Source organism: Prinia subflava, chromosome 11 (assembly GCF_021018805.1).
Source record: "Prinia subflava isolate CZ2003 ecotype Zambia chromosome 11, Cam_Psub_1.2, whole genome shotgun sequence".
NCBI lineage: Eukaryota > Metazoa > Chordata > Aves > Passeriformes > Cisticolidae > Prinia > Prinia subflava.
This window is the reverse complement of record NC_086257.1, coordinates 10607963-10741370: the sequence shown is the minus strand read 5'-3', so window position 1 is coordinate 10741370 and position 133408 is coordinate 10607963. Positions and strand designations below refer to the sequence as shown.

At 38.0% G+C, this 133408-nt stretch overlaps 1 protein-coding gene across 1 annotated transcript; it reads left to right on the top strand.

Annotated features, from left to right (window-relative positions):
- Positions 1-13677: 13677 nt before the first annotated feature.
- Positions 13678-129653, top strand: DNER (delta/notch like EGF repeat containing). The gene is made up of 13 exons (XM_063408390.1): positions 13678-14505; positions 62695-62988; positions 73711-73805; positions 76183-76349; positions 89641-89786; positions 95610-95763; positions 97743-97856; positions 106112-106336; positions 113689-113811; positions 116007-116120; positions 117166-117297; positions 122487-122733; positions 128569-129653. The coding sequence occupies exons 1-13, from the start codon at positions 13894-13896 to the stop codon at positions 128678-128680; spliced, it is 2535 nt and encodes an 844-aa protein (XP_063264460.1). The 5' UTR covers positions 13678-13893; the 3' UTR covers positions 128681-129653.
- Positions 129654-133408: the final 3755 nt, after the last annotated feature.

Here is a 133408-nt window from a genome sequence, read left to right as displayed (position 1 = left end):
GAGAAATCAAAATTCCTTTCAGTGCTTAGAAATTGTTAAATTCTGGCTAATCAGGCTAGTTATTTCCCCATAACTAACAAGTTTTCTTTTATCCAGCTGAAGAACTCGTACTTCCAGGACATGTAATGGACATTCTTGCGGTGAACATTCACAGAATTACCTGTGCTTGCTCAGACCAGTGCCACTGAAACGTAACACAGACCTGTCATGAGCATGAGTAGAATGTGAAATCCTTGCACAAAGAACCTGATAACTGAACAGTTTTTTATTACCGTATTAAACCCGACAGAAGGCGCTTCACCCTGTACATACAATAATGGTAGCGCGCAGTGCGGCATAGTGTGCATCCAACTTCAAGGCAGTGTTTAAACTATGGACTGGTGTTTCAATTGTTCTGATAACTTGATCAAACTGAGCACAAACAAGTGTTTATAGTGTGTGGATAGCAATTTGTTCATTTTTTAAGGTTCTATATTTTAAAAAAACTGACTTGTGTAAAAAAAAAAAGAAAAAAGCTAATATTTTGTATTAAAATATCATGTGTATTGATACTTTTTTTACCCATGTTGTCTCCCTCTAGAATCTGGCTTTCATTGACTTGGAAATTTTGAGGAACTTTCAGCTTTGATAGTGTAACTGTTTGTGTAACTCTTTCAGTGGGAAAATAAGCTGGTTACCTATTTAAAAAGGAAGGAAAAAACAAGTACCTGTGGTGATGTAATTTTGGTTGTTCTGGCTGTCATTTTCAGCTCAGACTAAGGTTTTAGTCTGCCTGAAAAGTGCATGAAACCCTTTTGGGTGACACTTCTTTTTTCCTACCAAGGGCAGTGTTTAGTGTATTGGAAGAGCAGTCTAGCTTAAAAGGTGTAAAGATACAAGAATAAACTGAAAAGTCACATTTTGCATGAGTGCAGTACTGTCCTGCAAGCAAATTATATATCCAAAAGTAGTTGAGAATGAGTGGAGGGGTGGTGCAAGATCTTAATGATTATTTCTTGTCAGGAATTTTGGATTAAGGGAAGAGCTCACTAAAATCAATCCATCAGTGTGTGTAGCCGTTGTAGTACTGCACTACTTTGTGTACCTTTATAAGGTATAATATAAGGTACAATCAGGAGTTGTATCTTTTAAAATAGATACTTTTTTAGTATGGTAAGTTCAACTGGTTTTAGATAATGCCATCAGTTACTATTTTGGATGAGTTTCATGTCCTTCTGTATTAACAAAAGCAGCAAAAAAATCATGCATGCATGAAAGGGTTATCCAGGCACCAATAGCTGCTACTGAATTTGTGCAGTATTTTTGTTGTTGTTGCTAGAGATTGGCTTTTTACCAAAATCTCTTTTTTTAGAGAACACTTTAGCATCCCATCTGACATGAATTAGTTACAGTGCTTCATATTTTCTAGGAAGGTGCACAAGAATTAATTCTGATCACATGTGAAGCCCCCATGCCCACTGCCAAACTTAATCAGATACTCAAATTTCCATATGCAGACTGCTTGCATAATTGAATTGTCCAGATTCTTCCTTCTTTCCCCTCAACTGTGTGTTTTATTTTCTTCTGTCTCCTTTCCCTTACTGAGTTGTCCTGTGATGAGAAGATGGGTGCCTAAGGGCAGGTGAGATTCCAGGTGCCTGTGACACTTGTCCCCTGCTGGAGGTAGGTCTGTCATCTGTGGAGTTTCCGGGCCCTGTCCCTGCTGTTCACATGAGCAGTGCCAGTTCCCGTGCTCTGAGCAGCCTGGGCTCTGCAGAGGCAGGAAATCAGGGCCTGGCATGAGAGAGAGTGCTGTGGTTTCAGTATGAATGTGCCTCCCCCAAGCCAGAACTTTGCTACGGCTAAAGCTGGTGGCAGAAGGGAGAAAAATGAAAAGCCTTCGTGAAATGGATTCTGGAAATGCTGAAATTCATCTTCTGATAGGTGAGCCTTTTCTGGGCTTGCCTGGTCTGTAGATTGCTTGAGCTGGAAACATTTGTGCTCTGTGACATCTTCCTGTGATCCTGTGGGAACTGTTCCCACCGTGCTGTAGCTCCCCCGCTGCACAGTGGATTTAGGAGGCGTTCTCAGGTGAGTGTGGGTGGTTGCCCCAGAGTGGGAGTGGTCACCCAGCCCAGTGCAGCAGCACGGGCAGTGCTGGATCAGAACGCTGGTGCCTGTTTGTGCAGCACATGGGGAGCATTCCATCCTCTGCTGCCTGGGACTGACAGCAAATGGCTCAAGGAATGCCTGATGCCTCTGGAGGAATGCCATGTCCTTGTCTCCTGGTATAGAAATGGGCCCGTATTGATCAGGTACGAGGCTGCTTTGGGGGCAGAGGGAGGAACAGATCCTGGGTCTCCTTTCCTGTGTGTGTCTGGGGACTAGGGACATCTCAGGCTGTAAGCAGAGGGAGAATAGTTACAACACATGCAGTATTTACAAGGTGCTAGATTGGAGTTCCTCATAGCTCTGGATTTAGTTTGGCAGCAGCTTCTGGAGAGCTGGTTCGAAGAGGAAAAAAGAGCAAAATGCTACAAGACACAAAACAAAACCCCAAACTACCCTAAAAGGCATAACAGCAGAAAGCCCCTCTCCACCCACCCTTCACCAAGCGGGGAGGAATTCCTGGATCCTGGGATATTATCCCATAGAGAGAGCACTGAGCGGTTCAGGCTGGAAGCAGTATGTTGGGCTAAAGCAGCACGTGTGCTGTGGGTTTCATCTTGTCTGCTTCTGTCCTGTTTCCTCTCCCACCCCTCCCTTTTAGGATTGGGATTGCTAAACCCCCAGAAAAGACAGCAGTAGATGTGCCTGGGGGAGAATGTGGGACAGCAACCACCCTGTGCTCTTGCCTGAGAACAGGAGGAGGTGGAAGGAGGAATTTCCCTTTGTGAAATACAAGCTTATACACTGAAAACCAAGGGAGGTTCATGCTCTGGAGATGAGATGTACTGCAGTTTTCCCATCCCAAATGCTATTTCCCAAATTAATTTACTCTTCCTTTAGCTGCTATCCAAGGTGTTCTAGGCTATGTATAGGCCAGGTCTGACTGCAGCTCAGCTGTTCTTGGGTCTTCTTGCATGCAGAAGCCTCTTTGGCAGGCAGGGTGACACAAGCACTGATCCAGAAATAGTTAGCCAGTCTAAGAGGAGGCAGTTGATTTCCCAGCCTCATCCTCCAGCCCTTTTTACACATTATTATTTCACTGTATCAAAACTGTCAAGACATTGGCTAAATGGTGAAAATTTGCTAGCTGATTACTTTTTTCCCCACAATGTTTCTCATAGTCTGTGCTATGCTCCTCAGAAAAAAAAGTAATCTTTCAGCCTTCAGTTTGTAGCTTGGCATGCTTAATTTACTGGAAGTACTGATGTTACTACTAACCATACTAACCATTTAGAAAGGTTTCCCACAGTTTGTGATATTTCATGCTATGCAAAGGACCAGCTCTTGTTCTGAGGCACTGAAACTATAAATGCAATTTGAAGGGGGAAAAAAAGTATTTTTAAAACTTAATCAAACTGCGAAATCATTCTTTAGTAACACTGGATTCTAGGAGTGGTAATTTCCACTTTATGGCCAGCAGTACTGGCTACTCCTGCTGGAGCAGAAGTGGGAGGGAAAGGGAGAAACTGGCGGGAGAGCAGGAATGGCTGAGCCCTGGTCAGCGTTGTGCCCTGGCAGCCAGGGAGGGCAGCAGCATCACAACTGCAGTGATGGGGGCACAGCAGCTGAATCAAGGGAAGGGATTGTCTCCTTCACTTCATATCCCCAGAAGAGAGGCTGTGCTGTCCCCGTGGGTTTTTTAAGACCCAACTCGATGTGTCTGTTTGGTTTATTAAAACACACCACAATTCTAAAATGAGCTCTCTTTAGAATTAAAGTCAGAACTGTATGACAGCATCAAACTAAACTGATTCGCATCTTACCCTTGCAGTGTTTGTGCTACATCAGTCCTATCAATTTAAATAAATTGAATGAGAGAAATTTATATGCAGAGAGAAAGGATTTTTAAATTTTCTGATAAAATGAATGGAAAATACAAGGGTCTTAGTTTCAGCTGCAGATTATGGGTAATGTCCACAGCACACCTTTTCAACTGGCTGAAAATCACAGGCCTTAATTGCTTCTACTTTTCAAAATGCTTTCAATTCTCAAAAGTTTTTCTGGCTTCCTCTTCTGTTTTTAATGTTGAATGAATTAGCTTTTATCTGTGATGAGAAACTGTTATGACTCTGTGTTCATCTCTGCCCCAGCAAGCACCTGGTCATTTCCAATTTCTTCTGGAGTAAGTAGTTAACATGATTTGACAGCAATTACGGAGAGATGCCATAGTTGCATATAGAAGATTTTCTAGAAAGAGCAGTTTTCACAGGTATTAGCAAAAAAATAGCATCCTGAAAACGGAAAGACAGGAATTAAGAATGTGAAATGGACAAAACAGGAAAAAGTTTTACTCCTGTCCCATATGTGGAGTTGAAAAATGAGTGCAGATAGGGGAGTGACCAGCAGTGCTGTGGGTGTCCATGGAGAAGCTCGAGACGTTTATGGTCATGTTACACCACTCACCTCCTGCTTTACTGCGTTAGTGCAAAGGTTCAGTGATACAGACCTGCAAAATACACATTTTCTACCAAAAGCTCACTGTGCAGGTCACAGATTAATTGAGCCTTGATCCTAAGAAATGGATGGGCAAAGGAACAGAGGAAGAGGCTGTTTAGGATCCTATCCCCAATGTTGAGGCCCTTGTACATTCCAGCTGTCAGTAACATTTGATATTGCTGAATGCTGTTGGCAGAATTCAGCTACCAACAGGAGGCCTGATTTTTGAATTGGTATAGATCCTGTATGTCTGTGATAGGATAAACAGAAAAAGATATATCAAGAAACTACCAATTAAATCAAGTAGGCTTTCATTTTATGTATCAGTTGTTTGGTGGAGGCACTCATGGCTCCACCAGGCAATCTTTGTTAATGAAGCTTCACAGAAAAACATTTGTCTGAAGAACAGCAGTGAGAAGGCAGAGATGGGAGTTACAGCTGTACAGACAGCAGTCCCAGGAGGAGCACGGGTGCTCCGTGCCCTGCTGAAGGTGTGGCTGAGCAGCCTCTGCTCTGCCCCAGCAGCACTGAGCTCTCACACCTCTTCCAAAAGCAGGAGCAGACGGGACGTGCAGCTGCATTAGGGAGGCAGGGGGAGTTTTACAGCCTCTGAATTGTGGAAGCACTGTTAGAACAGGCCCAGAGGCTGTGCAATTAGCTGTATATTATACAGCTATGTGTCACTTTTATCTTCTCATATCCTTGTTATTTTTGCTACATACATTATATGTTATAATTACTGTCCCTACACTTGCTTTCCTCTTTTTCTTCTCTCATAGTTTATTTTGCAGTAGTCTTGCATAAAACACATTCAACTGCTTCCTTCATACTAATAATTTCAACGTTTTATCCTTCTGTGCTGAAGCAGACTATTTCTGACCAAACTGGAGTCCTGATGTAGGAGCACTGATGTCGACATATTTCATATCTGTTAAGTCCAAAAAAAGCTTTTAACCATTCTTCCAAGAGATTTACTTTTTTTTTTTTTTTTTTTTTTCCATACACCCATCCTCTCTGTCACCCTGGCTTCAAAAACAGATCCTTGCATCCACACTGGATCTGAATGTGCTGATGCTTTGTGCAGGTGCTCTCCTATCCACATACATCATTCAGTGGTTGTATCAGATCCATTATGTAACTGCCATTTTTATTTAAGTTTTTGCTTTTTTTGCTAGTAAAGACGACGATGTTTGTTTCCATTCAGGGACAGATAGACACTGCAGCTTTGCCTGTGTTAATTGTCTCTCTTCTCCATGTATATTTCTTAGCTCCCTTTCCTCCACCACATTAAATATAAAGTTCTTGTCTTACAGTGCTCCAAGAAGGAACTGTTGTTCCCTCTCTTGTTCTTCACCTTGCACTTGAATTTATTCTCAGGTTGCCTCAGGCAATTTAAAAATCTTGAAAAAGCTTCTTTGTCATAATATTTGCCCCAGAAATGATCCTGATAAATGACAATTGCTGTGGATGCCTGTGGCTTGTTGTGATGGTTGATACTGTCATTATGCCCTTCATGATGGGTTGTTTGTCTGTAGTGCCTGACTTTGCCTCCTCTTGTGCTTTAATGGTAAGAAAAAGTGGAGAGGCCTTCTTGTCCTTTCTGTGCACAGCTTGAAGTGGAGCGTGGTTACGAGAAGAGTGTCTCAGAAATGTTACCCAATCTGGAAATGGAAGCAAAAATTTGCCAGCTGCTAAAGATTTACTTTTTAATCTTACGTGAGAAAAGATATCAAAATATTAAACTTAATGACAGTAATTTTAAAATAATTCTCAAATGGAATTAGGCAATTCCAGTTAGTTAGTTAGTTGTCAATATAAGCATTTATCAAAGATGATATGAGTTTTTCTGTTATTTCTTTTAGGTCTACCTATTTGATTCTTAATCATGAAAATGCATCTCTTTCACACCTGAAATAATGTGAAGATCAGAATATGCTATTATATAATAATGTCTTTTATACTTCATGCTATCATCATTGAGTTTTAGATGTTAAGAAATCTAGATTATATTTGCTTTGTATTTCACCGAATCAGCAAGTCAGCTTTCCAAAGGGTAAATATGCACCTCTCATTCAATTTTTATAGTAAAATTAACCTCAGTTCAATGTAATCATCTTACTTGGCCAGGGCCATTTATGAAATTTGCTGAAAAGTCCAAGTTAAGCACTCCTCCACAGAGCTTGCCTTGTTTTTCACTTGTTGGAGCTTTGTTTAAGTGCCTGTGTTTCCCCTGCAGAAGCTCAGGGATCAGGCACTCTGTTTGCTGACAGGTTCCACACAGAATGAGGATGTGCTGTGCTGCTGCTTTTCCAGCTGTTTTCCAGAGACACTGAGCTACAGCACCTCTGCATGGAGCTGAAGCTGGCTAATGGATGACACAGACTATTTCTGCAGTATGGTGTGGGGTTTTTAATTTTTTTATTTTTATTTTTATAAAAAGCACTTAATATCTTGCTTTTTTGACTATGGAGAGTAGAAAAAAAAATGTGGAAAGCCAGACACCACTTGAACTATCCCCTGCTCTGTGTGCAGTCAAAGATAGCACTTTGGTTTTCATTCACAATTTATGTGTCTTTATTTAAAAATCTTTGGTAACTCAGTTCCTTCAGTTTTTATATGTGTACTTTTTTTTCAGAATTGATGATTGCTGAGCAAAGGAGCAATTTTCCAATGATCCTTACACTGTCTTCAGCAAAACCAACCAGTCATCCCCCCCAAATCTTTATATTTTGTGTTCCCGAGTCCCAAGAGACAGCCGGGGCTCAAGTCACTGAGCCACATTTGCATAACACCACTGCTGATCCATGAATCCCTATCCTCCTATGATTAACAACAGCAATTGAGAACCTTTATATGGAATTAGTAACACATTTCACAGCAGATATTTATCTGTTTGTTTGTTTGTTGTAATTTATGTGTATGTGGCTTTACACACTCTGGCATTTCTTTCTAAAGATTTTTACAGTATAAGGAAAAGTCCATGTAATTTTTCCCTATAAAATCCTTACAAGCCCACATAAGCTAAACATACAACCTGTTTTGCTCAGAAACCAGTAACTGTTAGTGGGAGATAACTGCATGAAGAAAATGTATGTGCAGTGGTTACACAAGGAGAAATGGTGAAGATTCAACTTTTACTGCCATAATATGTCCATGTGAGTTATAGCACATTAGTCTTAATAAGTAATGATCACAAAATAGCCAGCTCATCTACAAGCATGTTAAAAACGGCTTAATCTTAATGAAGAATTACCTACAAAGTAAAAGTGCTGTGTTAATTATTTTATTAGCATGTAGCTCCTTAATCTGTGAGGGAAAAAAGTAAATTAAATCTGCTGACTGAAAACTAGAATAATTCAGATTAAAATTATGATTCCTGAAAAAAATATACCTTGAGTCTTTATCACTCGTGATCTTTCAATAAAGACTGGATACTGTAATTTATGCATATTTCTAGTCTGAATATAAAATAAATGAGAGGCTCTTTATGTGGGAGGCCTCATGAAAACTGGTCCAGAACTGTCCTAGAACATTTCCATTTTGTTTTGGAAAGGCTTTAAGAAACAGTAGATAGAGTTTCTAACAGGCTGTCATTAATTCTGTGGACTGTAGGGAATGCCAGCACACATCCACTGCCTCTGCAAACACCACGGATACCTTGAGTCTGTCAGGTCTTCTCCCTAAATTTGGGTTGATGTTAAGACCATGTCGTGCACAGCGGCCCTCTTTTTCATGACAATGAAGTCATATAGGCTTCACTGTTTTCCCATAAACATAAAGTATTTATTCTTAATTTTTACAGAAATTAGAGCCTGGTTGTTTTCTCTAGCAAGGTTCAGCACTGTGTAAACCAGTAGTTCAGAGCTTTAGGATGAGTTTTGCACTTAGCACAGCCTCTCTGTAGAAGTTAGGCAAGCATCCAGCTTGTTGGTTAAGTCTTTAGATTGTTGAGGATCTGAAGCTTGAGCTGTAAAATTGGAGAGGGGTGAGGAGGTGGTGAGTCACAATCAGCACTCAATTAACTGGGACCCTGAACATCCAGCCTTTAAAGGAGTCAAGATATTTTGTGGATCCACATTCATTAAAATAGGTGTATCCACCACATGTAAAAGAACAGATAGCAAAAAGTCCTATTTTATTGTGAGTTTCAACTCTATTGAGGTTGATATTATGGAGCCATAATAAATTGAAAGCCGTCAAATGAATACCTGTAAAAGGTTTGAAAGAAAAATTGCATGAAAGGAAAAAGTGCAACATAATAATAATAAATTCAGTTTTGTATTTTTCTGTGAAATTTTGTGCTGAAATTAAAGCAATAAAAGCAGTCCTTTATTTGAGGTATTTTTTACTGCTGGCTGCCCCTTGAGAATCTCAGGTACTGCTCTTTTGTGTCTACCAACAAACTAAAGCAGCACCTTTTTGTTTACTGCTCAGGAAGGATAACAAAATTAAGCCTTAAAACCAGTCAGTGAATTATCTTTTTTTTTTTTTTCTTTTTTGAGGGGGAAACAAAGAGGTAGGGTCAGCTTTCTATTGGCATTTTATTTTTCTTTTTCCTTTTGTTTTCTTTTCCCTTTGTTCCTTTTTCTAATGTGTAAGGTTTCCAGTCAGCCAGAACACAGACGTCACATCCTCTGCCATACACACCTTGAAATTCATATAAATAAAAAGTCATTCAATTGCTGGATATAAATATAGCTCTTCTTCAGATACCTTGCTTCCCTGAAATTGTTACAGTCAAATACTTCTTCTGATTGCTGCCATATTAAGCACAACACTTGAATTACTGAAACATCTCTATAAATTCTAGGATGAGGATTTAAGGTAATTCTGACATTAATGAATTCTGATCCTGTGCTTTGCACTTGCTCTGTTTCTTTAACTAAAAATTACTGTCTTTATGAATGATACCTTATGAATTATTTTCTTTATCTGGAATTGTAGTTAAATCAGATCATTATTTGAAAGTCTAAGTCACAGTTTAAGAATAAAGCAGAAGGTTGTGAATGGCAAACCCTATACATTCTTAATTATTTTGCTGTATCTACATCATAGGATTTAAAGAGTTAAGCTGTACCTGTGTTAGGTGCAACATCAGTTTTGTGAGAGACTTTTTGAACAAGTGAATTCAAACCTGGTTTAAATATGCAGAATTCACCCTAAGCAGTTTGCTTAGATGTAGGTCCAGATCAGTTTTTTCCTAAGATAAGTACAGCAATATTTGCTGTGTTATACAAAATGGTGATAAAAACCACTATAAAAGTATAAAAAGCACATCTTGGCTTAAGGGTGCCTATGTTCAAAAGATGTGTACAGCTTTTTGGTGAAAGATGTGAGAGCCATTGAGAAAATCTTTGTTAACCTTTAGAGAAAGATCACAGATATCCAAGAGTTGTTCTGTTTGTGAAATATCTATATTGTGTATATTTTATCTCATTGCTCTAAAAATATATAAAACCCACACAGGCTGATAAAAGTTGCTGTGAACCAAGCAAACAGGTGAAGGTGTGGGAAATGCTGCCACTCCTCAACTGCCTGCCACTGATAAAACACACGTCATGAATTTTCACAGCACGGTGGCTTTGTGCTCCTGATAAAGAGTTTAACTTCTGTTCCGTGGATTTTGTCTTAAAGCACAATTTATGACTCCCAAGAATTTATGATTACCACAGAGAAGAATGTTTCTTTACCTGGGCTGGCAGCTCTCTCTTGGTATTCATTGTGTCAATACCTCCCTGCTCGTCCTGCAGCTCCCCTGCCCAGCAGACATTAAATAACAACACACACAGTGGCACACAAATCAGGAGGATTATCACCATTTCCTACTGCAAAGTTAGCAAACCAAAGAAGAAAACATGCAAGCTTCAAACAGCTCAATAAAGGGGAGCAAGTTAAAATAAATGTAAACACAGAGCTAGGTAGAAAAGCAGATAAATCCCCACATATTGTCAGGGAGCAAGGTGTGTGCCAGTCTATGCCAGGAGAGAAGAGAAATAGCAATTATTAAGGAAAACACCAAAATAAAGCAGTATTTCCACCTCACCCACCTACAGCAGTAAATAATGTTCTTTAAAAAATTCTCTCTCTGTTCAGAGCCTTAAACTCCCTTTCTCCTATGGTTAAAAACACCCTCAGGAAGGGGAGACAAAATAAGTTCCAATTGAAACACCTGAGCATGTTCCTTCCAAGGTGAGTATTCTTACTGAATTCTGTGGGCTGATTATGTGTTTAAATGTGTATTCCAATATCTTGATAAATTGAAATGTGGGTCATCCAAAGTTAAATTAGTAGTTTCTGTTCTAGAAATTCTACGTGGTTGGAAAAAGAAAGTTCAAAACATGCAGCAAACATTTAAATAAATGCATTTACAGCTTATGAAGAACAATGTTAAACTGTAATAATTTCTGTGATTCCAGCAATGATTTTCAAGGGGATGTAGCTTTAATTTTGTCTGCTATTCAGAATGAGATTAGGAGGATAATGGGAATTTTTTTGAAATTTGACTTCAGTTCCATGAGTGGGGGCCCTTCTGATATTTCCAAATGACATTAAGATCCCAGCCCTTGTGTAATTTGGAACTGAAACTCCTGAGATGCTGTAAAGCAGGCACAAATATCAGTTCATCAATTTCAGCTTGACCAAAACAAGCAACAAAAGAATCATAGTCCAGACTGTTCAGAAAAGGCTCAACACAGTAAATTTCTTATCCAAATTAACTCTGACACTAGTAAAGAAAAATGCAAGCAATAGTTAGTAGTTTTAAAGGAATTCATCAGCACTTAGAAAAAAAGATTATTGTTGTCATAGGAGACATTTAAAGAATGTGGCTTCCTTTTAGCAAATAAAAGAGGGGGGGGTTTGTTACTAAATATTTAATCAGAACAGATATAAAAATCTCTGCAAAATCTCCTTCCAGCCACTGGAGGATGAGTACTTCTCTATCAAAAGAAATAGTTAAGCTGTAATGTAGCTTATCTAAGGCACACTAATAAGCTATTAGACTGGTAATACAATTCAAATCCTAGCAAGAGTAAATGAGGGAGACAGCTTGAATCCTTATTGAATACTAAGATTAGTAATTTGTTTATGGAAACCTGACTATAGAATTATTTGAACTGTGCACATTGGAACATTGATATACATAAAAAGAAATAGCATTTCAAAAAATCACTAGCTAATAAGGTAGGCACAATATTTTCTGTTGTAAGGTTAAATATTTCCATATGAAAATAATGCAAACATTGCTTATATATTCTGTAAAATACAAGAATACTGTGATGAAGGTATGTACAATCAGAGCACTGTGTTGTGTCCTGCTTGGTCAGCTGCATTGGTTGACCAGCTTATTTTTATAGTAGCTCTTTTCTGCAAACACCAGGCTACACCACCAATAGAATTCATTGTCTAGTGCAGCTGTCAGTCCTGAAATCACATTTTCCAATGCTTATCTAAAGTGCCTTACTCCTAAAACGCCTCAGATACAGACCAGAATTACAGAACCCTTTGGGGGTACAGGAACAGAGTCACTACATAAGTGACTGCTCAGCCATCCTCTCTGTTAGGAAGATCAGTCAGCAGCTCAACACAACCAGCATGAGCCAGTTGCAGAGCTTGAGCAGAAAGAAAGATGGGTCAGGTTCGAGAGAACATTTTTGAAGATTGTCTGGCTTTGATGATTTGTTCTGTAAAATTTTTAGAGAACTGGCCAAAGCTTGTTATTAACAAGTATCTTCGACAGCCTGTGTGGAAGGGTGAAGTCCTTCGAGACTGCAAAAGGACAAACCTTATTGAGAAGGAGGACAGAGAGAATTACAGCCCTGCTGCTTTAACAGCAAATCCCAGAGCAACCTGGGATATATACGAGTTATTTCAGAACACTTGGAAGATAACAGGGAGACAAGTAGCAGCCTCTGTGGACTTATCAAGAACAAATCCTGTCAAATGGTAAATGGAGCCGGCTCGAGCGGAGCGGTCACTGCAGCGCCCGGGCCGCAGGCGGCGAGGAGGCAGCAGAGGGAGCCGGAGCGGCACCGACCGCGCTGCGAGAGGAGAACGGGGCTGGGGATGGAGAGCAGAGAGAGCTCCTGAGGAACGGGGCTGGGGATGGAGAGAGCTCCCGAGGAACGGGGCTGGGGATGGAGAGAGCTCCCGAGGAACGGGGCTGGGGATGGAGAGCAGAGAGAGCTCCTGAGGAACGGGGCTGGGGATGGAGAGCAGAGAGAGCTCCTGAGGAACGGGGCTGGGGATGGAGAGCAGAGAGAGCTCCTGAGGAACGGGGCTGGGGATGGAGAGAGCTCCTGAGGAACGGGGCTGAGGATGGAGAGAGCTCCTGAGGAACGGGGCTGGGGATGGAGAGAGCTCCCGAGGAACGGGGCTGGGGATGGAGAGCAGAGAGAGCTCCTGAGGAACGGGGCTGGGGATGGAGAGCAGAGAGAGCTCCCGAGGAACGGCGCTGGGGATGGAGGGACAGAGAGAGCTCCCGAGGAACGGGGCTGGGGATGGAGAGCAGAGAGAGCTCCCGAGGAACGGGGCTGGGGGATGGAGGGGCTATGACAGGATGCAGGGACAGAATACTGTGGTCAAGCCGCTTGAGATCCAGACGAATTTTCAATTCAACTAGCATCACCAGTTATTCTGCTCGTGATAGAGCTTCTGGCCATAAGGGAAGTGTGGAAGTTTACCAAAATTGTAGCCAGAAATCCTCCTGTACCCTGTGATAGGGATGTGACAAGTCGTTACTTACAAAAAATTCAAACACTTCACTTTTGCAGAGGCAAATGAATAGAAGGCCAAAGAACAGGGGTTATATTTCTGCTCTCTGTTGGCTAATTTACAGATCAAGTACCTCAGTTGTAGTAAGAGGTAGTAAAAAAATCCCCAGAAGAATGCCAAATATAAATCGATTTTTAAAAATCGGCTGTAGATAACCTCACTTGAGAAAACACACAGGTTCTTTGCAGTATGAGAAATGATAGGATTAATGTTTATGCTTTTCATCTGACCATGCCTCGGTCTCAATAGAACTTTAAAGTAAACACCAGCGAATTACACTTGTGAAACAGTAAATAAGCAGCAAACGCTGGGCTGATCTTACGAAGGCGTGTCCGTCCCTTCCCGGCTGTCTGCCTAAGCCAGGGCAGCGCTCGGTCCCGCCGGGCTCCTGTGCCCGGTCACCGGCAGGGGGGCAGGAGGCGCGGCAGCCCCGGAGCGCCGGTCGGGCCGCTCACCAACGCGCTGCTCCCGTTTCACGCCAGCTCCCCGTGCCCCGGAGCTCCGCACAGCCCGGCCGCCGCCGCCCCGCCCCGGGAGATGGGGCTGATCCGCAGCGCCGTCCGCCTGGTCCGGGCTCAGCCTGGCCCGGGCTCAGCCTGTCCCGGCGAGTGGAGCAGCCCCAGCCCCGCTCGCTGTCCCGGCCCCGCAGTCCCGGCCCGGCCGCGCCGCCGCCCTCAGCCCGTCCCGCCGGGCCCCGCGCTGCGGGCGGGCGGGCGGCGCCCCCTGGCGGTCAGGCGGCGGCGCGGCAGCGGCCCCGCCCCGGCGCGGCCCCGCCCGCCCGTTGCCCGGGGAACGCGGGCCGGGAGCAGCAGGGCGGCCGCTGCCTCCATCCCTCCATCCTTCTTTCCTTCCCTCCCTGCCGGCGCCAGCAGCGGAGCGGCGCCCGCACCCGCACGCCCCGCCGCCATGCCCCGAGCCGCCCCGCTGCTGCTGCTGCTGCTGCTCGCCCTGGCCCAGCGCCGCGCCTGCCTTCCCGCGCCGGCCAGCGCCGCGCCCCCCGGCCGGGACCCCTGCCTCAGCCAGCCCTGCCGCAACAACGGCACCTGCTCGCCGCTGCCGCCGCCCCGCCGCCTCCAGCTGATCCTGCCCCAGCCCCCGGCCGGCTACAGCTGCACCTGCCCCCCGGGGGTCACCGGCGACTCCTGCCAGGTAAGGGACGCGCCTCAGCGCCGCCCGCCCGCCGCGCGTCCTTGTGCCTGTCCCTGCCCTTGGGTGTCCCCGCGCTCTGCGGGGACGGAGCGAATGTTCCCCCCCGTTCCCGCCTCGCCCCTGCCCCGTTCTCTGGCGGCTCTGCCCTCCCTGCCCCGATCCGCATCTCGCCCTTCCCGCTGCCCTGCGCCGGCCCTCCCGCCCGGCCGGTGCCGGTCCCTGGCGGGCCGTGTCGCGGCCCCCCCGCTCCCCCCTCAGCTCCGTTCCCGGCCACCGCGGGCACCGGGGCTGCGGTGCGGCGGCCCCGGCGCTTCCCGGGCTTCCCGAGGGGCTGCCGGCCCTGCTCCCGAGCAGAGAGCCCCGACCCCGGGCTCCAGACGGAGCCGCTTCTGTCTCCGAGCTCGGTCAGGGTGAGGGAGGATGGGGCTGAGCTCGGCCGGTGCCTCCCAGGTTAATGTCAGTACTCGAGCCCACCCCGCCTCCCAGGGCTCGCAGGTTATTTAACACTGACTTACTGGAAGGTGAAAAGGATGGACCTTGGAAGTGGATGCTCTATTGCATTGAATGCTAATCCTTACATCGTGTCTCCAGTGGTCATTTTCCTAGGCTAGGAGTGCTCACTCTCACGTTTCGGGTGCCTTTTGAATTGATTTTGAATTCTGAAAGATCAGAGCACTCAGAGGAGGGATAATGATCTGAAATACAGAGAAGCAGTAAGCGATATCTTCCTAACATGCTTGGTCGTATTGGGACCCAATGTAATAACATATTTGAATTTAATTATTGTAACGTGAATTGGTAATTTTTTTTCTTTTGTTCTGTAGCAAGGATCTTTGTTATGATAAGAAATTCACAAACACTTAGTTTTGACTATCTTCAGCTGAGGAAAAGCAGGTGCAGGTACACAGAGGTTTGTTTCCTGCATGTGTATATGTATATTTCTGTGACAGTGGTGTACAAAAGGCTCTGTGGATTGATGACCATTGCTGTGTCAGTGTTCTCGCTTGTGAGTGCATTGACATAGGAGCAAATTACTTCAAGTAATTTCAGCCAGCTTTTTAGTCTTTATTTTCTTGTTCTTTTGTCGTGTAGTATTTGAGCTCTACTGCTGAATATATGAAAGGGATAATAGGTTTACTGAAGACTTAATGTGTAGTTGAGTGTAAGAGTCATTGTAAAGTAGGAGCGCTATGCACAGAGTTCTCTGCTTGCCTTGAAATGCCTCAGCTGGTTCAATGTAACAATGAAAGTGAAAATATTTACACTAATGAGATTCTGTAAAACCGGAGAGATGAAAGTGGATTAAATAGATTTCTCTTTGACTGTTTTAGATCTTGTCTTAGGAGTTTACTGTTTCTATCTCTACAAAGAAAGAGAGCGCTGTGTGTTTGCGTCTGCACGTTGCTGTTAGACTTAAGTGTCTGAGACCGATGACTGAAAGATTAATGTCCCTTTTGAAGATCTAGTAAAATGTAACACTTGCTGCCATCACACCTCCTGTGAAGTGTTATGCCTGGGGATCTGGGTTTAATTGTTTTGCTAATAAAAGACATAGGCAATGTTTTCATAGAATTTATGCATTCTATTAACTAATAACAGGAGGCTTATGGTATTATACATTTTGTTTCTTTTTATAAAATAATGAGTAATGACCCCTGCAAGGAATACTGATGAAGAAGTGCATGCCACTTCTGACTACCACATCAGCAGTTCAAGTGTGGATACCAGGTCGCTCTGAAAAGTTAATGTGGTTTTGAAATGTAACTTTAACTGGAGACCAGGCAGAGGTTTTTAAATGTGTAATATAAACACAGTACACCCATCTTTGCGGTTTTGCCCATTTTATCAAAATAGTGAGTAAATAAATGTTGTACAAATGCATTACTTCTTCTGTTGCTCTGTCATTCAGATACCTCAGAGCTTAACAGATGCTTAATGGCTTAAACTTCTACAAAGAAAGGTCATGTTTTCTAATTCAGTGACAATAAACAACCATAATGATTTAAAAATAACTGTTAGGATTTTTTCATGTACCATTACAGGTTATGAGAAAACTATTGACTAAATCAGGGTATCACTGGGATGTATCTAGATATGGGGTTTTGTTTTAATGCTGCAGCTATTACTGAACAGTTGGATTCATAGAGGGAAATTCCAGGAAGGGAAGAAGGAATAGGAATTATTGTCTTTAATGGAAAGTAACTTTGGATTTTTGGAATTTATGGTGGAGCTGGAGTCCTTTGGGAACTCCCGCTTCCCTAAAAAGATAGAATTACTTTCATGTCACTTCTTGTAGTGAAGGCAACATCTCAATGATTCTGCTCAGATGTGTCAAGATTTTAGAATGAAGACAAAATGTTCTCAATGTGCCTGTGAGTCAGCTGGGCATGGTGAAGTTGATAATGCAGAAAGATTGCTGAGAGTCAAACTTGGAGATTGCACATCAATTTTACCTCTGAAGATTTTACTGTAACTGGTTTTGATGCATCTGTGGATGCTGGTGCTGGCATGGGAAAAGAATAAAGCTGCTGTCAGGTACACATGAGATACTTCTAAAAGTCCAGAGCTTTCCTATCACCAGGGGATGTATTTTACTGGGGCAAGCACATTCCATGATTTCATGTTGTAATTGCTTTAGTGACTCATTATTTATTTAACAACAGAAATTACAGGTCCTTCTAGTGCATCCATCCCATGAATTATGCATTTTTATATATGTCACATTATTTGTGGTTTGAATATACTTTGCTTTGCAAACTTTTGGGTGTTTTTTGTTTTTTGTTTGTTTGTTTGTTTGTTATGGATTGTCTGCTCCCCCATTGTGGGACATTGCTCTAATTTACCTACATTTCTTTTCATGATTCTGAATTTATTTTCCCACTTTTCTTTACAGTACTTCTAGTCTGTAAAGAAGACATAGAATTACTGTGGTGAAGTATCTTAAACTTTGGTCTGAGCAAAGAAACCACATATATTCCCAAGGAAATGGTACAAAAATTACAGTGACTTCAACTGCATATTTTTTCTGTGGGAATTTGAAATTGGCCATTTCTCAGGTTTACACTGAGAGTTTGATAAAATAAACTGAAATGAACAGATACTAAAGTTCCATTAACTTTAAAATCCCTAAATTTTTATTTGTGTTTTACTTTTAGAAGCAATCTTTATTTCTAATGACTAAGGTAATGACTAGTCTGTTGTTTTTAATGGTGTGTGGAATCCATTAAAATAGCTTTTCTTGAGCAGGAAAGTTGTATGTAAAAATTAAATTGTGTTAATGCCTCATGAAATAATTTTAGAGATATAAGATACAAAGTAAGTAGTCAGGAAATGAAAAACCTTCATGATCAACTTGGTAATTTGCTTAAAAATACGAAATTGGAACTTAGCTAATTGCATTGAATTGCATGATGTTTATTTGATCCCATGCTAGTGCTAATTTCATTAAAAGGCTATCACATGAAGAAATATTAAATTATTAATGTATTTTAAAATACTGTCATACATACTTTGTTTTAGTTCTTTGTCTGGTTTGGTTTTTTATTTAATTTTTTTCCCCCTCTTTCAGTTGATAATTTTCTCTCATTCTTTTACTTTGCTGCTTTTTGATCTATTTTTAGGTATTTTATAAGTTGTCAGTAATCAGAACTAGAAAACAAGCAGTGTCCAAGCATACTGAAGCAGCACTCTGACTTTGCAGCAGTTCTCTTCTCTCCAGTCTGATCAGGGATGACTGAATGTTCCACTTCTGAGCGTGACGTGGGAGCCACTGGTGCAGTGCATTTTTGAGTTAGTGTTTAAGTTATTCTTTTTGTAGTAAAGAGATCTCTTTGGTCTTGGGGATGATTTGTTGAGTTTACTCTACTGGATGTGTTTCCACATCTAGAGCAGAAGATATTTTTAGGCATAATTGTGGACATTTTATTTAAAATGGAATTCTAGAAGGATGTAGTCTGAGTTTAGAAAAGTCACGGAAGGAACTGATATTATAAAATCTGGACAATAGATTGTATTTTAAATTTTGTGCTTATAATTATTTTTATAAATTTTTACGTTATTTTTTATTTCTCCTCCTGAATTTCTGCCTGATTGCTCTTCTTCATTCCCTCCCTTTTGTTTTGTACCTTTGAATGCCGGATGAATTTATTCTTAGTATTTGAATGTTTGTAGATTTTAGTGCAGTGATTTTAGGTTTTTTTTTCCTTTGACCCCTGCTTTTGTATTTTATACTCCTGCTTTTTGAATTTGTGTTGGGTTTTGCTTCTTTTCTCTTTGCATTTTTTTTGTCTCAATAGATTTCTAGTAATGTGTTTAATGCTGAATGCAGAAATCCAGACTTAGCAAACTGCTGCAGGAAGAAGGATTGTTGTTTCTTGGCTTACTGGTCTAATACTTCAGCATGGGCAGTATGAATTTCATTGGCCAGGTTATCTCAGGTTGCACTGGCCAGTGCTGTGTAAAAGGACATCCTTTAATCTATCTGCTAAATCACCTTGGTGTCAGTATCCTGATTAATTCCTCACATGATCCTGTTTTCTATTAAGCGCTGACATCTCTTCTGAAAGGTCTCTAATCCTTAAATTCATAATGAATTCTCTAATATATTTAAAAAGCTTTTTTTTCCCATTCAGTACTCATTAATGAAGGGTATTTATTTAGATTATACGGTTATTGTGATTCAAATATTTTGGGACATGACCACTCTGTGTGCTCTTTTATCCTTAATAACAGTAACATCTAGAGTTAGCAGACCTCAAATTCTTTCTTTTATTTGGATGTCCTTTAGCCTGAGTTTTGAGATACCATGTTGTTCCCTGCTGACTAGCTCTGCTCACTCTTGCAGTACTTTCAAGATGCAGAATTTAAGTATTTGCACTGACGAATACACCATGTGTGAGGAGAGGCTGTGAGAGCTCGGTTTGTTTCCTTGGAGGTGACAAAGGGGGATCCAAGTGCCCTTCTCAGCACCTAATGGGTGGTCATGGAGAACAGGAGCAAGATTTTGCCCAGATGTGATCAGTGAAAGGAGGAGAGGGGACACACATGTTATAGTAGGGGAAGTCCTATATAAATCTAAGGAAAAAGAAAAATCCTTGCAAAGATGGTGGTCGAACACTGGGACAGGCAGTGGGACCTTCATCCTTGGAGATTCTGAGCCTGAGTGGCCAAAACCCCGAGCAGCTTGCCCTGAGCAGGGCTTGGAGCAGAGAACTCCCTCCAGTTCCTTCCAGTCTACACCATTCTGTATATACACACCCCTACAGTCTTTTTTCCTCCAATAGATTTTGCATTTGCTTATTACTCTTGTCCTGTTCCTGCCTCCCCTTTGCTGGATATCTGAATTATTTCCATGTTGTTATATCTGTCTGCTTTACATCAAGTTGAGACTGTACCTGGATGCTGACAAACTTCCTGCCGTGCAAACAAGACTCCTAAGATGGCAATGTTACTGTTAGACATCTGAAAAATGAATTTCAGGACACTTAGTTTACATCTCCTTTAGTCACAAATGACTATATTCACACTTCACAGTAATTGTTGAGGTTTTTTTCAATTTACAATTGTGTGTCCCATCGAATTTATGTGTGTAATTTGTTTTCTGTGAGTTCTTGTGGTCTGCAAGTGCAGTGTTGTTCAGGTACCTTGTGAACTCTGATCTGCAGGGTGCAGTGGAGCTGGTGAAGTTCTGCAGTGAGGCAATGTGTGGTTTCACATAGCACAGAATAAATTAATGTGAAAACTAGTTTCTCCACCCAATTTATTTTAGCAGTTACAACATTTGATTTCTTAAAGTGTAGTGGAAATGTTTTTCCAGTCAGAAATTTAAGCTTTGCAGATTAGCATCTTGCCTTGAAGCATATAATGTGAAAATATGTGAGTAAGAGACTACTCAGCAGTTTCTTAAGCAGTCAATAAAGAATTGTGCTGTGATTTTTGCCATGGGATCTAAATAAATTGATTGTAAATATCTACAGAATAAAACTGGAATAATGTAATAACCCAAACTGTTGCAGTTATATAAGAGGTTATTATTTAGGTATCATCTACACACTGACCTTTGGAATCTTTGTATTGCCATTTCCAGTATCTCAAAATGCTCTCTTTAAATTTGTTAAAAATAGCTCTTTTTAAAGGCTAGTCAGGTCATTACATGTACTGCAAACTATTTGGTTCTGAAAAATTCCATCATATGAATGAAAGTTTCATGTGTTGGCTTTCAATACAATAATTTTTTTATGATTAAGGATTGCAAAAAGCTGGATCAGGTGTAAAGTAACTGAATAACACTAGAAGATATGCTATGCTAAGATGCTTCAGCTTTTCATATGTTGTACTTTATTGCAGTTTATGCTCTTTGATCTAAGTTTGCAATCATATCTGCTTAAAAACCATCATTGTTTTTCGTTCCTTTGAAATAATCTAACCTGCTGTTGTCATGTGTATCTTGTGTAGCTCTGGAACTCATCTCTACTAGAGCAGGTTCCCAATAGAAGTGGAGCTGTGTGCCCTGATTCAGTGTTACAGGAGGGAGGATTGCTCCCCTCCTTCTGAGGGCTCTCAGAATCTGGTACATACTGCTCTTCTGAGAGGTGCTTGTTTGAGATCAGTAATTTCAGAAGTGGCATTTAGCAGGATCTCGCTTGGTCATGGGGTCATGAGTCTAAATCTTAGAAGATGATTAATTAAAATTAAAATTCTGTTTCAATAGGCAGATATGGGTCTGCTCCAAACAGTGTCCACTTGGCCACAAACACAGGTTTGGTTTTTGGTTTTGCAGTTGCCTTTGGTGCTCACAGCTCACTCTGTTCTTGTTAAATATCAAACCCCCATGATATTTTGTGTTACATTTGTGTTCCAGTTAATCCCACAGCTTAATTGCACGGAAAAAAAGTTCTGCTAGCTTTCATTTTCTGTCCTTCAATCTAATTACATTCCCCTGTTGTATTTTTTCCCTTTAAAAAATGAGCTATTCCACTCTTCTTTCTGTGTGCATATAGTGAATATTTTTCTTTTTGCAATGTCCTTTTCTGAACTGGGTAAGTCAGTTAATGATATTCCTGTTGTTGGTTGGTTAATCTAAAAAAGAGTTTTGTGCAATGCTAGATCCCATTTTTATCTATGCTGAGGTTACCTATTCTCTTGAGAATTGCACTAGAGGGAAGGCTTTGATAATATATATATATATATTTTTTAATACTTTTGGTTGAGGTGGTAAGCTGAGCTCAGCAACCTGCCTAGTGATATGGTGATCCTTAAATAAAAGGATCCAAATTTCCAGTGCATCTGCATCAGCTGAAAGCACATTTTTGACAAAAGTAGGGCTAATTGCATTAAAATTTCTTAGTGGCATTTAAGTAAAAATCTGAAGGTAAAAGCAGTTTATTATGTGCATTTGACACTGTAGAGCACTATTTATTAAAAGTCCTGAGTTGGTTTTTAAGGAAAAAGGTAGTTTTATTCACCTTTTTGTTTCTGTATAGTTTTTTCCAATGTATATGTTACTGGAATAAAGTAAATTCCAAAACAAATGTTTGCCGGAGCGAAAATTTTCATTTGTGAATATGAATTCACAAAACATAAATTGTAATTGTATTATTAGAAAAAAGATCTTAAACTGTGATTCAGTTGTAATTTTCCACCACCTTTGTGACAAGAGAAAGGCACATCAAAATAAACATTGAGAAAGTAATGTTTGCTTGATCAGAAAACTCTTTAATTTTTCCATTGGTTGAGTGTAATCTCTCACAAAGAAGCACTCAGGCACTCAAAGCTGATTTGTGTGCTGCATATGGAGCCTGTTTGAGTTCAGAAATACATATCACTGCCCTATATTACTTTTGAAGTTGACCCTGGTTTGCTTTACAATAATACAGGCTGTGACAATTATAATGTATTTTTAGTATTACATTCTGGTGTAAACTCTGAAAAAGCAGCTGTAAATTCTATAGAAAGCTCTGGAATTTATACATATTGACCAGGAATGTGAATATCAGGATTTTGTGCTTGCAATTTTCACTGCCTTGCTGAGTCACACTGGGCAAAAACTCATAGAACCTTCTTACTTACATTTCTCCTCTATAAATTCAGTTAATCCTGGGTGTTCAAGAGGTTAATTTGTGAATATGTATGTATAAAGGCTCTAAGAATGCTGAGTGAGAAGCACTTTATAAGGAATCATAGTATGGAAATGCCAGATTCTGAATTACACATCCGTGATCCTATCAGGATATATTTAAATTCGAATGAAAAAAGCCTTCTTATTAAAGAAAAAAAAATCAACCACTTGGACTATTTTTATATCTGGGTAATATTCAGTCTAGCAGTTTACAGATTAATTTAGTTTCATAATGTTCTTTCCCACTGGAAACAGGGCAATATATCAATGACCAGTATTTCAAAGGCTTCTGTAGCAAAGGTGTTTGTGAACAAGGTGCTCTTGAATAAGGTAAGAACAGAATTCAAATTGACAGTGAAAGGAGGGTTGTTTTACCGAGATAAGGTCACTGAATGTTAATGGTTTTGAGAACTTTGTTGTACTTCATGTATTAGTTGCAACAGCAACTGTATTGTGAGTTTGAGAAGACTTTGGGGTAGCTGTAGGAACAATAGCTGTAAAGAAAGTAACAAGATACAGTTCCTTTTCTTTCCAACAAGCCTCTCTTTCAGCCTAGGTAGCCCTTATCTGGTGCTTTGTGCCGGATCTAATAAAGCTGAGGCTTGTTGACCACAAGTGTACAAGAGGAGGAGTAACTTCAGTCAACCATGCCTATTCTGAATAAATAAATAAATAAACTCTGATTCTTTGGGAGGAATATCCATGCGTTTTGGTGGGTGTATGTGGTGTGATCTTCACTGAGCCTGTGTTCAACATGCACTTTAAAGATGTGCAGATAATGTCACAAGAGAGCAGAAGCTGCTCTAGAGTGTTGTTCCTGTCTATGAACAAATAGTATTTGGTTCCCTGAAGTCACACTGGGGTATCTTTATTTACAAGATAGAGAGGCAGAAATAGATGGCACCTCCTGAAAGATTAGTAGATATGGAAAGATTTCAATAATGTGGGATGGACTTTTATACAGAGACAAACAGGAAGAGTCTGAAGGTAATCTTGTGACAAGGACAATCCTTTAAAAAACCAACACCACTGACATAGTTAAATTCTTCTGCGCATCAGCTATTAATGAAATCATGTGGATAAGGAAAATAAATGGGCATTTTTTTGTACTTTTCCAGATTTGGTACGTTGCTGTGATCTCCCTTTGAAGTGTATATTAGTTGTGTTTGTCCATAAGGACAGAAACTGTCACCAAGAACCACATGACTCTAGGTCATTCTGTTTTTATTCAGCCTTAATGATTTGTGCATTCAATTCATCAAATCTGTAAAAATTCATGCAAATTTTATCTTTGCTTTAAACATGATGTATGGTTTCTTCTGCTGAAGAAATCAGGCAAACTGTTCAATACTTTTATCAAAATCAAATTAGTGAACGAATTTCTATAATGGCTAACCAAAACAATTTTTTAGGTTTCATACACACCTAGCAGTCTATTAATAGCTTGTGATTGACTATATACTTGTACTTCTATTGTAATCTAATTTTCAGGCAAATTCAACCTTTTTCAGACAAACTCAATATTAAACAGAAGGAAGAAGGCTGTGTAAAAGTCTAATAATAGTTTATGAGCTAAATGCCTTTTGTGTTGAGATTTCTAATTTTGCTGTCTGGTCACAAGAGAGTTTTCTGGCATTTATTGGGACTATGGAACACCAAGGTTGTGTTCTTGAACATGGGGATCTGAGAAACTTTCTCATTTGAGGATGTCTTTGAATTTTGGGGAGTTGGGTTACATGAGGTTTACTGACATAGGCAGGGTCTGTAAGATCAGATACTTGATTAATTCTTTTTAAGGCTCCAGTGTACTATGTGATGATGGCATATGTGACAACTGAAGAAAATGGTGTTGAGTCCCCTGGGAAATTAACATGTTTAATTGGAGGAAGGACAAATTGACTTAATTTACATAACTATAATAGATTCTAATGTTAAAATTTGTCTAACTATTACCTTTTAAAAGTAATGGAAAGGTACTGAGTTAATATGATAGAAATTCTCAATAATGTTTTGGAGGGTTTGTGGGGACCTGACTTGTACAGAGGATTCTAAAAATGTGCAATATCTTTAGAAAACTGCTTGGGACTTGACTGTGATATGACTTAAGGCTGAAGTAAACTCATAGTAATTCCTTTGTCTATGAAAACAATAAAGGTAAGTTTAAAAATAGTTATTTCGGTAACCATTTGAGCTTTGGTTTCTTGGAATGTACCAAAGAAATTCTCTAAGGTGAAAGAATGCAGGAACAAGGTCAGCTGTGCCCCTTGATTCCAAAACACCTTTCTCCCCAGTTAAACATCTTCCCCTGCAATCATCAAATCTCATAATTTTCTTTTCTGCAGGTGAGTGAGAAAGGATGGATCAATAGTTACAGTGATTCTGCCTTTTCACCAAGGCCTGCTTGAGAACAGCAGGATACATCTATCAGTTCCAGCTCCCTGATTATCATGTCCTGCTGGGAGCAGTGTGTAGCAAACCAGGGCATGGCCCAAACTTTGCTGCTTTTGATTTAGGAACATGGAGGCTTTTGTGTTAATGTAACATATTTGAGAGTGGTTTAACCATATTTTATGTTTGCATGAGATATAACATAAATCATTATACTAATCAATTGAAAGATACTCTGGAATGACAGCTGTGCTAACAAACCTCAGTATGTAACATACAGCAAACATAAGTGTAGTATCTTAGTTATTTTTGCATGATGTTTGTGCTTTTCACTTTGTAATGAATACTGCAGCATCTTCCAACTTCAGATTTCTAATTCTGAGGACATTTTCCCCTTCCAAGGAAGGTTTTCATCCAACTCTGTTCTGTATTCTCAGATTTTCTAAGCTCCTTGCCCACGGTGTGGAAGTTCACCCCACCTGGAGGTGGGGCCTTCTCTGCCAGCAGCTGCTGAGCTCTGAGAGCTGCTGGCTGGCACAGGCTCTTCCAGGCTTCTTGGCACTGAGCAGGGCAGCTCTGTGAAGTCTTGAGAACTTCAACTTACCCTGCCAGTCTTATGGCTTTGAAATTCTCTTCTCTGACTTTGAGAGTGGGGCTGCAGCTGAGGGCTTCAAGGGGCAGCGTTCCCTGGTCTTGGAGCAGAGCATTAGTGCTGCAGGAGGGAGGCAAAGTGTCTGTCAGAAACACATCTGTGATTTGGCCTCCTCTGATCAGCACAAAACTCATTTTAATCAATGAACTGTCATTTTCTGATAACCCCTATGGTCAGGTAGAAGTTTCTATCACTTGGGGTGTCTGGAGAGAAAAGTTCCTGAGTATTTAATGGTGAATTGATTTAGATGTTAACCTTGCCATTACCTAATCTAATTTTGGAGATGACTGTTGAGTACCAGTTGTTGATCTGTGCAGTTTATTTTCCTCAGTCTTTTTACAATAACAGAGATGAAGTTTTCTGTTTTTCAAGGGAATTGTAAAGGTGTTAGGTTGATTGCTGATCAGGCTGAGCTGATGAAACTTTTATCCCTCATTTTAGAAGAATTTTCTTTCTTTCTAAAGACAGTCATGTCAAACCCAGAGGGAACCAAAGGGTAGGGGTGTTTCAGTGCAGAAACTAATTTGCTGTCATTCTATTGCAATTATGGATGAGTAGAATAATAAGTCATTTGTAGTCCCTTTAAACATCATGAAGTAAGTGGGATGAAGATGAGTATGGAACACAATGTTGTGTGTATGAATTTCTTTAGTTAAGACATGAAATACAGGGAGCATTGGGGAAAAAAGGACAAAAGTTAAACTTTATGAATGACTCTTAATCTTGTGTAGCAGATAAGTTGAAATATTTGCCGTAGGTATTCATCATAAAATGAGGAAATCAATACATTCAGGTTTAATCACAAAGCACTTGTGTCTGTACTCTGGAGTTTGAGAGGTAGAGAAGCTTTGATTTCATGTACAAAATATGCTCTGAGCAAGGGAAATTTGCATTTCTGCCTTGGCTGGTTTGGAAAGGGAGAACTGGGCTGGGGCTGGTCTAACAACCTCATCCACAGCTGCCCAGGCCTTTGACCTTCACAGGGTTTGGAATATTTTTGAGGATCCTAGCTAGATGAGTAAATATATATACTTCAAAAGGCCAGTAGAAGGCAATCTATTTGAAGTATTTTCTAGGTATGTTTTTCTGGTTTTCCTCTACCTTTATCAGAATAACATCTGTTTGATTCCCAGTTTGTTTGATGCTTAGGCATCTGTTCACTGCAGTTGCAGGAATGTAATTTCTGTCGCTTCTGGTGTTGTCTTTTAACTGTGAGTTGCATAAATAAAATTAGCTGCCAAAAATAGTTTTTATTTTCTTCTCAGACAAAGAGGATTTAGATACTGAAAAAGTCTGATAGCTTCTTTTCTTGCTTGGCTTGCATTTCAATGGCATTGTGGGATTTTCCTTTCAGTACTGACAGTTCTTTGGGTATAACTAAAAGGATAGTTGGTTTGAATTTTCCGTGTCTCAGCTAGGTGAATTCACATAATATATCAGAGAATTTGACTGTTGGCCTTTCCTTTGGCACCTGCCTGTATTCCAGGTCTGAATAAATGGTGCTGCACAGTGTTCCAGGTGTCCTTAGCACTCTCATAGGTATGAAAGGATTATGAATTTCTCTGGTCCTATTATAATGTTATATACCATTGTTCATGTGGATACAGCAACCCACGTTATTTTTAGCCATCTTTATGGATTTTTGAATTTTGCTTCTTCTTTGGCCACAATTGTTCTTTAATACAGAAGCAGACAAAGTTAGACATCTGCCATAGGATTTCACATGAATAGAAATATTAAGAACTAATTTTTGGCATTCAGATATGAATTGGGATATACAAGAAGCAGATAATTTAGAGAAAAAGTAGTCAGTTTTCATTGCTGATGAATTTCCAAATATAATAATCATATTTATTCTCCTTTACTTTTTTTCATAGCAAATCTGATTTCCATTTCCACAGTGAATGGTAGAAAACTAACTAGAGTGATGCAGTTAGTTTTCATTTACTCCTATTAGACAAATTTCCCTGTTTTTGACTATCTTCTTAATCCTGACTTTCACTTATGACTTTCACTTATTACCGTTAAGTAATGGTGTTATTTCAGAATGTATTTAGGTCCTTAGGTTTTTTAAATTGTTTCCACTTTGGCCAATAACTAATGTGGAGGTCATGTGCCTTTTTGCTGAGGTCATATTGCATAATCATCTACATTGACTTGGATGTGTGAGTGGATTGCATCTCTTCTTATTTCAGATCGAGTGAGAGGATTCTTCTAGAAAGGAAGCTTCTCTAAAATTCTTTTTTGTGAAATATGTTGGGAGTCAGTCTTTATGATTCTTCACTGCTGATAATTTTTGGTTTTATTTATAAGACTGAGTTTCTGAGGGACTAAGTCCTTCAATGAGTTTTTCCAGTTGTAATTACAATTTCATAATTGTTTTACTGTTTCTGTTTATTCTGCAAAAGTGTTCTGGAGCAAGTCGATGGCTCCTATCACCAAGCTAGCTGAGAATGGGAACTGTACTTGAAAATCCTATGAAGCACAGAGGCATCATTCTGAACCAATTTGTTTTCAATATTTTCCTATAAAATTAAAATTGCTTTGTGGAAAATCAGATGACAAAAGAACTCTTACTAGTGCTGCAATTCATCTTCTTGTTTTGTTTCAATCAACTAGACCAGATAGCAACTTTCTTATTTTTCTACACTTGAGATAACTCAGTGCAGATTGAGAGTGTGTGTAAAATTTGAGGTTCCATTTTTGTATAGTTTTTGGAGTAGATTTATAATAATCTATTGTTGAAGCTGTGTAACAATAACTTCTTTCTAGAAATATTTAAAATAATTATCTACAATGATGCATTTGAGCTTAACTGTTGAATTGGACTCCCATCATTCATACATGTGCAGATGAACCCAACGGTGGGGCAAGTGTGGTTTAATTTTTCCACAGTGGGCTGTGGTGCTGCTGAGTCTTCAAGAAGCTCATTTCTCCAGGTGCTCTGAAATGGCTGGAATAGAGCAGTGCAGCTCAGAGGCCTTGCTCTGAAACCTTGAGTCATTCACTGAGCTGTGTAGATGTGGTAAGCACAGTTTGTTCTAGGTGCCCTTGGGTTTTATGCTTTTTAATTTTTTTTAATGTTTTCATTGTGTATTGCTATAGGGTGAGTTCTATGTTGGATTCTATGTGAAGATGAAATATTTGATATGATTCAAGAGGAGATGAATGAAGAAAGAAAGAAATAAGAATCTGTTTTGCAGGCATATTTAAATTCCTAATTAAAGACTGTTTCCATTGCACTCAGCTGATTGTGGATTGGATCAATAGACTGCCATAGTGATCAATATCTGTAAAACCACATTATTGGTCAATTCAGATAAAATAGTTCTGGCTACAAAAAATTAATAGATGTAAGAAAAAAGTCCTGTCCTCACCCTGCTTGTTCTTCCTTGTCTCCTGCCTGATTGTTGTTTTTTGATCTGAAGGTTTGGAAACTTGGTGTTGCAAGGCATGATTTATAATTTAACCCTAGAAATTTTCTCACAATTTTCATCAACATAAAAAGTTTCTGTTTCTCTGTAATGCTGGAATAAGATATGCTCACATTTCACTTTGGAAATCTCTTGAATTTATAAAAAATATAGACCTTCAGAACAAAAAATGGACTCTGCATTTTTCATTCCAAATATTGCAAACTTTCTTGTACAGTTTAACAATATGGTGACCTTTTAGAGCTTATAGAGGTCTTCTTCAGAGCTGATAGGTACTGTAGATTTTAACTGGCTGATACTAATTTGCTTTTCTTATTGTCCCTATCAGTTTTATTGCAGAAGTGTTTTAGTAAATTGTCCAGCAATCTGGTGCATTTTGATGCTATGTTTAGTTGTGCCAATGTCTTCATTTGCTGTCTGTATTTAGACTTTCATTCTGTTCACCTTTTATTTATACTTTTACCAGTGAATTGTTTGTTTAGTTTGCCTTAATTTCTGTAGAGTGGTTCTGAATCCCTGAACGTGTTCCTTTGTGTGGACTATGACCTTATGGAATTCTCAGTAATGGTTAAAACTCCCCTTGTTGTAATGAAATACTTTCACTCTGTAGTAATAAGCACACCAAATGCAAATTGTATTTTTCATTTTATTGCAGGTTTTTGTTTGTTCACCTGTGACAATGCAAAGGTCGGTGTTCTTCTACTAACTTCCTCCTTTCCTTGAACGTTTTTGGGAAGTTTTGTATGGAAGGGCTGAAACTGGAGTGGAACAGCTGTGGACAAAATCTTTCTCGTGCTAATAGTCACTTTGCATTATCTGTTATTGGGGAAACAGCATACTCCACATGGAAGAAAGCTCCAGGGTGATGAGGATCATGTGGAGTCACCTACATTTGTCTGCGTAGAGCTGAGCTTTATTTAGAATGGTTAATGCTGATCAGGAGCTAACAAAGCTCCTGACTCCCTGCCAGCTCCATGCACAATTACCCTGGTCCCTGGAGTGTGGTGCTGAGGCACTGCAGCTGACTGGTAATGCAGCATCATGCCAGAATTAACCCTGCTGAGCCAGCTCCAATGTTTTCCCATCTGTAGTCTGCTTCTTTTCCACCCCAAAAAATCTGCTAACAACTGAAAGCTGAATGTAGTCATCAAAATGTTCACATGAAATTTCCTTATTTTCTATGAGTAAAATGAGCCAGTTCTGGTTTTGTGTCTTAGGAAGTGTCTCTTTACTAATTACAGTAACCTACAGATGCAGAAATCTTTTTCTGTGCATTTTTCCCTGGCTGCCAGGTCAGCTCTCTCTAAAGGCTGATGCACATCCAGCTTTCTCCCAGCTGTTTGCCTACAAATTGCAAGTCAATATTTGATCATCAGCCAATTGCCTTTTCTGGACTTAGCTGAAGTAAATTTTTCTTTTACAAATAATATTTGTATAAATAATTATTTATTTACAAATAATACATGGAATTTCTTATGGAACTTTTTGTAAGAAAAAATTCCATGTATTATTTGTAATAATAATAGCTATTTCTCCTTGCCACTTTAGCTCCCATGCCAACACAGACTTCTGTAACTTGGTCTGATGGCAAGAATGAGTTTTCTCCAGGAGAATCTCCACACAGATGAGTGTGCATTGTCTGAAAGAAGCCAGGCTTGGTGCATGATGGCTCTAACAGCTTCATGCTTGGAACATCAGTGTGGAAAAAGTAGATCTTGCTCATATCTCCATGCCTCTGCAATTTATTTCAGGTGTCTGAGTTGCTGAAGAAAAAAAAATCATAGTTCATTTGAAAAAAGGAGCTATCATATAGATTCACAAAGTTTATCCTAAGATCTGTTTTTTAATTAACAATATGAAGCGCCTCATAACTTTTAAACAAAATATGCAAAATTTAAGAGCCAGAATATATATATGTCAGATGTAACTATTTAGACAAAGAAATTTGTATTATGGGTTGGCATTCGTAACAAAAGGTTTTGAACTTGATGTTATAACTGTTGTAATAAAAAAAATATTCCAATAGTTATCACAATGTCATCTGAAAGTCATATCTTCTTTAGGAATGCATATAGAAACGCCAAGTTAAAATTCCAGTTCAGCACATTTTTAAAATCAGGGTTTTGGAAACTGTAGAGTTTTGCAATTGATGTGTTTTGATGTGTTTTGATTTATATCCCAGTCGCTGTCAGGTCCTTTAACAGAACCTCCTGTTTCCCCTTTCGTGTCAGTTTGGGCCAGCTGGTAACAGCAGTAAAAGTGTTCAGTGATACCAGGCCCCGAGAGCCTCTTCAGTGCTTATTTGGCAAAATTACCCTCACATTTCAGTAACTTTATGTGTCTATGAGACTGTGCTAAAGTATGTCCTAATTCAAGGTCTTTGTCTCCTTAGAATTAACATAAAAAGATCCTATTTCATTCTGAATATGGATAACTAATTAGTTACAAGTACCTCTGTTTATCTGGCTTCTAAAATTAGTTTTTTCATATTATATATAATTTATATAATAATATTACTGTTGCAATACAGTGAAAAGCACTGAAAGATAAGCATTGTTCTGCTTATCTTGAACTATAATTCAACTCTGTTTCTTAGAAATTCAGAACTATCTTATTCCTGTAAAAGGCATGGTGTTTTATCCATGTTTGCATTTTGCATGTATGTATAATTCTGAAAGTAAAAGTATTTTTTGGTTGTTGGAAATAGATTCATATGATGGTAAAAAGTGACAAAACCAATTTGATTTCTCAAAAGAAATGCTTCTTCACTAGACACATTAATGGACACTGTATATTCTTATCTAAGTTTCTGTGGGAAAATTTTATTGGTCCTGTCTTAACGGCTGATTGCTTAGTTGATTTTTTAAAGAATGAAACTAACTTTCTCAGTTGTAATCCATCACTTGGAAAAAATGCTTATAAATGCTCTGGTTGTATAGACATCCACAAAATAACTGTTCTTGCTATTTAAAATAGGTTTGAAAAAGCATTAATGTCATATTGATAGTCCAAAAGTATGAAAGTGACACCTGTGAAACCCTAGGATCATGTGCATGTTTTAAATAATTTCTTTTTCCAGAAGATTGAATGGTTTCAGACTGTGTAAGTCCAGTTGAGAATCATTGCTTTATTTCACTGGATTTTCCTGGGTTCTAAAAGGATGGAGACTGAGCAGCACCTCTGGCTCTTAATTGCTGGAATCATTCATGCGTTAACCAACGCACATGCAAAGCAATTAAATGCTATCAGTGTGGAGTCTGTTTATGCAGTTTTGTTGTAAGACCTGGAGAGGAACTTAAAATAGCAATATCTAATAATAGAGAATGTATAATAGGAAGACTTAATAGTGTGGAACAATTCTTCCTTCAGAGGGTTTTGCAGAGGCACACAGACTGTCTCCTCGTGTCTGAGGTACTAATGTTGCCCAGTACTGAGCGGCTGCCGTCGCTTTTTGTGGCCACCCCTTTGTTCAGAGCTTGGCCAGGTGTGGCCCCTGGTGCTCCACGGTGGGCAGGAGCCCCTGTGGTGCCCGGAGTCTCTGCAGTGCAGCTGCCCCGGCAGGGATGCGATTCCCAGGGATCCCAGCAGGGATGCAATTCCCATGGATTCCAGCAGGGATGCGATTCCCATGGATCCCAGCAGGGATGCGATTCCCATGGATCCCAGCAGGGATGCGATTCCCAGGGATTCCAGCAGGGATGTGATTCCCAGGGATCCCAGCAGGGATGCGATTCCCAGGGATTCCAGCAGGGATGCGATTCCCAGGGATCCCAGCAGGGATGCGATTCCCAGGGATCCCAGCAGGGATGCGATTCCCATGGATTCCAGCAGGGATGCGATTCCCAGGGATTCCAGCAGGGATGCGATTCCCAGGGATCCCAGCAGGGATGCGATTCCCATGGATTCCAGCAGGGATGCGATTCCCAGGGATCCCAGCAGGGATGCGATTCCCAGGGGTCCCAGCAGGGATGTGATTCCCAGGGGTCCCAGCAGGGATGTGATTCCCGGAGATCCCAGCAGGGATGCGATTCCCAGGGATCCCAGCAGGGATGCGATTCCCAGGGATCCCAGCAGGGATGAGATTCCCATGGATTCCAGCAGGGATGCGATTCCCAGCCCCGGGGAGCTCCAGCCGCGCTGCCCGTCCGGCCCCTGCCCGGTGACTCCGGGGCTGGCCCGGCCTCGGCCGCTGTCCCGGGGGAGCGCGGGATAAAACCCCGCACAATTCGGTGATTAACAAAAGCCTTCAGTCCGGGAAATACTTCCATCTGTAGCACAAATCCTCACTGCACTGCCATCTGCATCCTTTCTTTCTGGCTCCTGCAGAATGCTCACCTCAGTGTTGGTGCTCTTTGAGACGTGCACAGTCAGTAAAGCAAATTTATTGTCACCTCTTATGTTAAAATTAAACAGAGAAAGGTTTATAAAATTAGGAAATACTGAGTTAGGCCTGGAGGTTTTCTAACTTGTTTATGAGTAGGAGGAAACAAGTGTATTTTGCCAAGTATCTTTAATTGTAAAAATGTTAACAGTAGGTCATTCTGATATTCTTGTGTGCAGGGAAAGAACTAAGATATTATTTTCCTGTTATAAATGGGCAAATCATTGGGATTTAAAATGTTTAACCATTTAATTTTCAATCTGCTGATTTTAATAACAGAAAATTTTGGCATATGCTTGACTGTGCAGAGATAGTTTATTTCAATCTTCTCTTTACAAAATGATCTCTTGCAGTAAAGAAAGGGAGGGGGGATGAGAGAAAGAAGGATGGAAGTTCACTTAGAGAAAGGGCTTGCTTTGCTTACTGTGTTACTGCAATGGATGGCAGCACTCAGGTCAGATGGGGAAGAAATTTTAGTTTAAGAAATTACATTGTCAGCTAAATTCAAATAATTGGTTAATTTCTGCAACATAGCTTGTGCATGTCTCTACATCTGTGTCCAAAATTAGTAAAAAAAAATCTATGACTTTATATTCAGGTTTACTTTTATAACATGAAATACAAAATTTCTGCTTTGGGCTCAAAGGCTGTCCGGCTTCCTTGTCACATTATCTGAATTCTGTGCTGCCACAAAGGTTGAGTTGTTTTGCTGGATTGCACAATTTCAGGGAATAGTGATAGTTTCTTTTCAAAACCATCAACCATTTCAGATTATAGTGTCCATTATCAGGAAAATAAGATTTCTAGCTATTACTTCTTCCATGAATGCTGAGTCTTGTCCAGATGCAGGGATGTCAGTGAACTGGTTCTTTGATGGTATAAACCAAGCATGTATTCCTAGATACTTTAAAAATATGAAATCTTTTGAAGTTTTGTGGCAGTTTTAAGTAAAAGTTTTTGGCCTGAAAGCTGCAGTGCTTAATGACTTGTGTGCTTGAACTTAGAGTGTTGTAAGGCAAAAAAATAACTGATTTTACCAGCAGCATATGCAGTGACACTGTTCCTACTCCATTGCATTTCATGTGGGACAGATTTCTATATAAGAAATTAAATCGAAAGGATTTACATCTGTTGGGAACAGGATTATGTTAAAAACAACAAACAGGATTTCTTTTTTCCTAAATTACAGGAAAGTAAATTTTCTCACTTTGAAACCTAGTGTCAAGGTTTTTCTAATTCTGAAATGTGTTCTTTTATTTTGAAATCTCTTTTCTTTTGTGCCAGTGGGGTAGCACAGTATAATGTCACTTCTAATTTCTCCTACTTTGAACAATTTTGAAGATTTTTTCTTCCATCTAAAGATGGTGTTTGGTGACAATTCCGCATTAGTCTCAGTTTATATATGGGTTTGCTTATCCCCTTTAATAATACTTCTCAAACTTGCTCCATGTTATGTAGAAAGTAAAAAATAGTAATAAACATTCCTATTAAAGAAATAGTATTTCTAATAACTATAGAAGTGTATTGTTATACTCATCTCTTTCTGTCCCCAGAAGTATCTGACTCTCTTTTTCATGTAGTATGCCTCAGTATTCTTGAGGTGGTAAAATTGCTATCACTATCACTGCCTCGATTGCTTCAGGCTTTTAGTAATAATGTGTTGTTCTTCCATTTCTCTCTTTGCTTTCTGCTTTTTAATAGGTAGACGTAAGATGAAATTTTAATATTCTTTAATAGACGTGTTTGACAAGCACAGAAGTTAATGAGGTAGTAACAAATGTTTTTAATAAGTTTTTATCAAAGTATTTACTAGGGGTTTTAGATCGTACAAGTTACATTAGACCTGACTTTAATATCATATTTTTAATTAAAAAAGGATGTTTAATGAAGGTATGTTTGTAAGCTAGGGAACATTTTCTGCTATGTTGTTTTGTTTTGGTTTCATTAAAAAGTCAATGGTCCTACACATAAGATTCAATAGATAATGAATTCTCAATTATGGCTTGTAATTTGAATAGAAATGGGAAAGCCTGGCATTATTGAGAAATTGGATCCAAAGGTATGACAGTCAGGACTAGCCTGTACTTGGTTCACTGAAATGTAAGTAGATACCCTTAATTATTTTGTACTTAAAAGAAAAATCCCCACAACCAACCAACCAAAAAATCCCGACTGTTTCCTCATAATCTGCTTGAGAACTTAATATCAAACAAAACTTTTGTGCTGATAAAAATAGTGCCTTTTAGATGTGAGCATCATTTCACATTGAAATACGGAGAATTTCAATGGCATACCTTTTTCGTAGTCTCAGGTAAACAATGAACATTTGCTTTGCATAAAATAGCAACAAATAGACAAAACTGAATGATATAGTGGAAAGAGAAATATTTTTATCGTCAGGTTGCAAATAAGAAGATTTAGATTAATTTTTTTTCTTTAATTTGAATCATCATACAGATGACACATGGGTTTGCACTGATGGGAGAATTCAACTTTAGGTCTGTTGGAGAATTTGTAAGAAAAATGCATAACACAATTTTTATAGTTTTTTAGAATGTTTAGTGTTGAGTTTTTTATTTCTAGGAGAAACTCATGGATGGGATGCTAATTTCAGTTAAAGATTCAAGAAAGCTACCTTCAAACTTGCTTTGTTTACTAGAAGATCTGTGTTTGACAGAGTGAAAACAAATACACATGAAGTGGTATTTCTCCAATGTTTTTTTTTATTCTGTAAGCCATATTCTTCCACCAAGAAAGTAACCCCACTTTTTACTCAGTGGTTTTTATCTTGCTGTTACTGCTTTTTGCTCATAGTTTGACAATTGCTAAAACAACTTTTGGAGTCAAACAGTTTGGTTACTGTTCTTTACTGCAGCCTTTTTTTTTGGGTTGAATATTAAATAGTGTCCTGGTCTCAATTCAAACAAAAGTCATTGAATAGACTTATTTGGTTTAATGGATAAACCTTGTAAACCAGCAAACAGCTTATAAATAATGTACTAATATTGGGCTGATGAAAATTTAATTGAAGAAATTAGTCTAATCAGCATTGCCCTGTCTAAAAATGTGGAATAACAGTCCAACATAGTATTGATATTGCAGAGGATTATATGGGACAGGACTGAAGAAGTTGCCAGAAATTGTTAGAAAAACTTCAGAACAAATTGTTTTCCCAAATCTTTTAATGTGCTTTCATAACCAATAATTTTTATTATTTCATGTGTATGCACATTTTAATTGTTTTGAAATTGAATAGAGAACTATTTTGTCAGTGTATTTTCTGAAAAACTAAGTTCTACCACATGGGAAAAGTTAATGAGAAGCTTCTGAAGCTGGTAAAGCTCACGAGCAGAGGCTCTTAAATGCAGTGTTGCCTTGTTCTTGCTCCTGGAGCACGCAGATTCTATCAGGAAAAGTGTCTTCTGTTACCCCTTCTATCAGACTATCAGGATTTGATTTCTCCTACGTGTATGGGTTCTTATATCAGGATCACTTAACTGAATAATCTAGTAGTGGGAAATCCCTCCTCCCCCAGAATTCACCACCCTTGCCTAATGTTGGCTACAGCTGTGGTGGTCACCACATATTAGTTAAAATGTAGCAAAATGAGAGATTATTGTGGAATTTTCAGCCTACAAAATGGGCCAATATGTTTTTGTATGTGAGAACTTAATGTAACAGCAAAGCTTTTGGACTTTTTTCCCCCAACATGCATTAATATTCATCTCTGTCACTTTCTGACAGCTGGCTGTTCATTCTGGATATCCAGAATGTTTCACTTGAGAATAAAACAATGCTAAATGACAATGAACCCCCAACTTAATTAAGTAAACTATTGCCTGTGACAAAATGTTCTTCAAACTCCTTGTTTACATCTACATTTCATGCAGGCAGCAGGTTTAGAAAGAGAATTTATTTTTATTTTTATTTTTATTTTTATTTTTATTTTTTTCCTCCTACAGGCACTGGCTTTTTCACCCCCCCCACAGACATTTTTTTTGATGGGTTACCTGAGGTAATTCTTGAGACATTCAAGCTCCAAATATAGAATGGCCACAATAGAATTCCAAATGAAAGCTCTGAGTGTGTTCCTACATGTTTTATTTAACAGCTTCTCAGTTTAGGGTCACATGTTTTGGATTCCAGCTAGTTAAATTTTTAGCAGTCTTTAAGGATGTAATATACAAAGCTCCTGCATTTAGGCTTTCTCATGGTGGATATTCTCAGATATGATAGCTGAAAATCAAACTGTGTTTTTTCCTAAGCTACCTTCAGATAGAACTTCTGAGCTGTCAGCCTGTTTCCCTTGGATCAGACTCCCAGATAACAATGATCAGTGAGGTGTGTCCTTCTTGGGTCAGACAGTTTTAGGCAGACAGTGTAAAAACACACTCCAGAGCTCTTACACTGCTGTTGAGAGCTGTTCACATTGATTTAGCTTGGGAAGGGCTGGAGTTTGCTTAGTCTGTCAAATTTGGGTCATTTGAGCTGACTGCAATAACCTCCCATATAAGATTCTGACCTTGCAGCCGTGGTAGCCACCCAAGACCATAATTTTCTTGTAATTCTGCGTATAATAGCTCATGTATGTTTGTAGTATCTATACTATTACCAGTGAATGAGAATCCTGCTGTACTTGCAGAAACACAGAGGGAAGGGATGATTTCTATATGAAAGAGCCTCCCATTTGTCACAAAAGAAAATGGATGGTGGGACATGGAGACCTTAGCAGTGTTTGCTCTACAGTTGGTTTGTCATGACAGTGCAGAAAAAGTAGTGCCAAAGACTTGATTAATAAGACATGAACATGAAATATTTGTGGCTGGCTTTGGAAGTAAATGGGAAAGCTGCCTGTCTCCAGTCTAATAATCCTCCTCCCTATCTGCCCTCTCCATGTCTGCCTGCAGCAATGAAAGTGTAGGAGTTTGAAGCAGGAACTCTCTTTAGCAGGATTATATGAAATTCTCATAAAATGAGAACAGCACAACTTCACAGACACAATTTAAGTTGAAATAACTATTTGAAAACCTATTATAGAAGGGTCCCTGCACAAAGAATGTATTAGTTTAACAAAACATAGTTCAGTTAACCTGGCATGACTTCAGTAACCAGATTCCACAAGAATTGCCTACATTCTGCTAGCCCTGTATCAGTGGTTCATGGTTGCTGTATAAACATAATTTTCTAGCTATAGAAGATTTTATATAAATGTAATTCTTGGCATTATTATCCACTTTTGACTAATACATGTTTTGCAAAGTGCAGAGCAAAGTAGCTGTCCTGCTATGAATGGACATCCTCTTCCATTATTTACATATTCAAATCATTGTTTCCTTCAGTGTGTATCCTCAAATGAAACCTCGGAAAAGTATCTGATGGAAGACTTCAGTTAAAATACCTGTTTTATTTAAAAATGTCAATACTTTTTCTTTCTTTGCTTTTACAAAATGTAGAGATGTGGCTGCTTTGGCGAATTAAGGCAATTCAGAGATATCTAAACTCTTACGTGACATCAGATAAAGAACCAAATTATACAACCTTGAAATATGACAAGGCAGACTTTGTTCTACTGCAATAAAGTAGATTTTAAAAATAAAAATGTCCCAGAACACAATAATTCTGTTTTTACCCCCCAAATTGTATCATTAACTGGTAATCTTGGGGGTTTTTTTTACTTAAAAGATCAGTATACAGGCTGAGCTTTCATATGGTACTGAAAATAAGCTACTTGATGAAGAGGTCAGCTGTAGTTCGTGAGAGTTTTCCTAGTGCGTCTTTTTTAACTGGAGTGCTTTTATCTCCTCTTCCTTACTTACACGTATCTGGGATGAAAATTATGCCCATTCTTGGGTCATGATGGCATCTTTGTTTTGGTCACTGTTCTGGACCTAATGTAGGTCTTTTCTGGGAAGCGCAGCACTGCTCTCCCCATGTGAAATGCTCTTCTGCTGCTCAGGAGACATGACAGAGGTCGATCAAAATTGCTAATCATTTTTGTTCCAGTGCTGCAGGAGAACATGATGAGACAAGAGATCTCCAAAATGTGCCATGAATGTAAGGAAATGGGAGAAAAAAGAAAAACACTAAAATTTCTGAAATGTGGTAGAGAAAACAAAACCTCTTTTTAGATCCACATACATCTAAAGGAACAGAGTAGCAATCAATCTTCATGGTGTCAGGAAGGTTGGGAAATAATGCAGAGCTGATAGTAATGAACTGAACTTACAGAATCTGTCTTCTTATATCCATTCCCTACTGCAGTTAAAAGATGAAGAGCCCTAAAAGAACTAATTTAAACCCACAGTTTTTAATTTTGAGCTGGGGTGTTTTTTGCTTCTCATATGAGAGCCTAATGAACCGCAGCCTGCAGATCACACTTTTGCTCATTATGTTTTAGGAATGTTCATTTCTTATATGTATTTATAATAAGTAGTTTCTGTTTATAATGTGATACAGCACAATGCTCAATATGATTTTATAAAGGCAAGATGGAAATAAGTTGTTTATATCTTGAAAATACAAAAATATGTTTGAATGTCTTCTAAGGATGCAACGGCCTTGTTAGTAAAATGTAATTCTGTTGAATCAGTGGAATTGGAGCACACACCAAAAAGGTATGCACATTTTTAATTAAAAAAAAAAGAGTCTTGTTGGTGTCCCTGCTTTAGTCCTGAAAAAGTTCTTTCTGAATTACACTTAAGTTTTATCCTCTTATGTCTGTGGATGCATTTGGAGGCATTGGCATACAAATTTACTGGTGAATATCTTTTTTTCTGAAGCGATGTATTTCTGAGGATTATACAGGCATGGGAAGGTTGCAGCTGTAACTACATTTATTTATAAAATGTGTGTACTATGCCTTATAATTACTTTTGAAAGTGTATAAATGCTCTTCTTTGAAGGAACAAGGAAAAGCTTTTTTCCCATATTTTTTTCCTTTTATTTATTTTAACTTACTGGGGTTATGAAGGATGCTATGGTGGTGATTAGTGCAAAATTAAGGAACAAACAGATTTCTGGATCAAATTAATGAGCTGGCTGAGGTTAATTGCTGCAATCTAAGATGCTGACAAAGTGGATTCTAGTATGGGTTTTCAAAATATTTATAGCAATTATGAATTTCAGTGTGAGATGCAGAAAGACCACTGTCTTATTTAAGTTTACCTTTTTACAAAGGAACTTTGAAATTGCTGCGGTCCACATATTTTTAAGAGTTTTCGTACTTCTTAGAACATTTTTAGGAAAAAATTACTTCTTGGTCACAGAGAAGAAAAATTGTTTTATTAAAATAAAAGTTTTGAAAGGTCATTTTAATGGCCCAATATTTTATACCTGTCAGTTACAAATGGTAGCCATATCTAGAATAATTTGTCTATGATTTTTGCTATAACAAAAGTAACTATAGAACATGTTATGAAGCCTTTACTTCCATATGACACATGCAATTTAAAGTGAATTATGTTTTTTGTAGTCCCACTTAATAAGCAAAACAGCTTGTGTGTGGAAAAATATGAAATAAAGCTGATTAAATTAATCTAATTTGATATCTTTTAGAGACACAAAAGCTTGGTTTTCAATGTGTTATGACAGCACACATGCAGATGACATTTTTATTATATGGCATAAGGCTATGAAGCAAAATCCACATTGTGCCTGTTTTGGCTGAAGTTTGATGCTTTTAGGTTTGTTGCTGTCAGTATTGTTTTGTTCTGAAACAGTGAACACGTTAAAATATCCTTAAAGTTTTTTTTCTTTTAACCCTAGTTATGACCCTTAAGTATAGATTATAGACAGGGCTAAGAGTTCTGTCTGAGTCAGTGTTAGATGACAAGATCCTGCTATTTTTCTCTACTTACTGATAACCCCAAGTGTTTTGGCACGGGTGAACTTTGTCATAGCTTCTGAATGGAAATGCATGTAACTGGAGATTTTCTTGTCAGGTGTAGCCAAGATACATTCATGCACAAATAAAGCATCTTATGTTTAGAGATACTTAAGTATTGGAAGTAATCTAAGAAATTCTGACAAATTGTTCACTGTTTCCAAAGCCCTGGAGATCCATTAGAATTGCCAGTACGAGGGTTCATAAAAGTTGGAACAGCAATACTCAATTCTAAGCCTAAAGAACAAACTGCTTATAGCTAAAACAAAAGAATTTTTAAATCAGAACAGAAAGAGTTTGGAGAGGTTTCATCAGACGTTTCTTTCACTTGGAGGAAGTTTCCTTCACACATGGAGGAAAGTCATCTTTGGGATGGCTGATAAAAGAGCTCCTCCTGTTAAAGTTCAGTCACAATGGAGAGAAAATGTAAGCAGCAAGACTGGATCATTTTGGCATTGTAAACACTTGAAGATCAGCATGTTTGATGCATCTAAGAAAGTATTTCATGCACAATGCAGGTCCCAAGAGTACTCCAGATTCCAAGAGAATTAGGTAGGATGATGGAACTATTGTCTTCCCACTTTGGTTTCAGTTAATAAGAGGAAAGTAATGCTCACAGTAATTTTATATGCTCTCAAAGGCTGAAAATATTTTGTGTTGTGCTCTGCTTGTTCTGCTGAACCATGCTGGCCCACTTGTTAGAGGACATGTGAAGTGGTAATGTACAATGACTCATGAGCTATTTTTTGGATAATGTCTGTGTATGTCCTTTCTAGAGTTCTAGGAATTCCATGGCTTTTCCATGACTACACCTACTCATTAATTTTTATATGGGATGTGAAGTGTCCTTTTCTGTACTCACAATGTCGACAGAAGTTAGGTTTGTTTTTTTCTTCCTTTGTAAGCACATGCAATCTGTGAGGGACGGTGTTCCTGAATGACTGCCTGGATGGGCTGAAAGAGATTAGGAGGATAAAAGTATCGAGATTTTTTTCCCCCTAAATCATCCGTATTTTATATCATAGAACTTCACATTTTTACCAACCCCTGTTTTCAAAGCCCTGGTGAGAACAGCCCATTTCTGTCTTATTTCAAAGGAACACCTTCCTGCCTGACTTCACATCTACAGGCTCTTGCTCCAGCTGAGGCTTCAGTTCATCAATTACAGCCAGTTCTGGGTGCTGCAGAATTCTGATAATGAGACTTTGTCATTTTATATAGGTCACCATAAGGACCCAAGGACAGAAATCAGATAAGAGGAAGCAATTGGAAAGGAAATGTGAAAACTCAGTAACCATATCTTTTAATAGGGAGCTAATTGGGTAAAACTTTTAATCCAGAAGTTTGATTAGCAAAGCCTCGGTTAGGATTTAAGACATTATACTTTATGGCCCTTCCTTTCTGGGTGGAAGACATTTTGTGATGTTCATGGATTCAGACACTTCAAAATGCTGAGGCTCTCTGTGCCTACCAGGTTTTTCCATAGAATCCAGGTAGAACGAGTGTTAATGAATATTTAAAATTTTTGCTGGTATAATCACTGTGCAGAAGACTGAATATTGGGAAGGTTCTCTCCTCTTCTCTCTCATTTTAAGCACCTTCTTGTTGGCTTTTAGAGATGGAGTATTTAGCAGCCAAGGATATCCTGGAGTGTATGAAACCATCTCTGTAGCAAAATCCACTAGCAAGTGGATTAGCACTGTAGTTAATTTGTAGGGTTTTGTTTGATCTTTGAGGGATTCCAAAATGATGGTGATACACATAGTAGAGAATCCAAATAAAATTCAACAGGTCATTAGTAAAATAAGTATCGATGGTAGCACTATGATTTAGCATTATAGGAATAAAAAAAAAGATTTTGAACATAGTCTAGAAACAGTATGGTATAATTATAAGCATCTGATACACCAACAATAAGAGGTGAATTCTGATATGTGTTTGTGTTACTAAAACTCACAATTAAATGTTGTCTTCATTCACTGAAAACAAACTGATCTGAAGAAAATGCTAGATTTCAACAAAGGAAACGATGGGGATGTGCGCCAATGAATATCAAATTTTGGCTGTAAATGTTGGATGCAGGGCCAACTGTCAAGTTTTTACTTTGATTTGTTTTACCGGTAATTTAAGAATGTGTTTTAACCTACAACATTCATGTATGACTTCTGGCTTATCCTCAAAAAGTTACTGTATCTTCAAGTAAGTGGAACAAAATGTAAATCCACTTCTGTTTATAAAGAAGTAAATATAAAAAATCTTCCATAATTTTCTGTAAGATTCAAAGTCTCTGAGTTAAAAAAAAAAAAAAAAAATTGAAAGTGTTTCAGGGACAGATATAGACAAAGAGGTGTACTTTTTACAATTTATTTTGCTTTATGTGTAAAGTTCTCTTAACCAGCATGGAATTTACTATCGTTCCATCTCATCTGTAAGAAATTCCTAGCAAAGTTAGGCTACATTTTCTTTAAAAGAAAATTGATAAATGTAAGCTTTACATTTCAAGGAGAAAATTAAAATTGTGCCTAAATGTTGTTATACACAAAGTTTGTCAATATGTAATTGTGCAGTTACAACAAGTGTTTATAAAGGGACATATTTTCAAAGATATTAATATTTTCATATAAAGACATACTTTAAGAACGTGACTTAGAGTGATAGAGGAGTGGGGACAGTAGGGAGTTGTTGTCTTTGCCTAAAACAGGAGCAATGCTGTGGCCTGCAGCGGACACAGTCTGAAATGAAGGTTTGTGAACTCAAGAAACTCAAGGATGAGTTACAGAATCCTTTGCTTGAGAGGGACACGCTCCCTAATTACCAAGACACACTGTGATGTATTCTGTAGATCTAAGAGGATTGTGAAAGGAGTAAATTCCTGCTTAGTTCAACAAGCACCACAGTGGAACGTGACATTCTCCCATTTTATCAGTGTGGGAAAGGAGGGGGAATGCAACAAGGTAAGAAAGGGAGCAATGGATGGAGCTGATGCAATAAAGACCAACTGCAAGATAGAAATATCTCATCCTGAAGATAAATCTCAGGCACTCTTGCCACTGGACAAGCAGAGAGAGCAGATTTCACGTGTGTGATTCTTTTTTTTCCCTTCTCTTGCATAAAGCCATATTTCTAGAACAGTTAAGCAGATTATCACTGTAAGACTACGAGAGCCTTTATAGGATGGACTGACATTAAATCACAGAGATGTGCCCCATTTCTAACAATCTCAGACTGAAGGGATCTTTTTTGAATGCCAAAGAGAAGAAATTTTATTTTGTATTATTTAAAAGTAGACGGGCTACTGCTCCATGAATCTTACATAGGGTATTTTTCTCTAACACCATCCCTACCTCCCAACGTGCTATGTACTGTGTTATTATTTTGGAAGTTATCATTGCTGTAAGAAACAACAAAACCAGGAAATTTTCTGCTGCATTTTTCAAACCACATTTTTTAAGGCCAATGACAGTAATGCACACTGAACTTAGTGATCTATGAAACATATTTTTGGTTCTAACTAGGCTGTTTATATGTTTAATATTTATGAGATAATTTATATTTTAACTGTTTCTCTTTCAAATTTTCTTTTCCTCTCAAATGTTTTTTGTCAACAGCCTTAGTTGTTTTCTTTCAGTTTATTTACTCCTAACCCTTCCATCCCTAATGCAATTTCATGATGCCAATACCCACTATCTGGTGCTTGGCTTTTGGCCTGTGGGTAAATATTGATCGTGAGGAAAATTAAGGTTGATGTCCTGTATGGTTCACTTTTTTGCTGCAAAGATTGGAGCATCTGTAGTATTAAGGAATGTGCAAACATTCATTTGAAATTCCTGTGATTTACCAAGTGTTTTAACTTTTTCATATCAACTTTGGGAGACTGTATTTAAAGAATGTTAGATGTATTTTTACCAGTATTTCTTTCCTCAGCCTCAGGGGTGTTGTTTGCATTGTTAGGTCATTTCTGTACTGCTGGCTGCTGTGGGGTGTAACTTGTCATATTTTGACAAGCTATGGAGAAAAGACTTGATGCTAAATCAAGAGAATTTCTGTCATCTAGTTATGCATGTACTTGAATATTAACAATGTAGGTGTCATGTGTTGCTTCAGTTGTAGGGTGTCAGTATTTCTTCTAGAATATAAACTCTGCAGTCTTGCCATGTCACTAAGTATCTTACTACTTGCTTTGTCAATAGTGTTCTGTCTCCGGGCTTGATTGTTTTTTGTAGTTCTTAACTAGCAGCTTAAGCTCAGGTTTCCTTCAGTATAAAAATATTTTACAGTAGTTGGGTGAGGTTTGTAAGTAGAACTGACACATTTTGCTAGGTGAGTTTGATATAGTTGGAAAATGCTGACAAGCTAATAATTGTGTCTATTAGGAATTCAAAGGAAAAATTGCATAGTTTGTGGGGTGTAGTCATATGTAATATGGAGTCATATGCATTTTTTGGTAAGAGCTCTTTATGGGAAATAAAAATTACAACAAGAAAAGGTTGAGGTATTCTGTGGGAGCAGAAAAAGGAGTTAGTTAAGATTAGTGTAAAAAATGTTCAGTGCATTTTCTTGTCTTAGGTAGCAAATCTTGGCCACAGAAAGAAGATACAGGAGACAAAAAGATAGTTTTATTTTTGGAAATATTTCAATATGTCTATAATAAGCAGAGCAGGTAAATAGGTGAAATGGATGTGCTGGCTTTTATCTAAAAAAATGAGAGAGAAAAAGAAAGAATGTTTGATAGTGCTTTGTTTTGCAAGATCATTGCAAATTGAAATCTGATAAGGATTGGTGATGAAGAACTATATTAAATCACAGGCATAATTTTCTACTGAAAGAATAAATACAGTTGCAGTTGGGTATATCCTAAATTGTGAATGTAAGTCCAATTTCAGCACTCTAGAGTGCATTTTTAGTTCCAAGCTGATTATATTGTGGGACAACAAAATATGACTGGTTAGTAACATATGGAAAGTTATTGTAAAGGAAACAGAGTAATTATTGTAGGCATTTTACCAGATGGTTTGTTATCTAAAATCAGCATTGCTTTGCTTTGCTTTTATTTTTCTGTCTTTGCAATCAAAGAGTGAGCAGAAGGAGCACACCCTAAAGAAATTTAGGATGAGATAGTGCCATGCTTCAATCTGCTTGTAATACCAGCCTTTCAGTTTCCAAATATTTATCTGGCAGATCTCTACATGTTTGTGGTGGAAAATGGCTTTATTTTTTATGTGCTAGGTGCCACAGCAAAGTTACAGGCGCACCTACAGCACTACTTGCTGCAAGTCTACTGGCTTGTGAGGGAGGGGTTTCTGTGGTTTATTGTTCAATTAGTATAGCCAGTTATTTTAGTCACATTTCAGGCATAAATAACATTAACTGTGTTCCACACAAGATGAAAATCGCAATGCAAGGAAATCATAATAATGATTCAGGTTCCTTTGCTTTTTATCGAGATTCAAGTTCTATTCGAGATCATAAATTAAAAGGAAATTGCTCATTATTTTGTTCTTACTTGACATTTTTGTGTGCAAGAAATGATTCCTGAATGTCTTCATCAAATATGCAGTCTGTTTGAGTAATGGATAATAGAAAAGTAACAGAAGTGTGACAAACCAAGCTGGAAATTTATTGGCAAACAATGTCACAAAGCTTATGCATGAGCCACTCGCTTTTATCTTACCTTTCAATCTGTTTCCAAATTCAATACTAATTCACAAGACCAAGAAGATCCCTTAAAACCACTTTACTCTGAATCTGTTGAGGGCCAGTGTGACTGCCAGAACTGGACTGACATTTAACCTGAATGTACCCAGTCATTAAATTCCAGTACAATTGTCATGGCAGTGGTTCATTCCTGGTAAGCTGTTTTTGGAATTTTAAATAAATAGAAGTGAAGCCATTGGAAAAAGGATTGCTTTGGATATAATTATGTTTATAATTTGTTTGTATTTTGTCTATACCTATGTTTTAAATGCATCCGTTCTCGCTAGTTATTCATGCAGCAGTTGGCACTGGGAATGAAACAGTGCATTTTACTGGATGTTAGGCTTTCTAGAGGTCTGTCCTTTTGTTCCACTTGACATGGCAAAAGCAGATACTGAAATAGAATTCCGTCTTGCTGAAAGCCTTAATGAACAAATTTTATAATCTGATTTAAATGGGAATTTAATGTTTCATTTACTCTTCTTTCTTTTTGCTGTCACAGGAAGTCAGTGGTTTGGCAGAGGAGACCAGAAGAATAGAAGTCACTTTTTACGTACTGTATCTCTCTACCCTTTAGGCTTCAAATGTAATTTCAGTGGTGTTTCACAAATCTGGACTTATTTCTCTCAGGGGTTAAGACCATGGGGATTTAATATGTACCTGATAGTAGAAGTTTTTTTCTTTAGAGACCACAAATGTATTGTGCTTCTGTCTCTTTATTTTATTTTCCCCAGTGTGTATTTGGCCCTGGAATTCACGGAAGAATTGATAGAGGGTGCATATGAAGACTGATAATCAAAAATTGACTGGAGTTTCTCTGAATCAAATACAGGAATGTTAGGATAATGAATTGTTTACTGCCAAGGGATATTGATCCTTCCATGTGAGCTTGTAATTCAGCAACAGATCATTTGAGCAGGGAGGGAAAATTGTATGGATTTGGTAAACTAGCAAAGCAGAGAAAGTTTTAAAGACGGATGCTTTTTTTTAGTGCTTTTTGGAGACAAGAGTGGATTTTGCAAACCTAAATGTAAGAAAGCTTTTGGACTGACTTGTAGCCCAAGTATCCTAATATAGCCTGCACAATGGAAAAGGGATTTGTTCACATACTGTTGATTTCCCACCCACTGTACTCCTTTTCTTTCCTTTTCACCCAGTAAGAGGGTGCATGTCCAGAATCTCAGTCTCTGAGTGTTAGTTGAACGTAGTCCCCAATGAAATCCCCTCTGAGGACACATCACAGATTATTCTGAGCTGGAAGGGATCCACTATGAGAGGGTTTCTCCTGAAGCAACTGCACAAATATTTGGATGATGGTGTCCTTCAAACAGGAGATTAAAGAAGTGTTGGGGGTGCCTGTGAAAGGGTTCTCGAGGATTTGAACCCAGGGAGACAAGAATAAAACCGGAGCCAGCAAATGAACTGCTACAGGAACCCAGACTTTGTAACAAGTTCAGTCTGTTTGTGAATATCCCTCAGAACTCACAGAAGGTATCAAGAGTTATTGACATCTTAATTTCTAATACCTGTTAGGCAGGGTAATGGTATTTTCTAGGATATTTATTGATTCTCTAATTCTGAATCTTATTTTGAATTTGCAATTTATACCTCTTTACTCAAGGATGCAACTGTGCATAAATGTCCATTGCTCATTAGAAGCTCAGTTCCAACATATGTTTGATCATCAAGACCAGTCTCTGAGGGTGTAATTGCAGTAGATTTCCCATGATGGTACTTCAGTTATGCTATAATTTAGCATTTACAGAGAACTTAAAGAAAATATGATCAAGAAGCAGTAATATTGTGATGAAGGATTTCACAACAGTGTTTTTTTCAAAGGTGAGCAGCAGCCTGATTTTTCCTGAAGAAGAGACAAATGAGACTATATTATTTTCAGAGTGTTTCTGTTCTAAAATGTAGGTCTCAGTAGTTCTAAAAATTCTTTCTGCTGTGCCCTGCAATAGATGGATTGTTGTATTCCTCCTACATATTTACTTAGTAAGTAAAAGCAGTAATGGAAAGCTTATATGATATACATGGATAAATAACATTTCTCTCTTTTTCACTTCAGAATTTAAATTTTTTACGTATTTTTCTCCTTAGACCATAATTTCAGAAAGTTGTGCTTTAGTATTCGAAGTGTTTTGCAGTGAATGCTTCAAGAATCCATCTGTAGGAGCTTTCAGCTTAAAGATACAGTACCAAATCTAGCAAGTATAGCTGACTTATTTTTTAAATGTTTGCATATTCATGTGTAAAATACTTGTGTTCTTCTATCCTTGCAATACAAATCTATTTCTGGGGGCAAAAAACTATAGCACTAGCCATATCTCTCCCTTTATTTCATCTGTAACTCAGTATCTCGTTGCAGTTGAGAAAATGATGTTGACCCCATGATTCATCATTCTAAAGTATTAGAAAAGCAAGCTGATTCTGTGACTAGACTTTTTGATTAATTAATACTTCTTTCTCTTGTATTGGCAAAATAAGTTTACGTTTGTTCTGGTCAACTTCTCTTAGCTTGTTTTGCTCTTGCTCTAGATTCTGCCAGTATTTATTTCCTAATGTATTTCAGAGTTGGCTTCTTTCTACATTAAACAAGAAATTACTTGATAAAAACTTTTTATTTTGATTTAGAAAGTCCAGTTTTGTTTCCCAGAAAAATATTTTTATTGAGTCTTTATTTAAAAGAAAATTGTAATGCAAAAGGCATCAGTCAGTGGGAAGAGATTTGCCAGGTTTAATACCCAATCACGTCATGGTTTGTCTCCTGTCTATAAGAGGCAAACTAGAAGCAAGTCAAGCAAAGAGAAAACTTTTTTTTACTTTTCTTTTTGTTCTCCATACTTTTGTTATCCTTTAACGACTTATGTAAAACAATTTTTGAATCAACTAACACTGAAAGAACAAGGACTAATGACAAAATTTATACCTCAGTGAGGCTGTGTTGTTTGCAAATAAAGCATTAAGAATCTACTCCATTACACTTTCTATCCTCAGAGAGAAAGGCAGTGGTGTAGTGCCTTAAAATACCATGAAACCTGACAGAATAAGATGTGTAGGATATGGTGCAGCAGGAATTTAATGAGCCATTTTTTTGTCCATCACCAGAAGCTTCCTGCAAGGCATGCCCATTGGAGTGGTTTAAAATTGTTATTTTATTTTTTTATTTTTCCTATCTTTTAGAAGAATTTTGTTCTAGTATAAATGTGTTTGCTGAGGGTCAAGGACAAAATGCTGATGCAAGATGTGCGTGTGTAATTTTCAATAATTTATAAAACCCCTGGCATTTGTCAAAAGATTCCATCTCATCTGGTGATGTAAATATATGGAATGGACAAATTGAATTCTGTGTTGGGCTGGGTGGCCCCCAGTGACAGAGATATTGTGCAAAAGGTACTTGACTGTTTTGCTATTTGTAGACTTGGTGTTTGGCTGCCTGTTCAAATGTTTCCCGAGTCACCATCTTTCAGTACAGTTACAATAGGAGAAGGGGCATTTTTAGTGTTGTGACTAACACTTGTATCAGAGCTAAGCAATCTGAGTGACAGTGTCCAAGTGCCTCACTAATGCACGACGTGGAGGCAATATGCTGGGTGATAACCCCAGAAATAACCTAGGATTCTTTACAGTGCCAGGAAATACTCACTTGAATTCTTGTAGCTGTTTCAAAAGGAGATAAGTGCTTTAGACCCTTAAAAACCTGATAATTTGGGGGAAAAGAATATCAATAAATACTTCTCCTTGCCTCTGGAGTGCTCTTAGACACTCTTATGTGTCTTGGTATCTATTATATCATAAATTGATATAGTAGAGTGCCTTTCAAATGCCCTGATGTTTGCCACCAAAAATGAATGTTTTGTTATAGGAATTAATGGAAACTTGAAAAAAACCCCAGAAAACTATTAATAGTGTAAGCATGCATGTAGGACTCTAACTGATGAAAAACTGCTGGAGTGATCTGCAGGAAACACAGTTCTGCTGCTGTTGCCTTTGTGTTCCATACAAAGCTTCCCCACATGGTTGTGGTCAGAGCTGGAAGTCCTTGTCCTCCCAGCTCCAGGGGTCCTCACTGCTGCTGTTGTACAGGTGTGCAGGGCAAGGGGACATGCACAGCCTCCCAGGCTGTGTCCAAACCAGCCAGCACAGTCTGGCTCTTGAACAGAGTGAGTAGAGTCATGGGTCATATGGATAGGAAATAGTGTCAAAACAAATGAAAATTAGTCTAAAAGTTGCTTTTAGTGTTTTTATTACCGTGATGAAAGGGCCAGAGAAAAAAACAGAAAAATATTGCAATACCACTATATAAATCCAAGATATACTCACATGTCTGGTACTCTCCAATCCTAAGGGGATACTGAATGAAAACAAGGAGTATGAAGCAGCTTCTAAATATCTCAGACTTTGCTTGTTCACCTCTTTCTCAAACACTGTTGTGGCAGAAGTCTCTAAACCCATAAGTGATTTGAAGAAAAGCAAGGGATTTGCTAAAAATCACAAAATAAGGTGTAGGGAAATATAATAAAATTACCAAATTTTCATCAGACAGAAGATCTACAGTTAGTTATTACCCTTAAGATTTTTGAGATGCTATGAAGTATTGCATCAGAAAATTATAAGTCTAATTCATAGCATTGAATAGTGAAGGGATAAATTAGTATTGGTATTACAAGCTGAAAAAGGAGATTTGAAGTCATTCAAAGACAGTAAGAAAGGATTTAGAGAAGTAAATAATACGGGGAGTGACATAGGTTTTAACTTGTCTGAATACAGATTAATTCATGAGGGTAAACCATCAAAAGAGAATTTAAGTGACAGAATTGTAAAATGGTACTGTTTAAAACACACTCTTGTTTCTAGAGTTTCTAGTGGACAGCAAAAGGACTGTGTGCACACAATGTAGTTTGATGACACATAAAGTCTTTTGATATCTGACCTCAGAACAGAATTCATAGGAGAGCTTATTTGGGTCACAGCCCTGCTTTCTGCAGTGCTAGAAAAATGGGCTGTACAGTATTGTGTCCGATTTCATTGATTCCAGTGTTCAGACCACCCGAAAGAAAGACTTAGGCAGAAGCAGCCCTATAGGGACAGGGCCCCTTCATTTGTGCCATTTCATCTAGAAGGGGCACAAATCCTCATTTCTTTCAGGAACTGTTCATTAATATTGTAATGCGTTTGGTAAAAGCTGTGATCTTTAGGGCACATTTAAAATGATGGATGATGAGTTTGTTGCTGGGTTGAACCTTGACTCACTTTACCATTTCTACCATGAGCCTTTCATCATGTTGAACAATGAGTATGCGTGGCATCTTGGAGACACCAGTGAGAGCATCTTACAACAAACAAGTTTCCTCTTGACATCTCTGATATGAAAATGAACACAATGAGAGGCAATTCTCATATTTATAATGATAGGCTCCCTGCAACTTGCTTCAGGATTGCATAAAATTGTCCCAGAGAGAGGCGCTATGCACCAAATTTTAATTTCCCTAGATCTAGAGAATTTTGAAATGTTCTATCAGGAAGCACATTCCTCTGCACTGAGGAAAAGTCTGTGTATATAACCAGAAGGTCTGAGAGTGACCAAGTAGCTGAAATGAAAAGAAAATAATCAAAGCCTAATGAGAAGAATTTTGCTAGTGTAGAGTAGCAAGACAAAACCCTGAACAATTGTTACTGGGTGGCATGGGAAAAATGACAATCCATTTTATTTTAATACAATTTTAGAAGGTCTTTTGGACCTGAAGATACATTTGTTTTTAAAAAAATAACTGCAGAAAGGATGTTCTACTGACTGGGCAAAACTGCTATTTCAGATGAGGCTAAGGGAAGCACTGCCTCTCACCACTGAAAATAAAGACCTATTTTATGGATCTGCAGACTGGCTTATTCTCAAGGTTCAGGCATATGCTGCTATTTTCATACCTTAACAATTTGCTGTGTTAGATGCCGTGAAGTAACTGAATTCACCCAGGCTGTCATAAAATGTGAGATACAATGCTGTAGTTGAAAGTGCTTTCACAGAGAGGCACGGTGACAATGGCAGTGGGTGCCAACATGAGTGAGTGATGGTGTTTAAACAAGGAGGAGCAGAGAAATGTTTGGGCTTCTATCCCTATCCCAATGTTGTTCAAATATTTAAACTAATTGTATCTTTGCAGTAAAATGGTAAGTTCGTCAAGGATGATGAGGTGGGTGTTGATTTGAAACTCTTTGGACATCGCTTTTTATGTGGGCAGGTGCTTTGTTACAAGATAAAGATGTCTCCAGCCCTGTCTTAAAATTAAAAATAATTTTTGACCAAAAAACTATTAAGTTTTCCAGAAAGGAAGGGTTTGAATTCTCATTTGCTGTAACAACAAGACACCTGAAGTCAGCTTCTTCGCACTGGCATCTCTTTTCACCCCCTCTCTGTAGATACCAGGTCTGACATTCCTGCAAATGTCAGATGCACAGTGTTGTTCAGGTGTATTAATTAAGTGTATTTTGTAGTCAATTTAATCCCCAATAAGTACATAAAAATGTATCTGGGTCTGGGAATTCTAATCACGGGTCCAGAGAATTAAAATCAAGTATACATTATATAAAGGAAAGGGTTTTTAAAATAGAAGTCATGGGGAGTAACATAATCCAACACAGAAAACCAGAAGTGTGTCCTGAGAGAAAGTGTGTACTGAGAGAATGCGTTCATGGGTTTGCAAATTTTTTCATCTTTCTTTCAGTATTTTTCCAACTAGACAATATTTTTACTTTAGATCTGACAGGGTATTGAAGTATGAGAAATAAGGAAAAAATCAGCAGACCACATAGGTGGGATTTACTGTGCTGTCAGCAGTACTGGATGCAGGGCAGGAATGTTGGTTGAAAGTGCTGGAAGACCCATCTCATGCTCCTCTATTTGACTCAGTGCATAAGCTTTTGCTGTTTTATTGATTCCCAAATGCCTCAGCTGCCAAAATGTCTCCTTTTTGATGTGTTGTGGCTTGAAACGATAACAACTGCTTCTTTTCAAACTCCCCAAATTTTAATTGTCTTTTTCATACTTGATTTGGAAAATGTGACATCAGCGAACTGCTGGTTATGTCACCCCTCCTAGGTACCTTATGGATGTTTATTATCTTTTCTTGTTTTCACAGCCTCTTGTGGGCAGAAAGCTATGAGAGTAGTCAATTGTCACATCTGCTGAGTTTTTCAGGATTTCATGCACTATTGATGGTTCAGCTGCAGTTTTATGCACAACTCGCTGTGTAATTTAGTCCTTCTCTTGCTCTTATAAGAACTGCATGTCTATTTGGCTGTATGTCACCCAGAAAAGTGTGAAGCCTCCGACTTGGAAATCGAGAAATGCCCTGACTACTTGAACTAATGAAGTCTAGTTTGTATGAATTCATGTCTTGAGGTTGATTGATGTTGATGCTGAAGAAAATGAGAATGGTGTTGCTGTTCTGTTGCTGAATATTGGAAGGGTGCTGTGTCTTGTAGATAATTAAGTGTGAGTTTACACTGTGCAGTTTTTGTCACTTAGAGAACCTACATGGGCTTGATCCTTGACCTGGGTGCTTGTTCATGGAATGAAGGTAAAATTTTAAATTATTTTTTAGATTTCTAGAAAACTCTCAAATATGTTCCATTCAATATTTTTTAAGGTTGGACAAACAAGTAAAACTCAACATTCCTGTTGAGAGATTATAGCACACTACTGTTTTTAAAACAGCTAAAATTTTAGGAATTTAAGATCGTCTTTCTTTGAGTAGGATAAGTAATTTCCTTAGGTAATTTTGAAAATTCAAGTAGCAGATTGTTTGGAATTTTTTTTTCCACAAGGATACTAGCCTGTGCTAGTCCTGGTCTCATTAGAACTCAAAATATTCATGGCAGAACTTTAGGATCTTGAAATTATATTAGTAACCTTAAATTAGCTTGTGACCCATATGGTTAATCTCAAGTTTTTATTTTTTGGAATTAATATATCTTTTGTTCAAAAAATTTAAAAAATCTTTTGCATGTAAGGTGGAAACTTGCTTTTGTGTTTTTTAATGGAATTCTACTCATCTTGTTTTTGAGGTCAGTTAATGACTTTAGGTCAGTTAATTCTAGAATAATATTATATGGGAACATATTTACTTAATTTCAGCTTTACACTAGTTCAGTGTAGAAATAAAAAATGTTATGAATTCTCATATCATTACATATTTTAATGTCCTATCATAAAAATATTTTGTGCACCCTACTTTTATCCAAGAAAAAATTCTTCTGAAAAGGGGAAACAATGTTAAGAATAAAGATACTATTGATAATTCTTTCACTGTGATATTTTAATAATGAAATAATAGCATAAGTTCCAAACAAACAGGTGCATTGTGCCACTGTGACAAATGTAACACTTTCTCTTCACAATTACCCTCTAGCTTTGCCACCAGGCATGAGAGAACCACTGGGGTCCCAAGTAGCAATTAGAGCAGGGTGCCAGCCCTGACTGAGTGTAAAATGAGATGATTCTCTGGTAAAAATACCAATGCTGATCTTCAGACCTCTATTGGTACTTCTTAGATCCTTTCAGTAGTTGACCCATCTTTGGGGTAGATATCCTGACTCCATTTCGGTTTCCTGAAGAAGTATGGGTGAGTATTTGCTCAGTATGGGTGTCGCTGGAAAGAAACTTGCTTAGCTTATCTACTTGGAAAGTAACATTAAATCTGCTGTATTTATAAAAATATCAAACAATTTGAATGTTCTTTCACAACAGGAGAAAGGCAAATACATATTTTAAAAAAAGGATTGAAAATAATCTGATGAGAAAAGCGGAGCAAAAAAGTAAGGTTCTTCTCAATAATTGTTTGTGTCCATGCTGACATCTGACAGTTCTCAGTGGTTAGTGTGAAGCAGATATTTTCATTTCACTGAGGGAGAGGAAAAGTGATCTCAATTTACTTTGCAGTTATTTCAGGATACCTTGAGGTAAGAATGTGCCTGAGGATAGGTAGAGCAAAGCAGTTGGTGTCTGCTAACTTATTACACAAGGGTAAATCAGCCATTTGCTGGAGCTCTGTTTTTAAAATCTATCACGCTGTTCAAATTCTGCCTTGTTATGTTTGCTGGTTTTTCAAATAGATTTGGGCAGCCATGCTTTGGTTTGCAATTAAACAGACAATTTCTTTAGGCATTTGCTTTCTGCTTCACTGAAGTAAAAAAAAAGAAAATTTATATCCCTTTATGACATTCACTGGCAGTTTCATTACTCTGAATATTCAAAACTCATGGAATGAGAATTGCAGCTTGGAAGAAATCCAAAGTTCTCATTGTTAATGGTGTTTCAAAGAATCATATTCTGAATTATCTGATAAAGGTTACACTTTATTAGATTTATTGATAGTTTTCCTCATGGGTTGGGCATACAGTTGAATTGCTAAATGAAAAGAGTAAATGTTTACTTCTAGAAAGAAGTTGCTTATATTCTATTTTCTGTATGATACAGTTCTTGGCCTTGGCCTTCTGAATCTCAGCTAATCCCAATTTTGTCTTGTAGCTTGTAGTTAATTCCTAATGATTGAAGCTGACATAGCTGCCAAATTCTTGTTTTATATAATAGTGTTTTTTTCTGCTTACACTTTTTTGAGGGATGGGAAAGAAACCCCTGATTGCTCTGGCTTCCAGGACCTCCGTATAAAGCACTTTTTATTACTTTGTTGTTGCCCATTCTATTAAATCCCTGATACACAGGTCCCTGACTGGTGTGGTTCATATCCCATGGGCAGCCTGCAGTATGGAACAGCCCCACGATGGCAGGTCCTTCCTTCTGACAGATGGTGACATCCCAATTCCTGTACAGACTGCCTCTGATCATTGTCACCACACCCCGTCAGGCAGTGTCATTGTGTCCTGTGCATGTGCTAGAGGAATGACTAATGAGGAGTGTCCTTAAATTCACACACAAAGGAATGGCAGCTTCTAGGGAGCAGCCATTTGAGGTGGTGGTACCTGTGTGATCACGGTGCTGGTCGTGTTCCATTTTTACATCCTCATGTGACAAAAAGCTCTCATTCATCCTGACTCTCCTAATCAGTGTTTTAGCCACTTTCATTTCTGTTGTGTTCAGTCACAGTTGGAAAATGAATGTATTCTTCAGCACATCTGTTCTGAAGCAGATCTTGTCTTGAGAAGAATACTGGCTAAAGATACAATATTAAGATGATTTTCCTGTCTATTATGGGCTAATTAGAAGAGTTAATATAACTCAGGATTTTTTCTTAACTTTAAATTTTGCTGAATAACTCTGTAAACACTTCTGTTCACTGGAGCAAAGAAGTGTTCAGAAGAAACCAGAATGACCACAGAAAGAGGCAAAAAAGAAAGAAAGACTAAGAAACAAACCTGAACAAATAGCTGCAGGTTACAGATTTAGCCTTGCTCTACAGGGGTGTATTTCTTGATTGTATTTATTTATATTTCAGTGCTGCTTGAGTTCCTATTGCCTCTGTCTCTGTGATTCCCACCCTGAAAAAAAAATTGCTTTCTAACCAGCCAACACAGGCAGCGTGAGAAAGGAAGGGTAATCCCCATTTTCCAGTTGGAAAGAGGCAGAGATGGAATCTGACTGTTCTCAGCTCACACAGGATGTCTCTGGGAGAGCCAGAAATTGAACCCAGATAAGTTGCTTGAGTCCTGCTGAGTCTCAAGACAGTCTTTTCTCAAAACAGAAGAAAATGCATTTATTTGATACACTCATCTCAATGCTTTTCCTGTGGATACTATTTAGAGCATCTGTGTTTTTAAATTTAAATTCATCTTTTTTTCTTGCTTTTCATTTCATAGTTAGCACTAATATTTAATGTGAGATGGAATGGAATTTACAACTTCACAGTGTGAAGGAATGAATTAGAATAAATTTTAATAATAGTTTGAACATAATTAAACAATTTTTTCAAAGAGATTACATTTTTAGATAATCTTTATTGTCATTGCTATATAAAAGATTTAAATGTGTTTCCATCTCTTTTTCATAAATTGATGCATATGCAAAAATAGATGATATTTCAGATGTACTTAAAAGGAAAACTATTTCTCCCCCCTACTTTATTAAAAGCAGATAATGGCTTAGACTGTAGGTTTTAATTATTTTCTTTCTAAAGTATTCAGAAGTTGATGATTTTTAATGTACCATGCAAATCTTGAAATTGATGTGTCTGATCCTGGTGATATGTGGTGGATCTTCCCATGATCTCATCTGGGAGAGAAGTTGTTTGCTTCTGTATTGGGGAATTTCTTCAGCAATGTAGGTGCAAAAACAGTTTTACTTTTACTGATTTAAATTTCTCCTAAGATCTCTTTTTACCAGAATATATGAAAAAACATATGAAAAAGCTACTTGAATAACTCTACATATTTGAGAACCACAACAATTTACCCTGTAACTGAAAAAATTATCTCAGGGAGCCATGGAAAGTTGTAAATTTTGGACTATGTAAGTTTTTAATATCTGCAGGTTGTTTCAGAGGTGGTGAGTGCTCCTGGACACAGATGCAAAGTCTCAGCCTTTGACATCGTTGTGGCAGCTTGGCTTTGTTAACAGGTTAACATTCACTGTGTAGAATGAATTTAAACAATCTGCTGAAATCTTAATATGAGGAATAGATTTACTGGGGCTTTTTTTCCATATTTTACTGAAGCTGCAAGCTGGTGTAATATTGTCTGTGGCTGTAGGCAACAGCAATAAAACCTGACCCAAAAGTTAATTTTGTACTGACACATCTAAGAGGAGAGTTGCAGGTGGAAGACAGGTTTGGCACACAGTTTAGGAGCTCATCTGTAGCCTTGGCTTTAGACTTACCATTCCAATTTTTGAAGCTCTTTGGAGGATCTACCTGGACTGTCTCCAGGTGGAACAAGTAGAACCACTCTGAAGAGAAGGTGAATGAGCAAACTGACAAATTGCTGTCATTGCAAGTAGTACTGGCAGAAAGAACTTGCAGATTTAATCTTGCAGTGTTTTATCTCGAGCTGAAACCTTAGGAAACAATTGGCCTGCCTGGCAAAGGATCCCTGCTTGTGCGTGTGATTCTTAAACAAGCCCAGTTTATATTATACCACATCCAGTCTGCCTTTGGAAAATTAACTGTGATATGAAGGGCACCTTGGTATGCATCTGTCTTAGGATTCTTTTGGAAAAATATTTCAGGGATTACAATTGTCCAGGCATATGGAATAGTAATTGCATGCAAATACATTTTATGCATTTTAGCTTGGCTCTGTCAGCTGCAACGGCTGGCTGTGCCTATTTAGTCAAGGGATGTATTATAAAAACAGACAGACTACTAAATGAGAAAATGGGCTTGAAAACAAGAGGCCTAAATACAAAGTATACTTTCTTAATAGTGACTATGGAAATTCTGTACCTAAGAGGTTTTCCAGTAGTGATCTTACTGATTTAGTATTTGTTCATGGGCTCTATGGATTTGTGTTACTTGCTGCCTTCTTTTCTCTGTGCAACAGTCTCAGAATATACTGAACTGCACGAGGAGTGGCTAAAAAAGGGGCTCATAATTGTCTACTCGCAGTATATTTACATTCAACTCTTACGAGACCAAGGTGTTTTGGTTTCTTCTTTTGTTTTGGTTTTGTTTTGTTCTGCAGGGGTTTTTTTGTGAGATTCAACAGTTCCTTGAATTTTTGCTAGCTTTTACTCTGATGTAGCCATGCTGTGCACTGTGTCAAAATGTTTCTCAGATCACTTGGATGATCATTGCTGCCACCTTGGTGAGGACCAGAGAAACCATGGAAACATCACAACCAACACAACACAACCAACACAAATTAATCAATTTTATTTGCTTATCTCTTTTTATCTTATAATTAAAATGGACTCTTTAGTTGAACAGAAAACCTATGCACAAAGGATATTGATTTGTTTTGATAGGCTTATTGAAAGACAAATGAGCTTTTGAATTACTAGCAACTAAGGAATGAGAATAATGATAAAATCCTGTGAAGTGCTTCATAAAATGAAGTTCTGAGGAAGTCCGTGGCTGAAGTTCAACATCTATTTATATTTTTTTATTTTTCATCTAATCAAAAAGATTTTAATTATTTTCACTTCCACTGTGTCTGAAAGGGTAGGGGTGGTTCCTAGAGCACAAGGTGTTCTTCAGTGTATGGCATAAGCAGCACTGAGCAGGACTTAATAATGATTAAACACATCTGTTTCCAATCAAACAAGCTCAAATCAATTTGCATCAAATAGCGCGGAGCATTTTTTATTATTGTGCTTGTAATGTGAATGGATGCATTCAATAATGGGGAAGTGCCCTTTGTGATTGAAAATGTTATTTATTCTTTCTTATTACTAGGTTTGGAGATAATAACCTTAAAATTTTAGGTGTTTGAATTACTAACACAAAATAGGCTTATTTTGAATTTGGATTTTTTGCAAAAGCATGAGTAAAGAGCTTATCCAACAATAGGAAATCTGCAGTTCTTTGAAACTCAGATCTAGTCCAAGAAACTAGAATATGAAAAACTGTTGCAAACAATTTTTGAACTGGCTCTGTTCACATGTCAACACATTTTATCTTCAATACTCTTAAAGGAAAAGAAAACTTCTATGAATATCTCTGGCACTTGGCAGTGGAGCAAGCTTAAAACGTAACTGACAAACCATAGAACAGAACTAGTTCCTTCCTGAAAATTGTTCTTTTCTGTCACTTAAATATTATTTTGTGGAGAAGAGATTTAGAAATTGTTCTTTGAGAACTTAGGTATTCTTTTGATTTGCAAGGAAAAGAGACTTTAAGAAGATAAACCTTCTGAACATAAAAATCCATACTTCCTTGATAAGTCAAGTATATATATAAACTTGCCATTTAGTTGAGTGTTAAAAATGAAGAGTCAGAGCTTGACCCTGATGTCTAATGTGTCACCTTATCTGTATGAGATGTGTCCCCAAGCAAAGTAAATATCATTCTGAACTGTGACCAAACCATGAGATAAATTAATAAACCATATATTTTGGGCTGTCCTCTGTGACCTCTAAGCTTTCTACACAAGTCAGGACAAAATCTGACATTCATCATTGACTGTCTCCAAAATTAACTTTCATAATAATATTTCCTCTGTTTTCTGTACAAAAATGTTACAGAGTCTGGCGTGTACAAAAATTTGAGCCAAAGAAAGAATTCCAGCTGAGGTCAATAATAGTATTGTTTTATCTAAGGAAATTTTATATTAGGATTTGGTGTCCCTGACAACAGACCTTTGGATTAATGGGAAGGTAAAATTGCTAGTATAGACCCAATACGTGTTTTTCACATTAATGATATTTAGGGTTTATGTAATTCTTGAGATAATTATATCATTATCTTATTATGACATTATATCAACTATTTATTAATAAATATCTGTGCTGCTTTACTGAGAAATATAATACGAAGCATTGCTTATGCAGGGAAGAGCAGGAATATTGTACAGGAAGGAATGGAGTAACCTTTAGGACTGGAGCACTTGGGTGAAATTTGCATTTAAAGATGAGGAAATGTCTGATTGCAGTGATGTGTTTTCCCTTTGATGTGGAGACGAGTGAAGGGAGGTGCCTGATGGTCTTGGTCAGTGACAGTGAGCCAGCAGCGTGGTTTAGCTCTCATTAAGGCAAGCACTTCTTCAGTATTGCCTAGGAAGCTGTACAAGCAAAAATATTGATGCTTTTGCCAAAGGCAGTGCTAAACTTTGGAGTCCTAGGTGCAAAAATGAACACTTGTCTGGAGGGAAGGGCTTGTCCTCCCCAAGGAAACGGGGCAAGCACACCTAATTTTTCCAGGAGCTAAAACTTGAAGAGTTTGTAGATGTATTCTGTAAATGCATTATGGTTGCAAAATTCAACACAAAAAAGTGAAGACATTTGAACTGAAAGTCAGTAATGACATAAAAAACTACAAAATAGCTGTAGGGAAATTCAAGATAGAAATTAAAGGCATGCAAACCTCAGACAGCATTTTCCCTTACATCACAGAGTTGTCTTGTCCTATGCTAATACAATGCTGTTTTAAAAACAGGCACAGTTTTGCCCCTGCTTTCTAACTCCTGTCAGAAAGCTTTCAGCAGCCAAATGAATCGGACTCTGAAACTGCTGTCCACAAAGTGAAGTGTAGGTAAAAGGCCCAGCTCTTTTACAAAGGAGGTTTTGTCCTCAAACAGGATTGTGTGATCTGGTTAGCTCTGACCACAGAGAGCTGCTTCGGAACCTGCTGATCTGCACAACTGCTGTGCCCTTTCCTATTCCTGTTACTTCCTTAAATTCCAACATATCTGATGCTTTCCCTGAATAGGTTACTCTTTCAAGTCTGTTTTTGAAAATTCCTGATAATGAATGGTGGCCACGTTCCTTTTTTGTGTTTATCTCTTTGTTTGAACGTGGCAACAGTGAATTAGCATAAATGGTGTGAGGAAAGTAGTTAATGTAGATTAATTTGTATTCTTCTTTAATCCTTTGAATTTACTTCCTTGAAGATACATCAAAGATGAGTTTGGTTCATAAATACGTTCAGAAGATGAAAACAGTAGGGGGAAAGAATCCTGTTTTACGGTATTTTTAAAACCCAGAAATAAATCCTTTACAACCAGTAACTGACCTATATGATATGTATTTTCCAGTTTGTTTCAGATCCTTGTGCCAGCAACCCCTGTCACCATGGTAACTGCAGCAGCAGCAGGGATGGCTACTCGTGTGTGTGCAGTGAGGGCTTTGAGGGAACAAACTGTGAGCGCTCAGCGCTGAGCCCCGCAGCCTCCGGCCGGACAGAGCCCACCGCACCCCGGCACAGCCCCGCCACGTCCACCCTGGAGCCCGACATGGCCCTGCCCCGCTCCAGAGCCACCGTCACCCTGCCCACGTGGCAGCCAAAGGCGGGACAGAGAGCCGTGGATCTCAGATGGGATGAAATAGAGGTGAGAGTGTTCTGGCAAAGTGAAAATTCACTGACAAGAAGGCTTTAAAGTGTTGTTTTCGGGTTGTCGTTTGTGCATGGTTTTGTGATGTCCTCATGAGAAGATTGAAGATATGATCTCTGCCCTAAATTAATATGCTAGTAAAATTAAAACAGAAACACATTTGATCCATGTTATGTGTAATGGACTTAGTTGACTAATGTATTGTATTAGATACTTCTTTGAAATGGGATAATATTGCTTCTTCCGATCAACTGTGTGACACCATATCCCCAAACATCAAAATAATTTAGGACATTCTAAAAGTTAAAGCAATACTTTTAATATATTTTTTGGTATTTGTCATTGTAATCACATTTTGCTAAATTTCCTGCATAGTTACTTGAGGATTAAAAGTGGTGGTTAATACATTACACAGGGCACAACTCTAGGGATGCAGTGGCAGTGGTGGAAACTTTTAAATGTTTAAATTTTAAACATTTGTTGTAACTCTTACAAACAAATCTCTGTCAAAACTTAACAGTATCTGGTAAAACTACAGCTAGAAAGCACACAACGAATGATCCTTAAGAAGTGTGATCTTTGCTTTCCAATGTGTTGTACTCTGCCCTATTTGTAATGCTTAAATGTTTTGCATGGATTCAAGTATCTGCAAAAATTAAAAAAAACCCTATCAAACGTAACCAAGTTATTGTTGAAGTAATGACCAGTTTAGTACCAAGTACTAGGAATAACGAAAATTGTTGCTGAAAAAATATTTTAATTTCTGTAGATGAAAAATTAGAATTTTTGTAACGTCCTTTTCTTATTGAGAAAGGCCTTGTAATATCATTTCATTTCAGTTTATTCAGGGATAAATACGTAACACGTCAGTTGTACCCTTTTTTAAAATGTTTTGATGAGTTTGATTGTCTTGAGGTGTTTTAACCTACTACAGAATGACAAAATGAGCAGGCAGGAGTTTAATCCTGAAACAAGTGTATTTTTCATCACTCTTTGCTAGCCCCAAAAAATTTGTTGATGTTTCCACTGCAAAATTTATTTAATCAATTTTCTGAAAGTAGAATCAGCCTGTGTAAAATATATGTTTGGTGTTACAACTCTTCTCTTTTAGCAGAGGTGTAAGTATTTATAGGGCAGTATTCCAATTCAGTGGGAGTGCTGTTGGGCAATGTCTGGAGCATGAAGCTTTATTTCCTGGAATTCCATCTCCCATATCTATTATTTTACAGTAGAACATATGTCAGACTCCAAGGATGGAGTTTGGAGAGAGCACTGAAGCAGAAACATACAATTATCTGCTCTTATTACTTAGTTTAAATGCAGCCTCATCTCTGCATGGGTGGTCCATATGTCCTGATCAATTGAGGACATGCTCTTCCCTCAACCAGATTTCTCTGGTGTGTCTTCCTCAATCTGTGCTCTGGCATTGTCTGAGGAACGTTTCTGCCTGGTTTGCATTTTCGGAAGATTCAGCAAGAATTTCAGTCAAACAGATCATTCACAAGTGGGTATTTCAGTAGCTGAAATTCACCCTCCTGCAAATGTTCTGTTACCTGAGAAATCAGATAGGTTATCAGTTGCTATTGCATGACTAACACTAGCATGGAAATCACTTGCTATCCAATTACAAACTTGCTTGTGTTGATATGTTTTTAATAGACTGTCATGGGTCTTGTATTTTGGACAAGCTCTCCAGTGTGTCATAATGACCTTCTACCTTGTTCTTTGGAAGTCACAGGAGAGAGATGATTATCTGAAACAAAGAGATTTCAGTTGCTGATTCAAGACATTGTATCTGATCTGTATTAACTGGGGAGAGTTGATTTGCCTGAAGGCCTGTGTTCCAAAGCCTCTTTGGTGGAGATTTCAAAAGTAAAATGTGTTAATAACAAAATACCTTTCCTCATAGTTGTAAGAATGTTGCAAAACTTGATCCTTCTTTGCTCTCTTAAAAGGAAGAGAATAAAGTAACTGTAGGTTTTGTATTGAAAAAATGTACTGTTTTTTATCTTTGTTGAGATTCAGAGGATAACAAAGGATATTATGTTGTTGTTTGTTTTTTATAAATCTTCCAAGACAGTCTGTTTTCCAAATTATTCTATACTGATACTGAAAGTGAATTAATGTTCTTCAGACCCTTTTGTCTCAGAGAGAAATTTTGCCAGACTCTCTCCAAGTGAAAGCTCTCACTCTCTTGTAAGGATGAAGTTTCCATGAAAGCTTTTCTGGGAAGTTTTGGGAACTCAAAGAATGAACCCCTGGAAGAAGTAAGCTGTCTAGGAGAGCATGATGTGTGCTCACATCTGGACAGGTTTTCTGTGTGCCTTGGGCACCAGGGACACATTTAGCACTGCTTGCTGGAATGAACTGTCTCAGTAGTGCCTGTACCAGTAGGTACAGACCAATGTCTTTGGATGCAGTTTCATTTCTTAGAGTGGTCTTCAGATAAGAAACTAATATTTTCTTCATGTGCAGATTAAGGACTAAAACCACAGATCATAAGCAAGAACACTTTCTCTCAGCTGATTTTCTTTAGTATAATACAAATTTATCTTTGTGCTCATCCATTCAAAGATAATTCTTTTTCCTGCTTGGAGCAACCAGTTCCCCTCGTAAGAGAGATCCAACTAACAATCCACATTTCCCCAGTTCAATCATCTTTTGTGTTATAGTGTACAAGAGATATTTATTAGCCAGTAATGGAGGGGAAAAGAAACCATCTCATTAATCCTACTCAATTAATGGATTTAACAAGGGTTTCAGTGTACAAAATCTACCGTAAGAATAGCAGTACCATACTCTTATACACAGCTTTTCATAATAGACCTGAAATTCTTTTCAAAGGAAATCAGCTGTATTATTCCCATTTTACAGACTGAGATGCTGAAGCACAGAGCAGTGAAGTGATTTGCCAGGTGCACAGCCAGAAATTAGAATGCTGAGCATGTGAGTCCTAGTCTAACCTTCTATTTATATTGCAATTTTGTGCTCAGATTCAAGGGTTTGGAACTAATGATTAGAGGCTACAATAAACTTCTAATTCCCCTTGCAGTGGGGACAGCATTTGTTTTACATGTGTCCTTAGTCAGTAAATTGCAAGCCTTTAAAAGGAGTGTGGCTGAATCAGGTGTAAAATCCTGAAAGAGAGTGTTCCTGCTCTGCAGCAATGGCAGAATTATTCCCTAAGCATATTCCTGAAACAGGAACCTTTCAGTCTTGACTACTTTATGTGTTGCTAAATGTTTGTGATTTTTTTTTGTCAAAGCATGGTCTGGGTGCAGAAGGAGGAACAGAATCTGAACCAAATCAGAGGAGAGATCCATTTGAGATTGCTAAATGCAGAATAGAAACTTGATCCTTAGAAAGGACTTCTTAGGAAAATCTTTGACCGGGAAATGGGTGAAGGTTGGAGTGTATATACTTGCCCTTTTCTTACCCTATTTTCTTGGCATTCCCTCTTAGGATTGCTATTAAAGTGCTGGAATATGTGTAATTTTGGTTAGACTTAGGACCTTAGCTCTTCTAACTGTATATAATATTTGTTTTTGAAATCTCTGTAATTTTTCTTTTTGCTCTGAGAAAAAGATATTCTACAAACACATAAGGAGAATGAAGGAGCACAGATTTTTGTAGAATAATATTAGCTTTCTTCTAGGATAAATCTGTATCTCCACTAACTCTCTCCTCTATAATATTAGTTTATGGAACTTTTTGTTTATCTGCACACACCATTTTCATAGACAGCTTGATGTAAGTTGAATAGGTGCAACTCTTTATTATATTTATTTTCTAAATAAAACCCTTAATGTCTCTAAAAGCTCAATATACTTAAGCAAAACTTCTGTGAAGTTCATACAAACCTCAGTTTATTATGTTCCATTACCAAATCATGTTTAAAAGCTAGTCTTAAATACCAGGTTTCCTAAAATCAAAGCTCTTTAAGACAGAAATTCTAGTGAGTTATATCAAGAGACTGAAGGTCTTCTCTTCTACAGCTATATTGGTGGGTGTACTCAAGATTTTTGGTTATCCAGAACTGGTTTTGAAAAATATCTGGATTCATTTAACTACTCCTTAAGGAATCATCCTGTATTGAAGTCCTAGAGAGTATGAGGGGAAAAAAGGAAAAACAAACAAACAAACAAGGTTAAAAAAGAAAAAAAAAAAAAAGCCTGATGTGTTTACTGCCTTTTAGTGTTTTGGTGCAGAAATATCTATAGCTGACTTGACAGTCTTAGGTTGAAGTTTATGTCCCAGCTTACCCTCCAGTGACCTGAGCTCATACACTGCATGCAAAGATTTGACTATGTGGAATTTTTGCTCAATGAACTTGTTTACACAGTGTTTACCTTTCTTTCACAACAGCTCCATACTCTGTGGAACAGTAACTGACTATTAACTATTAATGAAAATCACCTTTATTGAATGGCTGTGCTTAGCTGCCTGTCCCCTGCTCAGATCACCCGCTGGGGATGGAGAGGACAGGCAGCTAAACCTCACCCAGCCCCCTGCTCACTGCCCCACCCAGTGAGATGGGGGAGAGAACTGGAAGAGTAAAAGTGGGAAAACTCATGGGGAGATGAAGACAGTTCAGTCATTTAAAAAAGGAGAAATAGAAAACAATAAAGGAAAAGCCTGAACAAAACAAGTAAAGCAAAAAGCCCCAGTTACTCACCACAAACAACTGATGCCCAGCCAGTCTGTGAGCAGCAGCAGCTCTGGCCAGCTTCCACCCCCCGCCCCAGTTTTATTGCTGAGCAAACCTGCTGTGCTGGGGGATGTCCCTCTGGTCAGCTGGGATCAGCTGTCCCCCTGTGCTCCCTCTGCACCCCCAGCCTACTTGCTGGAAGGGCACTCGAAGAAAGAGAAAAGGCCTCAGTATTGTGTGAACATTTTAGTTATGACTAAAATATCCCTGTTATCAACCCTGCATTCATCACAGGTCCAAAACATAGCACCATGCAAGCTAGTGTGAGGAAAATTATCTCCATCCCAGCCAAAACCAGCACAGAGCGAATGTCAGATTTTATGAAGCTGACAGTGGATTTGGTGGGTGGCTGGAGACAAGAAGGCAGCTTGCTAATATGATGATCTAGGTAATCTGTCGTTGTGTAAGAGCCTCCTGTGCCTGCTGATGCATCTGCCTCTTGGTGTGATGCTGGCATTGATGGTCTGTGACAGAAAAACAGAGTTTTAATAATATTATCTGGAGGATTGCTGCACACTGGGGTGCGCTGGATCCTCTTGGTGCTGTGGTTGCTGACTCCACAAAGTGACTCTTGCTCAGATGAGCACAGAAACAGACTGCCAGCAGCAGAATTCACTGGGAGATGTGCAGCCTGCCCTACACCAGCTCTCAGTGCTACAATAACTGCTAAGCCTTCTTCAGCTGATACCATTTTTGGATGCAGTCTATCAGTCTCCCCCTGGTGTTCTTCAGAGAGGCACTACTACGGCTGCTCTAAACAATTTTGCTTTTCTTTCCCGCTAGTGAGATATGTTAGGAATAAACATTGATTTTCTCTCTGTTGTGTTTTTTTTTTTCCAAGCATTGTCCCATCTGAAAAGAAACAAGTGCAATGATGGGGAGGTTAAGCTAAATGACATTAGATTTTTCAGAAACCATAATTTTTCTATTCTACGGGGCAAGGGTACTGAAACTGCTTTTTTTTTTCTTTTAGAAATTTGTTCTGAGTTCAATTTCTGTGCTAGAAATTGTCCTGCTTTCACTTATTTTGACAATAAGTAGTACAAGATCCCTCTCCTTTGTTTCTATTCTGTTGCCTTTTATTTTTCTACTTCTCTTTTCACTTTTTATTTGCTGACAGCTGCTCAAAATCTATAGTTTGGATCTAACCTGTTTTATTTCTTTCATATATTATTTTTCCCTTGCATAAGGAAGACTGCCAAATATTTCTTAGAAAATAAAGGATACCTCTTGCCATACTTACAGGGTCAGAAAAGAATAAATCCTGCAGGCCCTATTCTGATACAAAAGTAGTTATATGTTCAGAAAAGCCAAAATTGCACGTTATAAAACTTGCTTTATTGAGCTGAAATTTAATATGAAATCCCTTGGAAGAAAATCTGAAAGAACTAGCATTTACAAGACCATTCCTCATACTGCATTTGTCATGACAATTTCTGCCCTGCTGAGAAACTGAAAGGTTTTCTTTCTTAATGACCATGCCAGTTTTCATGGGGTACCACCCCAGAACACAGCCTTGCTTTTCTCAAAAAACTCGTTTTCTCACTCCTTCCATAACATCTTTTCAAATATGTTTAATTTTTAATTTTTTTTTTACTTTTAAGCACTGATCTTTGCTGTAGGATGAGTTTGTATCCATCTTTTTTATTTAGTTCAAGAGTTATGTTTGCATTCATATATTCTGTTTAATTCTAGAGTAATTTGCTCCACTTTGCCCTGGCTGCAAGAACATGCAGAGTTGTCTGTTGCCCCATTAGGAGTAAAAACGGGGGAATGGCTTTTTGAGATGAGGAAACAAGAGGTTGACCAAAGAGAACACTCTCAGAACAGGAGGAAAGTACCTGAGTCACAGGCATCTGTGTGTGCCTTAGTGTGCACAGCCATGCACACCTATTTGTGGTAAATTTGGGGATATTTTCAAAAGAAACATCTTCACTAAATCCTGCTGAGTGGGGTTTAGTGAAAGCTGTGGTGTCACTGAAGTTGCAATGGCAATTAACAGGAAAGACTTAATAGGCGACTGGCTCATGGGGTGAGTTTTCACTGACAGCCTCACAGTGTAGGTGAGGTTCAAAGCACCTCTGGATTTTTTCTCATTAAAACCCTTGCTCCAAGCAGGGTCAGCTAGGGCAGGTTGCTCAGGACTTTAGTCAGCTGAGACTTAACTCAAAGGGTGGAAATCCCACAACATACCTGGGCAACCTCCTCCACTGTTTGGAACTATCTGTTGGTTTTCAGAAATATTTATTGGAAGAGTAATAGAGTAGTGAGGGCTTTCTAAGGCGCATATGAATTTGGTCGTTTTACTTACAAACCACTTTTAAATTTGAGGAAAGTGTGGCAATTTTGCAAGCAGTAAAAGCCTTCTGCCATTCTATGAACTTGGGCTTGAGATACAAAAGAAATGCAAACATATCATGGAGGCAGAATGGTTGGATTTTGCACTGTCAGGATTGGTCTGCCCGTGTTGATAAGGCCTTGTAGAATTACAAATGTCTGCTCAACTTTTTAAGAAATCTACTATGAAATTTCACATACAATAGCTATTTTCAGAGAACTAATTTCAGCACCGAGAGGCTGCATAGATATAGACTTAAAGTCTATATCTCCTCTTCTAGTATATGCTCCTCTTCTTAGCCTTATTGAATTAAAGTCTACTACACTTAGAAAAGTAATAAAGGCACTCACTCACATAAAAATATTGCCCTGGGATTTATGCATGTATTTCAGCACTTGTTGAATCAAGTATATATCTCATTATTCTCGTTTTGTAAGGCAGGAGAGTATCTGTCTAACTCATGCTATTTAATTTCTTCAGAAAAGTTGTAATATGGAAGGACAATCTGTTGCTCTCTTAGGTACCAGCCCTGATTTTCTTTGCAATCTCTTCTATTCCACTGCCACGGCCTGATAAGGAAATCTAACAAAATCACTGCTGTCTTGTTAAGGCCCAGGTAAAGACTGTAGGAGTAAGAACCCTCAAGATTTCCCTCTTGTTTTCTCAAGTGATGCTGCTCTTTTACCTATGTAAAGTCTAAAAGCATTTGAAACAGAAATACCGTTTTTATATATTATGTTATCTTTTAAGAAAAATATCACATGATTTAGATGCAAACTTATGGAACATTTATGTAAAGAGGAATTCTGTATTTACTGTCAACAATTTGATATTTGATATTTTTAAACTCTAAATAAGTTATTGAAGAATAGTCTTGGATGTATTCTCTGTTGACACAGGAGCTTATCTTTGTAATCAGCTCCTAAGCACACTTTAGGCTCTGGAGGACGCATGAAGGTTTTTTCTTTGGTGACTATTTTTGAGGTAGCTGCATCATTTGTGTAAATGTTTATAAGTCTGTTCCCCAAGAACCTTCTCACTGTCCTGATGTGTCTGTATTATTAAATGTTTCAGGAGAATTGCTGGATGTCATTGCTGTTACGTTTTCTTTTGATTGTCTTTAAATTACATTAGATACCTACTCTATTTGTATTTTTAACTTTAGACTAAAAAATATCTTTATTTTGTCCTCTGAAAATCATTGAAGTATATTTCTCAGTGATTTCAGTTTTAAATATATCCTACCAGTTCTCGCAGCCTTTTTTTTTGAGAGTGAAAATTACAGGTTGTTTTTGTCTTCTGAGTGTCCTTCATTGTTGTAATATATTGGTGTCTTTGCCCTCATTCTTCAGTAGTTCATTTTGAGAGTGCTCTGTTAAGGCATGAAAAGAGACACACTTAAAAATCTTTATAAAAATTTCTCACAGCTGTGAAAAAACTGCAATTTGTTTCTTAATTCAGGTGTCAAAGCTGTCATTTTTTGTCTCCACAGTACTTGCCTGAAATAGGGCACTGCTGGGACCATTATTTTCATGATAAGAGTTTCTGCTTCTTCCTATGTTTTTGTCTGATCTAAGTATCAGAGTCATTAATATATAAAAAAATTCAAATTTCAGCTGTTGTAAAATCCTGGTTTTAACCTCCTACTGGTTTAGATGTTTATTTTACCAGATTCTTAGAGCAGGAAGTCAGGGCCAAGTGCAAATGGAGTTCCTAGAGAAATACACAGAACATTAAAGATCTCTTAATAGAAGAGTCAAAACGATGCATTTTGCCTTCAGTCTTCTAATTATCATTGCAATATTTCCTATGTGTGCTTTTCCTGCTGAGTAATCCTAAGTTCTGATGTGTTTGTAAAGTAAAGGTTTTTTTGGTTTTTTTTTTTTTTCCATTTTGTGAAGGTTAAATCTCAGGTCTTGTTCTGCAGCCACTTTGTTCAGCTCTCGCCGCTATGATTCTTCTTCTTCTAGTTGCAAAGACATCAATACCTTTTCCTTTAAAAACTTCTGATATTAAACAGTAAGGTAAATGAAATGCTTAGATTACAATTTTTCCCCTTATGTTCCAAGGTAATAGATGCATGAAATTGTAAAACTATAGAAATACTATAAAAATGAGTGTATTTCAGATGTAGTATAAGACTGTATGAGAATAGAGATACTTATTTCTTTTTTCCCTTTGTTCCAGTAGGCATGCAGATTCTTAAAGAAAAAAACATTTAAATGTTGGCAAATATAAAAGGAAGAGTGTTAACCAAACTCTTTTTAGATGCATTGTACTTTGACTATTAGGTCCATATTTTTGATTTCTGAGATTTAAAAACTGTAATGCATATATTAGCATTTTTCAAAATTCATTTGAAAAAATACAATAAAATAGTATTTCACTTTTTTTTTTCATGAACTATATGTATTCATATTATATACACCAGGGAATTCAACAATGAAATGAGTAATCCAGACACTGGGAAATCATTCACTTGGGAAATGTGAATACTGAGTATTTGTCTTGTCTGAGACAAGACAAGCTCTGAGTGTCCTAAAAATTATTACTTGCATCATACTTGGACTTCTGTTGTTCATGTATTTACATGTGTTTCATTACATTCATGTAATATTTAAACTGTGAATTTGAATTGTATTTAAATTTACAAATTTTATTCTGCCTTTGCTTTGATGTAAGATTAATTCATGGAAGTGTGTCAGGTTGCATTTTTGCATTTTCACTAAGGTTGATGTAAAAAGTTTACAAATATTCTCTATAGCTGAAGGAATAGCATTGCAAACTACCTAGAAATTTTAAGATTAAACTGATTTGTTATTTTTTTTTCCAGTGTGACATTTCACAGACAAGTTGATGAAGATACATGAGAAGTTATTTAAAACTTCTGATGATATTAAGTAATAGACTCAATTATGCTGCATAAAATATTACTTATTTGAAACAAGTATACCCTTGGAAACAGTAATAATTTTCAAACTGTCTTTAGGAAATTAATACTTCTGCAGATCTGGATAATTAAGGCATCTCTGTGGTTCCTGTGTTGCATGACACCTTGTCTGCATCTCCTCAATGGGGTAACTGATTTCTATGCCTGGTAGGCATCAGTGGATTTGGCAAACTCTTCCTTTCGCTCTTGCTGTGATCATCATTTTTTCCCATCTGAAAGCACTGTTTGTCCAAGCATTTTTCACTTGGAAAGAATAGCAATGGGCAAGTGCGAGAGTGTTTTTCAAAGGAAACCTGTGTTTGGAAGAAAACATATTTCAATATAATAGAACGGCAATGCCTGTATTTGTTACTATAAATCCTTCAGTATTGCATAAATTAATGTTGCACTATTTCTTGGATGTAGCAAATGTTAGAACATTATTTATTATTCTAGAAGAATAGAAAACTATTAATCTTTTTCTAAATATGTTCACTTTGAAAGGAAGATACCTTTAGAAATTCACACTTTTGTGCAGGATTTTCTTTGTTAAAACAAAACCCTGAAAGGATGGTTATGTGAATTTCCAGCACCTTTGTTGGCAACATAAAGGTTTCAGTGAATGTTCCTGAGGATTTTTGGAAGACTGCTGAACTATTAGTGTCACTTATAAAAAAAATCTTTCAGGTTTTCTTCAGTCAGATTTTATAGTTTATTGTTAAATAAAGCTATTTTTCTTTTCAGATAACCCCAGATGTGGCTTGTGGAAATGCCAGTTCCAATACTTCAGCTGGAGGCCGACTTATCTCCTTTGAAGTTCCACAGAATACATCAATAAAGTGAGAATATTCTTATATTTGATGAAATAAAAAAGCACTTTTATTTTCATTTGACTGGATATTTTAGAAAACAGTTTTTCAGATAGTCAAATTTATCAAATGATTCAAAGACTATGAGAGAATTCAGACTTCAAGCACGTAGCAGAGCCATGACAGCTCTTTGCTTGGCATATTTTCTCCCACATATTTAATGTTTTAAAAGATGTAAGCATGTAAGCTGTCTCTGGGCTATCATAATGCATTAGAAATTAGGACAGATGTGTTGAGGATGTCAGTTTGGAGAAGATATGATATTTCCTTCCTACTTTGTGCAGTGAACGCTTTTCCTCCCTTTAACATCATGATGAACTTGCTGATAGGAAGTGTTATTGTTGACTATATAAGTGCATGTATATTGTGCATTTGTTTTTGATTTCTGGGTTATTGCTTTGGACGTCATCATCAGCTGTGAAATCTTTGTGTGTCCTAAAACCCACATTTCTTAAAAAAAATTATTTTTTTCTGTTATTTATTTCTCAAAATCATGCTTCTTGGATCAAATACTTGTTTTGTTACATTTAATTAACAGAACCTGACTTCCTAGAAAGATCTGATTCTGTCAGCTGGGATGAGGCATTTTCTTATTGGAAATTTTATTAAAGAAAAAAAATCTGCCAACGTAGTTCTCTGGCTCACAGCTTTGCTGCAATTTTAGACTTACATTTCCCCGAAATAGCCTACTTTTCTCATACTGTCATCCTATCTTTCAGAATCCCATGTTTCTGTTAAAAAAGGCCATGCTCACAGGAAAAAACAAAGTGATGCAAGCAGACAAGCTGCAGACAGTTTGGAGCAGTAACTGTTAAACGTGGGGGCCATCCCACCCTTCCCACAGCCTCTGAATTGTGCTCATTCATGAGCCTCGGAGATCTGGGAGTGTGGATGCCCTGGCTGGCTGGAATCTAAAGCAAACAAGTGTCTTTTCTTGGGATCAGGAAAAAGCTGGCATTTGTGGACTCTAAAGTTCTATTTAAGGGCCTTGCTGGAGAAACTCCATTTTAAAGGAACTTGCAGAGTACACAGTCAGTTTTGATAATTTTCACACTGTACATGTTTAATAGTTTTGTACCTGGGTAGATTAGTGCAAGTCAGGATCGATTTTTATTTCATTTCATTTACCATCTTAAAGGCTCAAGTAACTTACCTGATTCAACTATCAGCTATCTCTGAAAGGAAATAATTTCAGTTTAATAAGTCGGTTTTGTTTTGATTGTCATATGAGCCCTAAACTGTGTAATAGTGAGACAGTCAGCTTGAGGAGTAGCAATTAGGGTTGTTCTTAAAGAAGGTGCAAATACCATAAAAAATTTGCTTCTTATGATGCCCAGTTGCAACATTTTCTCAACTTCTGTCACATATGACTACTAAACTTTGCTTTTCTTATTTTAAAATCAAATAACAAGTGACCAGGGATAAACTGCCTTGTGTTTTTAGCAGGACTGAAACAATTTCAGTACAGGAAATTGTGGAACAGAGCCTCATCTCTCTGTATTTGGAGGTCTGTTTTCAGCAGGAGAGAATGATCACTTTTTAGCAGTTGGATGCAGTTGTGTTTGTATTTTTGGACGATTGTTCAAACTCATAGGAATTTCCTTCATAGGAAATTAATGCAAATGCTTGGGAGCTCACTGGAAATACGACAGATTTGTATTGTTTCTGTTTGGAGGTGAGCAGGGAATAACAGTACCCTGGGAGCACAGAGACTGCCATAGCGTAGCTCCCTAGCAGAGCCAACAGTGTGGAGGCAGAAGGGGACTGTACATCCAATCTGTCAATATTCAGGAAGGCACCATGGGCTCAGTGACCTTGGGAGCATTACGTGACTCGTTTGATTTACAAGAATAAACTGTCCTGAGTCTTCGATCTGGTGTGGCAAACAAACGAGGATCTCTACCAGGATCTGTCTCCCGCTATTGAGCGAACATTGAGTAAACAGCAGGGCTGGGTGTGCTTCAGCTGCAGAAAATGATGGCACTAGGATGGAGGTACTACTCAAAAAGGTGTAGATACAAAGAGTGGATAAGGATCCTTTATAAGGATTACTTTACTATTATGTGGTATTTATCTTAAACTTTCCTTGGGCATTTAAGATGGTGACCTTCAAGTATTGAAAACTGGGATTCTGTATGATTTAATCTGCTATTACATAAACTGTTATCCAAATCTTACAACTGAAGCATTTTTAAGTTTTGTGGACATGCTAAAGGCATTCAGGATTTTCCTAACTCCATTCTTGCCAGATTTAACTTTCTCATCTTTGTTAAGGTTCAGTTCTACAGTGATGTACTTCCTAATTACACTGATTTCCCTCAAATATTCTCATAATTTCTTTTCTTAGAATAAGGCAAGATGCTACTGCTTCTCTCATCCTGCTATGGAAGGTCACTAGCACTGGATTTAAACAGTGTTCACTTATTGATGGCAGAAGTGTCACTCTTCTCCAGGCACTGGGTGGACTTGTGCTTTCAGAAGAAATGCTTGCATTAGGAAACAACTACTTTATTGGTGAGTAACATGCTGAGTTTCTGTCCATCACCTCCAGGGGACAGCTGATGGTTTATTCATCAGAGGAACGAAGGACTAATTCCTTTAAGTGCTGAAAGATCCTGATGGGATATTGGGACCATGTTTCAGACATTGGTTGATTCAAACCAGACAAGAGTTACACTAAATTCTTACACAGTTGGCACCATTCACTTTAAAACCTACGTCATTTTTATCTGATACTTTGAGATGATGCAAGTTATTTTATATGTCCTATTTTAATAAGTTTTTGGCAAATGCTGCAGTATATAATGCAGCAGGTGAATGCTTGAGGTGTTTCTTTGTCAGATATTTTTTCATGGGAAGTTTTGTGAAGAAGCTTAAGCCTGTAGACATGAGAATTGAAAAAATATATTACAAGATCAGATTTCCTATTATATTTTAACAGTGTTTAATTGCACTACTTTTTTATCTTCTAGTGTTGTCTCTGTGAATATGGAACCTTAGAAATACAATATTTGTTTCACTCAGCAATTAAATGTTAGGCATCTTTGTGGAAGGAGTATAATGAAAATAGCCTGATAAATTATTTTTAAGGGTATGGGAAATAACACAGATTTAGTGCTGTATTTATGCATAGACACAATAGACTTAATTAAATTGAGATTTTGGGCTAGATGTTTTATTATTCCAATGACATGAAACCAAAGTCATTGTAATAACAACACTTATTGTTATCTACTTGAAATGCTGTAAATTTATAAAGGAACTATAAGCTGCCACAATTGTTCTTTGAAAACTTACCATGCTAATAAATGTAAAATTAAATACATTCTGATGTAGAAACACTGGGAAAAATTCCAAGTGTGTAGCTAATACAGAAAATCTCAAATGCAGAAGTAGTACCTTGTTCTTTCTTTTTTCAGCTATCACTTTCTAAAGATACTGCTCGAAGGTTGTTAGTTGAATAATTTAATTCTTATCATCAGTGGTTTCTTTTAGTGATGTTTATTTCCTTCAAATAATTTTCCACTTTCTTTCTTTTAATATTATTATTTCTTCTAAGATACTTAGTTTTAGGCTTTTTTTCCCTTTTAATCTTGTTTTGCAATTAATTTATCAGAGTTAAAGCCTCTCGTGTCTCTGGAATAAATTTTTGCATTTGCTTTTTGGTAGTTAATGTATGATAAAAATATCCTGAAGACAGTATAATTGGTAGCTTTTATGCAGTGTGAAAATGCCTAAAGGCACAGCTTGGTCTGAGCTCTGAAGCAGAGGGCCCAAGTTGCTCTGTGAAGGCTCCACTTGACTGTACAAGCCATGCAGCACAGCTTATTAATTTAGATAACTAAAATATGTATTGTGTTACTCTTTCATAGTTTGTCTTGTCCTACTCATCTCCACAGCTGCATTTTTGTCACTGGGATTCTTATTTTGAATTTTTTTATTGTGTACTGGGTAACATGAGGTGAAAATGTACCTTTTCCTAGATTAATAGAACACGAGGTTGAGTTCATAAAAATGGTTTATTTCATGCAATACAAGTATTCTGAGACCTCTTGCTTTACTTCCATGTGGTTTTTGATACTTTCTTTGGTCTTTCTTTTTAATGTCCTGATAGTGAAATTCATTGTAAAATTTTCCAACTACTGAAACTAAGACATGAATTCTTTTAATTTAAGAAAGAGCCTCTGAATTTCCTTCTCAGTTGTATGGAAATATTCTGCTTACTTCCCATCATTAGTTTTTGTCCAATGAAGTGTAAGTCTTGGGTGTAAAACTTAAAAAGTAACTTAGTTATTTGGTGTGAAAATGAATTTTATCTTTCCTCAACTGAAATCCATGATTCTGCTAATGCTTATAGAAAAATAATACGATTTTTACTTGAGACTTGATCCAGGTGTATGGAAGAGGTCGGCCAATTTGATGTGCTTCTCAAGTTTTTAATCATTTAGCTTTTAATAAGTCACTTGAATAAAGTTTTTCTTATAGACAAATTTCCATGATTCTTGATGGACATGAAAAGTTTATTCTAAGGTACAATAAGTTAAAGTGGGTGATTTTATATAAAAAACCCAATAACATTGTCAGTGCTTTTATTGATGATATGTAAGCCAGGGTGATATGAGGAGGCCACAGAATGCTGTAGGCTTCTGTAAGCAGTCACACAGTAAGGCTGTGCACCATGTCAGTTGATACATTTACTTTATATGATTTCCTCCTCCTTCATCCACTCGTTTTCTGTTTATTCAAATGTGATTTTAAAGGTTTCTTCTCTTAATTGGTGAATTTTGTATAAGAGCATTTTTTTAATCTTGTAAAATTTTCTAATTAGAGCTGTAAAAGAAAAATGAGGACGATCTGAGTGGGTTTTTTTGGTTTGAATTTTTTGTGTGTGTGTCTCTTTTTGATCTACATCCTTTTTGAGTCATTTCTCACTGTGTTCCTTCCAAGTTTTGTTACTCAGCAAGGTACTATAATTGCCTCTTGCAAATCTTTCTGAATAAGTTATTTATGTCAAAGATAAAACATTTAGGGAAATATTATTTGTTTTGTGTTACCTTGTGGTGACACAAGTTTAAGGCTGTTTATACAAGATTGAAAGGGCTCAGAATGTGCTGATTTGCTGATCCTGTGGTTCGGGGCGCAGTGTTTGGAGGTTGGGAAGAATTCTGTTTGTGAGATCTAAAAATAGAGGCTGTCAGCACGGAGCTGTTCACCCCAGAGACAGTACCTGCACTGTGTGAGAACCAGGGGGAGAGAGCAGCACAGCTCACCAAGAAGAGCTCTGTGTTCTCTAGTGGGGTTTATGAAATGGCTGCTGCCTCTGCAAACACTCCCTTGCAGTGCAGGGAAGGAGTCATGGTGCTGTAATTATGCAGCATGATTAAGTGGTTTAATTACAGCATTTGCCCGGCCGTGGCCAGCAGAAGGCTGGCCTGGACGTTCTGTAACACGTTCCTCCCGTGCTTTGCTCAGAGAATTTTTAAAGAGTTTCTCTGTAAGATTTGCTACTACACATGTGCCAGTCTTCTAAACTAATGTGTTATGTTTTATTAGAGTGTACTTATTAGCCAGTGGGGAAGAAACCCCAACATGGTTCAGGCTTTGAACAGAGAGAGTGAGTTGTGTGGAGTAGGAGCAGGGTGAAGCACATGGGCCATGCCAAGGTGCTGGTGGCTTTCAGTGCCAGGGCACTGCTACACAGGGGTGGTCACCAGGAGGTTCTGCAGGACAAGCCAGGTGAGTGTTAGTCTCTGCTCTGCTTTGCAGCAACAATGCCTCTTCTGAAACCAAGATTTAAACAAAGAGTGTTTAACTGAGGGCATTTCGGAGCAGGAGATGTTTTTAATATCACTTCTGTGGAGTGCTGTGGGTGGGCATCAAGATTGGCCAAAGACATAGTGAGAAAGGGAAGCAGGAGAGATTTAATGGTGTCCTTAAATAAGAGATGGAAGTTAAGAGTTCAACACTAAAAACATTATTGAAGTAAAAGGCAGGCTTTCCATTAATTAGACTTACAGATTCGTACTCTTTGTCCCAATGTTCTCTGAAGTTAATGAGAGATTCCTGCATAAACTATTTCTGATATTTATAAAATGTCTCACCAGTATTTGTTTTATTTCTTGATCTTCATATATTCATGCTTGCAGTAATGGTATTAGACTAACATTTGAAAATGAGTTAACTGCAAAACTTTACATTGTTAGAGTCACACACCTATTTCTCATTGCAATATATCTTGGAAAATTGAAATCAGATGAAATACATTTTACAAGTCTGAAAATGTGAGATAAGAATTCCCTGATGCACCGTCAGTTGGTGGAGGAGTCTTTCAGAAGTTCTCATGAATGCTAATGGGTTACAGCTAAAGATCTCTGGGGTGAGTTGAAAGTGCTGCTTGCTGTGTGTTTTGGGGGAAATCTAATCCACCCAGCATTGTGGACTTCTCTCTTTCAGGGAATAATACACTGGATTTTGGAACGTGTATATATTTTCCTATACAAGATTGTTGCAAACGCAGAAGATTTACTGAATTGATTAAATAATAGCTGTCTTGAGAAAAAAGGATGCATTAACATTTTCCTTTAAAAATAAAAAGGGCCTTTAAAGGGCTTTGAAGGACATTCTCAGCTTGTACGGCATCTCCCACAAAAATCCTTTATGATTTGTTGTATGCATCTCTTTTATCCAAGCATGCTATCATCCTCTGACTGAGAACTGGAACATTAATTTTGAGAACATAGGTTGCTGTCAAAATACTGAAGAAACCCAACCCAATGTAGAATAAAAACATTAAAATATTACTTTTTTAAAAAATGCTCCCATTTTAGAAGTTTTACAGTGATTGTACACCATCTGCTTCTGCACGAGTCAATTAATTAACCCTGGTGCTAAATTAATATACCTGTTTACTAAGGCAACAGTTCTGTGCTTCAGGTATATCCAAAGGTACACCTGTGGCTGGCAGACTTGCAGTCAAGCAGGTCTAATTTCACACAGTTTGCAGTCTGCTTGGAAAACTGGTGTATACACACACCTGTGTGGCTGCACAGATAGAAAATCGTATTTAACAGTCCAGTTAGCAGCTAGGACACAAACCAGCTACAGCTTCTTCTTAATGAATTTGGAAATTGAGTAATAATTCATGGAATCACAGAATCTGCTGAGTTAGAAGGGACCCATCAGGATCATCCAGCTCCTGGCCCTGCACAAGGCACCCCAAGAATCCCCCCCGTGCCTGAGAGTGTTGTCCAAACACTGCTTGGACTCTGCCAGCCTTGGTGCTGTGACCACTGCCCTGGAGAGCCTGTGTTGTGCCCAACACCCTCTGGATGGTAAATATTTTCCCAATATCCAACCTAAACCTCCCCTGATCCATCTGTATACCATTTTCCTTTTCAAACCAATACAAAACTGCATATTATATGATTATTGTATGATTACTACTTAGTTTTAAGAAGTGTTTATTTGGAGGTTTTGGGTATTATGTAGGTGAAGCTGGCAGTGCTGACTCTGTGTGCATGCAATCTGTTTCCTTTCTTTCTCCTAACAACATTAAAAAATGAAATTATGTTTTCAGGTCTTTATCATGGCTGCTAGGATATTATTTCTGTTGAAAAAAAGTTCTCCTTCTTATCAGCTTTCATGATAAAATGCTGGAAAAATTGCTTTTCTGCCTTGGTGTGCCCAGAGCTGAAGCAGTAACGATTGGAGCTATTTCAGAAAAATAGTAAAACAAACAGTTGGGCATTAGTATTTTGCCTCCATTTCCCCATAGGCAATATATTAGAAAAGTATGTATATAATTGAAAAAAAAAATGCTTGCAAATAGCTTGAAATTACTTGCTTTTAGGCTTTGTGCTTTATTTAGCACTTTCATGGTGCTGCTTAAGCAGCTGCTTAAAAGGAGAGTAAAGATGCTGCTTAAAAAGCAGCTTTCATGAGATAATGCTACATTAGCTTTTTAGCTTATTGTCTACTTATAAATCAAAGGTAGATATTAAAAGCAAAATTTCTATTTTTCAGATAAGACTGCAGATAATAAGGCAGAAAGTTTAACATCTAATATGAATTAATATTTTTATCTGAACAGAAAATAAATCCTCCAGCACACCCTTTAAATTATAGTGCTTATTTTCATCACAGCAAACAAAAACTGATGTAGACTTGTCAGTTGACATTACTTGGCATGTCATCTGGTTTTCTCCAAGATGCCCAGCCTTTTAGATCAATACAACATAATTAGCTGCTTTAAACTATAATTATCAAGTATTTCAAAAGTATTTCCTTAAATAAAATTGGTAGCTGTACAAACTCACTTGAAAATAGGTGCTCTAGCATCTTTGTGGTGAGATGAAGAGTACTGATGCCATTCAAATGCCAACACCTCTAAGGCAGCTTGCTTGAATTCCACGAAACTTTTTGATGTTTGGCTTAAAAAGGAAAATTAATGCTTGGCTTCTGAAGCACAAGATATCTGCTGCTTTTTAATAAGTGTGGGAGCCATATGGTTCTATGTGAGGAACGATAATATTTTCCAATCCAAAATGCTGTCCTGCCTTTCAAATGCAACAAAGTATTTTCTTTTCTGACTCTGCCCTGAGTGGTTATTTACTCTTCTGTTCTTTGATTATTCAAGGAGTGTCCCTGCAAGGTCTCATCATGCATTAATGAGTGGTCACCAGCCTTACTAGTGCAGCTATATTGAATAGGCAAAAAATGAAACAGTGTAAAAATACTATATGAAAAAAAATATATAGAGATATTTTGAAACAAGTAGGTATTTTCTAACTCTTTACCTGGAAACAACATTTCAGATTAGGAGTCAAATTGTAGCTGGGTCTTTGAGATGTTGTGTTTTGTGTTGTTACAGGCCTCTAAAACATGCACTCATTGCTGTTTAAAGAACGCAGTTTACTGCATCTTGAAATTGTTTTCACTTAAGCAAAAAATCAAATAGGACAATTTTATTTCGTAATAGGAGATGTGTGAATTGAATTCACTGAAAGCCACGTAATCAAGTTACTCTAGCTTTAGCCAGTTGCCCTGTGTCAGCTGAGGGTCTGGGCGAGCTCCCAGTCCATGCAGTCGTTTGACTCAGCCTCTTTCACTCTGGACCAGCTGAACCCTTGTGCCCTGCCCATGCCCTGCTTGGGCATTGGGGCTGTGCCTGTGCCCGGCTGATGTGCAGAACCTCTGTCCCTGTGCGTGACTGTTCTGCTCCTCTTGTGCGAGGCGGCCTCGCTGGGGGAGCTGGTGACAACTGCTCCACTTAGTGGGGTTCTCAGTTTTAAGTGAGAAATTTGCCTGGAAGGGCCCTGTTGTCCGCAGGTTTGAGTGTTGTGCCCAACTGAACATTCCCCTGGGGTTCTGGGCACAAGAGCTAACCTTGTAGAAAATGACCTTTTGGTAAACAATGGCAGCAGCAGCGAAGAGAAAAGCAAAGAGAAGTGTTAATTTCAATGATTTCTTTTAAAAGATAGCCTTGTAAGGCAAAGTGGTGAAGCATTCAGCTGAAATCCAAACCATTCTGAAGAATGCTGTTGGCCTATATAAGAAAGGGTATCTTTATAAATATGACAAAATAAATATCCTGTCCCTTGTGATCAAGTTGCACGTACTTCGTCTCACACATAAATAGATGTAAACATCAGATTAGTTACTATTTTCATACATTGTATTATGTTTTAAGCTAGCATTTAAATAATTTTTACTCTTTAGAGTGATCTTTACTTAATCAATAAATTATTCAAAATTTAATTTTTATTCACTGCTATTTCTAGCAAGTAACAATAGGAAATTATTTTTTTAGTCTGTCTTTGGAGGTTCATCTACTCAAATTTTTAACGTTTGGTGAAATACCTTTGGTTTGTTTCTCTAATTTTAAGATTTGCTGGGCTTTCAGAATTACTTTGGACCGTAGGCAGAGTCCTTGAAGCTGTGGGAGAAGGTCACACTTTAAGCTACTGCCACAGCTCCTTAATAAGCTGAATGCAAGTGGCTTTGTAAGAGTAAGCACACTCCTGCTAGCTGTTTCTTAATTCTGTCATGGGGTTTTTTCCAGTCAAGCTATTAAGTTGGATAATTGTTTAAGTAACAGTGAAATTTAGAAATTGATATTTGTTATAGAGGAAATTTAGTGGAACACGGGAGTTTGCTATGCTAAGTGAATTCAACTGGTTTGCTCAGTTCATAAATATTTTTTACTAGCAGTCCTGCAAAATTGAGCTCCATCTTGGAGGGCAAGCTGGGTGCTGTTTCTTCCCAAAGCTTTGTTAATAATTTTCTGACACTCGAATTTTGCTTTCTCTTACACCAGTGTAACACTATGATTGTGAATCTGTCTCTGGTAGAACTGTAGTGTTGTTACTGAGGATGTAACCCGGGCAGCAGCACTCTTACCTTTCAGTGGTTATGCCTGAGAAGAAAGTGTAGTTTGATTTTAGGAGCCCAGGCTGTCTTCATTGTTGGTAGCAAAGGAAGAAAGCACATCCATCTAAAAACTGACTGTGACTATGAATGCAATTTGGAGAAGACACTGAACGCCATGAGAAGGTTTTCAGTCACCTCTCAGGAAAAATTCTTTAAATTGCTGTTTCATGTGAGTTTGTGAAAAATAAAATATTTGAAACAGTTCTTGAGCTGATTCTCATTAGAATCTATATATACTTTCAAAAGCAGTATCTGATCAAGGCTTCTGTGAATGAAGCACAGTAAGCATGCTGATCTATATAGAATTTGGGAGAGTTGTGCCACCTATAAATAGTGCTATTTGTGGACAAAATAGCAATTTTGCTATTGCAGCTGTATTTTTGTATCCCCAGATGCTAGGTTGCCTAGCAGCATCGTCAGAGAGCGATCTTGGATGTTCTGTACAGCGCTGATGGCACTGATGTGCTGCATCAAAGACTGCAAATGGCATTGATTACCTGTTCCTCACTTCTCGTTTTCTTATGCATGGTAATCATCCTGAAGCAAACTAGGAAAGGATTCCTGACCCATTTTTTATATTCTGTAGAACAGTATTGGTGTCAGGGTCCTAAGGGGATTGGTAGGCCTTAATGACCCTGAGTATTAGTGGCATGGAAAGAGGGGGTAAAATGTTTGTCCATTTGTAAATCAAAATAGGCCTCTAGTACTTCAATAAGTAAAGGTAAATTTTCAGAATTAAGTGCATCATGATAACATCTTGTTATGCTTTTTCACTTGTTAAGTCTCTAAAATGAGTTGAACATGACTTGTATGAACAAGAGAAGGATTGAGCTTGCTTATATATACTAGATGGAAAACTATTGTAATATGCAGTGTCATAACAGAGGGGAATTGGTTCATTTAGTTAAAGTAAATTTTCAGCTTCATGCTTAGATCCAAAAAGGCATTGAAGCATGGTGGTGATTAGTATAGACTTCTGTTTTCATAGTAATTTTCATGGTATTGAATGTTAACTATATCACATGATACACGGACATGAAATAATCTTTGAATAAAATTTGGACATCAAACATTTTAGGAGGAAGAACTAGAATTCAGGTATTCTTTTTTTTTTTTTTTTTCCCTCTGGTAGATACTGTAATAAAAATATAGTTCTCTTTCTTTCCTAGCTTCCTTTCTTTTAAGTAGTATGTCTGCAAAGTTCAATGGCCATAAAAGAAGAGGTTGAGCATATTGACCATTCTTGTTTAGCTTGCTCGATAGTGTTTTCTCTTCTGGTGGGGGAGATGTGGTCAAACAGAAAATTCCTCTGGACTCTTTTACACTTTACGTTAATTCTGTGACTTTCCATCATCTGTGGGTGAACTATCAGGTACACTTACATAGATTCTATCCAGGACCAGTAAGGCTTACAAAGGACATTCAGTATACTTTGATAACAGCAGTGTTTTTTCTAGAAGCTGAAATCTGGAAGTATCATAGCTTCACTAGGTTACTGCATGGCAAGAACTGAAGATGCGCTGCAGGCACACCAAGTACTGCTCCTTTGATGCTGAAGGACTGATGAGACCTGGTTTTCTTGCATTTAACTATATCTCAGTTTCCCATTTTCCAAATAATGAACAGCTGACTGTACTGTACGTGGGGAATGGGGTGGAGAATTTACATCACCTTCTTCTGGGCCCTTTTTAGTTTTCCTACCATCTTGACTTACCAATGCCCTTGGTGCCAGGGCTGCTTACTGTGCAGGGGAGCCGTAGGCACTTGGTGTCTTTGAGAACTTCACTGCTTAGCAAAATGTTGAAGCTGACTACTGACCCCAAAAGCTTTTTGTGTAGGAAAGTGTTGAGAGAGAAAAAGAGAACAGATGGAAACTGATAGACATGGCACTGCTGTCTCATTTCCTTGGGAAACCAGGCTAAAACTAAGTTGAAAACTTGAGGATACTTTGTTGTGAGTGCCCAATCCCCTTGGCAGTCATTCTCACTCATCCAAGAAACCTTGAGGTGAACTCAAAGATCTACACTTCTGTGAACTGGAACTAAAAGGATAAACTACTCTTTCAACCAAGGGTGAATATCTTTGGAATACATGAATTCACTGTGTAGAATACAGAGAAATACATTGGAGCCAAATGCAAAAGGCGTTGGTGTGTGTCAGAGCATGTTGGGTGCATACCAGGAGTTAGTGAATGATTTCTAGTGAAGTGTTTTGCCTTTTGCTGACATTATGTGCAATATGATAACATTCTTGGTGGTCTGTTAGCTTCATTCTTCCCTATTTTGACTGTCCACTGTGAACCAGCTTGCTGACCTCAGACTGCAGTGCTTAGAAGGAAGGTATTGCTCAGAACTGGGGCTTGCGAAGGAAGCAAACCAGTCTGTGTAGTCTAGAAAGCATACTGGTACTGGTAATGGCATGACATGATCTTCTGAAAGTATCTGGATGTAATGATGACACCTGTCATCTTTTAGTTTGACTTTATTCCTTATTTTTCATTCTTAACTTTCTTGATGTGGCTGAAACAGGAGCATCCATACTTTGTGCTCCCAGACATAACATGTGTGGAGCTGCCAGGGTGGAATGAGTTGTAGTGTATTTTACCTTGCATTCTGTGAAGGAAATCATGCAGGCATTTCCCACACTATCAAATATGTGTGCAAAAAGCTTGAAAATGCCTCCTCTGCAATCTAAATGACTACTCACATCACATTATGATTTATTAGGCTTGAGATTTGTTTCTGCAATATTACTGTAAATATCTCAAATCTGAATTCTGCAGCTAAAAATGCTTTTCATGCCATTCTGTTTTAACTGGATTTAGAAAACCAGCAAGGTTGAACTGAACAAGATTACCTGTTCATGTAAACTGCTGTAATATTTTTCTCCAGACCTGAGATGAAAGTAGCTGTAAATATGGTTCCAAAATTATTCTCCCATGTAGAGGTTAAAAATAGAACTGAAAACTCACTCTAGTTCAGTTGCTGTTATGGGAATTGGGAAAGGAATTAATTGAAGTGCTATGACCTGAGTTAAGCAGGGTGTTATATTTAGATGGTCGGACAAGCTTCTTTTAGCCTTAAAACCTATAGATCTCAGAAAGTTGTATGCAACTTCTATAGAGTGAAAATCAATACCCATGTTTGTATTTTTCTAGTATTTACAAATTAGGTGAGATAATTAGAAATTGCAGGAAAATGTGTGGCATATATTCAGAGAGAATAATGATTTTTTCAGTGGTTTGCCTAAGGGCTTTTGATACCAAAATAGTAACAAGATTCAAAGTACAAAGAAGGTTGATTTAATATTTCTTTAGGGAACTGTCCTGAAGAATATGTAACAATCTGCTTCAGACAAGGAAATGTGAACCCAAAGACATTTTCTAAATACCACATTCTTCCAAGCATTCATATATAATTGCATGACTGCCAGTGACAATCGCATTCAATTGTTAAAGAAAAATTCTGGCTGCATCTTTGAACAGATGGGTAAAAATGGGGTATGTATTGAGGCCAGAATAAATTGGCTTGCTTTGAAGAGGTCATCAGATTACAATAATCTTCACTAGCCAAAACAGACCATTAGGCATTTGGAACTATACCCAATACATGTGTTGGTTTTTTTTTTTAAATCTGATCCTTTAAAATATTCAACTAACTTATAGAGGCTGTACTCAAGCTAATGATGTCTATGTAGGATATGAGATTTTCCTGTTTGAAGGTAGGGTTTAGACATCATAGACAGCTAATAGCTGAAGGAATGCAGCATTTTAAAAAGTGAAATCTAAAAATGAAGAACAAAAAATGCAAGTCTTCCACATGATTTTGTGTGGAGTTTGTAGAATTAGTCATGCTTGACACTTCCACACGCAAAATGTAAGTAATGCTTAGCAGCTGTTCTGAAAGAGCATTCACTTCAAATTCTGTTTCATGAAACTTTTGTTTGTTCTTGTTCATTAAAAACATTTTTTACTATTTTTTTCTCTTGACTAAATGTTGTGCCATCTCCAATCTATAATGCAAGAAGCTGAACTGCATCTTTGAAGCTCCTTAGAGGCTTAGGCTGTAAATGGATTTTGCAATTTCAAGTGGAAAATCTAAGAAAAAACATTCTATGTCATACACTGCATCTATTTAGTTGTGTTCTTTTTAAAACTAAGGATATTTGTTCTAAAAACCCATCTATTTTTGCTTAAATTGTCTTAAATTCCTTCTATATTTTCTAAAGAAATGGAGAATCATAGAATGGTTCTGTGCCTGCAACATTCCATTCTGACACTACTACAGTCTTAGGCCCTTTGGAGTCTACCTACACAGAGGAAAGTCAAGGTTTGACAGTCTATGGAAGGATCTTTGGTGGGTTTTTATGCACAAATTCTGCACACAGTATATACACTATACCACACCCATGTTTTCGTGTCAGTGCACATTTATTCTCCCCAAACCAGACAATTAATTGATGTCACACATGGAGGGGCTGTGTCCAGGAGTCTAATCAGTGTGCTGGAACAAGCACAAATGAAGTACAGGAGCAGGGGCTGTGTATTCTGACATGAACTCTGACTTTATCCCATATGTCACAGGCTGTGTATGTGCCCCATTTTATCTTTCCTGTTGTTTTTCTTTTATTTTTCAGATAAATCTCTTAGGACTATGTGTGATAGTGTTGTTATGCTCCAGTGTGTTTTAATAGCTACCAACCACAATTTTTTTCATTCCATGCAACTACAGGTGCTAGCCAGAGATTCATGAATCTTCCTGTTCCTTGTCCAGTGTTCCTATTTCCATATTTAGTTCATCTCCACTTGCTAGATCAGCTTATAGAGAGATCAGACATTCAATAATACTTCCATTGCAAATAAACAAAGAAATGCTGTCAAGTGGTATAAGTATATTCTTGCAAACATCATAAAAAACAGAGCCAAAGGGTTTCTCCATCTTTTACCAGTGTAATGAATCTGAGTATTTTTTAGCTCTGAAGGTAACTTTTATGAATTCATTTAAATGTATTCCTCCACAAAATTTGATTTTCGTGTTCCTTGTCATTAAAGAAATATTTTTTTTAGCTTTTCAAAAAGTAGCAGGAAAAAGCATTAAATTTTGAAACCTAAAAAATGTAGGTTTGAGCTCTGGAAGTAGATCTGTTTCACCATCCTGCCTTCCTTTTTTAAATCAATATAATGAGGTTTGTCTTCAAACTGTGTTTTAACTTGTATTTACATGCCTTGCATTCAGAGAGGTGTGTATTAAGTATGAGCAATTTTCTTCTTAGTTGACAATTTATTTCAAATCAGTTTCATTTGTTTGCCTAGCTGCAGAGCATTAACAGTATCCGCCTATTTTGTCATATAACAAGAATATTTTCTTTTTTTTTTCAGGTTTTTTGAATGATTCAGTTACCAAGTGCATTGTGGCTCTGCGCCTGACCGTGGTGGTGAAAGTGAGCACCTGCATGCCTGTGGGAAGCCTTTCAGACACCTTCCCGTGTTCAGGGAAGGGGAAATGCATCACCAAGCCACACGAGGTAAGGTCAACTCACCAGGACATTCCTGTAATGTGGCAATTCCAGGATGGTTTAAACACAGGGCAAATTGTCCCTGGTGTCTGTACCTTGCAGCTGTGTAAAAGGTGTCAAAAGCCCACAGGGGTCACTAAATAACAACAATATTGATCACCTGAAAATCAAGCACTGGAAGTAAGAAAATAACAGAAACAAGATGCAAAGATTCACACCCTGCCCTGGCAATGAGGACAATTGGTCAAATCAGGTATAAGGGAATTTGTTCTGCATCTTCCAGTCCCTGTAGAAGGAAGTTTCTCTAGCAGAGGACCACGGCACGGGCACTTGGGATCTCCAGCCTCCAGGCCAATGTGCTCAGGTTTGTGAAGTTCTCCACCTTTAGGTCAGCTTTAATCTAGTGCTTCTCTCTCCACGTTTTAATAATTGCTTACTCAGAATAGACTGACCAGTGCAATGGAATTACCTGGCCGTAATTAGGAGAAGAAACAGAATGGAGTGATTTGGCAGTGGTTGCAAGGTTTCCTGTACAGCTTTGTCCTTTACATAATACTGCACTGAGGGATTACGATGGCAATTCCACCAGACACTGGGGATTTTGTGTGATCTAGCAACATAAGAAAATAAGAGCCAAATCTGTGAAATTTGCTTTTACAAAACCAGACTGGGCTTTTGTGATTTACATACTGTATACTCTATCACCTTCTATACATGTTGTTTTATTTCATGGATTAAAAGTCATTTACAGCACAAATATGCACAGTTAATCTTTGGTTTTATTAATATTCGTTTGGGAGATAAAAGCAGTAGTAACTGTTGAGTAAATATTAACAGCTGTGAGCCTGCTGTGAGCACAAAAAATTTGGCATATTGAGTGAATTCACTTTTAGTTCATCTGCTACCATTTTCTGATTTAAATTCTCAATAAGCATGTTTGATAGAAAATGGTGTTTTTGGGTTTTGAATTGGAACAACAATAATTAAATTGCCACAGTAATCTATACATACATGGCAGTACTAACATCTGGAATAATTATCTGTTTTATTTCTCAAAATGAATTTTGTAAAATGCTTGAGGTAATGTGTGAACATAATTATTGCAAGATGAATTTAGAAATAAATGCTACTTTACTATACCAGCTGGCTAGTATCCAAATAAATTATTCATTCAGATGCAGCGTTCTATTTCATAGTCCAATTTTTGGGCTTTACTGTATTTATAATTTTTATTTTATAAATTCAGTATTTAGAATTTGACTTACAATAATATGTTAAATAATAAATAAATAAATTAATAATTAAATAAATAGTGTGTTCAGTTTTACTATGCATAATGGCATATCAAAATATCGTCTTTTCCCATTTTTGTCAATTTGAGAGTTAAATCTTTTGATAGATTGCCTCATTTTGTATATTTTCATGTTGTTTGTCCAATTTTATGACTCTAATTTCTTTCTCTTGTTGCATGTCGTGCTACAAAATAAAAATAAATTGCTTCCCATATCCATGCAGAAGAATTAATGCTTTTCTATATTAAGGGAAAGGCATATATGGCCCCTAATACTTATCCATGTCTTATTTATCTTTTAAGATATAGCAAATAAAGTAAAATTTTCTTAAAAAAAGACAGACAGATTGGCTTCACAGCAAGAAAGAGAAGCAATTATTTAACTCAAAAAAGATAAACCAATATCTTTATGTTCCTACCTGTAATCTTGACATTGGAAGCTTTATATGTTAACACCAGAACAGTGAGTGATGAGAGAGCCCTGCCTTGTGCACATGCAGGCTATCATTTTCCCTGGCAAGTGAATAGAAAAAAATAGCATTGTTCATATCTTTCCACCATTCTTTCTCTGAACCTAATAACAGGAAAATTTATTGAGGCAGTGTTTTTGGTATAACAAGCACTAGGCTGTAATGAAAAAACCCCTCTGGCTGAAGTTGTGGCACACAGAAACCATGTCAAAATCCATTTCTGAAGAGTATCTATCAATTAATCACAGTCAGAGATCAAGAATTAGCAGGATTATCAATACATCTAAATATAAAAACAATATATATAAAGATTAATGTAAATATATTTATATGACCATAAAAGATATTCAGCTATCTTCAAATAAAATTTTAACTGCAGAAATGCAATTGCTTCTATTTTTGCTGTTGCAAACGGCTGCTGAGTTTTCTAGAACTTGAACAAATGAGGAATGCTTCCAGTGATCTCTCAAATGCCATCAAACCTGTACTGGGCTGGGGTAACTTGCTAAAACATCAGATACAGTGACCAAAATGAAGTTAATTTGTATCCAGCCTCCTACTCCAGGGGGAGTCCAAATGCCGTGTTGTCTTTTTGTCTGTGCTGTGTTTCTAAATCCCTGAGCTTTCCTTGCTCTTTAGCCTATTAGGTGCTTCAGAGAACTTCAGACAGGAAACTGATTCATGCCCAGCATAAGATAAAAACAGAAGGTGCACGTTTCTTTAAGTGGAATGTTTTTGCCATTGTTTAACTCAAATTGTGTGAGATGTGCTCTAAAATATCTTGATGATTTCTGTAACGATGCAGTGAGCGGCTGCCAAAATTACACACTCAACATGACAACCATTGTGTCATTCCCACCATGCACTTCTCTTTGTAGGGCATAAACTTTAATTTTCTTTAAATTTAAAACCCTTTGTGATTTGCTGTTTGTTTTTATCCATAATTCATTCTGCTTTGCACAATCTGCGGGATGCAAAGCAACTTCTTAGAAGAATGCATAAAAGGCCCAATGCCATGAGCAAGCTCAGAGCTCTGCTGGCTGTGGTTGTTGCTGCCAGTGCCAAGAAGATTAATGGTTGTCTTCGGGGTTTTATGCACTTCACAGTTTTATTTCAAATCTAGTAGAATGTAAAAGAATGTAGGAACACATCTGCTTATTGGGAAATTTAAATGTAGTTAACAATCTGCAGGGATATAAGCACTGGAGGTTACTGTTGTGTATAGAGTGCATATAACTATAAACAAATGAATTCTGGTCTAGTCTTGGCCAGTTTTTACTCATTCCTTGCTGATCTGTAACTTGACTTCTACTCAGCCAGATGCTTTTTATAGAGTGTGATTATGAAAAGCAAAGTTCTAATGCTAAGTTTTGTTTTCAATTATTGTTGCTTTTGAATGGAACATAAAATTCATCATTTGGAGCTGTGATGTGAGGTGATGCTGAGCTCAAGTGATGCCTTTTCCTTCCTTTGTATGAGCTTTGTATCTGTTTTGCTGCCATGCTTGCCACTTGTCCTCAAGGGAACAGGAATGTGTCAGAAGTGTAGCACTGCTCTTGGCATCATCACAATATAAACACCACTCTCACATTTATGTACTTGGCTTTACACCAGGATGAGTTAACAGCAGTTAATGGAAGAGAAAAGTTTTGATGTTAACCCAAAGGGGAGAGATTTGTCTGGTGTGAATTTCCAATTTCTTGTGAGATTTTGAAGTGAACTTGGGCCATCCATTGATTGTGAGTGCCACAATTTTGCTTACACAAGAGGCTGTTTCTCTCACAGATTGCTCTGTTCCATAACTTTGGCTCTCCCATATAAAATGTGGATTGGCTGACTATGTAAATATGAAATGTTATTGCTAGATTTAGAACCCATGAGATTTACACAAAAATATCTGGCCTTTGCCTGCACTGAGGAATAATATATTGAATTGAATAGCAGTGGTTTCCACATCTTCTGTGCAGGCTGGAAGCTTTGTGATAGATCCATTTGATAATAACCTGTAAAAAGGCAGATTACAAAACCCCTCATGCATACCTGAAGTTATGCTGTCCTGCATATGGACTTATTTTCCTGAGTATGCTCTGAAGTAAGTAATTGTCATGCAATGTTTTGCTCAAATATTATAGTAACTCTCTCTGAGTTGTACTAAATACTGAAAGTCTTTCTCAGTAAGAGAGAGAAGACATTAGTTTTGGTCTGGCCATCTTAATAACTTCTTTGCTACAGTGAAAAAAAGGATTTATTACTCTCCTAATTAGAATAGCAAAAAAGTACTATACTCCAGCTATATTTATAATATGGTACAGGTTGGATCATAGCAAATTATTTTAAAAAATTATTTTATTGCTGTCCAAAATCACACGATAGATTTGCACTTAAATAAAATACACAGATGATCTCTTCAGTGATCGTAGATAATTTTGGAGTTCTTAGTGTCATTAATTCTAGCAGAGTGGCAGTGTGGAGCTGCTTCTTGACTCATTTTTCCTCAAATTTACTAGTACATGTTATCTATTCAGGAAAAAAAAGTAATATCAAATGGGGTAAGTGATGATAAACTAATCTTCTCCACAGAATATCTTGTCAGCATCTCAGAACTGTTACCTGTCATTAGATATCTCAAATTGAAGGATTACAATGCTTTTCTTTTGCAGCTTTCAAACCCCATTTTGTTAACTATTCTTTATGGTAAATGGATCTCTCTATCAAGCTCTTGGACAGATATATTATCTGAGTCTTTTTAAACTTCCTATTTCACCATCATTGTTGAAGCAGTGACTGTTGCATTGTTTAAATGTATTAATACCCACATTGTACTGCTGAGCTTTTAGTGCAGGCAGAGCCATGCTGTTTGTGTCTCTGTAGACAGCTCACATGAATTATCTTTAAAGATAGTTACTGTGCTATGTGAGTATAGTAATTTTGGCTCTGTTTTGCTTTCCTGTCTTTCCTTTGTTGAACTACAGCCTTGTTTGAAACCTGTCATTGGTGACGTGTGAGATATTCAGAGCTGCTTTGTGAAGAGGCTGGGGTTAATTCCAGAACACGTGTAGGCTGTACCCTTAAGAGGGGCTTCTGGCACTCCTGATAAATAAAATACTCATGGTTTTGAGTTTTGAAGATGTATCATATTTATTCTTGTATAACACTACCAGGGTGATATTTGCAAGGAAGAGTGGAATCTGGAGTTCACTGAGTGAAGTTTTTTATTTATGTGAAGATGATTATTTTCTACTTAAGCCACATCTGTTTATTCACATGAAGCAAACCCAAGCTAAAATAGAAGGCCCCATCTCTGTGCATGGGACAGCTGCGTTCCAGCACTAAAGATCCGGATGGCTTTGAAATGGATGCGAGTGAGTGATGTTGCCATCTAGTGTTTAACGAACAAAGACTCAGATGGCATCTGAATGCATACCACAGAGAGAGCTTTCCTTGCTTCTTTCCTTGGAGACTTCCTTGACAGACTTAGTCACCTAAAGAGTTTTTAAATCTGATTTTGATTGTTTTATTACCAAAAAAAAAAAGTGCCATATCATGCCTCGTGTAGGCACTTTAAACCTTTAAGGGGTGTAGTGGTCTTGATTTTTGTTAAGCAGCAAAGTTTGGAAAAGGTAGTGAATACCCTCAGAAGAAGGCTCATTTTAACAGAATTGAAAGGGGGTGTTACTGCTGAACTACCACTCTGGGAGCCTCTCATGTCAAGAGTGCATATCTGTAGTAGGATTTTGTTGCAGTAAATCTGCACATTATTGATTCTGACAGTTATTTCAGCCTATAAATCTAATTTCTGGAATGGAAGAAAAAATGCATAATGATTTAGATATTATGGATCTGATCCGAGACTCCCTGTCTAGATGAAATGACCCAACATCATTAAAAATTTGAGCTGAAGAATTGGTGCAGATTTAGTATTTCAAGGAATAGCTTTGCTCATTTGATGTATTTATGGCAACTACTGTTATGAACAGGAAAACCAAACCATCTTTGTTCAGAGGTCTATTAAATGAAAACATCATCTTGGAAAATTTCTTGTGAAGTACATTAAACATATCTTTGTTTTAGGCAACATTTTTTTGTGAGTGTGAAGATGCTTATAAGGGTTCCCAGTGTGAAGAATTTGATGCCTGTCAGAGCCAGCCTTGCCAGAACAATGCAACCTGCACTGATGTAGCACAGAAACACGACAGGAACAATTTCACCTGCAGCTGCCTGCCTGGTAGGTTTTGAAATCTTGAATAATGCAGCTTCACTTGACATTCGGTGCCTATCTTTGTGCAGAGCAGTGAACTGTGCAACTTCTGATACCAGAAGAGGCAGAAAATGCAACAACATCGTAAGGGCAGCGGAAGGTTCTCCACTGGTGAAAAATGCCATTGAAAGCACACATCTGAACCTTAACCCCATAGGAGAATTAATCATAACTAATGGAACTTTACCTACTAAAAACACAAGAGCAAAATTTGGTTTACATCAGCTTTTTCTGTATCAGTTTGTTGTTTTTGTGGTTTGTATTGTTGTGTTGGTTTTTTTTTTTTCTTTTTTCAGAAGTGTTCTCTGACCACCAAACATAAGCTTAGGTTTAGACTTTTGGCTTTTAAAAATAATTCCTCTTAATTTTTTTTAATATCAAATGTCTAATGTCATTCAAATGGTTCAATCATTGTTAACATCAGTGCTTTGTGTTTCTACCCATAATTATTTTATCCACCAAAATTTGTGTCCACACACTCAAAAACAGTTTGGAAAACTAACTGTTTTCATTTAACTTTGAATTTCTAAAAAATAATAATTTCATATGAAAAAATACTAAAGAAATTTGTAGGTAAGGGTTTAATTATCTGATATGTCTCCATATGCAAGTTTCAGAAACATTTATATGTGAACATGATCATGTTTCCCAAGTTCTGATAGAAGGAAATGTTATGAAGTTATATAGTGAATATATATATGAATAGTTCTATAATTTGTCTCCCTAGAGCATATAAAAGTGCAAGGTACACAGAAAGTCTTATAGATGTTTTTCTGTAGTAGTGCTATAGCAACTCTAATAATCTCTGTTGACAGCTATTTTATGGTGACATAAATTTAATCAGGTATGGGTCTTACTGTACACAAAAACCATACCAATTTTGATTTTGATTGCATTAAAATAATTATTTAATAAAATCATGGGTGTTCCCCCCCAAGTTGTTTGATTTGGGGGGAAGTTTCCCCTTCTTTTTCCTTTTTCTCCCCTGCATCAGCTGAATCCTATCCATGTATGTCCTCCATCTCACCTTGGGGTCTTTCTCTCCTGTACCTGCTCATAGCAGTGCTCCTCTGCTGATGGCAGTGTTCAACACCAGCCATTTGGTTAACTATGCTCATTAGGGAAGATATTAATAAGTTTTTGTAGGGTTCCTTTTTTAAAAAATAAGATGTGTCTGCGTGTAACATGTAGCTTTTTCTTCAGTCATGCATCCAAGATATTTTCTTGAAGGTAATTAAAAATTAGAAAAAGGGAATGTGTGGTATTTGTTATGAAATTTAGGTAAAGTATTTAGATTGTATTTTAAGTTTGTTCATTTTTTGGGGATGTCTTACAGACATCAGACATATGGAACAAAGCAAACTTATGGTCAAATAGTACAGTACACACAATCTGTAGCTTGTGAACTTATAGAAGCTTTTTTGGAAGAGTTTGCAACTGTGCTGAGCAGTTCTTCACAGCTCCCACTTAAAATAAACACTCTTTTTGAAGCCCAGAAGTAAAAGCAAATGACAGTCATTCAGCATATGCACAAATAATTCATAGTGTCGAGTTCTGTTTAAAGCCTTGCTGAAGATTATTGACTTGAGATTCAAATTGCATTTGAGAACCATTCCAAAAGGACTTTATTTTTTGGTTATATGAGTACCAATGAGGACCTGATATCTATTGCCAATTCACTAGTGATGTCAGAATATTACTGTTGGTAAAATACAACAGATGTAGTCTCTAGAATTCTGCTATTTTTTATGCTTCTCCTGTAAAATATACATTTTAATTAGAAATCTCATTTTATATGAAATGAGAGACCGTGCTGGATTCTGTTGCTTATATTGGTTAATTTGATTCAAGACAAGTAATGGTACTATATGGAAGGCTGAGCAATATATTTAGTGGTAAACCCTTGTTTTTGCCCCACCCTCTGAATCTTGTGCGCTGTTTTGTAGGTTACACTGGAGAGCTGTGCCAGTCAGAGATTGATCACTGCACCCAGCAGCCGTGCCAGAATGGAGGGACCTGCTCATCCCACCTCAGTGGCTTCAGCTGTCAGTGCCCAGAAGGTAACCAGCAAACCCCTCTCCAGTACCTTGGACAAAGTGCTGTTTTTTGGGGTGTACTGACTCTAAATTTTCAATTATACTGATGTGTAGATATGGATATTTGAATGTTTTTACAATTGTGCCTTAGCTTCTAATTGTAAGCAGAAAGGAAAACCAGATGAGAAATCTTGGTATAATCAGCAACAGGATATGAAGTGCTGTAGGAGTTGAGTGTTTCAGTGTGTATGTGGTGCAGAAATGTTCTTTCATTCTACAATAGAAATCAGGCTCCAGCACTGATGAGAAAGCTGAATTTAAGGAGGCTCAGGGTGTGATCTGATTTTTATGTTGTCCACTAAATGTGTGAGAAAAAGGTGCCTCCCCTGTAGTATTTGCACATTTCTGTGCATGGGCCAGTTGGCTAAAGTGTGTGTAAAAGTAATCACTAAAGGAATTATTTCAATCCCCCGAAGTTTTAATGAATTCTCCTTTCCATTTGGAGATATTCCTTTCTTGACATGAAAGGTTCTCACTGATTCTCACTGGTAAACCTTGTAAATGTGAAACAAGGACACCCCAATGCCAGAGTGAGCTTTCATAACACTGCTGACTGCAGTGACAGATCCCTAAATTGCGCATGAAAAAATCATCATGAGTGGAAGCTTTCAATTATGAAGCCTCGTATTAGTTATTTATAATTAAGATTAGAACTTTGAACTAATTATATTTCTGTCCTTCCTTGATCTGTGGATGTTGGGTTTGTTCTGCCAGCACCTAATGCTTGCTCTAAGGGAGCAAGTCTTTGATAACTCCTCTGGTAATATCTACTTGCTTAATAATGAAGATTATTTGTAGTTTCTACAGGCTGATTCCTCGCTTTTCTAGAGTGCTGTGCTTTAACACTTGACTGCTGTGTTGAAACACAGACTGACATATTGACAGCTGTGCGGATTCTGCATGTGGAAAAGTTTAGGAAATTGTTTTCTTTATAAATAGTAATGAAATTCAGGAGAAAAATATTAGATGTTAGACTTGGTCAATAATTTACTTGTGGTTTTCTTAAGAAATCTGTTTAACAATCTTTAGGGATGCAGTGCAGGAAATGATCCTTCCAGTAATGCTGGGAAGAGCAGCTACTGGGGTTTTTGGTTGTTTTATGTCTGCTGTACGTGCTTCTGTGTGAGGCTCATTACTGCTCACTCCTGATAGCCTTTAGTGAACATCCTGGTTGTACCTCAGCTTCTCTCCTGCTGCCCAGGGCACAGGGTCACTGCTGGGCTGAGGGATCTGCTGAGCTCTGCCACTGCCTGGGCTGTGGAATTCCCACCACCAGCAGCTTTTTTTGCTGCAGGATAACCGAGCCACTGGTGCCTGTTCCCTGTTTCCTCATCTTTGGATGTCTCTGTGTTGAGATATTTGATTCCTCAGTCTTGTTGCCTGCTTTGTTCCCTGAATATTTATCTTCTGCTCCTTTCTTTTCCATTGATCCTTATTTGTGTTTGAAAAGTTTCCAATTGTTTCTGTTTTATGCTCTAAGTTTAATTTTGGCATGGTTATTGTACTCTCTTAGTGTTTAGGCTGTATACATTGCTCTTTCTCCTTCTGGGCACATTGGTATCATCTTCTTAGTATTCTGGTCTTTTTGTTTATTGGCACTTCTGTTTTTGTTATGTGTTACAAGCTTGTGCCCCTTTTCTGCTTGGAGTCTTGAGGTTTTCTATGGTTTCTGGACTTGCCTTAAAGACACAATGGGATTTTTGACCCTTCCAGAGGAAAGAAAAGACCAAACCAGTTTCTTAGTGACTTCAAGAAGAACCTTTCTGCTCCTAGGCTTTGTTGATAGGCAAACGTGCTTTTTGGGTCACCTTTCTGAAACTTTCTGTGCAGAGCTGCCAGTTCTAGTCTCCAGTATTATTTCCATATTTCTGAGAATAGCTGTGTTGTGGAACAAGGGTGGAATTGGGGGAAAAGCTGTTACTCAGGTTGTTCATTTATATGTCTGACATGTTCACATGGCACAAATGTTTTCAAAAGCACTGGGGCAACAGAAAAAAAAGGCCTTTCTGAAATACACTTACAACTCTTGTTAAAATCAGATGTTGTACATTGACCCGCATTACTTCCAATGTAGAAAAAGCCTTTGGAGGGGATAGAATGTTTCAGAAATCACTTTCTGGCCTGGCCAGGATTGTTTCTCTTAGAAAGACTAGTTTCATATTAGTTCCTGGGACGTAAGAAAATCATTCTTAGGTTTGTAGGAACAAATGACCTCTTGTGTACATGGCTGCTCTTATGTCAGCCTGTGACAATTCAAGAGCAATCCCAAAGCTTCTCCCTGATCCCTCAGAGGTGCTGGTGGTTCAGAGAGCGAGTGTTCCCCGTGGAGGAGCCCTGCTGCCTGTGCTGAGGGTGAGTGTTGGCACACAGGGGGCTTAGCCTGTCTGCTGGGACCCTTCTGTTGCTCTGCAGTGGCCTTGGAGGATGCTAAGTAAGAAAGTTTTGCTTCTCCATTGTGTTCTGGAAGGTCTAATGTCAACGAGCTGAAGAATTCAGATATCTTGTGGAAGGAGAAAAAGAGTTGATTTAACAAAATGTATTGTCTAAGTTTACTATTGCCTGTCGCTTGATCATTCTTACACCTTTTGAGGTGTTATCCTTTCACAGAGGAATAGTTTGGGGGCTTTTGTTTAGGTTTTAATCTCTGAAGAGATTCAGTCATTTCTGTAAATACAACAAATAGTAGTTAATTGAAAATTGCAGATGCAGTAACTTGCAAATTTGCCTACCAACCCCCAATTTTCTAATTTAAATGAGGTCTCTTGCTCTGCTGCTATTCTGCTGTGCTTGATAGAAATTGCTTGTTGAGAAAAGGCTTTTCTTTCTGTAGTGTTAATTCAGCACAGTGGGGAAAGGTAACCAAGGAGCTTGTGTTTGTGTAGGAACTACAGTCTGCAGATATAACGTGGCTTGGAAAAGGGTAAGAAAATGTGGCAAGTATCACACAAAGAAAAGAAAAGATGGCAGATAAAGGAATGAGATGGAAACAAAGAGGAATGATCCTGGGAGTGTGCATTTCTTTTACAAACGAGATCTGTGGTTCATGAAGAAGCACATGATAACTGACAGAAGGCCAGGTCTGAGGCATGAAAAAGCAACTTGTCTCAGATGTGAACAACTCATGATGATTCTTTAGATAATTTTACTGTCTCAAGAGTCCTTTAGTAAAGAAAATATCATTATGCTTACAGGTTCTGTTTCCTGTGGGTTGCACTGCAGGTTTTAATGTCCAAAATATGTCAGAAAATGAACTCTTATGTGAAGTTGTTGAATCACCTGTACTAAAGAGAAAATTGGATTTTATACTTGAATTTGTAGTGAAGAAGGTTAAGCAATACTAAAGACTGAAGAATTTGTCTAAATTTGACTGTTACTGTCAAAATAATGTTTGGATCTTGTACTCTACAATTGGGTAGGGATCTTTGATTGTTATATTAATTTTATGTCAGTAAACATACATTTAGTAAATATTACCTTCAAATGATCACTCAAAGGAACTTCTAGACATTCTAAAACCCTACACATGATAAACATGCCAACCTGAAAATGAATATTTGAAATTTATGTTCAGAATCATTCCATCCTTATCACTCTTAAATATCTCCTCTCATTTTCTTCACTTATTGTGGTATATAACAGACTATTGTATTAACAGTAACATTAATTTTATTTAAACTGATTGGGGTACTGCTCATCAGTTTACTGATTTGGTCACTCCATTTTCTTTAAGCTTCTGGGAAGTTATGCATATTTCCAAAAGACTCTGAAGTGGAACTAAATACACAAATAGGAATTGGAAACATAAAAAACCACCCCTGGTTGGAATAAATAAATGTAATTAAACTAAATTAATAAACAGGTATTAGTAAATAAATCAACATAAGTTTTAGAGATGTTGAAACTAGTTATCCTTACTTATGTAGTGATCAAATTCACAGAAATCTTTGTTAAAAGTTAAAATTAAAAAATCCAACTACATGGAAATTGCGTGGTTGTGTGGTGAGGAAATTTGTTCCTTCTGGACACAAATTTTGTAAAATTAGATAGAATGAAAGACTTGGTACTTGTGTATATATTGTTGTATTTGGTTTTTTTTGGAGACCCTTTGTTAGTTTTTTTTGGAGACTCTTAGTTAATTTTGCTCATATGATAATATTAAAATTATTTAGTAGTGGACTATGGTTTAGAACAAAGCCAGACAGTAACAAAGCCAGTGCAGATCAGTTATAATAAAGAAATAAACTTCTGTTGCAAGATGTTTCTGAAGCTCTGTTCCATGCAAGTTTAATGTCCTGATGATAAGTACAGATTAACTGCCTTCAGAAAGGATCTGGAAAACATCAATCTTTGATAAAAATAGCTTGCATTCAGCTGGCCCACCCCATCAAACTGGCCTGGGTTCTTGAGCTCTTCCTACATGCTCTATGTGGAGGTCACCAGCTTGCACAGAAGGGGCAAAAATATTTTAATTTGGGTTAATATATTTTTGAAAAATGGTCATCAGCAGTAATGGATGTCAGCTATCCTCTAGGATAAAAGAGGACAGCGAGAAAACAATGCTATGATAAAGAGTTTAACATTATAGATTATTTGAAATTCACATTTTAGCATTGATTTTATTTTACTTTTGACAGTTTGATTTGAGTAGCTTCAGGTAACTACTACTGGCAACACTGAGCAAAAGTGTCCTGAAATATCTGCAGGTATTTCTGAAAATACTGGAAAGCAATATATTTATGAATACTCTTATTATTGTTTCTGTGGCTTAGAAAATCGAGTTTGACAGCTACAGAAGATGCTAAGTAGTGATTCATATGTGTTGATTTGCAATAGCAGCTAGAAAATGCACATTGTCACCGTGAATCTTAATTGACTGGGAGAACAGAAGTTATTTACTGAGACTTAGAATAGTTGAAGTTTCAAGGTTTTCACTATTTTCTCTCCTCCATTGTTCATGTAAAAGCCTTTTTCTCTGGTACATCTTGCAGATGTCATTCTAACTGCTTAAGTTTTACATGGAATAAATGATCCTGACTGATCTTGATCATAGGACACTGGCTCACACAGCTGTTGCCTATGGAAGATTTCCCAAGGTTACTGGTGATCAGAATGCAGAATTCTTCATATTACCATAAGAGAGTTTAATTTACCTGAAGAACATTTTGTTGTTAATTAAAATTTTTTATGGTTGTTTAGTTTCTGGTACTTTCCACTAATCTAATGTTTTTTACCTGGCGCCTTCCCAAATTGCTCTTATTTTTAATAGACTTCTCCTTAATACTTGAATGGCTTTAGGCTCTATTCATCTTTATCCAGAAAGACTTGGCTAGAGTGAATTTCAATCAAAATCTTACAGCAGTTTAATGATTTCTTGATCCTTCTGATTAGTACCTTTTTCCTCTTCACAGAATTCTGATGAAATACCATTTATTTCTATTTCCTCACAAGATAAATTTCTATAGGGAAAATAATGAATTGCTTGTATTTCTTTTAGTACTTATCCCTGCAGTTCAAAGTTAAAGTTTTTGTAATCCTGAGCCCTAGCAATTCACAGGCTTAATTTGTCACATACTTGTTGTGCTTGGAATTGTGTCCAATGTAACATTCAGACACGTTAGTTGTTCACAAGCTGTATAAAGGGCAGTTCTAAGGTGTCTTCAGAAAATGCTTGACTTCCTTGACTTGTGCACAGCTCTTCTGCTTTCAGTAGCCAAGGAATTAAAACCCCACTGTGATGAAAAATTTGGCTTTTATTTGGAGCTTTTCTGTCTCTGAAAACATATTTGTGATCCAGTTTCTATCACTGCCCGGGAGGTCTGTAGCAATTTATAAAGCATATTACCTGAGTTAAGACTGTTATTCCTCTTGACAACTAGCCAAATGACCTGATCCATGCACACAGACATTGTTCTGTGGGTTTTACCAGTATAAATATTTACTATTATTGCAGCTCCCCTTTGCCTTTTGTGTTACTGCTTTCGTTATTCCCTGAAATTTTGTATTCACGTCTTTCAAATTACCACTGGACTTTGCATTTCAGTCATGTCCCTTTTATACTAGCAATGACCTACATGCAGGGTTGAGTCCATACTAGCTGGTTGAAAAGCAGTTCAGGGGGATTTTCCTGTAGATAAACAATGATGATTTTTTTTTCATCTGGAATTTGACTATGTTTTCCGTCAATACACCTCTGAAATTTATTTTTATAGCTGTTACATTATTTGTTTTCAACATTGGACTGGTATGGATTTAAATGTACATTCAGAAATGCCAGAATAATAGATTTCTCTATATTTTATGCTTTGAGTGTTCTCAGATATTTGACTCATGCCTGAGATTTGAACTTCCAGAATCACCTAAATGCATTTCACAGTGCAGTCAAAGATAGCACAAGGGCAACATGTTTTGGTGTATTTTAAACCTGAATATATTCTTGAAGTGCTTTGTCACTTGTAACATTAGCCATCTGCCAGTACCCTCCTCTTTGGAGGGAAGATTACTGCAAAGGTTGTAGGGGAGTGGCATTAGTGTCATTGTGTGACCTCAGATCTCCTTGATCCTGTTTAATCTGGTTTCAGAGTTACTTGAGAGATTTCACTGGACTCATTGGCTGATCTCCTCCTGGTAATAGTTAAAAGTCCTTGCGGATTCTTTTAAATCTGACCAAGATTTTATTACAACAGTACAGGCTTTCTTAATTTGTCAGTGAACCACTGCTGGAATTACATTCTTGCTCTTGGGGTTTCTGTTCTTTGGAGTTTCTGATGGTTAGTTATCATCTACAGGAGGGACCTCTAGTACAGATTCCACAGTGTTTGTTTGTAGGCTCTCTGTTCAGCCTGGGTGAGCAGGTGGTCCTGACAAAGCCCATGAAGCAATTGGAGCCATGGGATAACAAAATGGGGAGGACAGAAGGCTCTTGCCTGTTCTGCATCTGTGCCCTGCCAGACCTGATTTTCTCTCCTGGTCTGTTGCAGGGTTTGTATGACAAAACTTAAAAGTCCAATCTGTAGGTTATTTCTTTTCTTTCCATCTTTCTAGTTACTTTTTTTTTTTTTTTTTTTTTTTTGTAAATTACATTATTTTTTCCATGTTTTTCATTCCGTAATTCTGATATAAGTCTTATGGACATCCATGAGAGATGTGGCATTGAAAGCCATTTGTCCAGCACCTAATGTTTTGAAGATGCCCTTAAAAATCCTGCTGCCAACTGTGACCCAAAAAAATCCTACTTTGTCCGGAACTCACAGAGCAATTGTGGCCTCCCCATCTTTTCTTAGTTCCATTAATATGAGTTTTGTTAATTCTCTGAGTAGATCTCTGTAGCATGCTCTTTGTGGGTTACTCACCTTTGTTTATTATTCTACTGTAATATTAAGAGATTTTTTACAGCGTAAGGTATTTCAGGGAATTTTAAGCCTGAAAAGGGGTGGTCTGTACAAATGGACCAAATACTTATTAAAAAAATATAATTGAGTGGAAAGGACAGTTGGCTTTTTTATTTGGAAGGGTTCTAGAACTTGAATATGCTTTTCTGACTTGCTTTAGGATAAATAACCATGCATTGTGTTACTACATACAGCATGAATGTGTATGCATAGATACAAGCTGTAGTTACTGCAATTCATTAAAACATTATACCTCCCTACATCTGATTAAAAGTTCAACTGCAAGAATATCCTTTCCCTTAGCCTATTTTTGGCATGGTGTTGCTTCAATAAATCATTGTCTCTCCTGCTAACGAGAAGTCTGTTCTTGTAAAAGATATTCTTTAAATTATTGCAACTCAATCAACCCATGTTCTGTTTAAGAGTTTGTTACATTTAACATACACGTTAACGCTTAGGAAAAATAGGTCAGTTTGGGCTTTTTTCTTTTTTTCTAGGCTAGCCAGCTCCTGATCTTTAGAAAATCTCTTCTGCTTTTCAAGCCAGATTCATTCAGAAAGCAGATAAGCACTGTCAGTTTTAGCAAATATTTCTGCAATTCACTGCCTTAATCATTTATAGTATGATTTTAGCTGAAGCATCGCTTTTCATAGAATGTTAATGGGCAAAATTAGAGTTTATTACGTAAGAAGTCTGTATTTTTATAATACTCCTAGAATTAACAAAGAATGGAATAGAGATCTCTCAATGGCTTACTTTTAACGTGCTTTAGTTATTAAAATTGTATGCATATCAGGATGCTCACTTCTCAAACCCATTTATTTCTTTTAGGGTTTTTAGGAACCACTTGTGAGGACAAAATAGACCCTTGTGCGTCATCCCCGTGCCAGAACAACGGAACCTGTTATGCAGACAGACTGGCCTTCTCCTGCAGCTGTAGTCCTGGATTTACAGGACCTACATGTGCTCAGCTGATCGACTTCTGTGCTCTGAACCCGTGTGCACACGGCATCTGTCGCAGTGTTGGAACCAGCTACAGATGCCTCTGCATCCCTGGTGTGTACCAACACTTACATGCTCTGTAAATCTTCTAATATTTTTATATCTAGGTTCCATATATAGCTTAAAATTGCTTCCTTTTCTTTTCAGTCTGTAAAACAGATTGAGCAGATGTTCTATCTGTTTAGAGTAATGATAGGAATCTACACATTGCACTTGGAAAACCAAAAATTGCAGAGTGAGCACTGAAATACCCACTGAGATCCATATGGTTTGAGTGAGCTCTACAGCTGTATTACAAAACTGTTGTCTGCAGGATAAATCTTTCTAAGGCGAGGCATCAGCAGTGTTGGAATTACAAAATTTGGTAGAGAGAATGGAAAATGTGACACTGATCATTAGGGAAAGAGAAAAACAGACAAGGTGGCTCAACAAAGGTAGAGAAGGAAAAATATTGGTTGGTCCAAAGGGTTTAGTTCAGCCATCCATGTTTATATAAATTGTCTCTCTAGAGAAGACCCAGCAGGGCTGCTCAGGTGAGTCAGCGAGGAGACTCAGCTGGGAACTGTCTGACACTCATGGGGTCTGTGTAGCAACGGGTTTAGCTCCAGATTATTTTCATCCTTATACCCATTTAACAGAATATTGGGGTGCTTATAGCTCCCTTTATCCATTCTAACAATGATAATTAGTAGGTGAAGTATCAGTTAGAATATCTGATAACCAGTGCTACATGTCCACCGCTGCTTAAGCCCTTACAGAGTGCGCACCAGCCTTTATTTGTGCTTGAATAATTTTGGCACCTTTATTTTTTTTTAGTCTGTACCTATAAAGCTAGAAATTTGATAACTGATGAGATTATGGATAAAACAAATTTCCAGTGCACAAGGGATCAACTAAGGAGCAATATTTGATAGTAGCTCTGCTGTTACATTCACACTGTTCTACATTCCTTTCAGAGGAATACCTTCTCTCTGCTGCTTCTCCTGGTTTTGTGAGAAACCAGTCAAAATTCTTCATCTCTTCCATCTCAGTTTGCAGGATGTGCATCTATCCTACCAATCTATTTCTGGATATCTGTGAATATGGGGATTTTGTAATGAAATCTACTATTTCAGCATTTTTAGGTGGTGTCAGAATTTCTCTGCTGTTTAGATACGTGAAAGGGACCATCTGCAATTTTTTGGGAGGTACTCACAAATTACCAGAAGCTATCAAATTTGTTGTAGGAGTTGGCAGATTTATAGTTAAATTACATACTCCTTTATAAAGGAGAAAAATATGAGAGTGAAATACAGACAATACCATAGAAATGTTACCTTATAATGCAGTTATTGACAGCACTTTTCATTAACAGTAGGAAAAACTAGACACTTCTCTTTCCAAGAAATCCAGGGAAGTTTTAATCTTCTTCAGCATGTTCTTTGCCTATAGTTCAAACAAAGAAAAGTTAGTCAATATTCTTGGTGGAATAAAATCTTTTTTTTTAACTTTGTCACCTGAACCTAATTAGAATTCCATAGTTTGGATTTTTCAAAATTATTCTGTCTCTCTCAGGACTTAAAAGTAGTCTTAGACCTTTCATGTTATGGAAACTTTTTTTTTTTGACCAACATTTATGCTTTTAAAAGTTAGACAAGAGAACCTTAGACGTTGCATCCAGGACCATATGTGGCACTTATTTAGTTGAACTCTTTTGTGTTGCTCCATGTATGACATTAAAAAAACCTATCTTTTTTTCCAAATACTTTGTAGGCTGCTGTAAACTTCACTTTTAAAAATAACATTACTTGCTTCACATAGAGATGGATCTAGAGGCCAAATTAAGTGAGCTCATCTTTAATCTGTCAGTAGTTTAAAAATGTGGAAAACTTATTTCAGAAGGTCATTTAAGAACTGCACCTAAGTGGCAGCAAGATAGAGATAGACAGAATGTTTCCTTCTTTTATACCTTTTATGCCTTTTTGTTGTTCTGAACACACCATTATGGACTTTTGCTAAGTCATAGCAGCAGAATTTGAATCAATTACCTTCAGGTATTTTCCCCAGGAGTTAAAAGGATAATAGATAGATGGCAGTCAACTTCTGTGTAGATCAGTATGTAGGAGGCACCGTGACATACACTTTGCCCTTGGTTTGGGTAATTACTGAGTGTAAGGCAGATAAGAACAATTAAATTAGAGGATTCCTAGGTTGCAATTCCTTAAAAACCCAGACTAAAATAATGATTAGAAATCACAGCCTAATACATTTTTTGTATCTCTATCAAAAAGCAGTTTGCTAGAGTGGGTGAGTAATGTTGTTATGTCTCTGGGATATTAATAAGCCAGATTGTATTTACAATTTTGCCTGAAGAGACCTTGACAGTTATCTGTTACATCACCTATAAAGTGAACGAATAAAACTTGTGTATAGTTTGGTAGCATTATCAAGGGTTAATAATAAGGATATTACCAGGAAAGAAATGGTCTCTGCCTTGTGACCTTGAGGCTTTCCGACTTGCAGCCTCTCAGCATCGGTGTGCCAGCTCCTAGACCACTTCTTTGTACAGGAGGCTTTCAGACATATCCCTGAATTCCTATACATTATATTTTTAATGTATTTTAATGGAAAGGTTGTTAAATGACATTTTAGAACTGTCTTCTGTTTTGATTACTTGACATGTCTGAAAAACAGTTTAAAAAACTTTGGCATCTGTCACTTAAATTTTGCGTTCTGCTCAATGATGCCTTTTGTTTTTAAAATATTTTACAGAGGATATAATTTTCTAATACAGAAACAAAATGCCTAAGAGTTTTGCTTATATGTGTGACTTGAATGCCATCCTTCTTTTATGCACTGTTCTACAGTGTCAGTTGGATTTTGGATTTTCATCTGTGTTACTTCTGCCTCAAAAATTCAACAAGAGAGGAACTTTAAATTGTTCCAATTAGCCCAAGGTCTGTGCAAGTCTCTTTGCTTAGTAGGCAGTTTGGCTTCCTTGTTTTTTTGGCCTGTGTACAGATTTGAAGAATGATAAATGATGGTGGTTATACTTGCATAGCTGCACAATTTGCAGAACATGAACAACCAGACATTTCCTACTAATTTTTTTTGTGTGTGTTGGCTTTCTTTGTGGGCTTTCATCTAACAGCTTGTAGAGAAAAGCTAATTTGTATAAGCTAACTTGGAAAGCAGTCTAATTCTTTTGAATGTTCCTGTTTCCAGAGTGGAAGGAAAAGTGTGTAATTTATTTCCGAGTTGAACATACTTCAAATGTCTGCTGAGGGGCTCTGTGGAATTCCCAAGCCTGTGCAACCATGCCTACTTTGTACTGTGTGTGTGATTTTTCAATTGCACATGAAACCTTACCTTAAATCTTTTATTTATATGCTTACACATCCTAATTATTAATACTTATCACTTCACCCTTTACTGGTAACAAAGAAATAATTAATGTTTGGCCATTAGATGCAGAGTTTGTGTCATGTTTTACTTCTTCTCATATTATAGAACTCTCAGTACTTCTCATATTGAAGAACTAATTCTAATAAAAATTCTTGTGCTCATTTGTTGGATTTCTCATCTGGAGTCTGGTTGGTGAAACTAGTGGGACCCCCTTGTGTCTTTTTGTAGAATGCTTATTTAGTCCCTGGATCCCAAAACAGTTTCTTCCTCCTCTGAAACATTTTTACTCTTTATACACAATTGTTTTAATACAGCTACCATATAAATTTCAAATGCAAATATTTAGTAGAGTATTTTTAATTGTGTCTGGTCCAAAGCGAAGAAATGTAGCTAGAAATTGCATGGCTTAATATCTCAGCAAAGTTTTGGATTTGGATTTTTTAAAGACATAGATTTTGAAACTGCAAAGCACATGTACAGACATAAACACCTGCTCTCTATATAAATATATATGATGGCATATATAGAACATTTGGAAAAAGAAAAAAATAGAGGAGTTTCAGAGAAAGTGCCACAGGGTATAAAAAGTGGCTGCAACTTTAGAAGTAGTACCATGGAATATATTCCCTTGATTTTACTGCTCATGTAGCTTAATAGATAGTTCTAGGAGCATAGGTTTATTTTAGTGCCTTAGCAGAGGCCAGAGCAACATTTGTCTGCAGCAGTTGCAATTTTTCTTTTCTCTGTCTTTTCCCTTCCCACATTTTGTAACTGGGGCAGGATATGTGAGCTCTGGAAGAAGTGACTTTAGGTTAATTCCAGTTCCTGACTGTCTCTGAGCCCGTTATTGCTTCTGTTTCCCCATCTTGTTTCCACTTCTACATTAAGACAACCTTCCATGCAATCTGGCCATGGCTGGTGAGCATGGCTTCCTACCTTCCTGCCATCTGGAGCGCTCTTCTCTCTTTCTCTTATTTAGTTGCTGTATAAGCTCAGACTTTATCTGAACACATTTATTTCCTGGCTATATAACATGCAGCTCTGTGTGAGTGAACAGCCATGAATGTGAACTGATGCTGTTCCCTGCAAAATACAGCTCTTTTGCATTGTACCCCACTAGGCCTTCCCATAAAGATGGGATTTATGTTCTGCTGCCTTGATTGGGTGAAATGTTAAGTGTGGATAAGCCCAGAGAATCACTATTGAGGAGTTAGGGTCTAAAAAGGCTAAAAAGATTTCAGCTTTGTTCTTTATTGATTTCTAAAGGGAGAGTAAGCTTTTGCTTCTTTTGTTAATCTGGTAGTGCAGATACCCTTGGGGGATTACTCTCCTGTATCTTTGGCTCTTGAAGGCTTTGACAAAGCCATGTCTTCTCCCCATCAGCCCATGTGACACAGATTGTGGCTCCCTTTCCCATTTTCTCCTCCTGCAGTTTTTAACAGCCATGTGCAAAGACAGGGCAGTTCAGCATGTAACTGAAGGCCATGCCAGAAAGCATCAGGAAAATACCCTGCTCTCTTTGAGGCACCCTTCCTCACCTGTTGCTTAAGAAAGAGGAAGAAGAATTTGGGGATCAGGAGGAGAATGGCATCAGATCTGTTTCTGCTATTGTACAGATAGATCGCAGAGGGATGGTCATGTAGAGGGAAAAGGGGTTGCATAGGGACATCTCTATTTCAGGGGTTTTTTTTAGGTTCCCTGTCCATTCCTGAAGAGAGCACATCAGAACTGAACCTTCATCTTCAGGTTCTGCTTGAGTTCATGAAGATTCTATTACTGAAGTCTTTTTCAGTTTCATGTGACCTGGAAAATTTGCCCTTTTCTCAAGCTGCAATGCCTCCTGTGGTTTTTTTTATCCTATTCAGGACACAGTAGCTGGAGAAGTGTTGTTAATGTGGGCACTTTTTCTTTCTTTCTGAATATGTCCACAGGAATGTTGCTCACCACAAAAGATGCAAAGAGCTGCATTTGGCATTGTCTGTGAACATAAAAGCAGCAGAATCCTAACACTACTAGAAGGAGAGGAAGCAACTACACTACTCTGAAGTTGTTTATGAAAAAAAGTTCCTGTTTCAATCTAAATTCTTCAACAAAAGCGTAGAAATTATTTATGTAGTCTTTTTGAAGATATATGTATAAATTTAGTGTACTAGAGGGTTTATATATCAGTATAATTTAAAAGCAGCAGTACAAGGGGAAATGCTCATTAGGAATGCCAAGGTGCCTCTTATCTCCCTGGGGAGAAGCACGCCTTTCCTCAGGTGGTCCCACAGCACGTTCTCCATGCCAGCAGTGCCAGCAGGGGAAGCTGGTGGCCGCAGGGTGAGGATGGTGAGGGTGAGGCAGTGTGTGGGTGAGACCTGCCCTCTCGTGGAGAGAGGAAATCCTCCCCTGGCTGTGTGCAGAGTCTGGCGGCGTGGGCTGCCTGCAGCCTGCGGAGCGATACCACAGTCCATATTGATTTTGGAAACCAGACAACTATTTAGTCACAAATTCCCTTCGCTCCCTTGGAAAGGTGAGAACTGGAAAGCAATTTTTCTGAGAATATCTAATTACATCGGTGTTAAACACTGGGAGTTCCCATCTGTTTTTCTTTTTGATTCTCTCATTTGATTTTGGTGGTTTGTATGTTGGCTCACTACACACACACAGAGATCTCACTACATAAGGATATTTCACATACTCATAAGCTAGATAAACTTCATTGTAGATTAACAAGAAAATACATAACATTTAGCATAATTCATTTTCTATTGCCTGGCTGACAGCTTTGGAGAAAGTGGTTCTAAAATGTTTCTTAATACTTTACTAGTATTTAGTAAGCAATTATTTCCTTTGAAAGGACAATTTTTTGAGAATCATAATGAATTATATTGTCTATATATCTTGAGTACTAAAAACAGTTGTATCTTATAAAATTTTGTTTTGAATTATCCATAATAGGGAAGGAGAGGGTGAATGCAAACGGTGTCTGAAGGCAGCATTTGTGCTATTTTCTGTGATTCTATTAGAATTTTGGGAAAATTTAGACCAGGGTACTGAATATCGATTGCCACTTAGTAAGATGAGAATATGCCCCTCTCTTTGGTTCTTTATGAAAAATACCTTCCCTTCATATCTATGAGTTTTGCTACTAACTAGAGATTACTTTAAGAAGTAAAATCACACTGCAGAATCCGTACTTTGTATTTCAGGCCTTTTTGCTGGTATCTGTATTCATGCTCATTGCATATTTAATCATCTTCCATTCATTCATCTCATGTTTTTGTGTGTAATCAAGCTTTTATTGGCACATGAACACTGTTCCAGTGCATGGTGTTTTATCATAGACTACACCACGTCTATAATTTCAACTACTGTTCAGACTAATGGTTGTGTGGCACACTAAGTAATGAAAAAGGTGCTGTTTTCAAGTGGATTAACTCCTCCTTTCTTATCTCATAATACAAACGACTCAGTGTGTGTTAACAGGCCGTGTAGCTTTTCTCTGCTTCTGCTTTCTATCTTTTTCACCTGATCAGCCCATAATACCTGCCTATGGCTTGGGAACACTGTAAAGATGGAAATACCTTAATGCTTCTACAGTGCTTTGGCATTGCACAGCATTAATGCTAAAACATGTAATCATTCTAATTACTGTTACACAATTATCCCCTCTTTGATGAACAGTGGCTTTGATGCAAGGATTCAAAGGAGCTGGGAGATGGTCGATATTCCTGTATTTTAATAATTGGAGTATTCACATTGCTGCTTCTGGCCTCTGCCACCAGCCACCATCCTCACACCTCGTTGTGGTTTATCACAGGAGCTGGGAATTTTCTCAGAACATCGTGCTTCCACTATTTTCTGGGTAATTTTCACCTGGGAAAGAGATGCCTTTAAAATCAATGTCTTAACATGTATCGGTTTGCACAGTATATTTAAATAAACAAACCTCTGCCCACCGTCTACAGTTGCCTAATTGTGAATTTTTATTGCTAAATGTTTCATAACTATTTTCGTTTCCTCTTGATGTGATTTAGGTTACCATGGCCTTTACTGTGAGGAGGAATACAATGAATGCCTCTCTGCACCCTGCCAGAACGGAGCCACCTGCAGAGACCTTGTCAACAGCTACGAGTGTGTGTGCCTTGCTGAGTATGAAGGTAGGCTGGGGTTGGCAATTGTTCTCTGCATTTTTCATCATAGGTTCTGTTACAAACAGAGAGATTCCCCATCCTGAGCAGAAATATATCCCTCACCTAAAATTAACAGAGACTAACTTCAGTATTGATCCTGATCCCTTAGTCTTTATTTGAATTAATAGTTAAGATTTAGTTCCTCTGTGAGGAATCCATGTCCTTGTCTGGGCACAACTGGGTTTTCTGTGTTCTTCTCAGGTCTAGTTTTTCTGCTGTTTTTAAGATATGTTAGAAAGTGATGAGATTAAAAAAAAACCAAAACACCAAAAACTGTCAAATAGAGGTTTTCAACAGTTGTTGTTGGAGCCTTTACACAGAGCTTTCAAATTACTTTTTTATTTTCTCCAGTGAAGTGAGCTAAAAACATGATAATAAAAGATTAGTATTTGAAATAGATTAGCACAAAGGAGTAGAAATAAATGTTTTATCTTGATTGTTCATTTAGAAGACTGTAAAGCCCAGAGATAGTAGTAGGTCTGTGACTGCTTTTCCATGTTAACTGCAGCTATTCTTAGACCTGTGTTGAAATGGAATCCATCTTTGGCATTTCTTAAGTAATTTATAAAATAGATGAGAAGAGTGTTTGTTTGGCTATACAAAATCTTTTCTCTCACAGTAGATTTCAGCTGTAAACAAATTAACATATATCAATGGTCTGTGACAAGTCCTTTTGGGGAAGGCTAAAGTGATACTTTTTTAGTGTATTCTGTGTTGGATCGTGCTGTGAGAACACTTTGAACGTAATTTTATATGCTATTAGGATTACAAATAAATAAATAAATATTCTACACAGAATGACTGTGTTTTAAGGAACATTACTCCATTTTCTCATTAAGCATATCAATCCTTATCTGTGCTGATAAGTAACACTCACTTAACAGCTGCTTGAGGCTAAATATGTGTTTCACACTGGTGGTTGCACTGCTCTTTGACCACAGATACGGAATTCATCATTTTAGAGGCCTGGTGAGGAAATGACCCTCAGCTTTTCATGACAGTTTAAGCAGCACTTAACCATAATGTTCACCATAATGTTCACCTTCTCCTTTCACCTGTGGGAAGCACTGTGTGCACAGCACAGTGTGCTGTGAATGGGAGCAGGGCACCTGGACCTGTCAGCAGCTTTTGCTGATCACCGAGCTCCCCTCATCCCAGTACCTGAGGTGTTCAGTGGCACCAGTGAATGGACTCGGGGCTCAAGATGTGATGTGGACTGTCAGAGACCTCAGTCTTGGCACTGGCACCCCAGAGCTGCCACCTGCAGTGCCCCCTCTGCCTCCCCACGCCCAGGCTGGCAGAGGGACAGGAGCTCTCAGGGCTGCAGCCTGTGCCAGCAGGTACCGAGGGCTGCTGCCTCTGCTGCTCCTCACCCGTAGGATGCTCAACGAGTGCTCTGCCTGCTGCTGCCAACACTGCCAGTGGCAGCAAAACGATTTTGGCAGGTCTGTAGTGAGTATGTGTATATACATAATACATATATATATAAAGAAGTTTTATCTGAACAGCAGACCCCAAGAAGATAACGCGTGCAGCAGTGGCATTACAGTCTCTCTCCCTGTCCCTAGGTGGGAATATGCTGTGTTATATGTTTTGTATGCCAGGTGCAGCTTGCACTGTCTTCTGCAAGGCAAACCTGCTGGATTCACAAGGCCTGCACAGGGCATGAAAGAGTGAAGATAGTGGCATGAAGTAGAGCCATCCAGCTATTTATTTTTAATTATACATTTGAATAATTTTTTCATTACCTTAGTAATACTCCTCATTTTCAGCAACAGGTAATGAGAGGCATCAGAATGCTTATGTATGTTATTAAATAAAATTCTTAGTCATGACAATTATTGTTGACATGTTACTGAAGAATTTTAGATAACCGATCTGTTTGTGCTTCATTCTGTGGTTTTTCATAGAGCACCAATAGCTCTTCTAAGCAGAATTTCCCTGCCTCTCCTGGCCCACAGCCTGTGGGAAGAGCAGAGAGAGGCACATGTGTAAAAAGTTTAGGCAGCACAAACTACACGGCTTTAGTGTGTGGTTATCATTAGCCCAGAAGGACGGGTTTGGAGTCTGCACACTCATCCAGGTGAAGTCAAATTATCTTATGTACTGATTCCATGCTGCCAGTATCAGTCATGTCAATGGCAATTACTTTTTCTTTCCAGGAAGGCACTGTGAATTATACAAAGATCCTTGTGTTAACATCAACTGCCAGAACGGTGGCACTTGTGACAGCGAAGGTCTAAATGCTACATGTGTTTGTGCACCTGGATATGCAGGCAAGTGATTTGAGTTACACAGAACATCTAGTTGTCATTGTTCACCGTGTTTAGAGGAAGACAAATACCAAGTAAGACCGTGTCTCTTCAGGAAAGGAATTAATTTGGGTTTGCTGTATTGTGAGCAGTCTAGTGAGAATGAAAAATTTTTGATATACATCTGCTTTGAACTTTGTAGCAAAAAAAAAAAAAGCCTGGTACTAAAGCGACTTCACAAAGCTAACAGCTACTTAGCACGGCTTATGACCTCACTACTTGAGACTAGATTGCATTTTAAAAATAGTATTTTGAAGATTTCCAGGTAACTCAATATACTAATTGGACACTGTTGAAACTGGAAAATCTTTTAACAGTGACTTTAGTTACTGTGTGCTCAAGAAAGAGCTTATTCCATTATCTTAATATGCATTTGCTAAAAGCCCTAAAGTACTTGTTATGAATCAATTTACACTTTCAGAGTACTGGTAAGAAACTCATTTAATCTTTTGGCCTTATTTTTAGACTGATGTGATTAATGTAATCCAAATATCTGATGTCAAGATAATTTACAATCTGATGTTCTGTTAGTAAGGTAATATCCAATGTAAGAGTAATAGGTAAACCCATTCATAGCTGCTTTGTAGATCAAATTGTGCTTTTTGATCTGTTCTAATTAAAGGGCATTCTTTGGAAGAGGATTAGCTTTCCATTGTACAGTGTCAGTTTCTCAGGCGCCGATTATCTACATTATGTATAGCATATCAGAATATCCATGGTCGTTGTTATACCACACTTTCTTGGGATGTAAATTATATTTAGAGAAAGGAGAAAGAGTCTGTGTGAGGTTAGTCAAGTCCCTTAGTCCCCAGGCTTTATTTTCACCTGGTTGAAGAGGGATAATGCCTCATTTGTGGAAGCCTTTCGATGTTCTGAGAATAAAGATGTATTGCACTATAAGGTGTTTTGCAGCAAGAGAGAAGTCAAATGACTGAGGATGTACTTGCTATGTCATGCACTTGCCATACATAATTCTGGTTTTGTTTTTGGGTTTTTTTTCCCATGTAAGGTGAAGAATGTGAAATTGATGTAAATGACTGTGACAGCAACCCCTGTCACCATGCTGGAACTTGCATAGATCAGCCTGGTGGTTACACCTGCCATTGTCCTCATGGATGGGTCGGTGCAAACTGTGAAATACGTAAGTGTTGTAGTTCTCTAAACATTTCTAAAAATTGTAAGTTATATTAAGGAAATTTTTATCTATTTCCGAATACCTATCTGCACAAATACTCTGAATCATATGTAAATGAACAAAATCATGGTAAATTAATTTTATTTTTTGCCATAGCATTTCAAAAGTGGTCCTGAAAGTGAAAAACTTCTGTCTCTGGGAACCCTACTTGGAGATGTGTTGGACTAGATTGTCAGAGAGCTGTCTCAGAGCTGGGTGCTCAGTTTGCCTTTTAATTGTGCTCCTGTTTCACAGCCTCCCTGCACACTTTGGGTCAAGTGTGTTCTGTAGCAGTGCAAGCACTGTCCTAATGGGTTTGTACTGACTTCTGAGCACCTGCATCTCTAGTGATGTTTCAGCAGAACAGCTGGAATTTGCTTACCTAAGGAACCTGGTTCTGTGTAATTGTGCTGCAATTTGTGTGCAGGCATTTACCAACTTTTTCAGGAATAACTTTTCCAGCCATAGGCTGATTTCCACCTAATTTGTTAGAAAGAAGGGCTCCAAGACAAAACATTTCCAAGGCATTCAGTAAGACTTAAGAGAGGTTCCACTGTAAGGGATAGGTTCAGAGAGATGCCTCACTGTAAGGGCATTCTTATGGCACAGTGGAGAGTCGAGGAGAAGCAGAAAGTATGAAGCCCAATGGTGGAAGAGTTAAAATGGAAATTAGGCTTCATTAGTTCTGCAGTTCACAGACCTGCTTTGTATTTCCCTGATGTTCTGTTCTTGAGCTAGAGATGTTGTCTTTGCTAGAGAATTCAGCTGTGTATTTAATTGCTTGAATGCTTGGGTACTGTGGTCATAGATCCCTTTGAGTCAATACACAGATACACAGGTTTGTTAGCACAGTTAAAGTTGCAGGGATAGATGATAGATTAATAAAACAAACACAAAGAATGGATTAAAAAATATCTTCTATATCTCATTTGCACAAGGAGCATGCGACCCTTCTGTTTTTCACTCTCTTTTATTTAAACTTTACCTAAACATATCGACTGCTTTTTTCAGATTGATTCTACTCTCGATGTCCTTGATGTTAGTCCTTACTTTAACCCAGTACATTGAGTTTCAGAGCTTTCTAGTGTAAGCAAAGACTGCAGAACACCACTGCCAGCTAGCCCAGAGATGGTGGCAGCCCTGCCTTTTTTGTTGTCTCTGTGAATGGCTCACACACCTCCCTGGGTGGTGCAGAGCCAGCAGACACTGGGAGCACAACACTGTGTGCTGTCTGTGTGCCACATGGCTGGAGCTAAAATATGCTCAGATGAGCTTTTCCTGACAAGGCTGATGTTGGTGACACCTGCAATATGCATGTCCAGGTTGATCAGCAAGGCAGTGTAATTCTGCCTGCCTTTGCTATTAAGTAGTTGGCTGACAGAGAGATGGGTTTAGTTCTTGGAGAAAGCAACAATCATCCTGGAAACGCATTTCCTGGAGTCCCTTGATGAAGTAACAATTACCTTTCTGTTATGTTATGGAATGCCAAAGGGAAATGAAGGCTTGCATGCTTTCTGAGCCTGCAGATGTGCTCCAGGAATTCAGCGGTACACGTTCTGCAGTGCTCTGGCTGTCGTGCTCTTGTCACTCAGAGTTTGGCTGTTTGCACCACAGATACACAGCTAAGTGCATGGAAACATATAGAAAAAGGAGAGAAGCAGAAGAGAGGGTGGAAGGAGCCTCTCCTGCTGTCCAGCTACTCAGTTATTTCTTCTTTCCCCTGTTTGAGGGGATGCAAGTTCTTTTATCTCGTGACTGCCATTGACAGAAAGCAGGGAACTACCTGAATGTTAACTGGCATTAGTGGCACCCAAGGCTGATTCTCAACCAGAAATACTCAACCTTGCCTTGTTCATGGCAATTATTTTCAACTGAAGGTGTTGAAATTACTGAGTTTTTTATCCAACACATGGCAATAGCTAATGGAGTTGAAGTGTAAAATAATAGAAAAGATATAAAAATACAGTGTAAAAAATTCTGGTTCGGACTGGTCTTGAGTGAAAACAGGAAAAAAATCTTATAGCCACAAAAAGACACATTTTAAAGAACAAATACATTTAAAATTTGAGGGTTACCACTCTTTTTTCCAATAACCTTCATTTCAGCAAATGTCTGATATTTCGTTGTATAAAAGTCACTTTGCCACATCATCAAGGTAAAAGTGTGTGCTGTTATGTTATGCTACCCCAAACCAGATAACCATGGACATGCAGCCTCTCTAACCAGTGCAGTACCTTATGTGCAAAGCTGGGGAATCTTTCCTAAAGAACTCACATTTTAACATGTATGTAAAGGATTATGCAAACAAAGAGGGGTTGAGTTTTGAAGAAATCACTTTGCAGAAAGAATTTAAAAGTATTTGATATGCAGATTTTTCTTCTACAGGTCCATGTAGCCATGTGAAGATGTTTGTAACTCACTGTTTTTCCCTGAGCTGTGAATTAACAATCTGATGGAAACTTAATTCTAATCATTTCTAGAAAGGCCATATCCAGCTCTTTTACAAACAAGTGCAGCACCTCTGAACTCACTGGAGTTGTGACAATGGTGCAGTGGATTTCTTTGAACTCTAAAGTTTGAGTCTATTAGTTAATGTGTTTCTGTTCATCTTTGCAGTTCTCTTTGCCATATTTATTATATTCTTCCAGCAGTTTGTACACAATGGTTAATATTATGATAGAAATTAAATTTAAACATTGCATACTGACTTTGTATTGGATCATCCCTCTGAATGCTACAAAAAGACTCAGAGTCAGGTTTATCAAGAAACTGGTGCTTGGGTGTCATTTGACTAAACAGATCACATTTTACCCTTTGTGATTTTCTGTTACTGGCCGTGAAGGAGGCTGTTGGTACTTAATCTTTTTTGTAGAACCACCCTATTTATAGTTCCCCACTTTTCACCAGCTGGTTAAATGCTTGAAGTGACTACCCTAACAGGATTTCAGGGTTATCTCCTTGTCAGACTGTTCTTTTTAATTTCCAAGTGCTGTATATACAACAAATGAGACAAGATGTATGTTGCCTGGATGAATCGTGATATTTTAATATCATCTTATGGTGCTTATCAGTACTAGCAATTCCAATTAAATAGGATCAAATTGGTCTTAATTATAAAGAGGATATTCTTCCTTTCAACATGAAATGCATTTGCCTAAAAATTTAATGGAGCATTCACTGTAAAAATGCTTCCAAATGTCTCATATGAATTCTCTAATGCCTGCTGGTTATTTGTTAATATCATTACCTTTGCCACTTTTGTAATTATTAATGCAGTTACTGAGGTATGCTAAACCATGTGGTTACTTGAAAACTAACATTACGAAAAATTTCTAGTACAGACCATGGTGTGCATTGAAAGCTTATTCTTAATTAATTTTATGAACATTAATATAACAACTAATAACACTGTGATTTTGAGCTGTCATATGCAGTTTCTAATCTCTGGAGCATAAGCTGTTAATCTTTATATTTTGATCCAGTGAGGAAAAAGGGAAGAAATTTTTTCTCATCTTTGTCCTCCAGAGATGGAAGACATGGAATCTAAATCAGAAGTGTCTTGCCATATATCTGCACACATTAGATCTGAATTCAGCCTAGTCTGACAGCCTGACAGAAACCACTGCGTGTGACAAATGTGCTGCAGAACAGAAATAGAAGCCCATCCCAAAGTGCACAGAGCACAGCTGTATTCCCTCCCTCATATCCTGACTGGGCAAACTGCAGGAACAGCGCTTTAGGAACATGAAATCACTGAATAATTCGGGCTGATCAAACTTTACTGACCTCTGAAGAAGATGAGGGACACAAACAGCCAGTCCTTACTCAGCTCACATTTGTGGGCAATGTCTGAGCACCCCCCAGCTGGGAGGTGCTCCAGGACAACCTTCACTATTGTGACAATGAGCAGCCATTTCTCCACACTCTGCCCAGCTGAATCCCACATGCTACAGCTTCGGGCTTGCTCACCACCTCCCTCCAAAACGGATTTCTTTTTTTCCTTGTACATTCCCTGTATTTCTACTGTAGATCGTGATGTTATCCACAGATATCACTAAAATGGAGATTTCAGCTCAGGTGCTTGAATTATCTGCCATCATCAGCATCCTTGAGAGGTGGCTTCTGAGAATATCTTAACCTCCCAAAGCATATGCTTGCAAGCCCTGCTCCCAGACTGCTTGTGATTGAGTAAAGGGAGTTTCTAAATCAGTGCAAAGCAGAAGTACATTTGAAAAAGGAACAGGCACCTACTGGAAATAGCTTTTGCAGAGTGCTACATTTCTGTAGTCAGGATGATTCAAGTCTGTTCCTGTTTTGAAATAATATGACACCATAGGCTTAAAAGACTGCCGAAAATGAACCCTGGAGGGAAGTACAGGTTAATTTGAAATATTCTGACCCATGCTAGAGAGAAACAGATCTGGAGATATAGACAACTGATAGAAAATCTGCTTGGCATAGATATATTTTGGGGATCAAGAATATTTATACAGAAGATCTGGAATACATAAATACAAGAAGCCTCTTCCACATTGGCTTTACTTTAAGGTCTGTTTTGAGAATCTCGGGGAAATTACGCTTAGGGAAAGACTCCAGTGGGCTCTCTGCTGTAGGACCTTATGAGGTGTCCTTTTTGTCCTTGAAATGCTGAAGTCTCTGCAGTCTGGTGGAGATAGGCCTAAGAAAGTCTGTGTTTCAGATTAAAAACCAAGTGTGTTTAGTGCATGTTAAACAACACATTTTAGTGGAAGGCTTCACTGTTAGAACAAACTGCACAGAGGACTGATTGGTTCCTAGAAGCTTTTGCATAAAACTTGCCTGCCTTTAGAGTGCCTGTCCTACAAAATAACGTAATGCAAGAATAACTCGATGATTTTCTCTTGGGTTATACAGGGGATCAAATTAGGTAGGTCTTCCTAGATGACCTTAAAAATCAACAGAAAAAAGTGGGTGAAGGTTTCAACATAGTGCTGTTCAAATTTGTAGCATGTTAGGCCTGATGGTGTATTGGTAACAGAGCCTGGGAAAGTTCAAACTACCTGTCTCCATAGCTTCAAATGTCAGAAATATTGAAAATTAATGTAATAAAGTAGTTCTTTTCAGCAGGATGGAAATAAATCATTAATTAATGATAACCTTTTATTTCTTCTTGGCAGATCTGCAGTGGAAGTCTGGGCACATGGCAGAGAGCCTAACGAATATGCCCCGTCACTCTCTCTACATCATCATCGGAGCGCTGTGCGTGGCCTTTGTGCTGATGCTGATCATCCTGATCGTGGGCATCTGCCGCATCAGCCGCATCGAGTACCAGGGCTCCTCCAGGCCAGCCTACGAGGAGTTCTACAACTGCAGGAGCATCGACAGTGAATTCAGCAGCGCCATCGCCTCCATCCGGCACGCCAGGTTTGTGCTGGGGCCGTGGTGTCCCAGGGGTCTGTCCTGATGTGTCACTGCAGTCCATGCACAGGGCACCCAGGTGCTGTTGGCAGAGCAAACGGGCTGCTCAGCTGGGAGAACACCAGCACTGCCTACTGTCCTCAGCTGAAGTGTGACAATACAGCAAAACTCCCTGAAAACAGAGGTATTCTGACTTTATTAGGTGTAACTGGTGAAGTGGGACAGATGCAGAGTTCTTAGCCTGTCAGATCTTCTGTTAGGGATGTAAAGATTCTTAACTGCTACACACATGTAATTCAGATAGGAAAGGCACATTGATTTTTGTGACTAATTTACAAGATTATTCAGTGAGAATTTCTTCACATCACTCATTTTTGTGCTCCTATTTGCCTTTCTTACTTGCTTTCCTAGAGACAGTAATTTTTTACTTTGAAATTTAATGAAGCACTTGCAAGGCAGGGCACTGAGTGCCAGAATAATACAAAAGTAGAAGTGGAAGGGATTTAGGAGCTCAAGTGTAAGCCATGGCACTAATATGGCATTAAATATACCTAGCTCCCTGTCCTGGTTTAGGGCAAATTTGGGATTAAACTTCCAAAGGGGTCCCTCTAGAAAGCAGATTCAAGTGGCCCCTCCCCCAGCTGGTTCAGGAAAAGATTTCCTTGGAGAAAAGTGGAAAAAACCCTGTTTATTTATTTAACGAGCAAAGTATTCACAAGCATAATAAATGAATAATGTTAAACAATAAATCTCTCGCTGTTCTGAAGAGAAGGCAGATTCACACAGTGCTTGTCATGGGGCTCACTCAGTCCCTTACCAGCCCCTCTTGCACTGGAAAATGCCATCCTGGGCCCTGGCAGCCCACAGGGGTGAGCTCCTCGTGGTTTTCTGGTTTTCAGTCCAGAGCAGGCTGATGAGTTCCAAGAGAAAGAAAAGCCACAGTCCAGGGAACTTCCCTGCCTGAGCTGCTAAAAACGAACTAAAGCAAAGGAGAGCCTCTCCCACTGTCCCTGCTGCAGGCAGCGCTGTCTGTGGGAAGGATGCAGGCAGCAAGGGCAGCTTCTGCAAACAAACTGCACGCTGCTTTTTCTCCTCCTTTGCTCTCAGAACCAGGCCTAAAGGTGCAGAACTTAATGTCCACCATAAACAGAACAGACAACTGGGGATGCAAGCATCATAAAGTCACCCTAGGCCACTCCCTGCAAACAGTTGTGTTTAAAAACTTCCAGTGGGGTTGGGTAGATTTAGAAAGGGCTTTCCTAAAATCTAACCTGGATTTTCTTTGCTATTAATCTGGCTGCTTCTTTCTTACTGCTCTTCAGGCTGTCATGAAGGACAATTTATCACTGTTCATATCACTTGTGTATCAGGTGCTGAGCCCTCCCCCTCTTCTCTTTTATGATAAAAACAAACAAAGCAAAACAACTTTTCTGTTTCCTAGATTTAACTAACCCATTCTTTCAGTATCTCCTCCCAGATCATGTCAGCTTCTTTATTATCTTGGGACACACTCCAGATTGTCTTTTTGTCTTTCTCTTCTTTTTTTTTTTTTTTTTTTTTTTTTTTGAAGGGGGGTCCCTAAAGCTGGAAGTAGTCCTCTGCCTGAAGATATATGTGTATCAAATTAACTGAGTAATCACTACCTGCATCTTATTTGTGGCATTCCTGTTCATACATTTGAAAAGAAACTTGCTTGTTTTTTTCCTTTCTTTCTTTTTTTTTTTTCTGATGACAAATAACATACTTTTGTGACCTGTTAGACCTTTTCTGCATCCCAAGGTCCTCTGTGTCATTTTGCTTCCTAGGCAGTATGATTTCTGAGTTTGACATCTCTCTTAATAGGGTAGAACTTTCATTTTTGATGTTTCTTTTTCCCATTTCTTCAATTTGTCAAGACCACTTCAAATTCCAACAGAATATTCATATGTGTTACCATTAAAATGCTCTTAAAACAACTGAGGGAGACATGTCCCTGTGCACTGACATGGAGAAATACGTGCATATTGGTTGGTGATTGCTGGTAATTAATTTTCTGAAGTGAAGATGAAATAGGTTAAATTGTATCACTGCTGAAGTAATCAAAATTATCTGAAGCTGGTGGAGCATTCCCCCAGGCTCAGTTAATCACATCACAGCTTTGGGTAGTAGCTCTTCAAAGTGTTCCAACTTCAAAAAAGTTCTTAGACTGGGATAGATTAATGATGACTTTTCAAATCCATATTATGTAGTTAGAAATTACATTATTGTCCATCGAGGGTTTCCCTATCTTGTAAAAGGTATTTCTACTTAATGCAAATGAAAAGAAATGTTTTCATTCCAAATAATTTTCAGTGCCTCCAAGAATGTGATGCCATTTAAAAATCTAAGATAGAGCTGCCAAGTCAGGTAATTCATGGCGATTTATTGTGGAGATTGTTGTGCATAGTTTGTGTTCATAAAGATATAAACCACTGTTTTGGTAATTTCAATCCAGGAAAAGGAGCAAAACTTTTATAGTTATTTTTGCACAAATTTTAAACCTAAATATATAAAGGTCTGAATTTTCAGAATTGATGAATCTAAGAAATCTACTTTCAAATAACAGGAAGTTCAGCATTTTCTGAAAATAATTCCCTTTCACAGTTAGATACCAAAACTTGCTAGTAATTTTGGAAAATGGAGGCCAAGGGAAAAATTAGTAGATTTTCTTTAAAGGGAAGGTTTCTGGTAAAGTCAGCAGGTGTCTGGGGATGTGGATGCCTGTTGCATATTCAATAATTTATTTTAAAATTACTTTTTCATGTTTCTCAGCATATTTTTTCTAGATTTTATTTTAATAATTTGTTCTTTACTTATCAAGGTACTTGCTGTAAGACAAAACCAATGTGCTCGAGGATCATTACTAATAAATGTCTACTACTAGTGAAGGTTCCTAGGATTGGCAGATCAGAGCTAGGTAGTTTTCTGAGCAGATGAAGCACAGCTGTCTTCAGCATTCATTATGCAGACAGTAAAGAAATATTCCTTTAATGTTAAAATTTATACATTTTAAAGCTGGAGGAGAACAGTGTAATGAAATAGTTGACCACAGGCTATGGTAGCCATAAGATGTCATTGAAATGGAACCAAGATCTGTTATTGAAACAGAATTATTCACTTTAGAAAAGCATTCACACTGAGTTAATGAATTATCTGGTGACAGATGATGCTGCAGTTAGTTCTGTGATTGCCCAGATATCAGCAGCCTTCATGCACCACTTAGAGTGTAGTTTATTTAATTTTTATTTTCACGCGCTGATCTGTCCTGTCTCTGTGTTGGTTGAAGGGTCTGGTTCATCAGACTCTAAGTTCTCCTGTCACGTTCTCTGTGCTGCACGTTCTGCCCATTCCTGTGGAGTTGCTGTGTCAGACTGTGGTGTCCTAAGCTTTCTGAATCGGATCAGCATCAGCACACACTCATTTCTTACCATTTCCTGGCATACATCTCTGTCAGCTTTCTTTTTGTACAAGTGTGATCATGTGCACATGTGCTCTGGTGTCCACATCACCTACCAGTTGCTTAATATACATTCTCTGCCAGGGTTAATTTTCTGGGAACTCTAGGATTATAGCTCAATTATTTTAAGCAAGGCACAATACCACTTGCACACCTGACCTTTTGTCTGAATAATGCAGAGGAAATAAATCTTCTCATTCTACTCCTGTGGAAGCCAAAAGAATCCCTTACTCCTCTCAATACGCTTTATCCTTTTTTAACTTCTGGTCTCTCTCTTTTACTTCTCTTGTTTAAATTTTATTTGTGGACTCCTTTTGCCAGTTGCTGGTTTTGAGCAGAGTAGCATCATGTAGTTTCTTTATTCTGTTTCTGGGTAAATTCTGAACTTCTGCCTGTCCCACAGAAGTTAGGAGACACCATTTCCTCAGGGTTCAGCTGTCCAGTGTTCTCAAAAATCGACTTGAGTGGAGTTGTTGAGGTCAATAACTCTCTATAGTTAGCCATCTCTTGAAATCTTGTTCTAAGGAAGCAGAGGAGCAGGACTATTCCAAATGTGAAGAGGATTTGCAGTGTCTGTCTTACACACACACACACGGAGCTGCCTTTGCCAAGAATTGCTACAATGAATGTGCACCGTCCTTAGAATCGTCATGGAACCCTCAGTTTCTCTGGAGCTACACAGGTCTCTCCTGTTCAATGCTTCATTGCAAAATATATTTTCTGATTGTTATCTCACGTACTTTACTTTGTGATTATCATTGTGATGTGTATTGTTATCCACTGGTCAGCAAGTCTGATGTACACATTGGAACATCACCACCATCACCCATGGATGGACATGCCAAAGCTAAATGTTGAGCCTGAAGAACTTCCCCAGTGCTGCTGCTACATATTTACCAACCCAAGCACATAATTGTTCACTGGATGGCAATGAAGCTGATGTTAAAATGATTGTCCATCGTGTGCCTCCAGTCTTTTTCCACACTCAGTGCTTCCCAGGATTGAGATGTCCCCACATAGTGTATACTCTTTGTTAGAAGAATATCATGTTTGGTTGCCCTGGAAAAAAAATCTTTATTCACTTGTTTGTGTGTGCTTTTGTTGAAAGCAGGCATTTAATTGATCAGTTACAGTCTGTAGCAGGAACTTGCATCTTTTCACTATTGATTAGCCCTTGAATCATTGCCTCTTGCAGATTATATTGATAATTGCTTTGTGTGTTCCTTTGTCATCAATTAGATAGCATAGCACTGCTGTGCAGTCCCCACAGATACACAGCCAGAGTTCCCATTTAACACTTCTGTCTTTAACATAAACCTCTGAGGTTGGTGATAACTCTGTTTGCTGCTTTGGGCAGTGACTGACTTCTGAGCCACCTGATCAAAGCAATGTGGTTGAGCAGCTCGGTGGCTCAACCAGACCATAAACAACTTGCACATGTGCTGTGCTCTTTTTCCAGCCTTTTCTGATTAGGGGCACATGTCAACCCTGACCTAAAGGAGAAAAGAGATTTTGTCCTGCTTCACTGTGCGCAACAAGCCATGTGCTCTCTACTGTCAGAATCTCTGAGAATGTTCACCATCATTTCTATCTCTGCAAAGCTCTATTTCCTTTAAACCCTTAAGAATGATGGTGAAAAAGGGGGATTCAGTATTCAGTGCTGCCTCTGATTTAGGAAGATGACATGGCTTGATTGCTTCATTCAGTTCTTGAAATTTTATCTCATTCGTAGAAAATCAGGTTTATCCATCATGATGGGGATGAGCAAATGTGACCTGTCTGTATAAATAACCTATAGAAGAAGGCAGACATTTATGCATGGGAATGAATCTAGTATAGCCTTATGGACAGCTGAAGTACTTAGAAAAATGAAATTCTCACCATATATATATATCATAATGCTTTCAGCCATTTAAGTTTTGTCTGCAATTCTGAATCACTGAAAACAGGCAAGAATGAAACTGGAAACCATGAACCTGCATAAAAGTCTTGGAACTAAATAAGTTAATTTTGGTTTGGGCTAAATATTATCCTCAAAATCTGAATTTCTGGATTTCACTTTCCAGTGTGCACCATGTAAATTAATACGGGTTTAATACAGTAAATAAGTGCATAAAAATCCTCAGTATGGATGACTACGTAAATAATTCTGGTTCTGTGTTTTCTGTACTGTTTTCTCTGTATCAGGTCAATAAGAAAAAAATACTTGACTATTTTTGCCTCATTTTCCTATGATTTCTTTTCTTATATAGAGTTTGTCTAAGCTCTCTGACTTTGTTTCTAATCACAGGCCATAACTCACTGCATTGTTGCTTTGAACTTACTCATATTTCTGTTTGTCACCAAAAGTTTTCTTTTATTTCCAGGTTTGGCAAGAAATCTCGACCTGCAATGTATGATGCAACCCCCATTGCTTATGAAGATTACAGCCCAGATGACAAACCTTTGGTTACACTGATTAAGACAAAAGATTTGTAATCTAGTGTATCTTTTTTGGATTATTTTTCAAAAGGATGGGCTACTAACCTAATTTAAATATTTTTAAGAAGAAAGCGTAAGTAATTCAAACCATTAGATGCTTCAGAATTTTCTGTAGAATATTTAAGAACCAATTTTCTGCAGCTTTTAGTTTGGAAAAATATTTTAAAACAGAATTTGTGAACTTCATGATTTACATTTTAATGTACCTTGAGCTCTATAAACTATAAGCTTATGATAGTGTGTGCTTTTTTCTTGGTAGACACTATTACTAAACCCAGATGAGTTTCTTGTGGTTGTTACAGAACAGAAAACAATAATTAATGAGGAGTTCTTTATGAAATGTCAGTGCCAGCTTTCTCAGTAGAGGTAGGAAAAATGTGAAGCATAATATGATATATAATATATCCATTAATTAAAAAAGTCTAAAATGTTTGTGTTGTGAAAAAGAAACTAGTAAAAATTATTATTCCTAATCTGAATGAATTAGCTTTTGCCTTATTCCATGCATGGATAGATAACCTATTCCTCCATTATTTCCTGAAATTGCTAAAACATACTCTTGAGTTGATGTTTGACATTTTTGTAATAGTTATTCAGGCTAGGCCTTGTATAATAATTAAAGTGCCTCTTGAGGCAAAGTAAGGGCATGATCCTCTAAACACTGAAATCAATGACAAAACTTCCATTGGCTTCACTGGATATGGGATTGGATCCTACAATTGGACTGAATCTATATTTTTCTTTAAAGGTTAAAGTTTTTTATATTGTGAGTAAACTAAGCATATGGTTTGAGTTGTTTGTTTCCTAAAGGTTGTTGATGTACAGTATTGTTTCATGAAATATTGTGTATTTCTCATAGTGCTTCTTATTTAGGATCAGTATGGGGTTTTTGTGGCTGTATTTGATCGCTTATGGGCGTCTTAAATTCTTGCTTATTTCAGAAAATACTGAATAAAAGTTAACCAGTGAAGATTGCAGCTGTTTCTTTGTTTTTCTTCATGTCAAACTGAAGTGTTTTCTATAAATTTGAGAAGACATGAGCACTATAAATAATGCCAAAAGATGATATTCCAGCTGTTAATCTGGAAAGGGAAAAACGGTTTGTATTATCCAGGTAATCTCTCAAAAGTGAGATAAATGCAGCTCCAGAGTAAAGGCCCAGTCCTGGATGGTGGATGTGGAGATTAGTAACACCATTCTGTGTCTGAATTACAGAAATGACAAATGCTCCTCAGAAATCCAGAGTACCTGTCCTGTATCTGCTGCCATTGGCTTCCAACAATGGGGGTCTAAAACAATAGTTATTAAAAAGAGGACTGAGGAGTTCAGATCCAAGTTTAAACTAGTGTCATTCTTCAGACATGGTTTTCTGTGACAAAGATTATAAATTTGCATCTGGAGGCCATCAGAAGATGTTATTTTATTGGTGCAGTTTTTTGCTGTACCAACATATTGAAACTTTTGTTTACTGTGACTTCTTGGACTGTTTTGAAAACCTTTAAGAAAGAAAAATCAAGAGCAGGCTATACCCTATATCATTTTTGGTAACTTGAGCAGAAAATGGGCACTGTTGGAGTAATTGATTTGTTAATCAAAGGAAGGGAAATACTCATTCTTCAGAACTTTTGGCCTTTTCAGTCCATAAAATATTGGCTTGCAAATCTATATAAAGTAGGGAAACAAGCAATTCTGTTGTTCTAGGGAACATACATATTCATGGTCCATATTTTACAAGAGAGATGTTGCAATGAGCAGCAGCCTTCCTGCATATAAATCACACCTTGGTAGTGATTCTTGACCAACCTATATTTTTCTCAATTGACTGGCCTGAACGATAAGTAATTTGTGAGGAGCTATTTTCCTGTCAGCTTGAAGCCTCTAGCTTCTGTAAATCATCCTGTGCATCCTGTGAATTGTATTCTGAAAATTACTTTGTCTCCCTCCAATTTATTTTATTGAACTCTGATGGCATGTTATGCATGCACTTGTGAGATATTTGTGAGGCACTGCCTGCCAGATGGAGCTGCCCTAAGACCTGGAGGGAACCAGCCCATCTTGTGTTTGTATCCCAACTCTGAATCTGCAAGAACAAGTTGGTTACTGTCTTTACATACCAGATTATGTCCTGAGGACATACATGAATGTGGACAAGGGACACTGGTTATTTCACATCCTTTTCCCCAACCGCATGAGGTTTGTTCTGTACAGGGAGCAAATACAGATGTATAGCAAATACCACTTGCTGATAATGTACTACACTTGTGGGTTTTTTTTCTTTTTTTTTTTTTTTTTCTTTTTTTTTTTTCTTTTTTTTTTTTTTTCTTTTTTTTTTTTCTTTTTTTTCCTGTAAATCATCCAGTTGCAGAAAGGGCTGATGGTATGTAGTCTTCCCCTAGCAATGGGCTAACAGCCTCCAGCTCCTCCTGGACGAGATGGAGACAAGTCTCTGGGCTTGTCATTAGCCTCTAGTACTTGTGCGCTCTCCAAGTTTGGTTAGTTTTTCATCCTCTTCCATCTGGAAATAGGAAAACATCCTTGAGTGATTTTCCCCAGAAGCATGCACATGTATTCTTACTTATTTCTTGGGGTGGTGTGAAACTTGCCTTTACAGCTCAGAGTTGTGATTACATGTGCTAACAGGAAAATGCCATCATTTACATGGATTCTGGATAGAGCCAGTCCAAAGTGATGAAGATGGTGACCCTATCCTTGTGGTTGGGGTAATTGCAGTATGGCATAGATACAAGGCCTGAGGGAACAGCTGAGCACAACAGATAGAAAAGACATGTTGGCTAAAACCATACAAATTATCCCCATTAAAATCTGCAGGTATAAACCTAACTGTAGCTGAGAAAAATGAGACCATGGTAATACCCTGTACCAACCCAGCAACCTGATTTTGCTGTGGTAATAGCCTGTACCAACCCAGCAACCTCCACTGCAGCTGTGGCCAAGTGCTACACTGGTGTGAGTGGAATGAGAGCTGAAAAGAGACTTCAGCTCAATAAAGTGCATCCTCAAACAATGAAAGTCTGTGGGGTTAATCCCTTTGAAAACAATGTGATTTTAAAGACAATGTGTGTGATGTTTCAGGGGAAAGTGGCTTGGTGTCCCTGTGCATCTAAAAATATAAGAGATCTGACCATAGGAGTGAACATTGTTTGTTTTTGTGAAGTCTTGTGTTGTGACAATTCAGTCACAGAACTGATGTTTTCATCTTGTCTCAGCCTTACTTCTGAAACAGCATGGCTTTTCTCCAGCAGGGCTTTGTTGAGAAATGCCTGAGCAGTTATGACAGTCCTGAAGATGAGTAGCTTCTTCTTTGATAGCAATAGACACCTGATGAGGAATAAACTCAAAACTTCTAAAAATTATTCTCTGTGTGAATGGCTGAGAGGAATCAAAGATCCACTCCTCACTTGTGTTGCCAGAGGGAAATTCTTTTCCCCTTCATGTGGCTAAATCCTTCCGTGTCCAAAACTTCTCTGAGATTCCCTTCTCATGTTGCACACAACCACCCAGCTTTTGCAGAGCAGACAGGCACATTGCATCAGACAGATGCAAATCCAGCCTGTCCTCCCCTTGTGGCCTCCAGCCTGGTTTCTGTGGGAGGTATTTTCTGTGTGACCAGCTTTGGGAACCTTTTTTTTTTTCACTACTGCCATGTTTTTGAGGTTCATGTGCTGCTCAGTGCTGATTGTATGGTACTCTGCTCTTGTATTCATGACCTCACAGTGGGGGCAGAAGTACAGTCCTCCTGTGGATCTTGGAGGGCAGCTGAAAGCCAGATTAATTCAGGGAAGAGTTTAGTCTCTCATGCTACGCTCTGCTATGAATAGTTAAAATAATGAGTGTATTATCAAGAGCTAATGAGTACAGACATGTTCCCAAAATAAAAAATGGGAGTCAGGGCAGTCCAGTGTGTGTTTAAACCTTCTCTTCAAACTGTCTGAGAGAGATGTGCACCGGCTTACAGCTTTCAGGCACCCTTTATTTAAAAAAAAAAGAACAAAATTCTTGTTTAAAATTTATTTTTTCTCTCAGCATCCATTACCCTTAGGAAATGCTCTGCATGAGCAGGGGAGCAGTGAGAGAAGGGCAAAGCACAGAGCTGGTGCCAAATGAGAGACATGGACCTGATTTGCTCTATCTCCTCCCTGAAAGTTTGTCTTCTGTCCCTTGAGACTTTGGCTGAGTGTCTGCCAAAACACTGCAGTTGTGTGGGGTGAGGAGCGGTGGCATAAGGCAGATTTAAGACACTTTTATGTCCATCTTAAATATCTCACCAGGGAGATGAGAGCAGCCAGAGTCTGGCATCTGAGCAATCAGATACTGCTGCTACCTGAGACTGCTGGAGATTGCTGCCAAGATGGGCAGTGTGATGTGCTCTCAGCTCCTCCTCAGTCTGATGTGCTGGTCACTGGAAAAGTGTCCCTCAGAAATCATCTTTGCACTTCTTGACTGTCTGCTGTTTGCACTGGAGCTGATCCCTCTGGTGCAACTTCTTTACTGCAGAATGCCCTCTGTAGGACCCAGCATCTGAACCCTTTATATCCTTTCCCCCCTCATATTTTGGAACGGCTCCAAATAGGTGAAGGTGATTCCTTCCAACAGGATGTGGGTCAACCAGTGAAAACAAACAAAACTTCAAAGCAGTTATGCCACATCCAGCTTCATCTGGGCTCAGCTGGCTTCTTTCCTTCTGCAGTGCAAAATGGATAACAA

Coding starts and splice junctions, on each gene's coding strand:
- DNER (XM_063408390.1), top strand. CDS start 13,894: ATGGGGCTGATCCGCAGCGCCGTCCGCCTGGTCCGGGCTCAGCCTGGC. Junction 116,121..117,165: donor TTGTGCACCTGGATATGCAG/GCAAGTGATTTG, acceptor TTCCCATGTAAG/GTGAAGAATGTGAAATTGAT. Junction 122,734..128,568: donor GCCTCCATCCGGCACGCCAG/GTTTGTGCTGGG, acceptor TTTTATTTCCAG/GTTTGGCAAGAAATCTCGAC.